Source organism: Astyanax mexicanus, chromosome 8, assembly GCF_023375975.1.
Source record: "Astyanax mexicanus isolate ESR-SI-001 chromosome 8, AstMex3_surface, whole genome shotgun sequence".
Taxonomy (NCBI): Eukaryota; Metazoa; Chordata; class Actinopteri; order Characiformes; family Acestrorhamphidae; genus Astyanax; species Astyanax mexicanus.
Genome location: NC_064415.1, coordinates 57,940,573 through 58,084,751, shown reverse-complemented (window position 1 = coordinate 58,084,751; position 144,179 = coordinate 57,940,573). Strand labels below are relative to the sequence as shown.

Here is a 144,179-nt window from a genome sequence, read left to right as displayed (position 1 = left end):
GCTGTACAATTCTATTCTATTAACTCTATACAATAAACAGAATAAATAACAAATAAGATAACACTGCTGTTCCCTTAAATGAGCTGCTGGAGCTCCTTCACAGCGTGAACGAACAGAAGCGCCGCGCTGTTAAGATACCAACGTGCCAAAGTCAGAGCTCACCTGGTTCTTAAAGGGAATGACAACTGGCACACTGATTAATTTCACGTTTCATTGATTTCACGTCTCAAGCGGAGATATTTGATTTAGCTAACTTTAATGAGAAACGCTCTTCCAAGAGGTGGTGCCTTTCATGGCGGGGGTGCAGATTTTGGCTTTCAAAATAAGAGTTTATTTTAAAACAATTTCTGCTTTTTCTGCAGTATGCGCTTTATTTTTGGGGGGGGGGGACAAATATATATTGTACACCTTGTGCTGTACCACTTTAAAATAAGACTACTTTTATAAAGGGTTTATAAATGGTTTACAATTAGTTTATTAATGGTTACTAATTAGGTTGTAAATGCCTTAAAAATCATTAATAATCAGTTATAACACATACATAGAAAGGGCAACTATGATCTGTTGTTTGCCGAATAGTGAACCCATAGCCATCTATATTGTTGCCCTTTCTATGTATGTGTTATAACTGATTATTTATTATTTTAAAGGCATTTACAACCTAATTAGTAACCATTAATAAACTAATTGTAAACCATTTATAAACCCTTTATAAAGGTAGTCTTATTTTAAAGTGGTACCCCTTGTGCAAGGCGTTACATGATGCTTATTGCTTAATTTTAACTACTTATCTTCTTTTGATTTTAATTTCTTATCAATAAAACCGAGGTTTTATTATAGTATTTCTTTTATTCTAATTCTATTTTTATTTTTTATCTATTTTTATATTTTATTTACTGTTAATAAAATAATTACATGCTCGGCTACATTGAAAATGAGAGTTTTCCTCAATGTACTTCCTAATCAAATTGAAGAATGATTAATTGATTGATTTATTGATTGATTGACTGACTTTTAGTTGTTGTTTTTTTACTTTTTAATTTCTTTGTGTTTGTGCTACATGTTCTAAAGTGTTTAAGAGCCGCTGCTCTACACTAATAATGCTTTTTCCTTCTGAACTCCTCTTTTAAAACTGATTGGCTGCTGTAGAGGAAGTGTATATTACTGTGTATATTTGATTTTTTAGTTTTAAAATAGTTTCACACAGCCGTCCCCTGAGAGTTATTACAGATACCGGGGACTTAGCGTAAGACCTCCACTCGAGATATAAACCTTCCACACTCTTAAACAGCGTCGGCTCATTAACACACACACACACACACACACACACAGGAGCTGAAGCTGTGTGTTGACAGGTAGAAAACCAAACGACACGAGTTACAGAGCGCTAAAAAACCTTCTCACTTATCCTAAACAAAGACCCGCCGACAAACACAGACTCAGCACTGCGGCCCCTCGATAAGAGCCCCCGCAGATTAAACACACAAACAGCCCCGATATCAATTTCACATCTGACCCGTCGCCCAATCACAGCGTCCTGCAGACCAAACACCACCTCAGCTATAGTATCACATTATCCTCCATCAATTACAGCCTGGAGAGGATTAACCCGCTGCGCTGAGGGGCTGAGAGGGGGTTAACAGGGGTCACTCCGGACCCTCATTAACCACGACCCCGACTCTTTATTCCCATACAGCTCAAATTCACCCCCTCACACTCCTCACACACTCCTCACACACTCCTCACACTCCTCATACTCCTCACACTCCTCACACTCCTCATACTCCTCACACTCCTCACACACTCCTCACACACTCCTCACACTCCTCATACTCCTCACACTCCTCACACTCCTCATACTCCTCACACTCCTCACACTCCTCACACTCCTCTCACACTCCTCACACTCCTCATACTCCTCACACTCCTCACACACTCCTCACACACTCCTCACACTCCTCATACTCCTCACACTCCTCACACTCCTCATACTCCTCACACTCCTCACACTCCTCACACTCCTCTCACACTCCTCACACTCCTCACACTCCTCACACACTCCTCACACACTCCTCACACTCCTCATACTCCTCACACTCCTCACACTCCTCATACTCCTCACACTCCTCACACACTCCTCACACACTCCTCACACTCCTCACACACTCCTCACACTCCTCACACACTCCTCACACTCCTCATACTCCTCACACTCCTCTCACACTCCTCTCACACTCCTCACACACTCCTCACACACTCCTCACACTCCTCACACACTCCTCACACTCCTCACACTCCTCTCACACTCCTTACACACTCCTCACACACTCCTCACACTCCTCACACTCCTCACACTCCTCACACACTCCTCACACTCCTCACACTCCTCACACACTCCTCACACTCCTCACACACTCCTCACACTCCTCATACTCCTCACACTCCTCACACACTCCTCACACACTCCTCATACTCCTCATACTCCTCACACTCCTCACACACTCCTCACACTCCTCATACTCCTCATACTCCTCACACTCCTCATACTCCTCACACACTCCTCACATTCCTCACACTTCTCACACACTCCTCACACTCCTCATACTCCTCACACTCCTCACACTCCTCACACACTCCTCACACACTCCTCACACTTCTCACACACTCCTCACACACTCCTCACACACTCCTCACACTTCTCACACACTCCTCACACTCCTCATACTCCTCACACACTCCTCACACTCCTCATACTCCTCACACACTCCTCACACTCCTCACACACTCCTCATACTCCTCACACACTCCTCACACACTCCTCACACTCCTCATACTCCTCTCACACTCCTCACACTCCTCACACTCCTCACACACTCCTCACACTCCTCATACTCCTCACACACTCCTCACACACTCCTCACACACTCCTCACACACTCCTCACACACTCCTCACACTCCTCACACACTCCTCATACTCCTCATACTTATTCACTTATTCACTGCTTACCACAACAAAAACACACAGTTTATTCTGATTATAACCAGGATTATCTGGACAGGACAGGCGTTATGTATAGACAGACAGACAGACAGACAGATAGATAGAGTGAGGGATGGACAGATCCACACAGTGAGGGGTGGGCGGAGGATAGACAAAGAGACAGACAGACAGACGACCAGAGTGAGGGATGTGCAGACAGACAGACAGACGAATAGATGGACGGACGAGCGAACGGACGGATGGACGGACAGACAGATAAATAGATGAACAGAGTAAGGGATGGACGGACGATAGACATAGAGACAGAAGAACAGAGTAAGGGATGTGTGGACAGACAGACAGACAGACAGACAGATAAATAGATAGAGTGAGGGGTGGGTGGACAATAGACATAGAGACAGACAGACAGATGACCAGAGTGAGGGATGTGCGGACAGACAGATGGCTGGACGGCCAGACAGACAGATAGATAGACAGACAGACATATAGATTAATTAATAGGTGCTATCAGTAAAGGCTGATGTATTGAGAAGCTCCTCAGTCTTCAGTTTTGATCTCTCTCAGATTCAGATTCAGAGCAGCAGAAACAGAGAGACACAAATATATATTAGCTGATTAGCTGAGTTGTGTGTAGTGGGGTGGTGTGTAATGGTGTGTACTGGTGTGAGTTTTTCAGGCACTCAGTGTTTCTCATATTTCCTGTGTAATAAGCTTCTGCCTCTACTGTCTTTTCCTGCCTAAACTCATCATATAAAACCTTAATAACTAACTAATAACTATCCATATGTGTCTTTATGTTCTGAATAATTTAGAGTGTGTACGGAGTAACCAGTTTAACTACTGATTGATCTTTGAGTTTAAAGCTTTACAGAAGAGGAATTAATGATGCAGCGAGACGCAGTAGCAGGACGTGAGTGTGAGGATGATAATTACACAGGTCATCAGGACTGTGCTGAAGATCTGCTGTACTGCTGTCACTGCAGAATTTCACCTCACTTCACCTCTCAGTGTGTTCTTCAGGGTTTTCACTCTTTATCTATATCTAATCTCTGTATATATGTCAGCATGTTTCAGATGTGCAACGTGTTGATTAATAAAGCTATTGATTATGAATAGGAGATGTATTTTTAGAGTATTTTTATTGTCTTCCAGAAATGTATGACCCAGAGCAGAGTTACAAACAGCAGCTAAAATAAGAGCAGAGGCAGTTAGCTGTTTGCATTCCGCCAGCTCTGTCAGGAGAGCATCAGTATCACCCACAGCTTTACTGAAGGCATTATAACCCCCTCACAGCTACACAGCAACACAGCAACAGCTACACTCCCATAAATAAAGGTGCCAACAGGACTTCTCTTTAGAGTAATGTCAGAAGAACCACTTTCGGCTCAATTGGTGCATCTTCTAAATAAGTTGCATGTGTGCAAAAACTTTGGTTTTTGGGTTTCTGTTCTACACTAATAAAACTTTTTTTAATTGAAATTTGAGTAATAAGAGTGTCCTAACATAAACTCGTACTTCAAACTCTAAACTGCTATTATTACTGGCAGATTATATGAGAACATTCTGCTCCCTCAGACATTCCTTCTCCTCCTCCTCTTCCTCCTCCTCCTCTTCTTCACTCCTCCAGCAAAGTCCTTTAACTTTCTGGAGAAGCAGTTCTGCTTTAGTAATTCTGCTTTGACTGCCATCTCCGACTGAATCCGGCTCACTCTTACATTCGTCGGCACACTGAGAAATTTTACACTCTCGGCCCGAAATACCCCTCGCAAAGTGTTTAACGATTTAATCAAATACAGAACAACGATCAATGCAAACGAACAAACTGATTAACAGACTCCAAAGAGTTTTCAAGAACGTGCACATTTTGTTCAACACCAATTAATAAAAGTTTTCAGACCTTTCCAGAGTGAAAAAGAGGCACAGAGCTCATCTACTGACTTGCCGTGAACAGTAGGTACAGATCCCTCCCTCAAACAAAGTCTACTGTCTAATCCTGCTGGGTACTTTTCGAGATTCTCAATCAGCACAGCAAAATCTACCACTTTTTAGCTCATCCCTGGGGATAGGGGCGTGGCCACAATTACCTGTTAAAAGAAGCTGCCAGTGGCTACAGACTAAACTTAATTATTACAAGTTGATTCAAATCAAATATCCCACATCATTTTTTTACCCAACAGTTAAGAAATGTTAAGAGATATTTTTTTTCATGAATCAGACTTAATTTATTTTAAGCTCAAACATATTACAGGTTAACAGTGTACAAAAAATGTTTTTCTAGAAAAAAGCAACAAAATATTCTACACCAATTTAATGTACCGTATTCTTCACACTATAAGGCGCACTATAAATAAACCTATAAACCTATAAATAAACCTCTATTTTCTGGTCTGTTTTCATACATAAGGAGCACCATATTATAAGGCGCATTTTATGCGACACTAGTAACTAGTAACTAGGAGTAGGAACAGGGCTGTAAATCTGTAATTTAGCATTATCGTTAGCAGCAAACCGCTAGCGGTTAGCGGCTAATGGTGCCTGACAGTGCTACACTGAGGAACCATGAGTGTTCCGGTAAGCCAGGTGGATATCAGCTAGCGGTTCGTCTCATGTAGCTTGTTTTAACACAGTAATACACAGACTACAGTCTGATATACTAATGCTAATGATGCTCCAGCAGTGCTAGCTGGGGTTAGCAGCAGGCAACAGGCCGATAATACATAAGGAGCACCGGATTATAAGGAGCTCTGATGATTTTTGAGAAAATGAATGGATTTTAAATGCACCTTATAGTTGGAGAAATACGGTACCCACAGATGTAGAAGAGCCTCAGTAATTGGCCGAATAAAGACATGCTGTGGATCCTTATCATTTCTGCCTGAACAGGAATCAGTGCATGAGAATAATAATTTTCATGGGATGAGAAACGAGCCGTTCTGGAGTGACTAGAATGATAAAACTGGTGTTTATCAGCTGTTAAATGTTAAAGCCGAGGCTCCAGAGCGCTCTCATATCTACAGCTCACACTAGTTACAGCTCATTAGCAGATCAGTTGATCTGTTAACGAGTGGAGAGAGAGAGAAAGAGAGAGAAAGAGAGAGACAGGGTAAAAAAAGAAAAGTGCTGAACCCCCTCTTAATACATTTTCTTAAAGGAGAACTCCTGTTTAAATGTGCCATACCATATCTGTATTTGTTAAAGAGCATGATACAAAGTATACCATGGTTAGTTCCAACCCTGCAATGTGATTGGCCGAGAGGCGTTCTATGAGTGCTGTTATCAGCTGGTGATGCACTGTAACCGAAGCTCTCCATGTATTACTCAGACACATACAGGTAACTTAGCATCGATGCAGCACTTACAAGCCAAATACAAACCAAATGAGATTTATTATACACCAGAAACGCAAAGCCATGTCTCTAATAGGCGGCGCAGGGAAAGACGCGGTCCTACAAATAAGTAAATAAGCCCAGCGATTCGAAAAAACTCTATATTACACAAATTATCAGCCACAAATATCAGGGTAAGAGTTGTTATTAATAAAATAAAAGCTTAAGTGTATATATTTTACAGTTAATATAATGTATTTTAAGCTGAATTTAAGGTGAACTCTTGTAATTCTGCAGGTCTGGAACCCTGTAGGTTAGCTGGTTTACTGGTCAACCAGCAGCCCCAGAACCAACCAGCAGAACCGGAAAGCTGTGGTAATGTATTTATAAGCACTGACAGTGTAATAAACCAGATACTTTTCCCTGATTCTCCAAACACTCGTCTCCGTTACGAGTTCTGACAGTTTATCCTACAGTATTACATCAGACAGTGAAGAGAGAGAAAACAGAGCGTTTCACTCAGAGCTTCCAAAAACACTAATCTGCCGAACAGATATCATACATTACTCACTAATACAAGAACTAAAACCCCAAAACCAAGAATCGTATCATCATCACCTCATTAGTACTGAGCAAAGTTGAGGGAGAGCAGCATTTAAGTTGATCATGAAGTGTTTATCTCAGGGGAATGCCCAAATATTTTCACCTTTTTTATTTATTTATGTCTAATTTTATAAAATGTATAAAACACAGGTGAACTCAGACTCCGCCACTCATTACTAGCTGGTTAGCCACTCAGAGGAAAGCACCAAACCCCAGCTCTGATACATCAGCAAATAGACAGCTGTGCTGATCTACATCACCCTAGGAGTGATGAATAGGGGAAAGAGAGAGCGCCATCTACTGTACTGTACCCACCCACAGAGAGAGAGCAAGACCAACTGTTCTCTCTCAGACTCCAGCTGCTGATGACAATCACAATCAATCAGCATTTATATCCAGTATGAAGTTCTAATAACATTAAAATATCCAGAATTAAGTACTTATAATATTAATATCCTGTAAGGAGTTGTAATAACCTAAATCCAGTATGAACTTGTAATAGGAATAATATCCTCTATGAAGTTCTGAAAACATAAAGATCCAGTATGAAGTTATAATAACATTAATATCCATATTTAAGTTCTTATAACATGAACATCCAGACTTAAATTCTAATAAGATTAATATTCAGTATGAAGTTCTAACAGCATTAAAATATCCAGCATAAGGTATATCCAGCAGAGCTATTCTATTCTATTCTATTCTAATAACATTATTATCCATAAAGAAGGTCTAAAAACAAGTATATCCAGTATGAAGTTGTAATAATTTAAGCATCCATAATTAAGATTGAGATAAAGATTCATAATGAAGTTCTAAAAACATTAAAATATCTAGAATGAAGCACTAATAATATTAATATCCAGTATGAAGTTGTAATAACCTGTATATCCGGTATGAAGTGTGGAGTTAGTGTAGTTTGGTGTAGCAGCAGGTCTGGCTGGATGCAGAAGGTCAGATCTGACCCTGAGTCTGATTTGGTGTTTTAAGGGCAGCAGGTTTGTATCAGGAGCTCTGAGGAGAAGCTGGTGAATCTGAGGGGTTATAAGACGAGAGCGAGCAGCTCGACACAAAACAACACCACATCAACAACCTCCAAACCACAGCAACAGCATCCAAACCACAGCAAAACAAACACCTGCTGTCCAAAAGCCAAACGCCGTGTCAGAGGCGGCAGGCGCCGCTGTAATTTGTGGCAGGCCGGCCGGGAGAGAGGCAGGGGCACCATAACCAGTGACTGCATAACCAACAGGTTCACAACCACGTCCCGTCAACACAGGAGCTCACAGGAGCTCACAGGAGCTCACCAGAGAACCAAAAACTGAAAGAGCAGGACTTTTCTAAAACTAGCAAGAGATTTTCTGCACATCCGAAAACAAAATATTCCACATAAATAATACAAAAATCATCTGCCTCTAAATTGTCTCGCTTCAAACCCTGCCCTGGAGGTCTGGTCCGCATTCCTGCAGGACTACGCGGGACTTGTGAGTCCCTTCACAGTATCTTGGGGCATATTTTTTAGAATTAATCATTGTGAGCAGGATAACAAGTACACATAGAAAAATCCTACGAATTAACAGTCAAATAGTTAAATAGCAAAATATTTATACACTATAATGGGAAGGAGAGCTACAGACTAGCAGCTCTCCAGCCCAGAGGGGTGTCGAACGCAATTGCGGAATAGTTGATCTCAAAAAAAAAAAAAAAAAAAACGACAACAGGTGGAAAGAGAGAGACAGGGGGAGGAATGTAAACAAAAGCTCCTAAAGAAAACCCTTTTTCTTTTTTCTATCCGCCTATTGCCGACTCCTGCTCTATGGATTCAGAGTGGCACAACAGACTCAAGCCATGGATTCAGCATCACAAGCATCATAAACAGGCAGAGTGAGGGAAAGTGAGGCAGAGCAAGGCAGAGTGAGGCAAAGTGGGGAGTGCGAGGCAGAGTGTGGCAGTGCGAGATGTGCAGAGTGAGGTAGTGCAGGCTGAGTGAGGAAAAGTGAGATAGAGAAAGTAGTGCACTGTAAATGTACAATGAGGAAGAGTGAGGTAGTTTGAGGCAGGGTGTGGTAGTGTGAGGTAGAGAGAGGTAGAGTGAGGTGAAGTGAGAAAGAGTAAGGAAGTGCAAGATAAAGCAAGATAGAGTAAGGTAGCGTGAGGCAGAGTGAGGTAGAGGTCCACAGTGATCATACACACAAAACTACTTCTTATTCTTATGCAGCCGAGTCAAGTGCGGAAAAACCTTTGATCAATTTAGGATCTTTATTCCACAGTTACCTCACTGTACCTCATCACAGAGACACAGTAAACAGTGTGTAAACAGCACAGCACCAAACACACCACCGCGGGATTTACAGCCTGAATCAGCAGACGCCTCTGGTCTTTAGCCTCATTTAAAAGCCAATTTACTGTAAAGACAAACGGTGAGGAACCAATCAGCATAAGCGCCTCAGATATATGCACCTTACACAAGTCTGCCTGGTAAAAAGTTGCCCAAACCAAACCCAAACGAATAAAATATAAATAAATAAATAAATAAATAAATGAATGAATGAAAGCTTTTCTCCACAGCTACATCACAACCACAGCCGCTCTCGAGAAGCTTTCCTTAACTTTCTTTAACTTCTCAGCCTGGAATAATTCCACCTTTTCTCTCTTTTCTCCAACCTTCAAACCACAACCACCAGATTCTCCACCACCAATCCCAACATCCTCCTTTTCTTCTGCCTTTTCAAACCTCTGATTCACCCAGATCCAGCTTCTTATTCACTTCTTTTTCATCCGTTTTCCTGCGCTGCCTCACAACGGGGCGTTTTTAACGTTTTTAAACCTCTCCCAGCGCAAAACACCCGAACCCGGCTTCTCCCCATCACGCTTCTTATCATCTCTGCTGTTTCACCGAACCTCAGCTGATGAATCAGGTGGATTTGTAGCTCCGGCCTCTCTGCCTCACCTGAGCCTCCACCTCTCCTTCATTCCTGCGGTCAGTGATTGATCCATGATCACCAGAACATCCACAGAATGACCGGGTTAACGTAAAACTGCTCTTAAGACTAAAAGACTGTCTGCAAAAAGTTATTTTTATATATTTACTAAAGACCAGAGCAGAGCAGAAGAGACCATGTAAATAATTCTATCATGCAAAAATGAAAAGAAGATTTTTTATCTTAATACGTCACATTAAATACTAATAATATAATGAATAAAAGTTAATAATAATTTCTGATTTCTGGTTTATGAGTCCCAATACTAAGACTATACCACTAGGATGTTTTAAAACTTTATACACAGTATATAAAGAGAAATTTGGAATATTGGCTTTTTTGAGATCACCCTAAAAATGATGAGTTTCTTTGATTTTACCAAATTAAAAACATCTGGAATATAATCAAGAGGAAGATGGATGATCACAAACCATCAAACCATCAAACTGAACTGCTTGAATTTTTACACCAGGAGTAAAGCAGCATAAAGTTATCCAAAAGCAGTGTGTAAGACTGGTGGAGGAGAACATGATGCCAAGATGCATGAAAACTAAAATTGTGATTAAAAACCAGGATTATTCCACCAAATATTGATTTATATAAGCTCTGCATCGTTTTTTTTTTATTTCAGTCATTTCTCATTTTCTGCAAATAAATGCTCTAAATGACATTTTTTTTATTTAAACACAAACCAATAAATAGCAAAATCAGAGAAACTTGTGGAGTGTGGAGTGAAATTAAAATACAGGATTTTTTATTTTGTTTTTATATAAAGGGTTAAATGTATTGCTTAATGGCTGCACGCTTTTGTTATTTTATTTTTATTATTTTATGTGATTCTCAAACTGTTTTTTTTTCTTTACAATAGTAAAAAATTCTCTACGCTCCTTTATGAATAAAACCGTTGACTGATGTGACACAATGAAGCAATAGAAATGCTCCAAAATGATTTAAAAATATATTTTACTGTTTTACTGTATAAAAGTTCTTATTTAGAACTACAGCACACAGCGTGCTGCATGGTTACGGGTGTCCTGCGCTCAGCTTTAACCGGGTGCGCTCTGGTTTGGTGTAAAGCAGGCTCTGGTTGAGGGTTTTTGGTGCCGTGGCTGAACACTGCGGCGGCTTGTTTTTCTGGGCAGCGCTGCTGAACCCCGCATGCCGCTGCTTCTCTCAGTGCCAGCTCCGCTTCGGCTGCCAGTCGGCTCACACGACCGCGGCGGCCAAACTCTCCGGTGCCACCGCTGCCAGCAGGCCAAAGAATTAAAGAGCGCTTTCAATCTGCACTCCAGTGAAGTGGACTCTTGTGGACTAACTCTCTGCCGGTCTCTCCATTCAGTGTAAACACTATTCACACACTTTACTGTACAGCTCTGATAAAATAAGAGATAATAAAGAGAAATCACTTCAGTTTCTGAATCAGTTTCTCTGATTTTGCTATTTATAGGTTTATGTTTGAGTAAAATGAACATTGTAGTTTTATTCTATAAACTACAGACAACATTTCTCCCAAATTTCTAAAATAAAAAAATCGTCATTTAGAGCATTTATTTATTTGCAGAAAATGAGAAATGGCTGAAATAACAAAAAAATCTCAAATAATGCAAAGTAAACACAAGTACATATTTATAAAGAATATTTAAGCGTTCAGAAATCAGAAATATTTGGACAGTTTTTTTTTTTCATGCATCTTGGCATCATGTTCTCCTCCTCCACCAGTCTTACACACTGCTTTTGGATAACTTTATGCTGCTTTACTCCTGGTGCAAAAATTCAAGCAGTTCAGTTTGGTGGTTTGATGGCTTGTGATCATCCAGAGGTTTTCAGTTTGGTAAAATACATTTTAAATGGCATTTTGATGATGTTGACTTTTTGCCGCATGTATTCCCCCACCAGTTTAATGATATGCAACTTCAAAAACTCTGTAATTTTAAAAACACAAGCATTTGGTGCACAAGCATTTGATTTCGCTGTGCAAAAATCTAAAATTTAGGATTTTTCCAGGTTTTTTTACTTAAATAAAAGTGCTCCAAAGTGCTCTAAAATTACTTTTTTTTATTCTAATCACCACTGAAAGTTCAGAAGGTTTGGAAGTACATGAAAACAGATAGAGACACATAGACACATCCCCAGACTTTAAAAAAAGGCTGTTTTACAGGCCGAGGAAATAACTACGCCACTCGGAATACGACGCATCGGAAATAAAGGCTGTGAAATCGTGGTTGGATGTTTGTGTATGCTAGTAAAGATCTTTAAGTTTCTACAGTGTATTTATATTTACTGTACTTTACATCCTTCTCCCACCTGAAAGCTCTGCAGCCTCATGCTCTACAGAAGCGTGCAGTGTGATCACCCGACGCTCTGTAATGAAGGAACAGAGACAGAGAGTTTAATGGGTTTTGTCATTCCTTTTCTACATGTAGGTCACAGTTTCTTTGAGTGTGTCCCACGCCGGAGCTGTGATGTGTTACTGTAAGCAACTCAGCATAATGCAGCATCATTTCAGCCCTGATTCACCAGCAGCTGCTGCAGGAACACCATCCAGATTTTACCAGCGACTGACGAGGGTCTTCTTTAATTCAGGTTAAAATATTGCATAAAATACTGTCTATTATTCAAAAGTAAGGCTGAAAAGGATAAAGTGTTTCCACAATACATCATCTTCGGGTGATAAATATCAATCAATGGAGGTTGTTCTATTTTAAGATTAAGCATGAGCGATATGTTTTAATATTTATATATTTTGTTTAGGGGTGTAACAGTATGTGTATTCTTTGCGAACCGACACGATACGGGGTTAACGGTTAGGTACGTGCAAACGCACACAGAACACACGGTACACATGCCGGCCACCTGTCGCTTTCCACTGTGAACGCAGGGTTAGGCGCTTGTACTGTTTCTCTCTCTATATCTCTCTCGCTGTATGTCTTGCTCTCTTTCTCTGTCTTTCTCTCTCTCTCTGAGATACTATAATACAGCATTACAATATATAATATGATGTAATTTTAACAATCTAAAGCTCATATTTCTTAAAAAACTATTCTGAAAATCCCTGGAGTGTATTCAGTAATATGCGTAGTAAGTAATAGGTGTGGTTTAATCAGTTAAAGTAATGCTGTTGTTTTTGTAGCTCAGTGTTTTTATTGTTCCAACAAGATCTAAAAGATGGAGAGAACGCTGTTATTTTTTTTAGCATTTAATAAATGAGCTCGAGCCCCGTTACAACATTTCATGAAGATTTGTTGTTATTATGAAGTTAATAAAGGTAAGGTTGTACAGAATGCCCAGCCTCTTTATTTTTTACACCACCAAACATACCAAAAACATACCGAAAACGTACAAAAAAACACCCGTAATTTTGGTTCATTTGGTTGTTAGCATCACCGCTAACCTATTCCAAGCCTGCCGAGGCCTGAGACCTGATCCAACCCTCTCAAAAATGGTGTTAAAAAGGTGTTAAATGTTAAGATAGATAGTTAAGATAGATAGATAGATAGATAGATAGATATAGATATAGATATATATAAATATATATATAAATTCAGTGGGTAAACCCTATATGTTGCACCATTTCAGAAGCTAACAGCTGACTAGCGCTCCTGTAAATGTTCAGCACACTGAGAATTAGCATTAGCATGTTCTGCTCCTTTAACGTTCCTTACACATCGCTGTGTACTGTTCTACTGCTGCTCTACTCGTACTTATCAGAACAAACAACAAACTCAGAATAAAAATCACATTTTTATGTATTTTATTTTTTAGTCTCTCTCTGTGGCGTTCTGATTGGGCAGATTTCTGCGGAGTCGTCCTCGTTAAGCGTCTGAGAGAATGAGGAGTGTCCGGCGCTGAGTGTCCTCACTGAGGATCCACAGCCTGAAAACACCAGCAGATTTCACGGCCAACCAAAAACTCCAGAGAGTGAGGAGCCGGCTAGAACGCTCTGTACCTGAACCACTGGAGCTCTAAACTTCTGCAAGCTAAGCCACAAATCCCACTCCACCAAACACACACACACACACACACACACACACATACACATTTATGTTTCGCCAAACCTTTCTTAGCGGGGCATCCCACCAGCTTCATCCTCACTATAGCAATTCAACAAATACAGCAATTATTAGGTTTATGCAGCAAAACAATCATAAATCTCTTCCACATGCATGATCCATATTTAATATGTACAGGTGCTGGTCAACGAATTAGAATAATTTGAAATAGTGCAATCATGAAATTCTTTGAATGCATTTTTTGTGCAGAAAGCAAATCAGGTGTTCACCGCACCTGTCCTACTCGTTAGACTAATCACAGAACTCGTTACCTGGAAAAAAATGTGCTCAGCTGAGCTTTCCAAAAGGCCCATTTAGGCCATTTAACTGTGACACTGTTGTTTTATTGAATTAGAATAATGGAGAAACCGTTTCATTGAATTAGAATAATTTTTATTATAATTACAATCATCACTTTCTCAGTATTTTGTGGCTGCCCCCTTGGCTTGTATGACTGCCTGAAGTCTCCGCGGCATCGATTTGACCAGCTTGTCGCAAGTTTCCGCACTCACAGCTTCCCAGGCAGTGGCGATGTTCTGCTTCAGTTGGTCCAGCGTAGTAGGCTTTCTGTCGCGAATTTTCCGCTTGACGATGGCCCAAAGGTTTTCAATGACATTGAGGTCAGGCGAGTTGGCCGGCCATGCCAAAACTTCAAGCTGTTTTTTAGTGAACCAATCTTTGGTCGACTTTGCCGCATGAGCCGGTGCAAGATCCTGTTGAAATATGAAGTCTTCTTCGCGGAACTGTTCCTCAACAGTCGGAATCAGGAACGTTTCCAGAACATCTTGATATACGGCAGCATTGACAGTCTTCTTGAGGAAGCAGAGTTTCCCTACACCTCGAGCGGACATGCATCCCCAGACCATAACGCTCTGGGGAAACTTGACGGATCTTTTCACGCACTCGTGGTTGTAGGTTTCGCCACCACGACGCCAGACACGAGGACCTTGGTCACCGAAGGAGATGCAGAAGCGTGATTCGTCACTGAAGACCACTTTCTGCCAGTCTTCAGCAGTCCACTCGCCGTGTTCTTTGGCCCACTTCAGCCGTTTCTCCATTTGTTTCTTGTTCAGCATCGGTTTTACTGCTGGAACGCGAGATTTGAAGCCGAGTTCGCGCAGACGTCGGTAAGTGGTTGATCTGGAGACGTCAGCGCCGGTCTGCTTGTTCCACAAGTCGGTGAGCTCGGAAGTGGACTTGAACCGGTTGCTGACTGCGATCTTTCTCAGCTGCTTGTTGTCGCGAGCAGAAGTTTTTCGGACGCCGGAACAGTTGGTGCGCTTGCTGCAGTTTTTCTTGAGAGCTTTGCAGACGGAAGACTGGCTGATGCCGAGCTGCTCAGCAATTTTAGTTTGGGTCAAGCCTTGTTGGCGAAGGGCTTGAATTTGAGCCACTATTCCGGTTGAGAGGTCGCGCTGCTTACCCATGATTGATTTTACAACTTAGAAATTCTACTCAACCCTGACTTTATACTGCACAGTGAACACTCTTCACAGAAAACAAAAATTCCAGCATTTATTCTAATTCAATGAAACGGTTTCTCCATTATTCTAATTCAATAAAACAACAGTGTCACAGTTAAATGGCCTAAATGGGCCTTTTGGAAAGCTCAGCTGAGCAAATTTTTTTTCCAGGTAACGAGTTCTGTGATTAGTCTAACGAGTAGGACAGGTGCGGTGAACACCTGATTTGCTTTCTGCACAAAAAATGCATTCAAAGAATTTCATGATTGCACTATTTCAAATTATTCTAATTCGTTGACCAGCACCGTATATATATATATATATTAAAAAGTATTGTTCCTATAAAATACATGCAAAATATTACTAAATGGCTGAGTTGGTCCAAAGTAATACCATCAGGGGGATAAACTAGGAGTTTAAGCGGTAAAATTGTGATTAAAATGTGATTTGCAGCTGTATATAAAACAAAAATCACTTAAAAATGGTGAGTTTCTTTGATTTTAAATTGAAAACCTCTGGAATATAATCAAGAGGAAGATGGATGATCACAAACCATCAAACCACCAAACTGAACTGCTTGAATTTTTGCACCAGGAGTAAAGCAGCATAAAGTTATCCAAAAGCAGTGTGTAAGACTGGTGGAGGAGGAGAACATGATGCCAAGATGCATGAAAAACTATGATAAAAAAAAACTAATATTGATTATTTCTGAACTCTTTCTGAAATGATTATCTGAAAGTTCTGCATCTTTTTTGTTATTTCAGTCATTTCTCATTTTCTGTAAATAAATGCTCTAAATGAGAATATTTTTATTTGGAATTTGGGAGAAATGTTGTCTGTAGTTTATAGAATAAAACAACAATGTTCATTTTACTCAAACATAAACCTATAAATAGTAAAATCAGAGAAACTGATTCAGAAACTGAAGTGCTCTCTCTTCATTATTTGCAGAGCTGTATTTACAGTAAGAGAGCAGGAAGCAGGCTAGACATTCAGAAATTGTGTTTTTTTCCACTTTAAAATATAATAAAAAAGTAAAATAACAATGTTTTTAATTCAAATCCGCTTTCCATCGATTTCTCCACAGTGCAGAGGACGCACGGTGTGAGCTGAAGGGGTGTGATGAATAATGACAGAAGGTTTATGGGCAGAACTTCCAGCTCAGCCCCAGATATTCATCTGTCGATAAACCAAGGCTGAGGTGTGGAATATCAGGAAACTCTGCGCTCTGTATTTTCAATTTCGCTGAAACACAGCAGCTCCGATACTCCAGCCCTGTTTTATCCTGAGCCGACCGGAGCTCCTACATAACTAACCTCTTCACAACAGAGGAGTCTCATCTTTTCCCAGTCGACCAATCAGGTCGCAGGAGAGGCGGGGCAGCGAATCGCGAATCACGGCCTGTTTATTCCTGCAGATTATTTATTCCTGTGCTGTTTCTTTTGGATTTAAGCAGGTTATTTGAGAAAATGTAATATTTAATTGATTTTATGGTCTTAATCACCAAAAAAACTCATTTCAATGAGTTCTCCATTCATCATGTAACAGTATTTAAAGCCTTTTTTGTTGATGTTGCATAGAAACAGCATATGTTTTGAAAGGTTATATAAAGTAGAGGTGGGCGATATGGCTGTAAAATAATATCACGATATTGAAAACATAAAAAAGTAAAAAAATTAAGTAATATATATATATATATATATATATGTTCATTTTACTCAAACATAAACCTATAAATAGCAAAATCAGAGAAACTGATTCATCAGATACATCAGGGTTCCATTCTAGGGCCACTATTGTACACTATTTAAGAGCTGTTGTTCATCACAGAAGTCTTTAAAGTTCTTAAACCAGCCAATAAGTTTGATAAACCAATGAACTATGAAACAGTAACTTGGCTCCGCCCACTGAAAAAAAAAACACTGGAAAACAGTAGTACTAGAGCCATTGAGGCAAAGTAACAGCACATTTTTACTATATATATTTTTTATGTATAGTATAGATTTTATAGTAGAATATTAGAGTCTTCTTTCTGTTCAGTGCATTACAGACAGAAAACAATAAATACTTCAGGTCTGAAAGGGTTAAAATGTGCAAAAACAGAACTGACTGCACTGTCATTAGACAGGTTTTTGGAGAACATTAGTTTTTTAAAGTGAGTGGAATTTTTCACCATGGCCAGATACAGGAAGTTATCTGAGTCCTTTAGAAAGAAAGTTATAGGGATGTAAATGAGAGGATTCGACTTTATATAAAAAGTTGAAACTAGCTCTGGATATAGAGCCCAAACTCTATACTCAGAGTCCTGCTCCTGATATGAGCTCAGGTCAGAGTTCTGCAGAGCGGACAGTGGAGCGGTGGATCAGATTTCGATGTGTAGATATTCAGAAAAACGGTGAAAAAGTCCCTTTGAGGGTCCGGTCAGCGTCTCCAGCCAGTTCTGGACAATGGGGACGTGATTTACATGCGTGCAGCTGCTGCGGCTCTGCAGCGATCTGGCTGCTTTTATTACAGTTTTATATTCAACAGAAAGACGTGATGAAGCCTGACGCCGTCAATCAGCCGCGAGATGAGCTGCAGGACACTTCCCAAACAATCACTGATCAGCAATCCTGCCCTGAGATCCTAAAGATCCTAAACATCGTAAAATATCCTAAAGATCCTAAAAGTCCTAAAGATCCTAAAAATCCTAAAGATCCCACAATCCTAAATATCCTAAAATCCTAAAGATCCCACAATCCTAAAGATCATAAAATCCTAAAGATCCTAAAGATTCTAAAGATCCTAAATATCCTAAAATCCAAAAGATCCTAAACTCCTAAAGATCCTAAACTCCTAAAGATCCTAAAATCCTAAAGATCCTACAATCCTTAAGATCCTAAAAATCCTAAAGATCCTAAAATCCTTGAGATCCTAAAAATCCCAAAGATCCCAAAGATCCTAAAAATCCCAAAGATCCTAAAAATCCCAAAGATCCTAAAGATCCTAAAAATCCGAAAGATCTCAACCCTTCTGTTCTATTCTGGGTCAAACTGACCCGTTTTAAAGTTTGTGGATCAAGTCAGAAACTTTTTCTGCTCGTCTTAATTTGTGTAATCAACATACAGCTCTGTAAAAAAATAAATAGCACTTAAAAATGATGAGTTTCTTTCATTTTACCAATTGAAAAAAGATAGATGATCACAAGGCATCAAACCAAACTGAACTGCTTGAGTTTTTGCACCAGGAGTAAAGCAGCATAAAGTTATCCAAAAGCAGTGTGTAAGACTGGTGGAGGAGAACATGATGCCAAGATGCATGAAAAAAACTGTGATTAAAAACCACCAGGGTCATTTCACCAAATATTGATTTCTGAACTCTGTTTTTCTGTAAATAAATGCTCTAAATGAGAATATTTTTATTTGGAATTTGGGAAAAATGTTGTTTGTAGTTTATAGAATAAAACAACAATGTTCATTTTACTCAAACATAAACCTGTAAATAGCAAAATCAGAGAAACTGATTCATCAGATACATCAGGGTTCCATTCTAGGGCCCCTACAATTAATATAGTTGATATTAGCAGGTTTATGTGGGCAATACTGAAAAAAAATACTGAAAAAAACTTTCAAAAATACTGAAAAAATGTCTAAAAAATTGTAACAATAGTTTGTAAAATGTTAAAACACCAATTAATTAATGTATTTATTAATTATACACAACTGGGGCAGTCTGATCAGTGTGTGTGTTTGTATGTGTGTGTGTGTGTGTGTACCTGTTGATGTTGTAAGGGCTTCCCTTAGATGTGCCTGTAATCATATTGGTGATATGAAATAGCTCTCCCGTTATCACACTGTGTAAATATGTAATTAATAGCAATATCAACAAATAATAGTAATAGCGGTAAAATTAATGGTGCAATTAAATTAGAGGTAAAAAGAAACTATAGCAAAAACACGATAAACAGTAAAAAAGTGCGGTACAGTAATATAGTCAACGCTATAAAACAAAAATTTAACAGCACATTTAACAGTAAGCATAACTATTAATGTATAACTGAATAATAACAATATAAATTATTAAATAATAATAAAAAAATCACAAACTGTAATAGTATTGTAATAGGAACAACATAGCAATTACATTTTTTTCTATACAAATTTTATTTTTTATTCAATTTTATAACATGTATGTTACTCTATATTTAGCTTTTATTTTAATTCTACGTATATGTATTTACATTCCAAATATAAAATTAATATTACACTACATCCAAAACCCTGAACATTTCTCGCCAAAATGTATCGCACGAATAAAATATAAATATACGTAGTTTTAAACATAAAATATTTTGTATAAATTTACAAAAGTAGTAAATTAATGCGCGGTCCGCAGATTAGGACTCAATAAAGTCAATAAATAAATAAAAGACAATAATTAAAGCTGCCTTTTAATAAATGTGAAAGGTGCAGGGTTTTGGGGCCGTGCCTTATATTCACTGACTGTCCTTATTCAACACATATTGCTTCATTTTAGAAAATACATTTAAAATAAATACAATTCTAGGTTTCATTATTAAATGCGTATATAAAATGTGTAAATTTTGCAAAATTTACATTTTTAATCACAAAACGCAGTGAACGTGAGTGAGCATATTAAAAAAAAGAAGGTGATAATGATAATAATGAATGACCTGTAGAGGAACTTTTCTATTTAGGCCTAAAAAAATCAGAAATCAGCCGAGCGAACGGGACAACGACTCCATATCTGTAGTAAAAATGAGAAAATACACCACAACTATCAACTCTGCCCTGAGAAAACCAGCAAGTACCTGCTTTTACAGATCTGGTACACTCTTATTTAAACCTCCATTTAACATTATATAACAAATTCACCACAAAAAATAAAGTGAAAAAGTAAAAAAGTGAAAAAGTAAAAAAGTGAAGAGTGAACGTTGACCGGCGTCTCTTGGCGAAATCGAGGCCGTCTCGCTCCGGCAGCTGGTTAAAGCTCTCGAAACATCCGAGATTACACCAGCAATAGTCCTTAAACACAGCGAGAGAACAGAGAAATAGGAGAATAAAGGCGAGAGAGCGAGGGAGCGAGAGAGAGCGCGAGAGGAGGCAGAAAGTGAAGAAAGGCCAAAACCCGTTGGCTGCCTGCCAGTGAACCCTTTAAAATACCACTGGCTTTCATACACACGAGACGAGAAGAGCAGTGTGTATGTGTGTATGTATGCCTATGCGCTAGTGTGTATGCGCGAGTGTGTATGCGCGAGTGTGTGAGACGAGCTTGCTTGTTTTCACCACGTAGCAACGACAAAACATCTGGGTGGCGCTGTTTGACACCATTTTTTATTTTCCTGCCACAATAAACATGTTAGCATCGTCGCTACACAGGCAAAAAGCAGGAAGCAGCTTCTTCACACCTCAGACCAGCAGACGAATCCGGCCGTATGCTAACGGCTACAGGAGCCGGACCGCAGCACCAGAGCACCACAGCACCACGGCACCGGGGCACCAGCATGCCTCCAACAGGCTGCTAGCTGCTGCTTAGCTGGCTAATCTAAACCACTACACATGTGACGACTTGCTCAAAACTCTGCTTGCTTAACTTCTTTTCAAGCGTCAAGCGTTCAAGCGTTAGCATAGGTGGCTAACATCAGAGCATTAGCCTCTGCTGGTGCATTCATGAGCCCAAACTGCAGGCGTGCGAACTCGTACGACCCCAGGACTCCCGGCAGGCGTGTTATCCCTCCCTCTAGTGCAGCACAGCGTGCACGAACGGGCGTGCACGAACGGTGCGAAACAGACAGAACAGAAAGAGAGAGGGAATGCCTCTTTCACACTTACTGAGGACGAAGAAGAAGAAGAAGAAGAAGCAGCAGCGGTGGTTGTTGTGGTTGTTGTTGTTAGCATCGGTTCACCTGTCTGGAACAGTGGCATCCTCAGAGCAGCGTCTACGAACTGCCTGTAGAGATCATACGTACGGGATGGTCACTTTTTTAATAGTGATTTTACAGGTTACTAGTGCACATCACAAATCAGAAGACAATACAATAAAACACAATACAACAAACTGTAATTAAATGTATTAAATAAAGGATTTAGAATAAAACAAAAAAAAAACATGCGAACCTAGTTTAACTGATCTGATCGTAAACCGTGATCGTATATTCTACTTTCTAATAATTTTAGTACTTAATTTATAAATGTAAAACAAATAACACTGAGGTTATACGCACTTTCAATATGCGCTGCTTTTGGAATGAGGCAGCCAATAAAAACAGAGCTTTATATAAATTTACATCTAATGGTCACTGTAGCAAGAATGACTTGTTTTAAATAAGCGTATTTTTGCAACTTGTCAATTTCAATTTCAAATTTCATTTGACAAAATCCAGCACTTGTTATTTACCTTATAATCAGAATTTTATGATTAATCAACTGATAGAAATGCTCTGAAATTACTTTAAAGTAAAAGTAAAACTTTCTTACATTAAAATATATATATATATAATATATAATATATAGAAAATTAAAGATCTTTTTATGGCTTCTCTCTTATGAAGCTTACATTTTAGAGATATATAGATAAATACGAAGCGCTGATAAAGTAGTAAATCAATCAAGTAGTAAATACAATATTTGAATCATACATGCACAGTACAAATAGTACTGTGACACTGAAACACTTGATCGCTCCCAAGCAACATTTAAAATAATCAGAATTTTTAGTTTCTAATGTTAATTTAAGGTTATAAATGTCGACTTTTCAGTACAAAATGCCAAACAACAGATGATAACATTGATGTTATTTTGTCCAACACACACTCAAACACACACACACTCACACACACATTCAGACAGTCTGAGAGAGGTGGGATTAGGTGATTGGTGGACAGGGCGAGGCTGGAGGATGAGCACAGATAAATGCAGGACATTAGCGGGCGGAGACGAGGCCGTATGAAGGACGGAGGGAAATAAAAGGCGGTGTCACGCTCTGATCGAACCGGAGAGAACGGCCCGAATCGCCTCCTTCTGGAACCAAACTCAACATCCAGCCCAGCGGCGAACACGGCCCAAAACATCTCACTATATAACTAAATATATATATATATATATATATACCTATAAATATAAACACACAACATCACCCAACCCATCATCTACCATCATCTATCACTGTCTGACCAATCAAACCACCTTTCAGCTACTTCTGCTGCTGCAAAAATAAAGACACTATATATATATATATATATATATATATATATATATATATATATATATATATATTTAAAACAAAACAAAAAAAATTAAATATATCATCCATCGTCACCAAAACGAAAGCTTTTATCACGTTTCCAATTGTATATAACAATAAATACGAACGTGAAAAATAAGAAAAAAAAGAGTTATGCCACCGTTCAAAAGTCTGAAATTGTCGACTGCAACAGCAACCGCAAATAAAACAAATAAAACGCGTGTAACAAGTAAAAAATATATATAAAATGATTAAAAAATGTAGCATCCAGAACTATAATAGTAATAAAATAAACTAACATTCACGCTGATTCATTTCAAGTTAAAGCATGACTTTGCACACCTAAAGTACTACAGTAAAAATAATTAAAACATTTCAAATGCTGTATTAAATGTAATTCTACATATATATGTGTATATAGATATATATATAGATATATAGATTTGCAATTATTTAACAAATACATACAGTACTGGATATAATGAACAGAGCACTTCAGTTTCTGAATCAGTTTCTCTGATTTTGCTATTTATAGGTTTATATTTGAGTAAAATTAACATTGTTTTTTATTCTTTAAACTACAGACAACATTTCTCCCAAATTACAAATAAAAATACTGTCTTTGAGAAATGGCTAAAATAAGAAAAAAAAGATGCAGAGATTTTAGACCCCAAATAATCCAAAGAAAACAAGTTCATATTCATAAAGTTTTAAGAGTTTAGAAATCATTAATTTCTCCTCCACCAGTCTTACACACTGCTTTTGGATAACTTTATGCTGCTTTACTCCTGGTGCAAAAATTAATTCAAGCAGTTCAGTTTGGTGGTTTGATGGTTTGTGATCATCCATCTTCCTCTTGATTATATTCCAGAGGTTTTCAATTTGGTAAAATCAAAGAAACTTGTTATTTTTGGGTGGTCTCTTATTTTTTTCCAGAGCTGTATATGTGTTAAAACCTATACAACATGTCATTAGTTAATCTAATCGTCATGGTCACGCAAAATCCTTGTATCTTACTTTTTGGCATATCCTAAATCCTGAATCTGTCGGTTGCTCTTTACATTGTGTCCGAATTTAATGAAAAAAGGACCAATAGAAATGTTCTAAAATTACTTGGAAATACATCTGATTATAATCTGGTGACTTCCATTGAACATTGCTATAGAAGAACATACGACAATTTGAGTGAGAGCATTTATATTTTATGTAAGGTCTGGAAAGTGCTACCCAAGCAAAATATCACAGAATATCACAGAATATCAGAGAATATTACATATTTCCACATTGAAACCTAAAAAGGAGGCTATAAAATTGACATTTCTGAGATTCTACTGAATCCCCGGCAGTCTAAACACTTGTAATCTAAAGAAAAGCAGCAGTTTTACTGTATCGACTGCCAGATATTCAGACATATGACTAGACAGTTTCTACAAAACAGGAAGCTTCCAGAAGGACAGCCGACACACACTCACGCACAGCGCCTCCTCACATAGCGGCCGAAACATCAACAACACGCTAAAGCTCTTAGCATGATTAGCTAAACCGCTGTAAAACTGTAGAACTGAGAACATTTCTGATCAATAGGCCCTTTAACAAAATTATACCTCCAGTGGACTCTAGGGCTGGGCGATACGGCCCTAAAATAATATTCTGATATTTTACGGTATTTTCGCGATAACGATACTTTTACAGATATGACAAAACACAAAAAATATGAATACAAAATAAATAAATATTTAAATAATACACTACTGCAACAAAATGAACATTTAATTTTTACTATTGCATATGATATGATTAGGGCTGCAACGATTAGTCGATATAATCGATAATGTCGATTATGAAAAAATTGGTTGACTAAAAATTTTATTGTCGACTAGCCATTAATTTGTAAAACTACCGCAAATTGTGCAAAAAAAAGTGCTGGAGACAGAAACGCAATAGGAGATAAATAGGGGTAAATGTCTCACTTACATATTTTACATTAACTTAGTCTGTGTCTCCAAAAGTGCACAAACACAAAATATTACGTGATTATTCTCTAAATATCAGTAATTTCCACGTTTTAACAACATCCAGACATTTAAATGCATTTTAAATCTCATGTTTAGCTGTTTTTCTATCATTTTTAGAGATAAAAAAATCTCACTGCCTTCCACATGCTTTCTACCAGAGGAAGTGACATCATTGAGAAGAGCAGGGCACATATGTGAGTTGACCAAAACATTGGGACAGACATGAAATATATTTCCTATAGAATATAGATATAGCTAATAAACAACTGACAAAGGAATAATGTGGGCTTGGTGCTGTAGAAGTCATTTTTTTTTAGATTTTGTATATAAATCGTGCCTAAAATATACTTATATATATATATATATATACTTTTATATATATCTACAAGCATTATTTATAGTGAATGAGATGCAAAATGTTCCCTGCAATTCAGAAATGAACCATATTCATCAACAACAGCAACAAAACAGGTTAAAACTTTTTAAATGCTATTATTTAGCATGCTAATGTTCTAACTCGTGCTGTTTGCTTCCAGAATAGTTTTAGCATCGATTTTCTGCATTAAGTTTCTGCACTGTCGTTCCAACAGCTGCTCAAATACAAACACATTAAAAGCAAAGAAAGCGACTGTGAAAAACTATAACTATCTCACTGCTAATAACGCTAATCTCCCCTAAAAAATCTCACTACGATAGCCAATAAAAATATACAATATACAAATAAAAAGAGAACTAGAAAAAGTAGCTGCTGCACCAATGTTACTTCACTCTAATGCCAAATAATGCTAACAGTGTTCAAGTTAATTTACTTACTATTGAACTATAGAACTGGGCCGCTAACAACAACACAACTGTATTATTACACATATACTGACTCTTGGACTCTTTTTAGCTCCAGCAGAAAATTGTTCATAAAAAACCCAATACTTTTATTTTTTTATTTTTACTATTGCATAAAGAAAGTTTATTAAAAATGCTTAAAAATGATTTGTACAGCTGATGTTTTCTGGATTTTTGAATTTCTGTATTTGAACTGCTTATTTTATTATATTATTATATTATGTATCATGTTTGTAAAAGGGCAAATTCTGGAGTTTAATGTTAAAACTCTATGCATACTTCAGTACTGAAGATTTGCCATCACAACTGCAATACAAATATATATATATATTTTATTAATCAAAAAGTGTGTCTGTATCAACCTAGACTTGCGTTTGTAAAACAGGTCAGACTAAACGTACTTTAACTCGATGTTTTACACCCAAAATACTCTCAAAATAATGCTGTGAGGAAACTTTTGAGTTGTTGTGAGGAAAGTTTAGTGGTCTGTTCCCATTCACCACCACTGTGAACTTTTGTGACTGGTAAGTTTATTTATAATGGAGCGACCCGACATTGAATCCACTCTGAATTACTTTCTTTATGTCTTATGGTTTTATTTATTAAGAAAACTCGAAATAATAGTTGGAATCCCCTTTAAACAAGTATAATGCATTAAAAAATCTATATATTCAAAGCTACCGTACCATATTGTAATATTGCATTTATTTTTACAGAAAAGAACATTAAAAGGACTGTTTGTGTGGGGATGGTTTGATTATATTTATTTGTATTAATTAACACAATCCAGCACAGTTTGCTGAGTCAGTAAAATACCACGGAGAGTGCAACTGTCTTATGTTTATTATTTAAAAATATATTTAATACATATATTGGATTATATAATTTTCTCTTTTTGAGATACGACATATCGAGATAAAAGGTTTTCACTCATATCGCCCAGCCCTACTATTAGAGCATGCTCGGTTTTCAGTGTTAGCTTTAGCGTTAACTTTTCATTTGGCCGTTTCCAACAATAAAAATATTATTGATATTTATTTATATATTGCTGCCGCTATGGTAAACACCACTTAGTTACTTTAAATATATATGGTATTATATTTAGTTTTTTTTTTTTATTGTTGCTATGCTGCACTGATTGTATTACTGTAAAGTGATTAACGTTATCTGAGCCTCACCCCAAGCGTTTAACTTCAAACTTGAACTTGAAACTTTAACTATTTCTTTGCCACTAAAATTAGAAACGTAGACTATATAAATATAAATATAAATACATAAAACATGTACTTTAACCAAATTTAAATCTTAAATTATAAAGTAGTGGAGAAAAAATCTGAAAATGAAAGATGAATCTAAACATGAATATCTGCACATTTGTTCAAACAACACATGAAGAGAATAAAAATCGAATAAAGTGAATAAAAACAATCCATCAGCTGAACTGATTAACTAATTAAAGCAAGGTAGTGCATTAGCATTAGTGCATGCTCACCTGAGGACAGGTGAGTCACCTGCCAGTCACGTGGCCAAAGTGGAGGTGGACAGAGAAGGAAAGGGTGAGGAGAAAGAGGAGGAGAAAGAGGAGGAGGAGAAGAAGGAGGGATGGACTGGACTGCTGTTCATCAAGTATATAAAAGTGAAGGGTGCTGGAGGTGTGCAAAAGGTGTGCACGCATGCAGCAAGCCAGTATAGCAGCAGCTACACACACACACACACACACTCAAACACACAGTACTTAGGAAAACAAACACAATATTTGGTATGCTCTTCGTTCAGCAGTTCAGCCTAATAATAACATCACACACACTCACACACACACAGCTGCTCTTACCTGAGCTTTACTGAACTCTGCAGATGGAAAAAATGAACAACAACACCTGAAACTTTCAAAGACCCTTAAAAAAATCAAAATCTCCTATTTGTTTTCAAAGATCACGAAATAACACAAAGTGTGTGAGATCTTGTCTGGATGTAAAGTTCCGTCCTGCGTCCTGCTGATGCTCTGAGAGACACTGGCTGTGAGCGAGGGAGCAGAAAAGAGGAGGAAAAGCTAGGAGGAAAAAATTCACTCCATCACCAATTTTTTAATCAGTTTCAGACAGACTCCAGACACACCGTCTGTCTGTGCGCGGTCACGACAGTCCGGCGCGCGGCTGAGCGACAGCGGCGCCCGCCAATCAGGAGCCGCGGAACCGCGAGCGCAGCCAATCAGCGCGCGCGTAAAGCTCAACACCTGCCCTCTGAATGACTCGCCTGACGCACAAAGAAACCCGGGCTGTGGAGAGCGCTGAGAAATGGGCGAGATACGCGTTAATAACCCGCCCCAGATCAACAAACACTCCGCTAACAGCCCGAGAAAAGCCTTATCTCACTGCTAACTCACCCCCAGCTGCTGATTTACATCTTTAAATCATTAAAACACTGCAGTTTTCGCTCGCTGGACGCGCGCCTATGGCGCTCTGTTGTCTGTATGTCTGTCTGTGTGTCTGTGCAGCATACAGACAGACAGGCTGCACTGAGAGCTAACTACAGTATCGGTGAGCAATTAACGTTATATTTAATACAGATCAGATAAAACTGTATTTAGGGTCTGTAGTCCGTAAAATAGGTTAAAATATATGCGTTTAAAGCATACTCTAACAGTACACACTTCATTACACATTAACGTTAATATCCACAGTGTTAAAATCACAGTGTAAACAACATGTTTTAACTCTGGAAGTTTTTATTTAACAACCCTCATAAATAATCCACAGATTTCGTGTTATTACAGGGATCCAGCGGGTCCTTAAAAAGTCTAAATATGTCATAAATTAAAATTCGGGTAAATAAGGTCTTAGTTGTCTTAAATTTGCTGTAGCTATTAAATTTTCTGATGGTGCGTTTAATGCCGGTGGGAAAGCACAAACTAACAATAGCGACGAGCTAGCTAACATTACTGGCGAGAGAGCTAAGGTTAGCTTAGAGCTAGTTAACATTCAGCGACAAGCTAGCTAACATTAGCAGAGAGCTAGCTAACATTAATGGTGAGCTAGCTAGCCTTACCAGGGAGAGAACTAAGGTTAGCATAGAGCTAGCTAACATTAGCAGAGAGCTAGCTAACATTAATGGTGAGCTAGCTAATTTTACTGGGGAGAGAGCTAAGGTTAGCATAGAGCTAGCTAACATTAGCAATTAGCTAGCTAACATTACCTGGGAGAGAATCAAGGTTAGCGGAGAGCTAGATAAAATTAGCTGAAAGCTAGCTATTATTAGCCGAGAGCTAGCTATGGTTGGGTGCAAGTTAGCTAACTAACATGCTAACATTAACTTTTGAGCTGGCTCACGTTAGCGGCGAACTAGCTAACTGGAAGGTTAAAATATGTCTTAAATAAGACTATAATAAAAAGCAGATCATTTTAGGCTGCAAAAATATTAAGTTTTAATTTCCAAAACAATAAATCTACCAAAGAAATTATGACTACATTTTTTGGGTCTTAAATTAAATTTTTGGAGCTCATAAAAAGTCTCTTAAACAAGGTCTTAAACTAATGCTAATTTGATTAATGGTTAAAATTAAACTCTGTCTAACATGCCAAAACTCATTTCACCTCTGACTACTCTAAAGTATATCCATTTTTGATTAAAGTAAAAAAAACAATGAAAGTCTTGCTCGCTGTAGTTTTTAGTAGTGATTTTATCATTGCTCACGGAGGGCTAAATGATTGCAGAAGGCATGTTGAAGTGAGTTAATGTGACTATATGTTATGTTATAATCTAGATATAAGTATATATAATATAATAGCCAAAATTCTATTTTCTTTTGGTGTGTGTGCAATTTTTTTAGGCAGGGTATTTGTTGGGGGATAAAAGTTTTTCATGTTTTCTCGTGTTGTTTTCTGTTTGATCCTGACCGCCCCCTCCCCCTTCGCCCCGCTCCCCCTCCCAGGATGCACTGCAGCGCGGCCTCCGTGTGTGTGTTGTGTGTGTGCGGTTCCGCAGCGGTGCTTTTCGACAACACTGACTCGCAGAATCCCGAAAATTCAGCTTTTATACCGCATTAATTCGCTTTATAACCCGCTGCTGTGTGTTCCTCAGCCTCCCCTCTACCTCCGATGTCCCCGGCGGCAGCAGGCAGGACTTAACCCGCACCCTCCGAGCCGATGGCGGCCAGCGGCCCAGGTACTGCCCGAGAACAGCCCTCAGCGCCCGGGGACAGGGGACACGGGACACGGGGGGTTACAGCGATTAATAACGGGTCTGATTATTAATATACAGGAATATAGTAGGTTTAGACGGGTTAATAATGTTTTATTAGCCTTTATATTAATTGCAGCAGCAGTTAGATAGCTAAGGTATTAGCTAGCTTAGCCTAACTAGAAAAAGCTAACATAGCTAGCTACGTTATTTATTAACCTAACGTTAATTGTTTAATATTCGGAGATTCATGTAGTTTAACTAACATTTAGCATAATATTTTAACCCTATCTTACCTTTTCTAATCTTTCTTAAATGTTAAAACTATGCCTATCGACGTTTTTAACCCGTGAAAATAAAACTACGCCTGTTACTTGCTAAGCTAACTCCTAGCTGGCTAGCTTCATTTTTGAATTCTCCATTCCACCTTAAAAAGCGCGACAGCTGGAGGTTAAGCTAGCCAACTATCTGTCCAACTACCGGACATTTTTAAGGTGGAACGTGACCTACAGTTGAAAGTCCAAGTTAGCTGACTTAAGCTAATGAAAACAACCCCGAACGAACATAAAAAAAAAACACTGAAATAAACAAGAATTAACAACGTTTTTACCTGTGATAATCTATATTACATTAAAATAAACCAGAATTTACAGTGTGTATCTGTGGCATCTATGTAACACCAAAATAAACCAGAATTTACAAAGTTTTAGTGTGTTTACTTGATTTAAGCTTTGTATATTAAGATTGTTCTTGTATTAATTATTAAATTAACATATAGTTAGTGGTCAGTGAGAGTGTCTATCTGTAAATAACTCTATATGACATTAGAATACTAAACCCAAATAAACAAAGTCAGTGTTCAGTGAGAGTGTCTACCTGTAAAACTATAATATTTGAATAATATCTGCAAAACTCTGCATATAATACTAAATTAAAAAAACAAATAAGAATAGTTAGTGTTCAGTTTTTTAGTGTGTCTACCTGTAGTGTACTCTGTATTTATTGAGTATATATTAACTCTGTGTTTATTGAGTGTGTCTACATGTATAACCTTGTATAATATTAGTATAAACCTAAATAAGCATAGTTAGTGGTCAATGAGTGTGTTTGTCTGTAAAACTCAAATCAACATTAAGTAAAATAAAAAAAAAACTCTGTTTACATGATGTATGCTTTTATGTGTTTTTCTAGATGAGTTTAATGAATACGACAAGCCGGGAGCTGAGAGGTCGAGGAGGCGGAGAGGAGAAGACGATGACCTGGACAGGTAAGGCAGCTCTAGTGCTTGTATTGTCAGAGTTTATAAAAACATAGATACGATAAAATATACCAAACAAAGCTTTATTATTTCTAGAGGACAGTGCTGCAGTATAGAACAAACAGTACAATATAGACTACATAAAATGCTAACATGCAAACAGAAGACTAGAACAATACAATAAAAATGATAAATACAGCGGCTGAGAAGTAGTTTAATGTGTGTATGTTCACTGTGGACCTCTAGCTCACTCCACCTCCATCATAGTTACATCACATAGAGCTCCCTCATAGAGTTTGAGTTTGATGTTAACCATGTTATTACAGCTCTTTCGATGTGTTCATTATGAAAACATATTTGGATAATAATAAAATTACGTATTATTTTGCAGCATGGGTACAGTACAGGCTGTGCATTAATATAAATGTTGGTGACAGTGTTTTCTAGTTCACTCACTGTGTGTTGGGGAGTTTGATAGCATGTGGGTAGAAGCTGTTGCAGAGCCTGGCGGTGTTGGCTTAGAAGCTCTGGTATCTTCTGAAAGACGGCAGAAGATGCATTATACAGATACGAGTAGTAGTAGTTTTAGCAGACATTTATTGATATAACAGGGGGACAGGAAGTGGGCAGACTCTCCATAAACGGCTCTGGTAAGGCAGGAGATGTTATATGTAGCCACTGCTCCTGATTCCCAGTCGCTGACTGGGTCAGATGTCTAGCATGCCAAATATTTGCCAGGCGTCTGTGAACCTGGCATAAGGTGTTAATGATCAGTGATGATGGTGCTTCTCTATAAAATGACGGAAAGCCCTGAATTCCTGTTAATTTGTGCTTTTAGTGCTAAAAAAGCTGAATTCTATTTTTCTGCATTTTCTAATTTTCCAGAAGTGTATAAAATATGGTTTTGAATTTCTGTGTTAACAGTGATTTAGAAGAGGACTTGCTGGAGGAAGACTGGCTTTCATCTAAAAAGGTATTGTTACTGTCACACAGCACCCATTATGTTACCCAATATGTTATTAGGAGTGGGAGAATGCATCTGGAGGAGACAATTCAACTGTATTTACTTATTGATTGATTTTAACCAGCAGTGATTAATAATGCATTTAATGCATTTTTACTATGCATGATTTGTAAAAACAAGTCAAACCAAAGGAAAAATGGATTCAGATCAGAGCAAAGTAGTTTCAGGTGTGAAAGTTCCCTGAGGGCTCATTTGTACTATACATTAATTCCTCTCCCTATTTATCCTTAAGCTTGTAGAGAACATACACAAATACTTTTTTTAATGCAATACTGATATTTTTTAATGTTTTTTTTCCCTTTTTCAGAATCCATCAGAACTGTCAGATGAAGAACTGAATGATGATCTGCTGCAGAGTGATGAGGAAGATCAGAACGGGGGGTAGGTCCACTATCTCTATCTATATTTTGTTGCTTTACATTTTAGCCGGTCCACTTTTGCTTTTATTCTAAATTATTTTGTCTCTTGTTAATTAAATTGTATAATGTTTGTTTTCCTAATGCTGTTACTATTTAATTTTTATTGTTTATGAAGTTCCTTATTTTAGCTTTACCTGATTAAATACTTCGTTTTAATTGTATTTATAAATGTTTTAGCCCCGTTCAGTTGTAAATCCTCGGCTGCATTGAAAATGAGGGTTACACTTAATGTATTATAGAGTGAAGATAAAGGATGATTGGTTGGTTGGTTGATTGATTGATTAAAGTAGTGCTGGGCGATATGGGAAAAATCATATATCACAATATGGAATTTTTTATATCACGATAACCATATATATCATTTTATATACCACATTTAAGTATGTTTTCAGTTATTCTTCGAAAAATATGAAGTGACCACGCCAATACATTTCATCATAGCCTACTTTATTTATTCGCATGGATAATTGATGAAATTACTGTAGAAACGTCCCCACGATATTTATAGTCATATCGAACAGCACTAGATTGCAGTGATATTTATTAATTTTCTTAATGCTTTTCATCACTAAACCCCTCACTAATAATGGCTGGATGAATAATAGCTTTAAATGAATTTTAAAGAACATAGATATATCTTTTTAAATAGACGTTTAGACAATATTTTTACATTTACGCTTCTGTGTGTTTTTCTGTTGTTTTTTTAGTGGACAGGGTGAAGCGGTGAGTCTGAACGCGACTCTTGGCTTCAGCACCTCCTACGACTTGCAAGAGGAGAACCAGGAAGGAGGAGGATATGGAGAAGAAGGGTACAATGAGACGGGGGAAGGAGGTTTCTCTCAGGAAGGAGGAGAATATGGACAGGAAGAAGGGATGGAGTACTCCACAGGGCAGAATGATGAAGCTTATGAGGATGAAGTGCTGGAACTTCAGATTGATGAGCCACTAGATGATGAGTTTCAAGTAAGCATGCTTCTGTTCCTCTTCCTCTTTTTTCTTCAGTTTATGTTTACATTTTTTATTTAATAACCAATTCATTCATACCTGTCCACACTGATCTTTACCCATCTACAACCATCTGGACCCATCCAAACCTGTTTCTGTTCCCAATTCATACCCATCCAAACTGATCTACTGTACACTAATTCATCCATCCATCCATCTGTCCAGTGGTGTGAAAGTGTTTGCCTCTTCCTTATTTCTGATTTTTTGCATGTTTGTCTCTTCAAAATTCTATAGAACATCAAATAAACATAAATATTAGTCAAAGAGAACACAAGTAAACACAATATACAGTTTTAAAATGAAAATTTTCATTACTAACAGAGAAACAAAATCCAAACCTACATGGCCCTATGTGAAAAAGTGTTTAAAACACAGTTAAAACATAATTTAACCGTGGTTTATCACACCTGAATCTTATAATTATAATCTTATAAGAACATCTTATAATCCGGCGCTCTTTATGTATAAATTCTACCAGTCAGGTACTAAGAAAAAGTAAAGCCACTCCACTGAAGTACAGAGTTAAACAGGAGTTTCAGTTTAGTTTAGTTCTCCAGAACCAAGACTCAAGACTGGAGCAATATTAGCATTAGCTGCTAACCACGCTAAGCGCTATCTCTTTCGCCCATCCAGAGGTGCGTGTTATCGGCCTGTAGCCTTGTTACAAACCCTGGCTAGCACTGCTGGAGCAGCATTAGCATAAGCCGCTAACTACTCTCAGCGCTAGCTCAACTTTAACTGTCGCACAGAGTTTATCTACGGCCCTACAGAGCTCTTTAACAGCTAAAGAGCTCCGCGCGGACGGCAACTGCACCCGCAGCAAAAATGATTTTTTGAAAATGAGAATCGATTCTGAATCGTTCAATGTTAGAAACGCGATTCGAGCCCGAATCGTTTTTTTCCTGCGCCACTAGTCTGTTTTATCTCTGTATTTGTACCCCTGCCCCCTGAACTAGAATAGTGGTGAGGGAGGGGTTCACACTGAGCCATATGGAGGCTAAATGATCTGTTATCTCCAGATCTCAGTGTGGTTTCTCTGGAGTTCTGATGCAGGCAGGTATTGAGTGCGCTGTTGTTCGGCGGCCCAGGTTCCGTCTCCTGTGGACCTGCAGGTTTTGTTCGGAGTCGAGGGGCTTTGAGACACTTTGTGCTCGGAGGATGTGCTGCCAATCCGCACTGTCTAGCGGGAAACGACCCTCAGACACGATCTGATAAGAGCGCTGAAGGTGAAGAGATTACAGACACCCTTTTAAAGGCCGCCTTCTCTAGTCCGACAGGGGCTGATGATTGATGAGGTTGTTCTTCTCTGTATGTGTTTATTTAGCGGAGAAGAGTGTATTTTTGGTTTGGTAACAAATAAAAAAAAAAATCATTATTGTTCTCGTGTATTTTAATATTACTATCTGTTAATGTGTTAACATAACAAAATGATTGCCTTTATTTGGAGTTTATTTGATTTTTCTGCATTATAAAAGTACGGTGTTTGACGTTTAAGTTGAGTTAGTCTGGTCCATTTAGGCAGCATCGTGTTTTTTGCACTATAAGGTGTACTGGATTATCAGGCGCATTTTAAGAGACACTATAAGGACCTTCTATTTCAGCAGGTCTCACTGCTGGGTGGTGCTTTCTGTTAAAGTGAAACGAGCGCTGGGTATTAATCTATACAGATTTCTCTACTGGGTGTGAGCAAAGGGCTTCTGTTTATTAACAGTAAGCTTAGATTCAAATTTCTCCAGCACTAAGGCTGGAGCATTAGCATTAGCAGTTAAGCATTAGCATTAGTGCTAGCCGTGGTTAGTAACAGACTACAGGCCGATAATACTCACCTCTGAACGCGGAAACTAAACTGAAACTCTTGAAAAACACTGCAATTTTACTGCTCCTTAATACCTGACTGGTGAAATTCATACACAGATTATTATTATAAATATTAGAGGTGTGCCAAAAAATCGATTCACATAAGAATCTTGATTCTCATTTACTACGATTCAGAATCGATTTAAAATGTCCCAAAATCGATTCTAAGGTCCAATCCCATTTCTTCCCTTGGCCCTACCCCTCACGGTAAGTTCACACTGCAGCGGCACGAAGCGTTTTTCGCTCCGCCTCCCACTGCCCAAAGCGACCGTGGCCGCTGCAGTTTGAACTTACCGTCAGACCCACACAGAGCGTAGGTGTATGAGAATCACCGGTAAGATGGCAGAACAAGCACTATATTACCTTAGATTAACGTGTAGTTTTAATGTTTTATGGCAGAATGCTTCATAACAAGCATAAAAAAGATCGCTAGTAGTTAGTTTCAGTTTCTGTTAGCTAGCTAACTAGCTAACTTTCCAGTTCCACCTTAAATAACGCTACAGGTGGCAGCGGGCTGCAGCATTTAAGGCGGAACGGAAAAATAACAATAAGCTAATCAGAGCTAATTTCAGCTCCCCATCACAGAGGAATTAAGGAATGGACAATATGAATTAATTTCTCCACCTCCTGCCCCCTTTCTGAAGAAATACAACGGCCTAAAATTAACTAGTTAATCAGCAGCTGCTCCTGAACTTTAGCGCTCCACTGCTATCATCACATCAGCCCAGCAGCGTCACCTACACACCACCGCTAGTAGCCTTATAATAAAGCGGTGTTATTTATTATTTATTTATTGTTCATTAACGTCATTGTGATATCCCAGTGATTCCTCTGTCACTGAGGACCCACATTCCTGCACATTTTATTGTTTTTGTAACACATTACCTTCTCCAGGACCAGTGTATATTTTGGAGGCTTTTTTTTCAATAAGTTTTCAATAAATTTTTATAAATCAAATCGTTTTGAATCAAAAATCGATTTTGAATCGAATCGTGGCCCCCAAAATCGGAATCGAATCGAATCGTGAGATAGTAAAAGATTCCCACCCCTAATAAATATCTTGACCTGTTGGATCATTGACATCTGGCGAAATTGGTGAGAAATCCTATATTTTCTAATATTGCAATATACATTGCTGAACAAGACAATATTATAATTATTTTCAATTTTGTGCAGCCCTTGTCTGTGGTCTCTGTGAGCATCAGTGAGCCTTTGGACCCCGTTTTTTTTTTATTTTTTTTTATTTCAGCTGCCAGTGATTTTAATGGTCCTGTTGTGGAAGGTTTATATTAACACACACACACACACACACACACACACACACACACATATATATACACATGCTGGCTGTGTGTGATATCTCTGTTTACAAGGTCACCTAACTGCTGGAGCCTGACGTTTATGTGTTTGCCTTTGTTGGGAGTTAATGTGTGGAACAGTTTAAGGGATTAAGCTGTTTGTCCCGTAGGGGGACAGATCATTGTGTGTGTGTGTGTGTGTGTGTGTTTGGGGTTGTGTGGTGATGATCACGCTGTACATTTACATTCAATTCACAGGTTTTAATATTATAAGCAAAGTCAGGCTGGTTTTTTTAATTGCAGTTACTGAATCACAGTGTTTTGAATGGGGCGTGCAGCACAGATAGACATATAGTCCACAGGTTTGCGGCTGTGAGCAGTGAATGCAGCACAAACCACACTGTGTGTAAACAGCATGGAGCAGCAGAGACAGCGGTTGCTCATAGCTGTGGTAATTAGCGTTATCTTGCTAATATATTAGTTTTTTTTTAACAGGTAAAACCTGTTAAAAGTTTTAAACCATTTTTTTGGCATCTGAAGTTTTTAGTAGTTTAGTAGTAGAAATGTATTTTATTTTTGTGAATATTTTTAAGTTTCAGCCTCCAGTATGAGCATTTGGATCATAAATACTCTTACTATATATTACGATTCTTCTATGATTATATAAAGTGATATTGTTCGAATATTAATTATCAGCTTGTCTTACCTGAACTGTGTCACCATATGCTTTATAATGAGCTCTTTGACCTGGATTGTGTGAGTGTGTGTGTCTGTACAGTTGGAACAGGAGTGTGTGTACAGGTAGAGAGGTGTTTATTGTGTGTGAACTCTTGTAGTGATGTAATGATATTCACACTGATGCCGGGCTGTTTGTGTGTGTGATTGTATGTATAAGGACGACTCAATGATATTTCTGCTATCGCTGAACCGTGCGCGTGTTTATCTCCTGTTTTCTGTGTATCGAGTCGGACATTTACATCTCATTGAATTTCAAATAGCAGCAGGAATAGTAATGGGGCATAGTAATGTGAAGGGATCCCCACTGTTATGCTAATTCAGCAACGTGCCTTCCAACAACCAGCAGCACCACCATTTCCCGACCTCACATCACTACGCCGGGCTCTCCCGGTGTCTCACTCACTCACTCTGTCTCTCTGGTGACGTTAACGTTTTAATTCACGTGTGTGCCGGTGCCTGTACTGAAGGCTTTAATGGTAGTCAGTGTAGGTTTTCTGTATAGAACTGTATTAATTAGAAAGAGACGTGGACCTCCATCCTACCAATTAGGGCTGCGACGATTAGTCGATATAATCGACAAACCCAACAGATTACATATTTAATCTCTAAATATCAGAACTTTCCACGTTTAAACAACGCTCAGATATTTAAATGCCATTTAAATGTCATGTTTTGCTGTTTCTGTTGTTTTTAAAGATAGAGGACATGGCAGAAATAATCGTTGACTAATCGACTAATCTAAAAAATAATCGCCAGATTAGTCGACTACCAGAATAATCATTAGTTGCAGCCCTTCTACCAACACAAGCTATAACCTGATTATAGACCTGACTAAATTAGCGGGAAAGCCTAATTTAGTCTATAATGCCCTGTAATGTTCATAGGAGCACTTCATAATGTATTATAACGTTCATAAGAATCACACACTGATTGTGACAGACTGTAATACACTACTTGAATCTTGAATGTGGTCAATGGACATTTTTATGATCCAGATTAGTTGATGAGTTGGTTTACTTGAATCGTTTTCTTTTGTTTTAATGTCCTTCTCTGCAGGTTGGGGATTATTCTGGTGGGTATAGTGCAGAGCAACCACAAGAGCATACTGACCAACCAGAAGAGCCAGAGGCGGAAGAGGAGGAGCCACAGGCAGAAGGGGAGGATCAAGATGTATCCTCCCAGGTTACAGAGTCAGAGGAGGTGAGTATAGAGCACACTGATTAGTTTCATAATTATCACAATGTGGCAGTTGTGCAGTGTTGCTTTAAGGGGGTTAAGTAGATAACTAAGTTAAGTAAAGCTAAGCTAAGTAAACAAAACTAATAAAAAAGACATTCTTTTAAAGTTAAACAAGCACTACATGTTAATCTACGCAGATTTCTTTTAAATCTGACTTAAAACAGTTAATTTGGGTCAGTAAAAGATCTTCTGTTTATTTACAGTAAGCTTAGATTGCAGAATTTCTCCAGCACTAAGGCTGGAGCATTAGCATTAGCGGCTAACTGATAGCTGCCCAACTGCACTAGACTGAGGAACCCTGAGTGTTAGCCGGTAGCTAGCAGTTCGCCCCACATAGCTTGTTTTAACACAGTAAATGCACAGACTACGGTCCAGTATGCTCACCTCTGAATGACAAAAGAACTAGTGCGGCAAGTGGCTAATGCTGCTCCAGCAGTGCTAGCAGGGTTTAGCAGCAGGCTACAGGTCGATAATACTTAACTCTCAACAGGGAAATAGCAGTTAGCGGCTAATGCTAAGGAACTTAATAACTTAATACCTGACTGGTAGAATTCATACATAAGGAGTACGGATGATTTTTGGGAAAATAAAAGGATTTTAAGTGCTCCTTATAGTGCGAAAAATACAATACCGATTTAAAAAGTGCATTGTAATGCTGTAAATAGCATCTAACCCCCTGTAAATATTGCGTATGACTCATCTCTAGGATTAAACTGAAAATAAATTTTAGTATAATGAATTTTACCCTGTTTTCCACAGTTGGAGCCTGAACCAGAGCCTGAACCTGAACTGGAACAGGAAGCTGAAGAAGTTAAAGAAGAATCAGACGAGGATGATGATGAGGAAGAGTCGGGCCGACTACGCTTCAAAAAGGAGCGCACAGACGTCACTGTGGTCCGACTGTCTGATGCTGCCAGTAAACGAAGAAACATTCCAGAAACGTTAGGTCAGTCTTATGCATTTTGATCAGCTAGAAATTCAGCTAAAAACTACTAAATCTGTTCAAATTTCAGTAAAGAACTGAAGCTTTCTCCCTTATTTAAAGAGTAGAAGCTTGCATAGCCTTCTTTGTTCATTTAGTGTCTATATATTTAGTATATCCTTATTAATTTTAACATTTTAAATATGCAGAACATCACAAAAAAACTTTTTCTATGCCCAATCTTAAGATCTCACACTGCGTCTGTGTTTTTCCAGAACTAACCGAAGAGGCCAAAGCAGATCTGTTGGAGTTTGAGGAGAAGGAACGTCAGAGGAAACAGGGTCGTTTCGGAGGGCGAGGAAGAGGGGGAGGAGGAGGAAGAGGAGGGATGCAGGGAAACAGAGGTAGAGGAGGAGGAGGAGGAAGAGGAGGACTTCCTATGTTTGGGATGGGAGATTTCCGTGGAGACGGAGGTGCTGGACGAGGCAGAATGAATGAACAGAGGCCTCCGCTGATGCAGGTCAACTTAGGCATGCAGGTAAGATGCATACTAGAGATCAGGCTCCCTAGACAGTTTTTCTTTGGTGTTCCAATGAATTGTGTGACAGTTACAGCATTATCTTTGAGTACACAAGCCAAGCAAGTATAAAAGAAAAAAAAAGGTTCGGTTTTCCAAGCTTTGAGCGTCCCAAACAGCACTGTTCAATCAATCATCCAAACATTAACGAAAACGTATTCTACAACTGCAAACCTACCAAGACATGGCCATGGTCCAACCAAAAAAGGAGAGAACTGGTCAGAGAAGCAGCCTATAGAGGCCCATGGTCACTCTGGAGGAGCTGCAGAGATCCACAGCTCGAGTGGATCAGTAAATCTGTCCATAGGACAACTATAAGTCCTGCTTTCCACTAATCTTGCCTTTATGGAAGATTGGAAGGAGAAAACCATTGTTGAAAGAAAGACAAAAGAAGTGCCACCAGAAAGAAGGTTCACCTTCCAACAAGACGATGACCCTGAACATACAGCCAGAGCTACAGTGGAGAATATTCATGTGTTAGAATGATCCAGTCAAAGTCTAAAAAATACCTAAATCCCATTGATCTTCTGTAGAGAGACATAAAAAAAACTGCTGTTCACAGATGCTCTCCATCCAACCTGACTGATCTTTAGCTGTTTTATAGAGAAGAATGGGGCATGTGGGCTTTAAATGTGGCGAAAGGTGGCTCCACTAAGTATTATTAAAGGGGGGCTGAATTTTTTTGCACTTAATCGGATGAAAATGTTGAAATCCATGCATCACTCTTGTTTCACTTCACAATAATGAGCTACTAATGAGAGTTGGTCTATCACTTAAAATCTCAATTAAAGACATTTAAATTGTGGTTATAAGCTGATAAAACTTAAAATAAATAAATAAAATAAAAGCGTCGGTAGTGTCCGTCAGGTTCTGTTAAATGTGAGCACAGTCTTGTTTCCTGTAAGGTCGGCGTGCCCTGGTGGAACGGAGTCAGTTTACTTTGGAGAAAGTCAATTACGGCGGCTCTCGCTCTCCCCGTTATCCGTGTTGATATATGGATTATGCTGAATAACTTGGCGGGAGTCCATTGAGGAAGCATTACACCAAATTAAATTTGTACTTTGTCTAAGGATTTAGGTTCCTTTGCTTATTTTACTATTAAATAGCTGTGAAGGGGTGTAATCCCCTCCTGTGTGCCTGTCTCTCACTCGTTCTGACGGAGGAAAGGTGAAGGTATGAAGTTAATTCCTCTTTGCGGAGGGTGAGAGATGCCCTGAGCATGAGTGTGAGAGTGAGAGTGCTCTGTAGAGGGGAAGAGTGCGGCGGCGACGGCGGCTCTGTTTCGGTTTGATTTAATACTTTTCCGTCATGCCAGATGAAGAGCTCTCAGAAGGAGGAGGGATTATCTCACGTCTCGGCGGGTGGCGGCACTGTATACGTTCAGTGAACTTGTGTGATCTATCATTTATGTTCACTTCCTGTATTAGTAATACCTTTTAATAAAAGGTTCTTATAAAGTCTGTAAGTCATTATCAGTTTTAGTTTTACACTGTAAGCCAGTTTTACCTCAAACTGTGGTACTTTGAAAATCCAAAACATCTTATTCCATCGTTTTTTAATTCATGTTAAAATGTCTCGTTTTCCGGTGATCCAGTATAACACTGCTTTAGTCCGGTGGAGGAGTGGGCAGGGGAGAAACAATAGGATTTCGGCTCTTGCTCATGAATATTTATACATGCAAACATATCGCCTCTGATTGGCTAACAGCACTGCAACACCAGGAGGCAGCGAGACGGACAACAGCTAAAAATGTTTTAAAATAAAGACATTTTTACACTAATAACAGTCTTTGCAATGTCATGTGTTACTTTACAACATGTGTAATGATATAGAGGATAATAGGTTTATTTGTAGGTTTAATAATGTAGAAAACTAGATAGATAGATAGATAGATGGATTAAATCTAGCTATAAGCTAACTAAAATTTCTCTTTCTTTTATTTCAGCCCAGAATGGCTCTTCCTCAGTCTCATCATCATCACCACCACCATCATCATCAACCTCGGCATCCAGGCCCTCGTGGATCTCAAGGTCTTTTCGCAAACCCCATCAACCCAATACCCCAGCAACCCCTGCAGATGCTGCTGCCCCACCGCTCCCCAGGACCGCCGCCCCGCCCACAGCCGGACCTGCACCGCCCGCCCCCGCCGGCTAACCACACCCACTCCAACCAGCAGCAGCAGCAACAACAGCCCAAAAACATCCACATCAATCCACACTTCAGAGGACCGGCATCCTCACCAGGGCAAGGTACACACACTAAAATCTGATCCACGCTCAAAACTGGGCGGGGTGTTCCTAAACTTTTGGCAGGCGGTGTTCATGTGTTTAATTTGAGGATATTTCGCTCTGTATTTACCACATTACCCATAAAGCAGCTTTTAGAAATGTGAGCAGTGGGATGATGTGCAGGGAAATGACCCTCTTTGAGTCCAGGCTTATATCTCATTATGGGTTTCAGTCTCGGGCGCGAGAGAGACGCGTCTGAGCTTCCAGAATAAACCCGCACTCGCGCGCTCTCACCAGCTGTGACTGATGTGGGTTAAGTGTTTATGGTGTCAAACATTCTGGGTTTAATAAATCTCTCACTCTCTCTCTCTCCCCCTCTCGCTCTCTCTCGCTCACACTATCACTCTCTCTCGTTTTCTTGTTTTCTCTTTCTCATTCTTTCTGCCTCTCTCACTTTATATATCTCCCTATCACTTTCTCTCACTCTATATCTCGCTTTCTGTCTCTCACTCTCTTCTCTTGCTCTCTCTTTCGCTCTCTAACTCTCTATTACTCTCTCCCTTTGGCTCTGTTTCTTGTTGTATTTCTCACCCTCTCTTTCTCTCTTGCTTACTCTCTATCACTCTCTGTTCCCTTCCCTTCCTCTCTTTTTCTCTCTCCATTACTTTCTTTCTCCCTGTCTCCCTCTCTTTCTCTCTCTCACTCACTCTTTCACTTTCTCTTAATCACTTTCTCTTGCTCTTTCTCTAAATCTTGCTTTCTTTCTCGTTCTTTCTCTGTGTAATCTCTCCCGCTGTCTTTCTTTTCTCTCTCTCTCTCTCTCTCTCTCTCTCTCTCTCTCTCTCTCTCTCTCTCTCTCTCTCTTTTTGCTATTCTTTAGTTCCATTGATGCCTCCTACCCAGAACCAGCCCAGGCCGAACATCAGCCCTCAGAGATTTCCGGTAAGTGATCAAATCTCAGCAGAAAGTGTATAATATATAATAAATAGTCAGCAGGTCGGTAAAAACCGAGAGAGGGTGCTTTGCATGGTGGGGGTGCTGAATTCGTTACAGCACTGGAAAGCCCGCTGAGCAGTAAGTAATGATGTAGTAATGAGTGCTCGGGCACGGATTGTTTAAACGCAGTGTGAGTGCAGGACATCCGAAACTCACCTGTGCCTAGTGTGTGAGTACACCCTAAGAACATTTTGTTAATAGTTTTTTTTAAACATGTGGTAGTGATCACCCAACAGTGTAAATTCCCTTTTAAAACTGTGATTTCCGAAGAGATTGTTTAGTTCACGTACTGCAGGGTTGTGTTGTTGCGGCCCCGCTGTCCGCTGATCTCTACAGCAGCGGCTCTCAGGACTGATGAAAGTATAAACAGGTCTGAAGGAGGAATTTTAGTGGCCGTGTTGTTTGTAATGGACTGAGCTCCTCAAACCTGGGGGTTTAAAGGTGAAATTAATGCAGTCACTCAACTCAACTCCTGAGAGCCGGGTTTTGCCCGTTGGCTCGAGCTGAAGAAAAAAAAGAGAATGCCTCTGGACCCTGTTCTGTCCAAACGTTTTCATTTTAAAATTCAAATGGAAGCTGTGAAAATGGAAAACGGATGTAAATGGGTGTTTTAGTCCTCAGAAAAAGATGGATTGTAACGGGAACATGGGTGGCCCCGCCACACCGCTGCCTGAACTGTGGTTAAAGGGATTTATTCCACTGGAGGAGGAAGATGGATGTACTGGATGTTACCAGTCTCTCTTACACACTCTCTCTCTCTCTCACACACACACACACACACACACACACACACACACACACACACTCTGCTTTGTACAGAAGAGACATACTAGATAAGTGATGGTTTAGTTCAGATTTTAGCATTAAAGCTCATTTAAATCAATGAGTGCAACCAGACCTTACTTCTTGTTCGACCACCAGAAAGGAGAAAATTAGTAAAAACTATGATCCCTACAATTATTGCACTGTCAATTCTTGCTTCTACAGAGCTTCAGAGTAATTTTGCATAAATATACAAGGTAAACAATCGTACAATGAAGAAAAGAAATATATACCACACATATACTTAAAATCCTTTAATTGCACCAAAAATTAACATAAGTGTGCCTTATAACATAAATGAATTCTACCAGTCAGGAATTAAGGAGCAGTAAAGCCGCTCCACTGAAGTGTACAGCATTATAAGGGTGAGTTTTTAACAAAGTTTCTCCAGCACTAAGGCTGGGTGCAGCAGTATTAGCATTAGCATTAGCCACTATCAGCAGAGCTTGATATTTTCCCAATGAGAGACGAGTATTTTAGACTCTGTGTGCTTACTGTGTTAAAACAAGCTATATGGGACGAACTACTAGCCGATTGTGTCCTATATTTATGTCCCTCTAGTAGTGCTCAAGTTAGCGGCTAATGCTAATGCTGCTGCACCCAGCCTTAGTGCTGGAGAAACTAACACACAAAACTCACCCTTAGACACACAATATTGGAAATCTATGCTTACTGTAAATAAACGGAAGAGCTTTCTTTACTCACCCAAATAAACTTTTTTTAAGGAGAGAAATAAATCTGTGTAGATGAATATCCAGCTCTCGTTTCACTACAAGAATTAAAATTTTGTTTATTTGGACGCTTCTTCCAGCTTCCCCATTAGAAGGGAAACATGGCGACACTTTGGCTTCTTAGGAGGCTTCACTCACAGTTTGGGGGGCAGTTCCCCTCCTAGTCTGGAGACACACACACACACACACACACACAGATAGATAAATTCCCCCAGCTGTCTGTCTTCTCGTACCCAGGCTGGCACAAACAGGATGTCATTTAAAATGCCAATGACTAGACAGCCAGCAACTTCTATTAGCCCTCAGGGTGCCTGATTAGCATACATTATCATACAGGGACATCTAACCTTACTGCAGGCTGGGCCACTACCCATCTCCCTCCATCCCTCCCTCTCTCTCCATCCATCCATCCCCCTCTCTCTCTCTCTCTCTCTCTCTGCTGAATATTTACTACATTTCTGAATGTTAATCATTGCCGTGTACTTGAGGAAACCAGCAGATTGTGCAATTGACAGTAGGACTCGATCATTCTCAGGATCATTTTAAGAGGCCAGTTTGGTGGTTTGTGTGGTAAACACAGTCGTGCAATAGGGTGCGCGTGTTGCATTACTTGTTGTTATTCGCAGTATTCTCTCTTAAAGGCCCTGTTCCACAGTGCTTCATATCAACACTACACCTGAACTTTTAGTGATAAATTGATCAAAACAACAAAAATTTAATCATCAAGTGTCAATCTGCATTTGGGGTATGTTTTGCATTTAAATTAAGTGTTCTGCTAGTCAGTCTCGGCCTTAAAGTCTAAAAATGAGGGCTGTTTAATAAAGTGTTATCAGTAACGGGTTATTATATTTTCATGCAATTGATTACACAAACATGTTTGTCCCCAACTTCCGCTTTAATCTGGTATTTTTCGGCTTGTGGTGAGAACATGATCTGATCCGACTATTAAATCTACTTCTTTTTTAATTGATTTAAACTACTCATAAGGGGCTGTTTAATCTGATATATTAGATAATTAGCCAGATAATATACTGCAACGAACAAACGCTGTCTCTGCTGCTCCATGCTGTTTACATACTAAGAGCGCAGTATGTGCAGTGTTCACTGTGTGACGCTCCAAACTCCATGTATTACTCCGCCACGGACAGGTAACCTAGCAACGATGCAGCGCTTACAAGCCAAACTGTGCAGCTACAAACAAACAGAGCAGCAATGGGACTGTTTTAACTGCCGGAGTTTTTATAACCAAACAGATTGTGTTTTCTACTCTTCTTTAACTCTTTAAAATCCTTCAATAAACAGTGATAATGGAATTGTGGTATAATTAAGCAATAATACGCTCGAGATTTGTGCTATAACGTGTAATATCAGCGCTGCTGTGCTGCGGTCATAGGCATCTCTGTAAACACACACATGTAATTCTGAGGGTTGTCCCAATACTTTTGGCCACACTGTGAGTATAATAAATTGCACAATTGAATTGTGTTTTTCTGTTGTTGACAGTGGAAGATGGTAGGCTAACACTGCTAATAAGCTCTGTAAATACATTTTTGGTGTGTTCACGTACTTTTAACCACAAGATGCATGAAAATATTGATTTCTGATCTATTAAAACTTGAACTATGAATATGAACTTGTTTTTTTTTTTCAGCAGCGCCGTTATTACACGTTATAGCACGATCCTCGATCGTATTATTGCTTAATTGAACAGTGTTCTACAACAGCTAGCGCCACTACAGCTTTTATTTAGGTTTTATTCTTCTGCATTTTTATTTGTCTTTCCTGTCTGTTCCTCTATCTATCTCTCCATCATAACTGGTCTCATATTGACCAGAGGATTAGCCCTTCACTAAGAAACACACACAGATTTTTCCTCTTTTTAATCGAGCGAATGCAAACTTAGGAAGAGACGGTATTGTAGCCCTCCTTAAGCTCCCATTGTGCTGACGGGAGCTGACCTTTTGAATGGAGCAGTGAAGTGGACGCCAACAATGCCATTCCTCCCGTAGGATGCTTAGCTAATCCGGCTGATTGACTTTCCGCTAAGCAACTTGGTGGCCGCTCGCCGCCTCACCTTGCCTGGGCCTGAAAACGCGGATTAAAAAGCTCGATCGCATCTTAAGTCAGGGCTAATGAGTCGGGAGGAGGCACGGGGGCCGGCGCGGACACTCTGAATGAAGGTTAATTTCTTAAGAGCGTCCGGACGACGCTCTGAAAGAATAAAAGAGGGGATGATGAGGGGATTGGTATTCAGCAGGAGGATTAAAGGATCGTTATCTGGCTTTTCCTCCAGAAGGTAGAGGATGGATTCTGACTTTTTAGGAGCCGTGGGTGAGGCAGGGAGGCGCAGAACTGAAACTTGCTGATAATCCGACACAATGGCCGGTGTTCTCACCTGTCAGGTTACGGCAGAACCACCCGACAGATGCTCTTGTCCATCTTTTGGCAAAAAAAACAACAAGATAACCATGATCGATCAATGACTAGATTCAGTCGAAATCAACAACAAGACTTGTTTTGTATATAACAACAGCATATGCTAGGCTAACGCTGCTAACAATCACTAGTATTGGATTATCAACAATCTCATATCTGTAAACACCTAACACTTAATTCTGAGGGATGTCCCAATACTTTTGGCCACACTGTGAGTATAATAAATTGCATAATTTAATTTATTCAGTTGAAAAATATTTAATTGGAAGAGAGCAATTAAAAATGTTAAGTTTCTTTGATTTTACTTAATTGAAAACCTCTGGAATATAATAATCAAGAGGAAGGTGGGTGATCACAAGCCATCAAACCACCAAACTGAACTGAACTGCTTGAATTTGCTTTGCACCAGGAGTAAAGCAGCATAAAGTTATCCAAAAGCAGTGTGTAAGACTGGTGGAGGAGAACATGATGCCAAGATGCACAAAACCTATTTTCTTTGCATTATTTGAGGTCTGAAAGCTCTGCATCTTTTTTGTTATTTCAGCCATTTCTCATTTTCTGTAAATAAATGCTCTAAATGACAATATATTTATTTGGAATTTGGGAGAAATGTTGTCTGTAGTTTATAGAATAAAACAACAATGTTCATTTTACTCAAACATAAACCTATAAATAGCAAATAAAGAGCTGATTATAGTGAACACTGGACTGTAGGTGGTCAGTATTCTCTTTGTCATCGTCCTGTATCATCTCTTCTCAGGGTCCTGCAGATTTCCAGCAGCATCTCCAAGGCAGTTTTGTGCAGCACCAGAGACCCCCTCCTCAGGACCAGTGGAGAGGACCCCCGACCCCCCACCAGGAGAGAGAGTCCTTCTTTAACAGTGGTGAGACCCGTCTTCAGGGAGAAGCTCCAGTCTGTAAATGTCAGGCTGAGCCGTGGGCTCTGATCCGCAGTCTGCTGTCACACTTTCAGACTACAGGACAGTACAGGACCTTCACACACCTGCATCAGTGACCTGAGCTTACCTCACCTTTAAACACTGAGGGAGTAGATCACCGTCCTCTCCGATATCCTCAGAGTGTTTATACTCCAGCACAGAGACTCAGTAACTCAGAGTACCTGCATCAGTAATTCATACAGAATCAATATAAACAGAAAAAAAATTTACGTATCAATAAGAACATGATAAACAGTAATACATCTATATAATCGTATTAAAATAAAATACGTTACTGGCAGTAAATAGTACAGAGAACGTTGCTTAAAAGTGATAAACAATAAACAGATCTTCCTCCTTTCCTTTTCTTTTTTCATCTTCTTTTTTTTGTCCTTCTTTGTTCTTACTTTTTTCTTCATCCTTCTTTCTTCTTATTCTCCTTGTCCTTCTTCTCCTTCTCTTCTTTTTTCGTCTCCTTTTATTCCTTCTTTCTTTTTTCCCTCTTACTTTTTTCTTCTTCCTCTTCCTCTTCTTCTTCTTCTTCTTCCTTACTACTTCTCCTCTTCCTCCTTTACTTTGTGTCTTTTTCTTTCTTCTTCCCCTTCTTTTTCTTTTTCCTTCTTACTTTTTCTTCCTATCTGCTTCTTCTTATTCTTCTTCTTTCTTACTGCTTTTCTTTCTCTTTGTCTCTTTCTTTCTCCTTTCTTCTCTTTTTCCTTTTTTTGTCTCCTTTCCTTTCTTGTTTCTTCTTCTTTTCCTTCACTTTCTTTCTTGACTTGCCTTTTTCTTCTTCTTCCTCTTCCTTTCTTCTGCTTCTTATTTTCCATTTTATAGTATTTCTTCTTGTTCTCTTTTTTCTGCTTCTGTCCTCATTTCTTCTTCTGCTTCTTCTTCTTTTTCTTATATTTCTCTTTTTTTCTTCTTTTCTTTATTTGTCTCTTTATCCCCCTTCTTTTTTCCTTCTTTCTCCTCTTCCTTCTTCTTCTCCTTCTCCTTGTCTCTCCTCTCGTCTTTCTTTTTCTTCCGCCCCATAGATTTTTTGCTAATTTGCGTAAAAATTTAAAAAACTTACTTTTGTGAACTACTTGTAGGAATTTTAACCAATCCTGACATTTGAAAAAAAAAATTATCCCACTCTAAAAACAATTAAAACTAAATGTGTTAGAGGGGAAAAAATCAAAATAAAATAAAACAATATTGAAAAATGTTAAACTATTATAATCTTGTCTGTTTTTTGTATGTTTTTTTCTGCAGAGCCGCGTTTTCCTGGTCAGCATCTCTTTGATCTGCCAGGCCCCGCCCCCCTCATGAATAATAACCTGCTTTCCCTCACCGGTCAGAACCCCCTGTCCTTCCCCCAGCCCGGGGGACTGGGCGGGGCTCCAGGCCCCGGGCCTAACTTCGGGCCCCTGGGCATTGGGCAGGGCCAGGGGCCTCCGGGGGGAGGAGGCATGTTCCAGAGAGAGCCGCCACGCCCCAATCTGCAGCACAGTGGCCCCCCGGTGTCCCCCGGGCCCCGCGGGTTCATGGGCCACCGGCAGCCTTTTCCCCCCCAGCAGCCGGGGCCTCCGTTCAGCCCCCAGCACATGAACTTCGGGATGCAGGTACGCCAGAGAGTAAGTCACCGCCTTTAATACCTGCATGGCGTGACTGTTGGGACCAGTGTGTACAGTATAAATAAGAGTATTTTATTATTTTTAGTTATTATTTTTTATTTTAGTTTATTGCATTTTTATTGTGTTTTTCAATTCAGTTTACATTATTATGCTTCAGTCTACTGTAATAATATATTTAATGGGTTATAGTTACTGCTCTTGAAGTTTATCTATACCTCTTATGCAGAGTTTTAGGGAGTTTTTTCACTAAACGTGAAACGTTTTTTTTTCTTGAGCTGTGGATTAATTGCGTAATTCACCTCATCACTTTTCTGGGTGAATAATTGCTGTTTGCTGTTGTTTTTCTATTTTACTGGGATAATAACACTCGTACAGTGAGGAACAGCAGCAGGAGCTCCTCAGATAAAGTGCTGTTCTCATTTTTCTCCAGGCAGGACAGAGCTAAGCTTCCATTACTCTAGTAGGTTAGCTTGTTATGCTAACTGGCTAGCATTGGAAGTGGTGGCTTATGTTTCATTTGCTTGGAAAGCTCTTGCTCAGTTCTTTTAACATCAGCGTCTCTAAATTAATGATTATATACAAGAAAATCTGTAAATCTGTAAATTTGTAAAAGCTGTAAATGATTGCTAATGGAACTGATGAATTTTAAGAAATTAGTTCAGTAGATATGTAGGTTATGTGAATGTGGACTATTGGTTTTTTAGAGGCTTCATAAGATGCAGCTAAATATAACAGCATTATTTAGGTTCTCTGAAAGGTTCTTCCCTCAGTTGTACGAGCTGAAACAGCGGTGGTCCTGTCAGCCACTCCTCAAATTAAACACAAACCTCAGTCAACACTGCCCTCCAGTGTTCACCTTGTTTTTATGGGTCTCTTAAGTTAAGGAGGTCACTAGAGTAGTTTAAGGACACGCTGGGTGCTTAGCGTTTGGAGATTGGAACAGATCCTTAAGTTTTCTGAAGTTTTGATATAGGGCTGGACAATATATAAAAAAAAAAAATATATATATATATATTGCAATATGAAAAGACATTTTAATGATGCACAATATTTCTCAGTGCATGCATACTATGGTAATTTTTACATTTCTTATTATGCAAAGATTATTGTGGAGTTGCTGTAATAGAACTATATATTAATGATGTGTATCTATAAATATTTAATAGATAAAAATACATCTCTGATAAAATTTGTGCTTCCACAGTAAGCCTGCAGGTGGCAGCAGTAGTCAAATCTATATTTGTTTAAACTGAATTATATTTATTTACTTATTTAAATAATTTTACCAAATTGAAAACCTCTGGAATATAATCAAGAGGAAGATGGATGATCACAAACCATCAAACCACCAAACTGAACTGCTTGAATTTTTACACCAGGAGTAAAGCAGCATAAAGTTATCCAAAAGCAGTGTGTAAGACTGGTGGAGGAGAACACGATGCCAAGATGCACGAAAAAAAAAAACTGTGATTAAAAACCAACCAGGGTTATTCCACCAAATATTGATCGATCTTTTTTATAATATATATGATCATTTGGTGTAATCGCATTCTGTGAAGGAGCTTCTAGCACTTGGTTATTTAAAGACTGGGCTTTTTGTTCTGCAAGTTGATGTTGAGTTGCTGAAGAGTAGCACAGTGAACATGGATCTGTATTAATCTGAAAGGGTTCTATTACTTTTTTTTCTTTATAAAACCAATTTCAAACAATTTATAAAGTTTTTTTTCTAGTATTAGAAGATCTTTTAGCTAAGAGATCTGTTCAGCACTGATACAGAGTGATTGTATTTGTGTTTGTTTGTTTTACAGGGTATAATGCAGCCCCACTCTCAGCCCCCGCACCACGATTCCCCCCCCTCCCATCACTCTCTCCACCACCAGCAGCAGCAGCACAGACAGGACCTCCAGCAACACGGCCACCCCCAGCAGCACCCCACACCCCCCCATAACCAGCACCACCAGCGCCAGCCTGCAGAGCAGCACCCCATCCTGCAGCTCTCCCACCCCCCCTTCCGCCAGCCGCTGCAGGGCGGCCCCCGGCAGCTGCAGCAGCGCAGCCAGAACGGCCAGCAGCGCGGGAACCCCGGCCGCATGAGGATGGTGAGACAGCCAGCTCTCTCAGTACTACAGTAAAATATCACTTTAATAAACGTCCTCTGAAGTCACGTTATTCTGTATTTGAGACTGTGTTTAGTTCCAGATCTTTGAATTCTTTAAATTATAAGTACAAAACAGTATATTAATATTAGGGATGAGTATTGAGTATGAGTAAAAGTGTCAATACAGATACTTTATGAGAAACTTGAGAGGCGAAGAGAGAGAGAGAGAGAGAGACTGACAGATAGAGCAAGTGTGAGAACACAGAGTGAGAGTGTGAGAGAGAGACAGACAGAGAGAGAGAGAGAGAGACAGACAGACAGTGCAAGCAAGAGACAGAAAGACAGACAGAGTGAGCGAGAGAGACTGTCAGTTAAGGGAATGAGTGAGAGACCGAGTGAGCGTGTGAAAGAGAGAGAGAGAGAGACAAATGGACAGACAGTGCCAGCGAGAGACAGAAAGGAAGACAGACAGACAGACAGAGCAAGTAAGCGAGAGAGAGAGAGAGAGAGACAGAGAGAGCGACAAACAGACAGACAGTGCCAGCGAGAGACAGAAAGACAGAGCGAGCGAGTGAGAGAGAGAGACAGAGAGAGAGAGACAAACGGACAGACAGTGCCAGCGAGAGACAGAAAGACAGACATCTTCATCTTTTGTGTGTGTGTGTGTGTGTGTGTGTGTGTGTGTGTGTGTGTGTGTGTGTGTGTGTGTGTGTGTGTGTGTGTGTGCAGATGTCTCCCTCCTCCATGCAGCAGCTTCAGGGCCCTCAGCGCAACAGCAACCTTCGCGAGCTGCCCATCGCCCCCAGCAACACCACCGTCCGCCAGGCTCCGCCCACAAACCAGCCCAAACCAGGTACCAGAGCGACCCAGGAGCCTAGACCTGGACAGGTACCGCCCGGAGGAGCCGCCGGCCGAGGACGCGGTGCCCCTAAAGCAGCCCAACGTCCGGCCCAGCCCCCTGCCCTCACAGAGACGCAGAAAGAACCAGCACCTGCTCGGCCCAGTGCACCTGCACAGGTAACTCAGCTCCACACACCTGCACAGGTAACTCAGCTCCACACACCTGCACAGGGAAATCAGACCCACACATCTACACAGGGAAATCAGACCCACACATCTACACAGGTAAATCAGCTCCACACACCTGCACAGGGAAATCAGACCCACACATCTACACAGGTAAATCAGCTCCACACACCTGCACAGGTAACTCAGCTCCACACACCTGCACAGGGAAATCAGACCCACACATCTACACAGGTAAATCAGCTCCACACACCTGCACAGGTAGACTAGATGCTACAATACACTCGTGAACTAACCAAATACACTTCCACACAGATAAACCAGGAAAAAAAACTCCTTATATAATTCTATAAACCACCAAAATGCACAGGTATTTCAGTCAAATACACCTACACAGGTATTACTAGATTCTAGAATGCAGTCGCATAACTGATTCAACAAATTAACTGTGCAGGTAAATTGTCCAGAAACATCTTCACAAATAAACTTGTTCCAATACACCTTCATACAGATGAACCCTGCAAAAAAACACACCTGCACAGGTATTACTAGATTCTAGAATGCCCTCACATAATTGATCTAACAAAGCATATGTGCAGTTAAATTGTGGAGAAAGATCTCCACAGGTGAACCAAAAAAACTCTTATATAATTAAATAAACCACCAAAAAGCACAGGTATTCCAGTCAAACACACCTGCACAGGCAAACCTGCCAAAATCCTGTACTAACACACAAGTGTACAGGTAAACCAGCCAAAAAAAACACCTGCACAAAGTATTCCAGCCGAGCACACCTGCACAGGTAAACTGAAAACCACTAGAAAACACCTTTTCATAAGTAATCCAACTAAACTCATCTCTAAACAGAAGTGTTTTTTTTATTATTCGTTTCTCTAAATAGTTTGTCTGTTTTTGGTGTTTTTTGTGTTCAGGTTCCAGACGAGGACGAGGAGACCCGTCAGTATCGGCTGAAGATCGAGGAGCAAAAGCGTCTGAGGGAGGAGATCCTGAAGAGGAAGGAGATGCGGCGGCAGATGCAGGCGGGGCTCCGCAAGAAGGAGCTGATGGAGCGAATCGGCTCCCAGAACCCCAACCAGACCCAAACCCAGACTCAACCCCAACCCCATCCCCAAACTCCAACCCAGAACACCCCAACACCACCCAGCTCTCAGCCCCAGCCTGCCCCCCAGCCCCCCCAGCAGATTCCCTCTGCCCTCGCCCCAAACGGAGATCCTCAGACCCCCGCTCAGCCCCGCGGAAACGTTAAAGCTCGCATACAGACCTCCAGACCCGACCCACTCAGTACCAGAACCGAGCCCGTCCCTCAACTCCAGCAGATCCAGCAGCTCCAGCAGCAGAGGAGACCCCCGGCCCAGCAGAACCCCCCCAGACAGGTACCTCAGCTCTCTACAGGCTTTAAAATATTTTCTTAAAATTGCTTAAAATAGTATTTTTTTTGTCAGTGTTAAACTTGCTTGTGGTGAGAACGTGATCTGGTCTTGATCCGAACCAGCTATCAAATATATTTCTATTTAATTGAGCAAAACTGCTAATAAACCGCAGTCTAATCTGATGATATATTAACCAGATAATGTACTGCTATGAACAAACGCTGTCTCTGCTGCTGCTCCATGCTGTTTACACACACACACAGAGCACGGTATGTGCAGCGTTCACTGCTCACATCTACACTGCTTATATCTTATTAAAAAGACTGTTTAAAGCACAGCCTTTTCAGATATTTCTGAAGAATTCACAGATTTTCAGCACTGGTACACAGAATCTTCTCGATATATTTACATTTATGAGGGGATGATGTGCTTGTGTGGTTTATTGGTGCGCATTTTGGTGCGTTTTAGTGCGTTATACCTGTGTGAAACCAAACCAAACCGATGGAGAAATGCTCAACTCATCAACTGATCCCAACCATAAAACAACTACAGGATGTGAAAATGCTCTTTTATACTCAGCTAATTAGGATCTAATTCAGAAATCCTTATAACCAAGCTGAGATGTTTATAGTAAAGTCAAAAAGCTAAAGTTTCCTATATCTAATTTATCATGCATTCTTTATTCCAGCGTTCGGCATTGGCTTTATCTCCACTCAAACATGCATACAGTATATACTAGTATTTTAAGTACATGTGCGATTAATCACAGTTAATCACAGAATATTGTTGTTAATAATCTGATTATATATATTTTTAGCGATTGTACACCACTAGTTATTTTATATTGTATAACCATGTGCTCTTTAGTTTCCGATCCCCACCGGAAACCCTCAGCCGCAGGCTCCGAGGCCCGGAGGAAAGAGGACTGTGATGCAGAGGGCAAACGTCGGCGGGTCCCCACAGATCCCACAGAAAGTACGAGTGGTCAAACGCCTGACTGGGGTAAGTGCACACTTCATTTCGGCTGCCTTTCAGGAGAGAATTTTGAGTAGATTATCATGTAGAAAACATGGAGGCGACACCCCTGTTCCTTACTAGTGTCGCATAACATGCACCTTATAATCTGGTGCACCTTTGTATAAAAATAGACCAGGACATATACATTTGTTGAAAAATACGTTGATGTTTAATCTGCTTTAGTTTTTTTTTTTAATGAAAGAAAGAACAATACACTTTGAACAATAAACATGTCTGGACACAATGAGTAAGTTTTTAAAGATTGTAGAAATGAGATTTTATTGATTTTCACTTTTCCTTTTAACATCAAACCACTTCCTTAAAGTTCAGGTATGTTTGAGAAAAGAGCTGAAAAAGGCAAACCGCTTTAAATTGCACTTAAAAGTCACCAAAGTGCCGATTCTCAAGAAGTGGACGTCTCTTTTTGACTGAATTAATCCATAAAGCACTTAGTTTATCTGACACGTCTTCGTTTCTGACGACGCGACGCTCTTCTTTGGCGTTCAGGTGCAGAAATGGCATCCGCTTCTTTAAGTCATGAAAGTGAGCCGTCTGGCATTTGCGGTTGGCGCTGAGTGACGGCGGCGGCGAGCGTCGTAAAGGGCTTGTGTCTTCCTTAAGTCAGGCTATTCCTTCAGGACCTTCAGCTGCTTTAAGGAGGAGGGTTTATCTCGGCCGGCCTCGACGGGGACCCGCGCCCGGCGCTAATAGATTTCTTACCGGTGAAAAGGAGAGCGGCGCTGATTTAGAAGGTTTTGAGACGTGTTTTGGTGTCTTGAAAGAAGTCAATCCATCCATCTCCTCCTTCTTCAGAAGCGTCGGAGAAGATCTGGTTTGGATGAAGATAACTGTGTCAGGAGCGCTAATAGAAAGCTGATCTGAGTTATGTGATAAAAGTGTCGAGGTTTGGCGGGGAAGATGCTCTCGATGGTTCCTAGAGACGTTTTCATGCTGTCATGCTTCTCTACAGCTTGACAATGTTATCTATTCTCCTTCATTCTCTCTCTTTTTCTCTCTTTATTTCTCTCTATCGTCCCAATTCCCCCTCACTCTCTCTCTCTCTCTTTCTTTCTCTCGCTCTCTCTCTCCTTTTCCTTAGCCTCCTGTCAGTGAGGTGCGTCAGAATAGGCATCAATCTCAGGACAAGCGCAATTAATCTTCTTGGTGTGTGTGGGTATCAGTGTAATAATACCTGCTGGAGCCAGCGCTGAAGAAAGGGGTAGAAATGGCAGTTCGGATGGATTTAGATTTTCCGTATTTATTTATTTCCCTCCCTCCTTCCCCCTCCCCGAGCTTAGCCTCACCGATAAGAGCAAATTAAATTTTCATCAGGATGAATCCAAAAGCTGCACAATAGCAGGAGGGTGGGGGAGGGGAGCCTGTCACCCCCCCACCCCCCCAAAACCCTGGAATAATGCAGCTTAGCATCCAACAGTGGTAATAAGATGCTTTGGATGTTCTATTCAGCTGCATTAATTTATCACCCCCTCTTTCTCTAGACGGATAGAGAGAAAGAGAGAGATAGAGAGAGTGCACCTGCTGCCGCTGTTGTTGGACGGACTGATGGAGATGAGTCAGTCGATTTCTATAAAGCAGAAGCAGAGGGTCAAAAAAGGGTTTTAGGTGACGATTACTGAAAGACTTGTGTGATTAGGTGGATTTTTAAGCTGTATTTGTCTTATTTCTACCAATTTAACATTGACCGGTTGAATCTATATATATATATATATATATATATATATATATTGCTGTGATGGCACGAATTCACAATTCATAACTTAATAACATAAATGATATACAAAACCTTGCTTCTGTCAATCATCAAGGAAAGACCAAAGACCAAGGAACACCTAGAGAAAGACGAGGACGTCTGGAACAATAAGCTTTTAGGACATTTATACATTATATGTATATTAAAAAAGGTTTTCTTTGTGTGTCCTTCTTTTTATTTTTGCACCGTGTATCATCAGCCCCTTCTTAACACATTCAATGTCGATATTTTGATGATTCATATTTTTCACACTGTAAGGCGTATTTTATGTGACACTAGTAAGGAACAGTTTTTCTTCTAATTCAGCAACTTAGCTAAGTTAAGCGAACAAAACTTAAAGTTTAAGTCTTAAAAAAAATATATATATTTATATTTAGCGCTGGGTGGTAATCTACTCAGATTTCTCTACTAAAAAAACGTTGGATTTTTTTATTTGGGTGAGTGCTAAAGCGCTTCCATTTATTTACAGTAAGCTTAGATTTCTTGGTTGCCACTGAAGCTCTACTATTAGCATTAGCAGCTAACCGCTAGTGGGTAATGCTAATGCTGCTCCAGCAGTGCTAGCTGAGGTTAGCAGCAGGCTAAAGGCCGATAATTATCACCTCTGAACAGCCAAAGAGCTAGCACTTACTGCGGTCACTGGCTAATGCTAATGCTGCTGGAGAACTAAACTAAAACACCTGTATAACTGGTGATAGATAGAGAGGTAGATAGATACTTTATTTACCCCGAAGGAAATTTAGGCAATTTTAAGTGTTTAAATTTAAATGCGCCTTATAGTGTGAAAAATACGACATATATCATTGTAGGGATTGTATATCGTTGTGGATTTCTAGTCTCTTTTTTAGGGTAAATATTGTACACTATTATGTAGATTTGGTATATTTCTGACCCAAAACACCCTAAATATCTTAACATTATTAATATTTATTCGTGTTTTACAGGGAGATGTAGGTCCTAACCCTTCTGCTCCACTACCAACACCACTGTCACCATTATCATCATCCCACCCACAGCAGCACCAGCAGCTTCAGCCTCCATCCCAACAACAGCAGCAGCAGCAACATCCTCAACAACCTCAACAGCAGCAGCAGCAAATGGGTCGACCCCTCCCTCAGCAGAGGATCAGCACAGTGAGGAAGGTCACTGTGGCACCAGGAGGAGCACAGCAACCACCACCACCACCACAGGAAGCTGCTGCTGCAGGAGGAGGAGCAGCGAATCAAACTAACCGGGTATTTTTCCAATACACTCTTCACTCTTTCCATTAGAGCTCATTCCAGACTGTAGTTTTCTTCACCATCTCCCTGTTCTCTTCCTGTCCCAGGTTGTAGTTCCAGGTAGGGGTCGAGGTCGAGGAGCTCCAGGGGGACGAGGAGGTGGAGGGCGGATGGTGCAGCAGGCCAGGCCGAGCCCCCGGGCTCCGGACACTCCTCAGCTCAGCACCGTCTCTATTGATGGTTTATCTTCAACCACCACTGAGAAACAGATAAAGAACCTCCTCAACTCCATCGGCCCCTTTCAGGTATAGCATGGAGCTCACACTGTGGAGGAAGAGGAGGAGGAGATGGGTTAATGATGGGTTAATAGATCTGTCTCTGTTTCAGATGTTTAAGATGCTTCCACAGCAGAGAAAAGCCGTTGCCAAGTTTGTGAACCCCCAGCATGCTCTGAGCTTTCAGCACAGCTTCCACAGGTAAGACCTGTTTCTGCTCTCTGCCTGTTTAGTTCAGCATGTGTCCTTATGGTGGGATTATTTGTTTTTCTTTATTGTTTGGATGAGCTGGATCAAATGGTTTTAAGGAGTAAAGTGAATGATTTTTTTTTTCCTGGAGTGAGGTTTCCACCTAGAGGTTTGGTGATGTAGTGCAGGAGCAGGTCAGGGGAACATGGAGAGGTGGAGTCATTTTGCCACAGGATTTCTGTAAAAATATGACTTTTTACCATAAATTACCTTGATATTGATACATAATTCATAGTGTTATGTTCAGATTTAGACCATAATAAAACATCTTCAAACTTCAGACCAAACTCTTCTATTGACAGGCGCTGGTGTGAGATGGAATAAAGCTTTACTTCCTGTATTTTACCAACTATAAGGTGCACCGGATTATAAACCACATTAAATGACACTAGTAAGGATGCCTAACTTAAAGTGAGCAAGGGTGTTGCCATGTTTCCCTTCTAATGGGAAAGCGCCTAAATAAACAAAACTGTAATTCTTAAAAAAAATATATAAATATATATATATATATATATATATATATATAATTGTCTTTTAAAGTAAAATGAGTTCTGGATGTTAATCTACACAGATTTCTCTCCTGAAAAATGTTTATTTGGGTGAATTAAGCGCTTCAGTTTATTTACAGTAAGCTTAGATTTCCAATATTTTGTACGAGTGAGTTTTCTGTGAGTTTTCTCCAGAACTAAGGCTAGGTGCAGCAGCATTAGTGTCAGCCACACACTGAAGATTTTTGGGAAAATGAAAGGATTTTAAGTGCGTATTGTAGTTTGAAAAATATGGTACTGTCCCACGTAGCAGTTCCTCTTATGTAACTTGTTTTAACACAGTAAAACACACAGACTACAGTCCGATATGCTCACCTCTGAACAGCGAAAGAGCTAATGCTAATGCTAATGCTGCTCCAGCCTAAGTGGAGTGGCTTTATTTTTCCTTAATACCTGACTGATAGAATTCATACATAATGCGCACTGTCTGTTTTTGTCAAAATACAAAGATTTTAAGTGCACCTTATAGTCCGTAAAATACGGTAACGTTCTGTCCTCACAGTTCATCCACTTTTAATGGTCAGAAACTAACACCACAGCCTACATTAAACTGTTGTTCTGATCAAATAGGCACATGATAGATTTGTCGCATATCGATGTGACCATTATCGAGGGCTGAAGAAACTCCCGAGAGCTGATTGGAGGGAAAGACTGCAGGAGGAGGGACTGCGGTGGGCGGCGGCTGCGGGATGGAAAGCCTGAGCTTCACTCTTTAAAGCTCTGAATACTGAAAACAAGCCTGGACCACAGGAACCGCAGCTACAGGACGATCCGGATCAAGACCTGAGGGACTGTTTTACATCAGGTCTGGGATGAGAAAAAGGAAAGACTGAACAGAACACAAACTCTGGTTGTTGATCTTCTTGTAAATATATGAAAAGTGATTCTTTAACTCTTTAACTAAAGCCGTGAACTCCTAAACTGAACCACACACACGCAGACAGACAGACAGACGGGCGGGGCGAACTTTGTGTTTGTCGTTTAAATGCTTTATAGTGAGGCATCCTGACTTTTTGATATAAAGCAGTAAAGAAAGAATGGAGGAAGGAGGAGGATTTGGGTTTTTTTGTTTGTTTGTTTTGTTTTATAAAGAAGTGCGAATTAATTAACACGTAGATAATAATAATGATTATGCTGGATAATGGTTGCTCCCATCCGTAAGCGAGAACTGTTCCTGCACGGTTTGTTCTTTATTACTTTATTTCTTTATATCTTTCTTTTATTTTAAACACTCCGGGAGGCATCAATTTTGTAGTGCAGGTTGTCTTTTCTCTTTTCTGCCAGCAGAGGGAAGCATACGCTCTTTAAAAAAATAAAGGAAAAGAAAAATCTTAAATATAAAGGCGATTCAGAGGCTTCCTTTGAGCTTTGCTGTGGAAGAAAGAACTAAAATATTGTTGTGGAGAGAAGGAGAGAAAGTGAGCGAAAGGAAAAACATATATATTGAACGTATTCGACTTTAAAAACCTTAAAAAGTTTCTCTACACATTCACACACTCATACACACACTGAATATATTTTACAGAAATGCTTAAAATCTTTAAAATGCTTCTTTGTGGAGCCAAAATGGTCCTTCTGTAGCATATCTCTCTCTATCTCTCAGACAAGCCTTTATAGCGAGTTGTTAAGAGTTTTATAGTGTTATGAAGCTCTATAATGCGGCAGGACTTCAGGAGTTTATGATTCGTGATGTTTGGTTGGATTTTTGTATTAAGTGTTTGTTTGGTCGAGATTTTGTCGTTTTGTCTGGTTGATTTGTCTTGGTTTATTTTTCAGCAACTTGGTCTTCAGCTGCATCCAGTACGTAGTTAACTTTTATTATAAAGGGTTTTAATTTGGATAAAATAGCATTTGTTTTATAGAAATCATATCGTAGATCGTAGAACACTTTTCGTTCCGAGTTTCCAGAGGTTTCAGGATGTTTCCAGATGTTTCAGGATGTTCAGAGTCGTGTTAACGTGGTACAGAATGTGTAAAATATTACTAATGTATGGGATATATTATTGGTTTTTGCTGGTGTCCAGTGGTGACCACTGCAGGGGCCAGACAGTGGAAGAAGTCTGAGCTTGATTTTTTTCGTCACCATACTGTGAAATCTACTCGTTTTGAAGTCACTTATCACTGTGGTCAGAAGGGTGCGGCTACGTGCTTAGCTTAGCTTAGCTTAGCTTAGCTTAGCTTAGCTTAGCTTAGCTTAGCTTGGCTGGCTGTGTGTTTGGTCTGAAGCTCGTAGTTTCAGGAGTTCAGTGCTCTTCTCGGGTCCGTCACACATTCCGCACGTCCGTGTTTGGTCACTTTTATCGTCTTCGGCCGTAAAACTGCTGCATTCATGAAGCTCCTGTTGTATTTTTTTATGAATTTGCTTGGAGGATGATTTTTTGAGGGAAAAAAGCTGAAAAGCTGGAAAAGTTGGCAGCTTCTTCGTGGTTCTACCTATTTTTTGTTTTAGAAAAACTGACTGAATGATTGATTTGGACTGTACGTGAGTTAGAGCTGTAACGATTAGTCGATATTATCAAAAATGTCGATATAAAGGTTAAAAAAAAGTGAATTGTCTACTAATCACCAGCATGTCAAATCTGATATATCCTGTTATTTCTATTAATATCTTTGCACTGATTCAACACACACAGAATTCATCTTCTTCCCCTCGCCATTTATTTATCTATAATTATTATTTAACTGGTTAAATAGTCTCTTCAGCATCTGCCGCCTCTCATCTGATCATCTGTGATTGGTGGATCTGTGCTTCCACCTGTTTTAAATAAATCTCACTATATAATAGACTTTATACATTTATAAAAGCAAACTTCCTATTAAACTAAAGGTAACGTAAAGAAAATAATCTGGCACTGGAGCACAATAGAAATTTCAACCTTTATATTATTAAAATTAAAAGAACAGACTATAGATTTAGAAAATGCTTTAACTGCGTTTTTGTGTTGTATTGTTGCAAAGATATTAATAGAAATATCAAAATACTATAGATTACAATAGATTACATACTTCCTCATTAAATATCAGCACTTAATACATTTAAAAGGCAATGTTCTGGACGTTTAAAGGACATTAAAACTCAATGTTTAGCTGTTTCTAGCAATTTCTATCAAGAAATAAGGCAGAAATAATCATCGAATATTCGACTAATCGACTAATATGAAAATTAATCGACAGATATTCGAATAATCATTAGTTGCAGCTCTAATATCAGTCTGTTAATGTTGTGCTGCTCTCAAAGCTCTGAAAGCAGGATTTCTCTTTAAGCTCATTGAGAAGTGGTTGAGTTTTGTCCAATTGGAACGTTCCTCTCTGTTCCTGCTCTGTTCCTATTGGACAGCCTTGACTTTTCTTTTGGGAGGCTGAATTAAAAAAGCTCTTTAGATTTATTTATTTTTTTAATGGTCCGGTTAGGGAATATAGGAGTATAGAAATATAGATTTGAGTATAGTTGTTTTCAAACTTCATCAAGTGCATCCTACTTCTTCTTCTTCTTCTTCTTTTTCTTCTTCTTTTTCTTTATTCGTTCTACCTTACATAAAAAAAACAGACCCATCCAGCAGCGCACAACCTTTAAAACAGTATGAATTATTATAATTCTCACCATCTTCTCGCTTTTCCTTCTACTGTTTCTTCAGCATGTCCTTCTCTCTCTCTTTCTCTTTTATCTCTCTCTATCTCTGTTTTTCTCTGTCTTTCTGCTCTCCCAACCACTCTTCCTCCTTCTTCTGTTTTTTTTTTTGTTTGTTTTTTACTTTACAAAAACCTCCAGAATGTCTTACATTACCATCATTTCTCCATCGTTTCTCCATCTTTTCTCAATCGTTTCTCAATCTTTTCTCACTCTTCTTGTCCTCCTCGTCCAGACTTAGCCAATTAGAAGAGTTGGGAGCAACCATTATCCTCACTCATGCAGTCAATAAATAACGAGACGTGCATAGCTCAGTCCTGCCCTGCAGTTTCCTCACCAGTACCAGAGATGTGTTTCTTTCTTTTTCTTTCTTTTTTTTTTATTATTCCTCTTATTTTATCCCGAAGTTTGTTTTGTGTACGTTTCGGACGCGTAACGACCGACTGTTTTACACGTTCTGTTAACCAAGAGCCCAAGCCGAGGAGATGTCTTCGGCTGGCCTATCCTCTGAAGACGTTTTAAAGCTTGATAAATAAAAGATGGTCATGTGTATACCATGCAAGGACGGGGTACATGAAGCCAGTCTTAAATTTTCACACTGTTTTTTAACGTGTCTGATTTTTGTGTATTATGTGGAAAAAGGTGCCTTTCCTTTCCTCCCCTCCCACAACCCACAATCCCAATCCCAACCCAATCCCATTCACATTAACATTAACATTTCCACACTGTGGAAATCTCATTTTCTCACACTGTGTTTGAATGTAAATACGAAACTACAGGTTTTATGAATCACTTTGAATCAAAATTGAATCGTTGAAGTTTTAAGATTTTAAAGGTTTAAAAAAAGTATTTTAATCTACTGAATTTAAAGAAAAATGGTGCTATCTATATTAACTATAGTACATATACAGAGCTGTTTAAGCTATTTTAGCTATTTTAGCTGTTTTGACATCTTTAAAGGGTTAATTAATCATATATCTAGCCTAGAGTCATTTAGTCATATTTAATGGTTTAATTTTTAATGGTTTAATTGGATGGACGGTTATATATATGATTTTATATACATATATTATAACAGATCTACAGGTGTGCTCCATCCTGATTTTTAACATAGAAGTAAAAAAAAAAACAGAGTTATTTATTAAGATTCAGTATTTATTTTGTATTTTTAAGTACTGCATGCCTCTTTCACTGTGTTCACTGTTTCACTGTTCTGTTTTGTGTTCTTTTTTTATTTTTATTTATTATTTATTATTTATCAAGTTTCTACCTGGTTTAAAACAACATGGGTTTATCCCAACTCCTTATTGCACTTTTACATCTCCCAAAAAATGGGGAGGTTTGATTTAAAGCGTAAATCTCATGGATTTGTATGAAAGAGTATCAGCAGTGCTGACCCTTATATATTATAATGTATATTGATAAGACTTGTAATGTCTTTGGATCAGAATCAGGTTTGTATCAAACCTGTGAGTAGCTTTATTTGAAGCGTGAAGTATTTTTGGATGTAGTATTTGCTGTTTTATCATGTGTATGCTGTGTGATTTGTACAGTTTTGAGCAGTTTAGATCTGTTAGCTTATTTTAAATGTTTTATAGGGTTTGTAATCGGCAGCAGAGCCGCTGTTATGTTTCTGTCGCACACTGGAGCCGTTTAAAACAGCATTTACAGCTTTTTATTTCATAAACTGTACAAAGGCGCGACTGCGGCTCGTGCTTTTAAGCTGCAGCGAGACGAACTTTTGTGTTTTTACTGTTTTTATAACTGAACTCTTTTCTCTTTTACAGGGTGAAGCTTCCAGACAAACCTGAAGGAGGGTTTTTCATAAGAGTTTAACAAATTATTGGTAGTATTAATTTTTATTTATTCTATATTTTGACACTTTTTGCTAACAAAAATTCTTACAGTGCTATATTGTGAGTTAAATTTAAAGTTATATTGTGAGTTAAAGACGTTAAAGTGCCCATATCTTGCATGCCACCAACATTTTATATTTTATGTATGTATAGATTTTCCCAAAAATTGACAGTGCGCCCTATGTACGAGTTTTCTGTGAAGTTTCTCCAGCACTAAGGCTTGGTGCAGCAGCAGTATTAGCATTAGGCGCTAACCGCAGCTCTAGCTTTTTCGCCATTCAAAGACGAGTATATTGATTGGACTGTAATCTGCATGTTAGCCATGTTAAAACAAGCTATGTATGATGAACTGCTAGCTGATGGGCGGCATGCAGTTAGCAGTCGCTCTGCTAATGCTAAAGCTGCTGCTCCAGCCTTAGTGCTGGAGAAACTTCACTAAAAACTCACCCTTAGACAAAATACTGAAAATCCCATACTGCTTCATGAATTAAGGCACAATCTGACCAATCAGAGCTTATATTTAGAGTTTATATACATTTATATATTAGTAATATTTTATATTTAAGCTACAGTAACAGAAGAAACAAACAGTATTATATTTGTAGTGTGTAGGAGTAAGAGAGGCTGAGACAGGAAAAGAAAATTGTGTTTTTAAACATGTGCTGATTCAGATTCAAGATATTAAGTTTTCCCTCATGATTTAGACATTGAAAAATAGCTTGAAAATAAATGACAAATTAAATATTTAGTTTGTGTTGCCATGTCTACAGATTTTACGTATATATGTAGTATTATTTTATAAAATAATAGAGTGAAAGAGACGTCTAGCTTATGAATTCTCAGAATTGGTTTTATTGTGATATGGGCTCTTTAAGGAATGTACAGACTCACTGAATTACTGCAGATAATACTGATTTTTTTATCACCTTTATGAAAAACCCTCCTCCAGAACTATTTAAGCACAGTTTAACCCCAGTCTGTTCACAGCGCAGCCGCAGCAGCATCAGCGCAGCCGTCTGCAGCATCCTCTAACATCGTCTGCGTTTCTCTACAGGTTCTCCAGCAGATTAAAGGGTGGAATGGTGAAATTCAGCATCTCTTCCCACATTCTCTCTTCACTCTCTATCTGTCTTTCTCTCTCTACCTGTCTCTCTCTCTGTCTCCCAGCTGTTGGATAATCTGCTGCTGCCGTTTTTATTTGGGTTGAATTGAAAACTGAACCTCTTTTATATTAAGCAGGACGGACCGTCGCTTCCGGATTTCCTTTGTTTGTTTTCCCAAATCTGCGGACGTTTCCATCACTGAGAGCGAACCTGAACCGGGGGTCAAAGTTCAGACAGTCTCTAAAATCACCCTGAGCGATGTGTACACAATTATCTGTTGCGTACACACACACACATATACACAACTCACACACACACACAACTCCTGCTGTTGTTGTTTTGGACTAAACCTGAAATGCTGCAGAGTCGTTGTTGTTCAGATTGAGTGTGTTTCGAGTGTAAACTGCACTTTACTGGTGTTTTAACTCAACTGAGATGTTCCAAACCTGCTGTTTTAAACATTTAAAAAACAAAATTCAATCACTGAATCTGTTTTTAGTTTTGATTTCATGTCAGATCATGAACAATGTCTGTTAAACGTTTGTTAAACAGAACAAAAACTAATAAAATCTGTTTAAATATGTTTAACTTGTGTTTGTGTGTTGTGACTGTTGTTAATCAGTGTAAATACGTGAGAATACGTTTCTCAGGCGGTTTTGGGGTAATTTTCTTTTATCCTCTCTGATTTTATTCCCGTCCAGAACGATCATGTACGTGTTTTTCTCAGACGTCCTCTGAGTTAAAAAATTACAGGGTGAATTATCTTCTGTTTTTATCTGAACTGTAATCGTGGTCCTCTGGTCATTTTAATCCCGCCTGGACGCACATCTCTGAGTCTAGTCTCAGAGTCGCGTTTAATAAAATAGCTTGAATTTGTCCACTGCTGCGCACCGTAATTACATTTTCAGTGCTTGGGCGTTTCCACGGAGATCCATGTAAAAATACACAACAGCGAGTGGAAATGGAGGAGCTACTGAACTCCATGATGTCACGTGACCGAGAAAGCCGGAGTGCAGGAGTTTTATCACTAAAGAGTAGAAGTGTGAAATATTTTTCACAGACATCCCCCTGAGATAATAAATCCCATACTGATAGGGTTTTAGACAACCCAGATTGAGATCTAAAGACGGGGTTAAAATTAGGAACGCACCAAAATGAACCTTTTTGACCGGAATCAAAGACAAACTTTTGTCGATTTTAATTTTTTTTTTGCTGTAAAATGATCAGGATTAGAGTCTCTTCCCGTCTTGGAAGTTCTGATAAATTTAACCATGTTTTAATATGACTACTATAATATATATTTTTTTCCCCCAGAGAACAGGCCGCTGGTGGAGTTGGTGTTTATTTGAGATGACTGATTGAGATTTTTAGACATTACTCAACCTTTCCTCTGTTTGCGGATGTCAGAGAGGGTTTGCTGAAACCCCCCCCCACCCCTCCAGCCAGCCCCCAACCCCCCCCCCCCCCCCCCCCCCCTCCTGCAGGGATTAGGGTGGTTTTATTTACCTGCTGGGGAGGAATGCTTTCGGCTGGCCGCTTTTGTATCGGTGCGAAAGCCCAAGGTCAGGGAGCTTCTTTAAGAAAAAGAGAAAAAGCTCCTAAAAATCCAGACAATAAAGGGCCTCTCGAGAGGAACCCGCGGAATTTCTGTTCGTGTTGCGACACAGTTCAAAAACGCTGCCCTCGTTCTCCACCAAACACACACACACACACACTCACTAATGAACTGAGGATGCTGCTAATGAGTGCAAAAAAGATGCAGAGCTTTCAGACCTCAAATAATGCAAAGAAAACAATTTAATATTCATAAGTCTTCATAAAGTTTATAAATCAATATTTGGTGGAATAACACTGGTCGTTTTTATTCATAGTTTTTTTTATGCATCTTGGCATCATGTTCTCTTCCTCCACCAGTCTTACACACTGCTTTTGGATAACTTTATGCTGCTTTACTCCTGGTGCAAAAAAACAAGCAGTTCAGTTTGGTGGTTTGATGGTTTGTGATCATCCATCTTCCTCTTGATTATATTCCAGAGGTTTTCAATTTGGTAAAATCAAAGAAAATCATCATTTTTTAAAGTGGTCACTTTTTTTCTCAGTTTCTGCAATTAAATGCTCTAAATGAGAATATGTTTATTTGTAATTTGGGAGAAATGTTGTCTGTAGAATAAAACAACAATGTTCATTTTACTCAAACATAAACCTATAAATAGCAAAATCAGAAAAACTGATTCAAAAAAGTGAAGTCTATTAATTTATGTTTTTCCAGAGCTGTACATCTAAAGAACTTTAGAAGAACTCTTTCGAAACCACCTTTTTAAGTTGTGTTGCCTGTAATTTGCGATGCAGTCTTAAGCTGTTATGTGCCCAATGCAACACAAATAGATGATTAAATTTTCTCTTTGGACTCTTTTTGAGCTTGTTAATTTTGTATTTTTGCCGTGTTCCAGTGCTAGTAAAACTAACAAAAGCAAAGACATGAGCAAATAGATGCTGGGTCTCAAAACCCATCCATCATCAGAGTTTTCACCACACCAAAGCTAAAGGCCAGAGACAGCAGTGATTGGTGGGTTTGATGTATTACCTGAAGAGTTATGGCCTAACAGGGTAATAGTGGCCTTATTGGGGCTTTTGAAGGCCTTACTTACCTCTTCACAACCTTGAAGAATCTGAACACCTTCAGAGGTCCAGTGGAGTCCATACCTCAGTGGAGATACTCAATATCAGACAGGTAAGGGATTTTTTAATGTTTTATTTAATTAGTGCATCTCAAAAAAGTAGAGTATTATTGAAATGTTACTTTATTTCAGTAGTTTAGCTGAAGATGTGAAACTCATATACAGTATTATTTAGAAGTATTGCACACAGAATGATCTATTTTAAAAGTTTATTTCTTTTATTGTTGATGATTATGGCTTACAGCCAATAAAAAAAAAAAAAAAATCAGTGTCTCAGAAAATTAGAATATTTTATAGGACCACTTTTGGCAGTGTGGGCAGTGTGCCAATCCTGCTGGAAAATGAAATCCGCATCTCTATAAACGTCAGTAGAGGAAAACTAAGATATGAAGTGCTGTAAGATTTTGTGGGAAAACAAACCTGCACTGACTTTAGACTTAGACTTTAGACTTAAGTTTTCAATGATATTCAATATTAATTTCTTGAGATGCACCTGTATTATATTAAATTGGTATATTTGGCACAGGGATTCTTTGGCCCATCTGTCTGTAGTGGGCTGGAAACGCCGCTAGAGGACACTGCTGGACAACAAACGTTTCAATTCTGGATCCGTTAGAAGTCAGGTGAGCTCAGAACCAGACCATCTAACAGAACCTCTCAGCAGGGTGTAGAAACGTGGTTTCTCAGCTCGTGCGCGGGAGCTGTTCCGGATAAGCTCATTACCGCAGCTTGTGTAAGATTGCAGATTGCGGCATTTTGAAGGAGCTGCAGTTACAGATCTTTAGTTGCGACAAAGATGAATTTAGAAAGTTTTAATCCAGAGAAAAAAAGGCTCTACTTTGATCTGCGGAGGGATCTGAGCTCTGAAACCAGCAGACGCCCATCAGAACCGCAGGAAAAAAGTTCCTCATTAATCTCATTAATTGCTAAAATTTAGAAATCGCAGGTTTAACATCATCAAGCCAATTGTACACTGTAAAATACCTCCTGATATGAAAATTCTGAATGATCATTTGTGTAAAATTGTGTGTACATGATGTACATGATAATATTCATATAAATAAACTCTTACATTTTAAGAACACTTAAGTATTAATTCTAAAGCTCAAGAGAATACATATTAAAAATTAAAATAAAAATCGCAAATATTTAAATTTTTTTACTGTACTGGACTTTTTAATAAACTTTTGGTTTGACTTAATTTTAAAGTAAACCGATACAGGAGTAATTGTGACATTCATAATTATAAATCACTAAATATCTGCTTCCTACTAAAAACCTTTCCTAGAAATATTTGCAGTTTATGTTTGTTTGTTAAATATTATTTGCATCCTATTTAGTTTTATTTTGTGGTGTGTTGTATATTTTATGTTTTACTTTTATTAAACTGTACTCTGAAACTACATTATTTCCTACAGTATTATATTCGTTAGTAATTCTTAAGTTTTAAATTCGTAATTTTTTTAAAAGTTGGTTTAAGTATTATATCTGTTTTAAACGCAAATTAACATTTAATGAACGGCTTTATAGAGGTTTATAAACTAATAACTAATAATTAACTAATAATATAGTCTTATGCAAACTTAGTCTTATATGTTTGCAACTTGTTTAAACTTTATGCATAATTGATTGGTCAAATACTCTACAGAGAAACTTTTTGATTAACAAAAAAATACTTTTCAAGTTTCTTTACTGAATTTGGCAGTTTGTAGGGGAACAAATATAAAAGAGCATTAAGTACGTGATATTATACCGATTTTTCCAAATCTGTTAAATTTACAGTTTACTCGCTTATTCACATTTAGAAAATCAACATTTTTAAATCAAATTTATATAATTTATACACAAGTGCAAAACCCTTTGCGCAAGAGCAAAGTCAAGGTAAATTCTACAAAGTTTTAAACAAGTTTGCGTGTTTTGTACGTGATATTTTAAACCAATAATTTACGTGTACAGAAATGCAAACTTAGAAATAATAACTTTTAATAAACTAAATGAAAGATTTAGTAGCTACTAGTTTCGTTTAATGCCTTAATATTAAATAAATTAACGTATAAATATTGATGCGACATTTTTCTAAAGCGGAATTCTGTTTACTTTTGACAAAATATAGTTAAATTAAAGTTAATTAAATAATATTATTAGGATAATAACTGTGTTTAACTAGTGACCCGACTGATTTTGCGCGCATTTTAGTAGTTTCTGAAGTTGCGGGTCTTTTCATGTCTGAGTTGTCGCGATGTTTCGCTGTTTGATCAGAGTTCCAGTATCGATCAGTCTATTGATCCGATGTTTATTGGGTTGTTTATTAGGTCGTTTACTGCGCGGCGGCTTCTGTGAAGAGCTCGCGGGAAAGCGCAAACAGAAGCGTGTTTAATCTGTCTGAGAACCGCGTGCGCATCAATACACACACACACACACACACACACACACACAAAATCCGACTGAGGAAAAAACGGAGGAAACTGCATTTTACGATTTTTCATGTAGTCGCTAAATTTAGAAATGCGTTTTTTATTATTCTTTTTTTTTTTATCGTTTTTTGTTAGGTTCTTACAAACCACCCACATTAGTTTTGTATGTGTTTACATTTCACATTAATACCTTACTTTCCTCATTCATTTATAAATTCAAACTTTCATATCTATATTAAAATAAAAAATCCGTCTTTAAAAATGCGTCTTTTTCCGGCTTTTAAGCGCTTAAACAAATACTTCATTTTTCTGTCATTTACTCTCATATTTGTGCACCCAACCTTCATTCCTCCATTCCTTCATTCGTCCCAATTTCCAATTGTTGCTTTAAACAATTATTTAAAATTAATTTTGTAATTGATTAAAAAGGGTATTTTCACTTTATGATTAAACAAAAAAGCAATTTCACAACTTAAAAAAAATCTCAGACCACCAGAAAAGAATGCACCGGCAAGTTTCAATAGTTTATCACATTTTATAATAAACATATAAATAATAATAATAATTTCTATGCATTTGCTGAAACATTGAGGCCTCGCTATGATGGGCTACCAGCCTAGAACAACTGTGCATCGCTGCTACATTTCACTTTTATTCCTCTAAAAAACTACTATTACAAAATATGAAAAACGAACCAAAAATACACTTTTTTTTTAGTAAATTTCCATGAGTTACTTATTAATTTATTAAAGAAATGCTGGGTAGCTATGCTGTTAAGACGACTGAACTGACAAAGGAAAATGTGCATTTTTCTATTTCCTCCAAAAATAGAAAAAATAGAAATAAAAAAAAGAACAGAAAAAAGAACAGAAAAGTGGGTAGAAAGCCTCGCTAAGCAGAAGAACAGCATAGGATTGCCAAGACTGTGACTAAATTAAATTAAAATATATTCTTGTAAATTTACACTATTTAAAAACAAACAAAAACAAAACAAAAGAAAAACAAAAGAAGATGTGATTTCGGGATACGATCGGTCAAAATCTACTTAATTTTTACAATTCTGTGTATAAAAATATAATTTATGGCCCCACAAAGTTGAGCTCTTCCCCCAAAATATAACAGTCAGTTGCACATATGCACAGAACATTAGAACCTGTCCGAAGTTTCTATTTGTTTTTTTCTAACTTTTTACAACTTTTATAGCTTTTTCTTTTTTTTACATTTTCTTTCTAGTTTACTTGAAATATACAAAAATAGATTCTGCACATCTGGCTGGTCCCACTGAATCACACTGCATTTGTGTGACACCAGCCATGAGTTCACACGAGAATAAATTATTCAATCTTATCTTTTAAGGCTCCATTTTTTACTCTTTTTTTTTCTTTTTTTTAAATGATAAAAGTAAAAGTCAGTGAAATAAATATCCCACCTCTTCTCAGGGCTTTTCTCTCTTTCTCTCTTTGTTTTATACTCTAGTAAAGTCTTATATCCTACATTAGTTGCGAATGTCCTGCTTTGAGTCCAGAAGAGTCTTTTTCAGCTGGACGTTGGCATGGTTGGCATCCCCAGCGGATGGAGCTCCTGCTTATCCAGGAGGAAAGTTCCCATCCGGTAGAGTAGCCGGGAGTACCAGTGGATGCCGTCCAGCTGTGTGGTGGAGTTTGAAGGCTGGGAGCTTTGTGGGAGTAATAAGGAGGACAGGCTGTGGGCTAACCTGACCGGGGCGAAGGCCCAGTGCGCTAACCAGTGGTCCTGGATGACGGCGTAGCAAGATGCTAACACCTGGTCCACTACAATGGTGCCGTGTGATGTCACCGGTGCGTAGGAGCCTTGGTGTTCCTCCATGTATATCCTCTCCACGACCACAGGGTTCAGCTGACCTCCGTTCCTGTCCACCACCAGCACCTTCTGTCCGGGTACGACGTTGCTCGCGAAGGTGGAGGTCATGACCATGGCCTGGGCACCATTAGCGTAGTTAGCATTAGCCTGAGTGCTCTGTGTGGAGTTGTTGAGGATGAAGATCAGGTGGGCTGCAGTAAGAGTGATCTTTTGAACAGGTGCTTTGGTTTCTATCACGTAGAAAACCCGTCTGGTGGAAGGATCTCGGTCTGTGAACATGATGAAGTCGCTATAGACCAGGTTCCCCGATTCATCCGCCGCCAGAACCGAATCTCCCGGCTTCAGATCCTTCAGGGCCTTCTGCCTGCCGTCCTTCAGCCGCACGTGTGAAGAACCGGGGAAACAGCCACCGGACTTTGCAGCCACTGAGTTTTCTGTTGGAACAAATAAATATGATAAATATGATTATAATGCATCACCATTGACAGAGATGCAATTTTGAACAATGTTGATTGTTCTGGAATTAAAGATATTAAAAATTAGCCTTCATTGGTTTATTAAACGTCTTCTACTGTCACTACAATACTGGGGGGCTTTATACCCATTAAAATGCATGGTGCACTAGAGAGAGTCCCTACAAGAATACAAGCTCTAGGGACAAGACAAGCTTTTCTGTGCATTTGAACATCTGTATTAGCAGTCTGTGCAACTTCAATGCACTGAACGTTGAGGATAAGACAAAACATAAAGTTCATATTCATAAAGTAGTTTTGAGGGTTCAGAAATCAATATTTGCTGGAATAAACATTTTGGTTTTTAATCACAGTTTTTTTTTATGCATCTTCCTCTTGATTAAATTCTAAAGGTTTTTAATTCGGTAAAATCAAAGAAACTCATCATTTTTAAGTGCTCTCTTATAACAGTAGTGTAAGTGTGCAAATCAGAGAGAAGTCATTTAATTAAGACATTTACAACCTAATCAATAATACTTAATAATCTAGTTTATAAGCCATTTATAAACCTTTAATAAACCATTTATAAGGGTAGTCTTATTTTAAAGTGGTACCAAAAAAAACTTAGTTTTATGAAAACGAGTGAAAAAAATACCTGTTAGAGGTGAGGAACACCATTGCACAGAATTTTGAGGTTTGTAATGATTTTTTTTATTGGTTTCAGATCATCTTTTGGATAATTAAACATGCGCGGGGTCAAAGTGAACCAGGAACACCATTACTGTGCCTGACAAATGAACAGAACAGGAGGGTTTAAATACTGAAAAATTTGAAAGTATTTGTTAAAACTGTCTTTTTTTTTTTTTTTTTTTTTTTAAGTCGAGCCAAGCGGAGTAAGAGCCGGTCTGGGCTGCAGACGTTGCCGTGGTGGAGAGTAAACGGTGGCCGCTGTGTGAATTGGGCTGTAAATCTAAGGCCCTCGAAGAAAAGGAGGAGAAGAAGAGAGAAAACGACAGAGTCTTTGTTTGAGATGAGGGAAGGGAAGAGTTTGGACCGCTCTAATTAAAAACCAATAAAGACGGACATTGTCATTGTAATGCAGCTTGTGTACGGAGCACTCTCGGAAAAGGACACTCGCGCCTTTCCCAGCTCCTCTTTCATATTTGCTCAGGTGCAGAAACTTGTGTGTGTGTGAGAGTGTGTGTGTGTGAGTGTGTGTGACAATTCACAACACTCTTACACACACACACACACTTTCACACACTGCATACTCTCTCTGAGTTAAAAAGGAAAGGCCTCAGAGTTGTATTTACTCAGGCCGGACACTTTCGCAGCTCTCTCTCATGATGGAGATTTGAATGTAAATTAGCTGCAGGGTTATTTCTCTCTCTCTCTCTTTCTCTTTCTCTTTCTCCCTCTCCGTCATCAATCGCGGGAGAACCCTTCACATTCCGTCTCTCTCTCGGATCACACGTTCGGTAAACACAGAGGCCCAAAGAACAGGCTCCTCCCGCCTCCGGATTTACTTTTTAAACTCTAATCCTCTCATGAGTTCCCGGGCCGTGCAATAACGCCGGCCACAATTGTGGAAACAGATTTGGGCGAACGAGTTCAGCCCTGCTCGCACCCAAATCCTTTTGATAGAGGCGCGTGACCCCGGCTGACACGGGCTCTCCGATGTACGTCCAGACGTGTGTTTTGAATTGCAATCTGAAGATTTTGGGGGGTATTCAAATGCGCTAATGCAGCACAGAGAGAAGAAGCACGTGATGAATTTCATTAGACCTGTTTTTACTCAAACAATCAATCAAAATAGCTTAAACAGCCTGGTGACATTTTACTTGGATGGTCCATTTTCCATTTTACATCCTCGTTGATGCTTAACTGACGTTCATCACTCAACTGAAAGTTAAACTAACCCTAAATGCAATTGAACCATATGTTGAGGATAAAAGAATCAAAATACAATATAACCCTTCACCTAACTCTGACCCCACAAGTCTTTATTATTTAGTTTCTAGTGTAAAGACGACAAAATATTGTTTGGGGGGGGGGGGGGGGTTCTGGTCATTTTCACAGTTCTTCTGGCCAAGTCACGCGACTTTATGTCCTTACGTCACATGTACAGCATCTAAAAGAGGCACCGACTCAGTTTTCTAAGCTACAACTGTACACTCTCGCTGCTTTTCAACTCTGTGGCTCATTTTCCCCTCTATAATTGCACACTCTCACAACTTACCAACTCTTTGGCTCGTTTATTCTGCCACAACTGCATGCTCTTGGCGCTCATCAACTGTTTGCCTTGTTTTCTGTGCTACAACTGAACACTCTTGCCGCTTATCGACCCTTTGGCTCATTTTCTTTCTCTACAACTGCACAACGGCTGGTAGAGCAATGGAGACTTCAGAAGGGCTCATTCACCCAGAGTAAAACCAGAGTGTGTAGTTGAAGTGAAGTTTCTGACGGAGCACGCTCACTCTCTTTCTGACTGAACATAACCTGGAATTGGATTTATCCACTCTGAAAAGAGACGCATCACATTCGACCAGTTTAAAATGATTCTTCCACATGCTCTGTGCAATTACCTATTCTCACCAGAGGGTTGCTCAGTCCTGTTGCTTTGTGCTAAATGACATCAGACAGATCCATCCCTCACACAACACAACATAATATCCTCCCGGCCTATGTTACAAAAATCACTTCAGATGGTCCAGAACCCAGCAGCTCACCTGCTCTTTAACCAGCAAAAACTAAAACATGTACATCATCAATCACGCCACCCTCATTAAGCTTTGGTAAGCGCCTAGTTTTACCAAACATTCACACAGTAATCCAGACTGTTCTCAAACAGAGTTCCCCAATGGTGGAACTAACTACCTTCTACTACCAGATCAGGAGAATCTCTCGCTATCTATAATAAACTCCTGAAGACTGAGCTCTTCAAAGAGCACTTACTCTCCTAACACCTCTAACTAACTACCTTCTACTACCAGATCAGGAGAATCTCTTGGCATCTTGGCATCATGTTCTCCTCCACCAGTCTTACACACTGCTTTTGGATAACTTTATGCTGCTTTACTCCTGGTGTAAAAATTCAAGCAGTTCAGTTTGGTGGTTTGATGGTTTGTGATCAACCATCTTCCTCTTGATTATATTCCAGAGGTTTTCAATTTGGTAAAATCAAAGAAACTCGTCATTTTTAAGTGCTCTCCTTATCCTTTTCAGAGCTGTATATCATTTTAAAATGTTTATTTATTGATACAGTGAGCCGAGTTTTCTTACCTGCTTTAACGGAGCAGTGGATATGGGCTTTGGACTCGTAATAAACCCAGTCGAATCCGGCTTCCACCGCCAGTCTGGAGAGCGTTCCGTATTTGCTCTTGTCTCGGTCGGAGGTGGTGATGTCCACGGCCCGGCCTTCATAATGCAGAGATTCCTCAAAATGATGCCCGTCTTCATCCCAGCCTTCAGTGACCCTCAGCTTCACCCCGGGCCACTGGTTCATCACGGAGATGGCCAGAGAGTTCAGCTTGTCTTTGCACCTCTGAGAGAGAGAGACAGAGATAACAGTGGGTAAGAAATGAGGAACACTTTAACTTGTGAGTTTTAAACTTTTATCACATTTTAGTGACATTAGCTTTAGCATTTAGCTTCAGTGCTAAAAACCAAAGAAACTATTTTTTTATATATATATATACAATCATACAATCACAACAATACTTTATAATTGTTTCTTTTTCTTACGGCTACATGTAAAGTATCTCAACAATAAAGCTATAAAACTAATTTTTAGATAATTGTTAGACCACATTTACAATATTTGGATTGTATTTTAAAAAACATTTTTTTAAAACAGAGGAAATTGAGCTGCTGCTTCACACTCTTTCATTTTATTTAATGTTGATGTAAAAGTTTTTTTTTGTAGCTGGTAGCAGTTGCGCTCTGCAGGTAACAGGCTCCCCAGTTACAATTAACTTCCAAGATAGCGATGAACGTCTGATTGTTTGCATCGCTCTAGGTTGTATTTAGTCAGTGGCGCACCTGTGCTTTCTGTTGCCAATATAGAAACAGCAATACGCCAGAAATGTACCTGCACACACCTCATTTCCAGACCACCACGCCCATCAGTGTAGATATATATGCAGAAGCTCTGCTGCTGTTTACAATTTAAATGATTCATGCGAAAAGCATGAAAATAGACTATTTGCAAGGTGTAAGATAGCAATGAGCATCAGGACGTGACTCATGCTTTATCATTTTTAATAATACTGCATCATATTTGAAGCATTTTCCCATGCTGTGTGAATGTAGCTGTATAATGAGGACTATCGTACATGATTGTAGGTGCTTTGTGTTATTTTAATATATAAAATTAAAGCTCTTTAATGTAAAGAGGTTAGAGAATTTGAAGCGTAAGCGATCAAACCCTTTATTTTTTTTTGTTCTTCAGTTATTATCTTGTCCTGAACAGGGGCATCTCCCTCTCTCTCTCTTTCTCTCTTTCTCTCTTTCTCTCTTTCTCTCTTTCTGAAGACTCTCTAAAGCCTGCGATGAAAAATTGATAAGTTATTGCATTCGCTTCACTGCTCTAAAACATATAGATCCAACGGCGAAACGGGCAGAACTGCAACCCGGCGCTCAAAAAGGTTTCATAACGTCCTCCTGCCGAAACCACTGAAAAATGAACACATGCCCCAAGACTGTTTCTATTTAGCATGATTAATTCATGTCCGAGCGCAAGGAGATCCAGATTAGCCGCGGCCGCAGATCCAGGCGAGCTGGAATGACGAGCCACTTTAAAAAACCCCTTTCTCTTCTGGGGCGATTCAGGGCTAGTTTACAGAGCCGTGCAGGTTACTGTTCTCCTGTGTTTCTGATGTAGAAGGTGATTTAGATGCTCTACTGCTAGCTTTGCGTCTTTTGGTGTATACAGCTCTGGATAAAAAAATAAGAAAGCACTTAAAAATGATGAGTTTCTTTAATTTTACCACATTGGAAACCTGTGTGTACAACACTGAATAAAAAAAAAACATATATTTGAAGAATACACTACTGCAACAAAACAGAAATTACCTGAGAACAAGAACTCTAACAGAGATTTCTAACAGAGGTCAAAGGTCCAGAATGTCATGATATTAATAATACTAATAATGCACTGCAAATATCTCCATATATCCAGGATAAAAGTCAAATATATGATACCGGCCAGATATAATCTGTCTCTAGTAGATACAGCTCTGGAAAATAAATAGACAAAAAAAAGACACTTAAAAAAGATGAGTTTCTTTGATTTTACCAAATTGAAAACCTCTGGAATATAATCAAGAGGAAGATGGATGATCACAAACCATCAAACCACCAAACTGAACTGCTTTAATACATTTTTGCACCAGGAGTAAAGCAGCATAAAGTTATCCAAAAGCAGTGTGTAAGACTGGTGGAGGAGAACATGATGCCAAGATGCATTAAAAAAAAAACTGTGATTAAAAACCATGGTTATTCCACCAAATATTGATTTCTGAACTCTTAAAACTTTATGAATATGAATATGAACATGTTTGCTTTGCTTTATTTGATCTCTTTTTGTTTTTACAGTTTTCCAGAGCTGTAATATTCATTGCTTCCTTATTATGTTTTCTACTATCAGGGAAAGACTTTTATTATAGATTTTGGAGCATTACTCTGTGGATTTGAGTCAGTATATTCTATGATCACCACCACAACTGAAAATTAGGGACACACTCACATAGCATTATCAAGGTAATGATTTAATAGTGCATTTACTGTGATAGGACTTCTTACAGGGAACACCCGCCATTATTGGGCATGGTGTCAACAGGTTCTACAGGGTCTAGACAAGTGTTGTGTGTCGTTGTGTGTGCATTGCCACAACTGTGTCAGCAATGGTTGCAACTTGATATTCAAAATTCCATCTAGCAGTACTAGTATTAGAAATATATATATATATATATATATATATATATATATATATAGAGAGAGAGAGAGAGAGAGAGAGAGAGAGAGAGAGAGAGAGATAGTATAACATTATTATTTAATCAATGTAGTCTAATCTATAGTAATAAAATATCTCTCAGATATCTCAACAACTCTATAATGCAGATTGATATTATGATGTAATAAACTCCTACTGTACACTCTGTATTCCTGGTCCAGGTTTTTAGAATATACCTGAAACAGGAAGTAGAAGTGATAGAAACCATCTGTTGCTAGCATACACCTGAACTTAGACGGAAGTTTCTCTCATCTCTGTGAAACTTCTAGAAATCTCTAGAAGGTCAGAGTCTAGGGTGCTAACATGCTAACATGCTAACTTCGTGTTTCTCTAATCTTTAATGATTCTGATCAGAATTGATAAATTTGTGCACATAGACTTTGCGTCTTTTGGTGTATACAACTCTGGAAAAAAATAAGAGAGCACTTAAAATTTATGAGATTTTTTTATTTTACCAAATTGAGGAAGCCATCAAACCAAACTGAACTGCTTGATTTTTTGCACCAGGAGTAAAGCAGCATAAAGTTATCCAAAAGCAGTGTGTAAGACTGGTGGAGGAGAACATGATGCCAAGATGCATGAAAAAATGATTAAAAAACAGGGTTAATCCACCAAATATTGATTTCTGAACTCTTAAACTTTATGAATATGAACTTGTTTTCTTTGCATTATTTGAGGTCTGAAAGCTCTGCATCTTTTTTGTTATTTTAGCCATTTCTCATAAATAAATGCAGAATATGTAAATAATAATAATAATAATAATAATAATAATAATAGTCAGAAGCTTTTGTCTATAAGCATTGTGACCATTCAAAGCCTATAAATGAGTGAATTTCAACACTAACCGATCTCTTTAAAGCTGTTTAAATGTATTTTGTTTTTCCATCGTCCACAAAAAATGAACAATTATTCAACGTTCTCTGCTAGCATTGGATATTTAGCTAACATAGCTTATGTTAGCTTTATTCCAGCTTCAATTCTGGGTAAGAACTGTTTAAATGGTAGATGAGAGTAAAGCAGATCACTGAGAGAGGGGAAGCCTGTAAAGTGAGAGGTCCGGCTGCTGGGGGTCATCCCAAAGGACTGGACCAGGCTGGTCTTTAGGCACTTGTGGCACTGAAAATGCTCCTAACTGTGACCCAATAGGAAGGGAGGTATGCGGAGAGGTGGAGGGAGAGAGAGAGAGAGAGAGAGAGAGAGAGAGAGAGAGATACGCCGCAGGCTCTCCCCCGGCACATTCAAGAGCCGTGAAGCCTTAAACTCTTTATTAATTCATTGGGTCGTGTGCCTCAAATCAAGCCGGATTGTGCTCAGTGAGCATGATGCACAGCAGGAGACGACAGGACGGCCTTTCCTCGGCCCATCCCGCTCCTAATCCTCCACCCTGAGCCCCAGCTTTCGGACTTCCAGCTTCAGGACCAGACAGGACAGTTTTCTGACCTCCCCAGTGAACCTCCTGCCCTGCAGAGTACATCCATCAGCTGCTACGATCCATCCATCAGCATAAACACCATGCAGTGTCTTTACTAATCAGGGTTTAAACCCAGTAGGGCTATGTAATGAAGAAAGCACTTCAAATTCTGAATCAGTTTCTCTGATTTTGCTATTTATAGGTTTATGTTTGAGTAAAATGAACATTGATGTTTTATTCTATAAACTACAGACAACATTTCTCCCAAATTACAAATAAAAATATTCTCATTTAGAGCATAAAAAGATGCAGAGCTTTCAGACCTCAAATAATGCAAAGAAAACAAAACGTTCATATTCATAAAGTTTTAAGAGTTCAGAAATCAGAAATATTTGGTGGAATAACACTGGTGGTTTTTAATCACAGGTTTTTTAAGCATCTTGGCATCATGTTCTCCTCCACCAGTCTTACACACTGCTTTTGGATAACTTTATGCTGCTTTACTCCTGGTGCAAAAAATCAAGCAGTTCAGTTTGGTGGTTTGATGGTTTGTGATCATAGATCTTCCTCTTGATTATATTCCAGAGGTTTTACATTTGGTAAAATTAAAAACAGAAGCAAATACAGAATGTTTTCAAAAAAAAAAAATCAAATATGTACAATATTCGCTCACCCAACCAAAATCACTAATCACTGAGGAGCATAGTGCACAGCAGAACCAACTTTCTGCAGAGTTACTACATCACTGCACACCTCCAAACTTCATGTAGCTTCAGAGTTCATCCCTACACACCCCCAAACTTATTATAATCCAAAGAATCACACATCTAATATCAAATGAAAAATGTCCTGACTGTTAGATCAAATCTGGTCTCCATAATCATCAATCGTGATGATCAATCTGTTCCTTGGTGAACGTTGTTGACCAGTGTCTCCACAGGACACTGCAGTTATTGAGCCGCTCACTAATTTATCTCTCTGGTTTTTGGTTGGGAAAGGGTCATCACCCTGTAACGCAGGTCACACTGGGTATCGTCAACTGTGTGGTAATTTACAGTCTCCACTTAAAAAACAAATTGAAGTTTCACCTCTTGAGTAAATCCACGGAAAAGTCCATAAAACTCAATCCGGTAGTAATTTTCCTTCAATCTGACTCTTTCCTCAACACCATACGACCAAAACAGCCGTCTAATAACAGTTCTACACCACTGGAGGAGCTGAATTAGCCCTAAAGAAAGATGTTCTTCAAGGCAATGGTCAACTCAGTGAGCAGATTGCATGTGTAAATGGTTCTTTACCTGTTTGAAGGGTTCACAATAGTTCTAACGCAGCTCTACAGGTGAACATGACCATTTAAAGAACAATTTGGATGCTTAACTGCATCTAAAAGTTCTTTACATTGGTGGGAATCTTTGGAGATGGATCTTTAAAGAAAAAAATGGTTTAATATAACATTGAACATGGGTTCAAAAAGCCAGACTGAAATCAATATTTGGTTGGCTCCTCCACCAGTCTTACACACTGCTTTTGAATAACTTTATGCTGCTTTACTCCTGGTGCAAAAATTCAAGCAGTTCAGTTTGGTGGTTTGATGGTTTGTGATCATCCATCTTCCTCTTGATTATATTCCAGAGGTTTTCAATTTGGTAAAATCATCAGTTTAAAGGTTTAAATGTAACTTGTAGCTGCTTCCTCAGGTTCTACACATCGTATGGATGTTACGATTGTAGAGCTTTTGGAACCCAAAATCAAGGAAACCCATCAAAATAAAATGTGTTACAGCGAGAAACCGCAAACAGAATCAAATTAAATTCCAATATTTAACATGTAAAAAGCTGTAAAGCTGAGCTAAAAGTGAGGGACTGGCCTCAAACCCGCCTCTAAAGAGTGTAAAGTGTTTTCGGGGGCTGCTGGAGGGACTGGGAGGGGTGTAGAAGTGGCCACTTTATTTACATAAAGGAGAGTTTATTGTGAAAGCTGCGAGAGCAAACGAAGCCCCGCAGGCTGCGCTCTCGCACTTCCGTCCTCTCTCACACCACAGCAGAAAACACACTCACTCTCACACACTCAGACTGGATTTATTAAGTCTGAAAGGTACTGATTTAACTGATTAAACTAATTAAATTGATTAAACTGATTGAACTGATTGAACTCGTGTGGAGTGTTAGAACAGAGCCTCGTACAGCCTATATATATATATATACAGCTCTGGAAAAATAAGAAAAACACTTAAAAATGAAGAGTTTCTTTGATTTTACCAAATTAAAAACCTCTGGAATATAATCAAGAGGAAGATGGATGATCACAAACCATCAAACCACCAAACTGAACTGCTTGAATTTTTGCACCAGGAGTAAAGCAGCATAAAGTTATCCAAAAGCAGTGTGTAAGACTGGTGGAGGAGAACATGATGCCAAGATGCATGAAAAAAAAAACACCAAATGTTGATTTCAGAAGCTCTGCATCTTTTTTTGGTTGTTTCAGCAATTTATTTTTCAGAGTTGTATACCTTCATTGTCATTGCACAAGTACAACAAGATCCAGTGTGCTGTCTTTAGAACACAATATGAATAAAACTAATATAACACATTTAAAATACATATACATAGTAAATGCAGGATTAGAAATCAGTCCATTTGGGGGCGAAACAAATGTGCAATATATAGCAATCAATCCAGTGGAGAGAGCAAATAAGCATTAATAAATTAATATAAATAAGAGATTTGAGTGCAGGATGTTTTGTAATAAGTATTCCAATAGCACTGTGGAGTTTCAAATACATTAAAACTGCCCTCAATGTTCTAGATCGTGCATAAAAGCTTGAAAAAGAGTTTTTTACTAAATTCCACATGGTTAAGAAGTGAATATGCAAATATATGTGTAGTTCAGTATATCTGTATATACTGTCACTGTCCAATGAAAACACCATTTTCAATTTTGTCGTTTTTTGTTGATTTTTGTCGATGTTTAGTTTACTACATACTTTTTTAAAATAATAACATAAAGGACTGTCCAACGAAATGGTCCAATTGAAATTCTCTAGTCATTTTCTCTGATTTTGCTATTTATAGGTTTTTGTTTGAGCATAATAAATAATGTTTTATTCTATAAACTACAGACAACATTTCTCCCAAAATAATAAAATAAGAAAAATATTTAAATGTAACTTAGAGCATTTACTATTCACTAAAAAGGATGCAGAACTTTCAGAGCTCAAATAATGCAAAAAGAAAACAAGTTCATATACATGTTCAAAGTTCAAAGTTTTAGTTCAGAAATAATCAATATTTGGTGGAATAAATCTGGTGGTTTTTAAACACATTTTTTTTCATGCATCTTGGCATCATGTTCTCCTCCACCAGTCTTACACACTGCTTTTGGATAACTTTATGCTGCTTTACTCCTGGTGCAAAAATTCAAGCAGTTCAGTTTGGTGGTTTGATGGTTTGTGATCATCCATCTTCCTCTTGATTATATTCCAGAGGTTTTTAATTTGGTAAAATCAAAGAAACCCGTGTTTTTTTTTTTTTTATAAGAGAGCACCTGCTCCACCGCTGAAACTCTCACCAGTCTAGCGACTCTGAAGCTGCTCTGAACTGATGGCCGACCCGAGGCCCTGAGAACTTCCCTCTCAGCCCCAGATCTTCTCCTCCTGCTGCTGCTGCTGGTGTTTGATGTGAGGAGAACGTCTGTCTGGAGAGCTCCTCCAGGGCCTGGAGCTACTGTAACCCCCATAACCATAATAACTGTAAGTGGAGTTTGATGTTCCTACACATGTGAGGAAACCACACCAAACACGGTTTCATCCCCCTCAGCCTTTAAACCTGCAGACATCAAGAACCTTCAGCTCTGCTCTGAGACAGAAAGAGGCTTTATAACACACCTGCACCATCCGGCTCACAGGTAACACCAGCGCTCAGCGCCCTCACTGCGTCTCTGATACCGACCTGAGCATCTCAACACCTCAACACCCTACATCCAAACAACCCACTCAGCCTCTTATAACACTCTCAGCGTTCTCCAGAGATCTATAATCCAACAAAAAACACCATCTGAATGCTTCAAAATATAAAGAAATTGTCTTAAATACAGTCAGTGCTTCAAAATAACGAGGATCTTTGAAGGTTCTTGAGTAACAGCAGCTCTATACAAATCCACATTAACTCAAACGCTCCTATAGAAGTGTTTATTCACTATTTTTCCTACTAAGAAAAGCGTAATCACTATATATATACAGCTCTGGAAATAAAATAATAAGAAAGCACTTAAAAATGATGAGTTTTTACCAAATTTTACCAAATTGAAAACCTCTGGAATATAATCAAGAGGAAGATGGATGATCACAAACCATCAAACCACCAAACTGAACTGCTTGAATTTTTGCACCAGGAGTAAAGCAGCATAAAGTTATCCAAAAGCAGTGTGTAAGACTGGTGGAGGAGGAGAACATGATGCCAAGATGCACGAAAACTGTTTTCTTTGCATTATTTGAGGTCTGAAAGCTCTGCATCTTTTTTTGTTATTTCAGCCATTTCTCATTTTCTGTAAATAAATGCTCTAAATAACAATATTTTTATTTGTAATTTGGGAGAAATGTTGTCTGTAGTTTATAGAATAAAACAAGAATGTTCATTTTACTCAAACATAAACCTATAAATAGCAAAATCAGAGAAACTGATTCAGGTACTGAAGTGCTCTCTTCATTTTTCCCAGAGCTGTATATATGTTAAGAAGATGCCCAAATATTAAAGAACTACTTTATAAGAGAGAGAAAAAGACAGAACGTAGACTTTTTTAGATTATATAGCACTGAGAAAAGTCTAAGTAAGCCATTTAAAACTTATCAATGAACTTATGCATATGCATCATATGCACATTTTGCACAGTGTGTAAAAGTTTAAAAGTTATGCCAAATTGAAGAGGTGAAATAAAGTGAGCTACTAGTGGCACTGAACAAATCCAAAATACTCTGTGCTCCTCTAACCAATATATCAAAGCATTTACTGATAGCACCAACAGGACGAATGTTGTTTATTAGTAGGGCTATAGTATTATAGAATAATAGAATCCAATGAAGTAAAAACACTGCTTTTTGTATCAATGTTATTTGCATAATGTGTTATATTAATATTGTTTTGCTAAACCTTTGCGCGGTGCTTTACATATACCTGGCCCATGCCCCGACAGCACAGTGTGGCGCGAGCCGACAAGCTAAAAACAGGTGCGCTGCTGCAGTTTTCGGCAGTGCTGCACTCAGTACCTGGCCGGTGCGCGCGAGCTAATGAAGCCGCCAATGCAGGGCTTCCTCTCGCAGAGCACCTGAGCGAGCGCGTTCTTAATAATGCTGCTCCCCAGTGCAGCCTTGATGCACGCGGTATTGCACGCGCCGTGACTGCACCATTGCAGCACACTGCGGGCGCGCGACACAACAGTCAAACGGATATATATATATACAAAGAGCTCAAGCCAGAACTACTCTTACAGTCTGACAGCTCGTGCACCTGCAGCAACGATAGGATAGACGTGCAGGGTGCACGCGATAGCATACACACACACACACACACACACACATATATATATATATATATATATATATATATATATATATATATATATATATATATATATATATATATATATAAAGAGAGAGATGCTTTCTGTCTAGAAACCCCAATAAGCACGGGGCTGCACAGCGCGCGTGCACTTGCATTGCGTTGCACACACACACACACACACAAAACGCGTTTGCACGAGCGCGTCCATCAATCTGTCTGTCTGTCAACCCATCCGTCCGCAGCCTCGCCACGTACCGCACGAGCCGTCGCTCGCGCAGAAGAGCAGGGCACTGACGGCACATTCATATTTTAAACGCAGGAGCACCGCGCACGAGCGCCACTCCGGTCGCGAGCGCTAGGTTCCGTGGCTGAAGCATATGTGCACCTTCATAACAAGCACGTGCTCCGCGCTTGGCCAAAGCAGCTATCTTTTTGTGCATGCATGCATGCACTGTTTAAAAAAATGTATGTAGGTTAAAACGTGTATTATATTAACTTGTTCATTCGTACACATAAAATGTGAAATATATGTCTGAATTATTGCATGTAAAATAGCAGCAGCACTTGGCAGTGCATGAAGAAAATGTTATATTTGTGGGAACAGGGGAGCCAGAACATGTCTGTAAAAATGTCTGGTAAACTCTCTGGCAGCAAGAGCACCAGGAATTGTCTATGCAAATGGTTATGTCTTGGCAGCAGGGATGCCAAAAATCCATATATCTGTAATACTGACAGCAGGGGCACCAGAATTTATGTAGGAAATGGTAATTTCCTGGCAGTAGGGATGCAAAAAGTATTTCCTTGCCTATATGTTCTTGTACTTTTAAAAAATAACAGAAAATGCTCTTATTTTTTAAACATAAATACTTTTGTATTACATGTATTACATGTAGTACACTTATGCATATATTTTTACGTCAATAAATAATGCCAATTTAGAGAAAAGCTGTGCAAAAAAAGATTCTTTTTTGTACAGTTTGCATTGTAAGTCCCTCAAGCCTCTCCGCGCGCGCCGCATTAGACGATTCTAGGCGTTTTCCGTGGACGCGCGCGCCATGCAACAACCGGACGGCTGACGGGAGCTCACCTGTGTCATGAGGCGGTCCGCGCCCGTGTTCTCCTCGTCCTTAAAGATGATGTCAGGGTTGTAGTTGGGGATGAGCTCCTTGAAGCGCTCGGAATTCCGCGTGATCTTGCCCTCGTACCGACCGCTCGCGCCCAGCGTCTTCTCGGCCACGTTCGGGATGAACTGCTTGTAGGCGAGCGGCGTGAGCTTCTTGGGGTGCTTCCGGCGCCCGTATCCCCGGCCCGGGCCGCAGGCCATCGCGAGGGAGAGCGCGAGCGCGGCCAGGAGAGCAGATCTGGCCAGCAGCATCATGGTGGAACGCGTCCTGGCCGTGGCGGAGCCGTGCGTAAAAAAAGCCGTGCGTAATAACCGTGCGTAATGACCGCGCGTCCTCCTCCTCTTTCGCTTCTGGCTCGGCGCGCGCTCCTCCTCTTGTCAGACACCGGCGAGCTGCCCTCCCCCTCCCCTTTTACCGTGGCAGGTGGGGAAGGCGGCTGGTGGAGGAGTGCATTAGGAGGAGGGGGTGGAGGAGGTGGAGGTGGTGGAGGAGAGAGAGGGTCTTTGGAGAGTCAGGTGGGTTTGGGGGTTTCGGAGCGCAAGGTGGTGCTGGGGGTGTGTGCTGGAAGAAGGCACGCGGAGTCTCGCGCTCTCTCTCTCTCTATCTCACTCTCTCTCTATCCTTCTCTCTCTCTCTCTCTCTCTCTCTCTCTCTCCCTCTCTCTCTCTCTCTTTAGCGCTCGCGACCCGGCTCCTTCTTTATGTATGGTAGCTGCAGTGGCTAGCAAGGAGGGACTCTGATTGGCTCGTCCGCACTAGTCTTCTTCTGATGTGAGCGCGCGAGTGCAGAGGCTGATATGTTTCCTGAACCTGGAGGGAGGGAGGGAGGGAGGGCTGAAGGAGGGAGGAGAGAGAGAGAGAGAGAGAGAGAGAGAGAGAGAGAGGAGGAGGGAGGAAGAGGTGAGCTAGAGAAAAGTTCCGCCTTCTCCTGCTGATGCTTCTATACTATACATACTGTACACTATACTACACTCTAAACTATACTCTCTACACTATACACTATACTCTTTACATTATACACTACACTATACACTCTACAATATACACTATACTACACTACAATATACACTCTACATTATACTACACTCTATACTATATACTATACTACACTCTACTCACACCTACACTACTCTACTCTCTCTATTCATATTGATAATAGTAGTAATAACAAAAACAATAATTTGTATTATTATTAATGGTCATTAGTAGTACATTATGGTGTATTTGATAATGGTACTAGTAGTGCTAGGCATAATAATAAAACTAATAATAAGAATACATTTTTATCATAAATGTATTTGGTTGTATCATTAGTGAAACTAGTGTCTGTCCCCTCATTCCTATGATCACTATTCTTCTTCTTTTTATAATATTAACATTACATCAGAGTAAATACATGATATACTTTTTATATTACTAATGCCATTAATCTTACAATAGTAGTAATAATAATAGTGTATAGTAATAGTAAAGATATTAGTGCTTTGATTAATACATACAGTATTTGTCTCTGTAGGATAACAGTAGCAGTGGATTGGATTAGATCTGAAGCTGCTGCTCTGCTATTGGCTGAGGGGAGTCTGGCTGTGTGAGCTTTAGTAAGTGATTTACTGTAAACTCTAATTACTCTCTCTGAGTCACTTTTCTTCACTTTCCATTCGTTTACTTTAGTAATTCATGTTAATAAGCAGGACGTCGGGTTCAGACCACAAATCAGCCTAATAAAAGAGTAACAGAGTGAAATCAGGTCTGAACCTGCAGCTACTGAATATCCCTCACACACAGCCCATCTGAATAAACTTCTAATACTTTCAAGAGAAGATTTTTAGTACCAAAATCCATTACTGGAGTTCAGTACCACAGTTCAGGACCAAAGTTCAGCATCACAGTTAGTTATAAAGTTCAGTAATGTAGCATCACAATATCTACAGCATCACAGTTTAGGTCAATACCACAGTTCAGTATCACAGTTCAGTATCACAGTTCAGTATCACAGTTCAGTATCACAGTTCAGCATCACAGTTCAGTATTACAGTTTAGGTCAATACCACAGTTCAGTATCACAGTTCAGCATCACAGTTCAGTATCACAGTTCAGCATCACAGTTCAGTATCACAGTTCAGTATCACAGTTCAGCATCACAGTTCAGTATTACAGTTTAGGTCAATACCACAGTTCAGCATCACAGTTCAGTATCACAGTTCAGTATCACAGTTCAGTATCACAGTTCAGTATCACAGTTCAGCATCACAGTTCAGTATCACAGTTCAGTATCACAGTTCAGTATCACAGTTCAGTATCACAGTTCAGTATCACAGTTCAGCATCACAGTAATTTAGTTACACAGTTAAGTTCAGTACACAGTATCTACAGCATTACAGTTTAGATCAGTACCCAACAGTTCAGTACAGGAGTTCAGCATGTCAGTTACAGATCAGTAGGGCACTGAAACACGTACACTACATTAGCCGAGAGCTAGCTAACATTAGCCGAGAGCTAGCTAACATTAGCCAAGAGCTAGCTAACATTAGGTGAGAGCTAGCTAACATTAGCCGAGAGCTAGCCAACATTAGCCGAGAGCTAGCTAACATTAGCCAAGGGCTAGCTTACATTAGCCAAGAGCTAGCTAACATTAGCCAAGAGCTAGCTAACATTAGTCGAGAGCTAGCTAACATTAGCCGAGAGCTAGCCAACATTAGCCGAGAGCTAGCTGAGGTTAGCCGAGAGCTAGCTAACATTAGCCGAGAGCTAGCTAAGGTTAGAAGATGTTTAGCTAGCTAACATACATATTACTTACATATTAAATTTATCGTCGAGTTGGCTAAATGGAAGGTCTATATAAGTCTTGTCTAAGAATATAATAAATCAAATTTGACCTTTTAGGTGGGTAAAACTTTTAGTACTTGTGTTAATCTTTATTAATAGTTACTTATATCTAACCCAACTCTGAATAGTTTTCCAGCAGGAACATCACCTGCACATCTCCCATCTCTATGATCACATTAAGAACTCGTCAAACTGATAATAAACTCGTCTCCGCTGTCTTCTGCAGGGTGGCATTCCCTCAACGTCTGCTGCCCCACATTCCTTTTAAGGATGTTACCCAAGACAAAGCATCCAGGCCTGTTCAAATGTTGTGGTGAGTTATAACGCAGGTCAGCGACCGGTGGACCCGTTAGCCCCGCCCTCTCAGCGGCGTCTGCAGACCAGCTTTATCATCCCACAGGCTGGAATGCGATATGTCAATATGAAAATGCCATTGATAAAACCAAGCACACTGGGGTTTACGAGCCGTCCGGCGACTCCTCGTTTTCTCCTTCGCTCCTTAAAATCCCTTTAAAAACGGATAAAACATGGTTCAGGTCGTGTTCCCAAGACCTCAGCACCCCCCGTCCCCCTGCCACGGTGCTGGGTCTGACCCGCGGGGCTCGGCACCCTCTCGCTGGCCCTGAGAGAGCTGAGAGTGTGTTTAAGTTGAGGGAGCGGCTCCACAGGAGCAAACAAAACGCCTTCGGGTGCTCTGAGGCTGAGCTGGAAGCTCAGGTGTTGTGAAATTCCCCACAGTCCGATCTTTACAGTCCCCAAACAACACATGGACAAAAGCTCCAAAAATCAGGACGCAGGGTGGACACCGGGAGGGCCGATTGGCGGATTGGCGGGCCAACGTCGCTCGAGATTCGGCACTTTTGGGCAATCCATAGTTGGGAATGCTTACAGTTACATTGGGCTGTTAAGATGCTGTTAAAACACTTAACGCTGTGCCCTAAAAATTCTTCAAATTATAGTAATATTGTTTGAGTAAAATGAACATTGTTGTTTTATTCTATAAACTACAGACAACATTTCTCCCAAATTCCATCTGCAAATTCCAAAATATCATCATTTAGAGCATCTATTTGCAGAAAAGATACAGAGCTTTCAGACCTCTCCTCCACCAGTCTTGCACACTGCTTTTGGACAATTTTATGCTTTACACTCTAAAACCAGGGTTATTCCACCAAATATTGATTGTTTCTGAACTCTTGAAACGTTATGAATATGAACTTGTTTTCTTTGCATTATTTGAGATCTGTTTTGTTATTTCAGCCATTTCTCATTTTCTGTAAATAAATGCTCTAAATTACAATATTTCTATTTGGATTTTGGGAGAAATGTTGTCTGTAGTTTATAGAATAAAACAACAATGTTCATTTTACTCAAACATAAACCTATAAATAGCAAAATCAGAAAAACATTATTTAGAATGCATAATTTTTTATGGACAGCACCATTAGCAAGACCTCACTTCCTACTCCCATGCTTGCTGATACTTACGTTGTTTAGTAGTTGGGTAGAGTAGTGGATTAGTGGATAACACAGCACATTACACTCACTTTCCACATTGCAGATTGGGGCTGAACACCTTACCGAACGAGAACGACGCACAAAATGATGCACTTTGTACTTTGGGTATTATTCTCGATGCTAATTCTCCAACCAGATTAAGCTACATTACAGTATTAATGTAAACACTAATGCACCACCAGGCCAGCATGGGAGTAAATCAGTGCTGATGCTGATTCTGATTCTGGAGCTGCTGTATTGTTTTGTAGTCGTTTGCCAGTGTATTGAATCGTGAGTCATTTATTTGGATATTAGAGCATTGTGAGAGCGGCAGTGCACAGTCACGCACAGTCACGCACAGTCACGCACAGTCAGATCCAGACTGCTGGGTAAACCCTGTAACAAACACTGTGACTCACCTGAAACACAGAGAAAGAAAAAGAGAGACTTCAAAGCAAAGCCACTGTTGTGAAACAGCAATGGCCATTTCGGCATTTCAGCAGCCGATGAAAACATAATTGCAGTGGCATGAGCTTAGCAGAACTTAACATGCAAATCACACGGCTAGCGTAGCCTAGCGAGTCCGCGGCGGTGCTCGGTGCGCTCAGACGAGCCATCTGCTCCGACGCGCTGTTTGTTCCACTGCCATTTTGACCCGAGGACACAGATAGTATCTGCTTAATGAAGTTTTTGGGGCGTTAACGCGTGTGCCATATCACCTAGAGCGACGGTAATTCCTTCCTAACTGAGAAAATTGTCGCACAACAAACAGCGCACCAGCTTAATCATGCCAGGGCTGACCACACTAACCACTAATTAGCGAGACCTTCACCTGAACTGCGCCAACTGCTACTGACGTTCACTTACAACTTAGAGAACAGAAGTTTCCACACGTCTCTCTGCCAACTTTACTGGAGATAAACGGCTTTATACAACAGTTAGTTCCGACCTCACAATCTAATTGGTGTTCTCAAACTAAATCTGTAGGCTATCACTTCAAGGACAGCAGCAGTAGCAACAGCATTAGCTTAGCACAGGCTAGCACCAGCAGTTTGCAGCGCAGGCTTGTTTTTGTGGAAGAAAGAAAGAAAATATATCAGTCACTTTGGCCGCAGTCTGATAGCCAGAACAGTAACCAGCCAGGCTAGGCTAAGCTAAGCTAAACTAAGCTAAGCTAAGATAATGCTAATCCTGCAGCTAGCTAACCAACTAAACAGGCAGAAATGCTTGCAAACGTGCAGCTTTCATGGTATGAAGACGACTTAACAGAGCAGGAGCACCCCCTTAACTTTCACTGTTCTTCATTTATTTCACAATTTTGATAAAAAAATAAATGAAATAAGGCTAACGTTGGTGGTGTTATCTTGTATAAACCATCGTTCCAATAAACGTTGTTTATTGGAAGGCATGTTCATTATGGTATTAAAGCATATTCAGTATACATTTGTTCATTTTCTTTTTTCATGAATATCTTTTTGAAAAAAATATCTTGGAAGTGGGAAATACAGATACGCCACTTACTGATTAAAACCCATTTCTTCCATATCTCAGCCATGCAGGAGCGGCGTGCTACAAACCCAGCTTTTTATGATGTATGTCATATTGGTACTTTCATGCAAAAACCTTTTGTGTACATTTTTGCTGTTTTTGATTTTCTTTTTAATGATCTGAATCTGGCAGCTTTTCTTTATATTTGGAATAAAATCATTTTACATTAATTTATTTTTTTTGAGGGTTCAGTGTTTCGAGTTAAAGGGGAAGATCAGGAGACCAGTTTATAAACACTGTAAATGTTTATTTTGTTTAGCTTACATCACACTGTATTTTTTTCCACCATGAAAATTGTCATTATCATCATTAGCATTAATCATTATTAACTAATCATTTATTACACATTTAAATTGATATTTAGTCCCTAAAATTATTATTATTATTATTATTATTATTATTAGTATTAGTATTAGTATTATATCCAGTGCTTATTAAAAAGGCTATCTGGTATAAATTAGGTTGTGCTAAATTCATATTCACCTTAATTAGCCTTGTATTTGGGAACAAAGTGTTTTCTTATTTTAACCACACACACACACACACACACACACACACACACACAAACTGCCTTTCCCATTCAGGTATGTCTTTCTTCTCTCGAAATCTTCACCTCAAACCACTAACTACTCTCACTATTTCTATCTGTCTCTTTATCTATCACTTTCCCTTTTATTAGATTGCAGAACAACCCAAGATATTTCAGGTCTTAAACCCTATCTGGACGGGATTAGTTTCTCAGGGGGACGTCTGTGAAAAATATAAATATTTCACACTTCTACTTAGTGATAAAACCTGCATCCAGAATGCAATTGTAAAAACAGGAGGACCAGTGAGTTTTTAGGCTTTTTTTCTCGGTCACATGACATCACGGCGTTCAGTAGCTCCTCCATTTCCACTCGCTGTTGTGTTTTTAACATGGATCTCCGTGGAAACAGAAACACGCCCAAAGTGTATATAAATCATAAAGACATTTCTCAATATGTTTTAAGTACAATTATATTATATATATACAACTTTTAGTTTACAGTGATAATGAGTTTGCGTGAAAGACCATTTAAAATTCTAATGAAATCAACATGAGGGTTATTTAATGTTATAAATTAAACAGTACATTATACAGTAGCACCCTTATTTTTAGGAGTGTGTCCTTTTAAATATGATTTATCTTTCAGAAATCTTTTACCTCTTTAAAAGCTTCTCTTGCTCTATTAACAAAAAAAAAGAAACCCATAGATTGGTTCTTTTCCAGGCCGTTTAAGTCTTAAACCCTGAAATAGGTCATTATTTGGTGTAATAATAATGTTCTCTGGTCATTTACAGATTGCGTCACCGCTCTAAAACCCTCACGCTTTCTACTTTAAGGGAGGGTTTTGGGTTTTGGACTTCAGTCTCTCTCTCTCCTCAGACTGGGCTTTAATTACAACAGAAAGAAAACATAAATTTAGCAGATAAAAACAGGGCAATTCTCAAACTATTATTTTTATTATTATTTATTTCTCAAACATGAGGGTTAAGAGGCTTTGGGTTTAGTGAAATTAGTCACTGAAATGACAGCTTGCTTTGTGTTTTAACAGAGAAGAGTAAAGGAGGTTAATCCCACCTGAGATCTGAGCTTTTAAAGCCCCGCAGTGCTGAACCTGCCCTGCAGATCCGCAGCCGGTTGTCCAGCTTCTCTCAGCACAGGAACCCCAGTGTGTTCAACTCTCTTCTTCTCTGTTTGGTGTAAAATCAAACACTGGAGCTTCAGAATAAGAGGAGAGCGCTACAGGAAAGCAGCCTAGGAGCTGAACCAACAGAGAACTAAACCTATTTAACCCAGAGAAAACACTCAGAAGACAGATGATGAGGAATTTAATATAAATGCAGAGAATGTATGATCACCTTCTGCATCGGTAGACTGAAAATTTGAAAATACTCAGGAAAGAACATTAAAATTGTACTGAGAAACAATCTTCATAGGCCTTATTCTTTTGTATGAGATTAATAGGGTTGAAAGTAACCGGGTTAAGAGTAACAGGGTTGAGAGTAGCAGATTGGAGAGTAACAGATATGGTGATGAAGATTAGGAAACACAGTGGTTGTTATTAACAGGATTGATGATACAGGACTGAGAGTAACAGGGATAAGAGTAACAGATTGGAGAGTAACAGGACTGAGAGTAACAGGGTTAAGAGTAACAGAGATGAAATTTACAGATGGGGGACTAACAGATTGCAGGGTAACAGGGATGAAAGTAACAGATTGCAGAGTAACAGGGTTGAGAGTAACAGAGATGAGAATAACAGATTGGAAAGTAACAGGGTTGAAAGTAAAGGGGATAAGAGTAACAGGAATGAGAGTAACAGATTGGAGAGTAACAGGGTTGATAGTTACAGGAATGCAAGTAAAAGGTTTAAGACTAACAGACCGGAGAGTGACAGGGAACAGAGTAACAGTTTGGAGTATTGGAGATGAGAGTAAGATTGGAGAGTAACGGGTATGAGAGTAGGAGGGTTGACAGTAACAGAGATGAGAGTAACAGGGATGAGACTTGAGGTTGGAGAGGAACAGATTAGAGAGTAATAAGCTTGAAAGTTAAAGGGATGAGATTAACAGATTGGAAAGTATCAAGGGTAAGAGTAACAGATTAGAGAGTATCAGGACTGAGAGTAACAGGGATAAGATTAACAGGTTCAGAGAGTAAAAGTGTTGTAATTGATGAAGTGTTTTTTTACAGTGAGAGTATAGTATTATAATTGTTCAGAATGGTAAAATATAACAGTTTACAGTCTAAAGCTGTGAGCGTTGAGGACTGAATATTACAGTTACAGATCTGTGGGAAACTGGGGCTCCGTGAACTAGTGTTTTTGGAGGTCGGGGGCGTCCGGGGGCCGCAGGGATTCAGTAGAAATGTCAGGATGGTGTGTAAAAACTGCAGAAATGTAGAGATAACAGACTGGTGTGTAAAAACTCACCCAGTCGTTACTTTAGTCTCCCACACACCGTCACAAACCTGTTGAATTTCCTCTGGTCTCTGCAGCTCCAGCTATAAATACACCAGCACTGTGAAGAGCAGAGCTGCACTACACACACACACTATACACACACACTATACACACACTACACACACACACTCAACTACACACGGAGGTTCTGACCCTTATCAGGGTCATCTGAATGAATATGAGCAGACATTCTTCTCCTATACACTGAAATAAAGTATAAAATTTAAGAAATTATACTCTATATACAGCTCTGGAAAAACGTGACCACTTAAAATGATGAGTTCCTTTGATTTTACTGAATTAAAAAAACTCTGGAATATAATCAAGAGGAAGATGGACGATCACAAACCATCAAACCACCAAACTGAACTGCTTGAATTTTTGCACCAGGAGTAAAGCAGCATAAAGTTATCCAAAAGCAGTGTGTAAGACTGGTGGAGGAGGAGAACATGATGCCAAGATGCATAAAAAAAACTGTGATTAAAAACCAACCAGGGTTATTCCACCAAATATTTCAGATTTCTGAACTCTTAAATACTCTTTATGAATATGAACTTGTTTGTTTTCTTTGCATTATTTGAGGTCTGAAAGCTCTGCATCTTTTTTTGTTTGTTATTTCAACCATTTTCAGTTAAATAAACGCATAATTTACCCAATCTTTTTCTCCCAGTTCCTTCTGAACTCGTATTGAAAAGGTTCTCTGTTCTAAAAGGTTCAATTGTTTAACAATGATGAGAAAAGTACCAACTGTAGGGTTTTTTTCTTGAAGCCAGCATTTGGTTTTTACCATTTTTCGATCAGTGATTTTATCGCCAAGCACCTTTTTCGTGCAGTGAAGTTGCACCAGATCCATCTGCTTCTAGACTGACCATGACTGACGAGGACACCATCCAATATGACCTGCAAGCCGAGAAGATGGACTGTTCCTCTCTGAACTTTGCAGAACTCCCCGGAAGTCTCAGGTGATTCACTATGTTGGGGAAAAACAGTGAACAGCCAACGTTTCCTTAAGAAGCAGGAGTCTGAGACGAGGAGGTATCAAAGGTCACCGGCTATAGAGAGCATTTTACTACTGAACTGATACCAAACCCAGTATTAGATCAGAGAGCTTTATTTGTTGCATCAGAGAACACATGGCCAGACAGACCTCCAGAACTCCAGAGGTCAAAGGTCAAACAGTGTGTCCAGAGACACAGCGCAGGACAGCAGGAAGCGAGCGGTCAGTTAAAGTCAAGGCGAACCGGACTGAGCGGGATGTGTCCGCAGCGACTGTGATGACAGAAAGAAGAATAAGACCAATAAAAAGAAGAAAAAGAAGAAGAAGAAGAAGAAGAAGAAGAAGGCTGTCCATTTCCTGCCACTGACCCGTCAACACTCGAGCCGTGAGCGTAGCAGGTTAGGACGAAGCGGGCGACCCGGCGTTAGCTCTGCCCGGATTAGGATGAATGAGGAAAGTTTTTGAGCAGCTCTCTGATCCCCAAACTATTTTAAGAGTCTTATTATTATTATTCAACATCCAAAGCCCCTGGCAAGCAAGTCGTGCAACGACATAGTGAGCTTAGTCTGAGAAATGAGGCGAAAGAGGTCCGTTCCCGGAATAAAGAGAACAAAAGGGGCGACTGAACTGAAACCTGCACGTCAAAGTGTTTGCCGTCTTGGTCTGGAGTAGTCAAAGCAAGTTCAAAATCCCCTCAAGAAGAAGGAGGAGGAGGAGAAAGGTGTCCATATATCTGTTCATACATTCACACAGCTCTGAGAAAAACTCTGAGAAAATCATCTGTAGGGATGTTCTTTTGGAAAACCAGTATATTCCAGTATTTACATGTGCACTGTAAGCCAGGATAAAGTGAATTAACTTAAAGAAAATTTGAGGAAACTGGTTGCCTTAAAAAAGTTAAGTAATAGGTTATGAAAACTTGAGTTAGCATAACTTAGAACATCAAGTTAATCATTACAACTAAAGGGGAAGTTGATTTATTTGTAAGGTAGCTCAGGGGGGGGGGGGGGGGGGGATCACTACACACTGATGGTGAGTGTTTGTCAGAAACTGTTGGACACACCCAGTATGCAAATAGATTGTGACAGAAGCCAATGGAAAAGAAGCTGTTAATGGCAAAACAGACTAAACTCAGTTATTATTATTAATTTGGTTCAACTCAAAGATCTCAGTTTGAATAGTACAGTATATGTGCTCACAAATTCAATTCAACTAACTTATTATTGTTTAAAAATATTCAATTTTATGTAAAACAGACTTAAATCATTTGATTTACCCACTCAAACAAAGTATGGGTTTACAGTGTACTCATCCACTTTCCACTGGTTTTATGTTTATTTGTGTTTGTTCCAATACTGTATAGAATTTTACAGGTAGATACTCTTACTGATTACTGGCTTTATGTTTATTTTGGGTTTATTTCAATGTTATATAGAGTTAATTACAATAGACACTCTCACTGACCACTGACTTTACATGTATTCAATTAGTTTTTTTTTTTTTTACTGTTTATTCATATACAGCTCAGAACAAAAAAGAAAAGACTTCAGATTCCGAATCAGTTTCTCTGTTTTTGCTATTTATAGATATACGTTTGAGGAAAATGAACAGAAATATAATATGAAATAATCAATATTTGGTGGAATAACCCTTGTGGTTTTTAATCACAGTTTTTGTCATGCATCTTGGCATCATGTTCTCCTCCACCAGTCTTACACACTGCTTTTGGATAACTTTATGCTGCTTTACTCCTGGTGCAAAAATTCAAGCAGTTCAGTTTGGTGGTTTGATGGTTTGTGATCATCCATCTTCCTCTTGATTTTATTCCAGAGGTTTTTAATTTGATAAAATCAAAGAAACTCATAATTTTTAGTTGCTCTTTTAATTATTTATTAATTATTTATTTTAATATGGGTCATTAACTGACCCTGAATGCATTTCTATTTTTTTTTATGTTCATTTATTTTGCATTTATTTTGGCCAATAGGGGGCGACAGCTTTGTGCTCCCCAGTGGTGGGTTAGAAAGCCCACCTGAACTGGCACTGCCAACCAGTAGCCAATTAGAATCATCTACACACACACACACACACACACACACACACTAGTCTCTTTGGCCTGACCACACTGTGACCCTACAGCATACTAGTGATAAAGTTAAGTTTTAAAGTTACCCATATCATTATTATGCTATTGTTGTACAAAAAATACATTCAGTATCTTAAAAAGTAAAGAGTAAATCCCTCACATTTAAAAAAATATATATTTTATTTTATATTTTCAAAGGCCAGCACTAACAAAATGTGCCCAAATTGTCACTTGATTATGTGGCCACCATTATTAGAGCTTTAATATTCATATTCAGATTAATATCCTTTGTAAAATAACAGCCTGAACATTCTCTCCTATATGAATAGTTCAGATGCTGCACTATATGATTTATATTATAATTTTTGTGTTATTTTTTCATTCTGATTTTTGATATCATAGTTACAATTCGATCGATGGCATCATCATTTCTTTCTAGATATTTGATCTGTGGAAGTTTTCACATAGCAGCACTATTACTTTTACTATTGTTTTGCCACAGAGAAAGGAATTGGGGAAGAATCCCACAAAAAAATAAAAAACCACCACATACCTTATTAACCATTAGCCTGGCAACCACCTGATACGTCTTAGCAACCAGGTGAAATTGCGTAGCTGACACTATCATGACCTATACTCCAATACTACTGCACTCTCATCTCTCTATTCATTTCTCTCTCCTTCTTTTAAAACATAGCAAGCAAAGTGTGTGTGTGTGTGTGTGTGTGTGTATATAGGTGTGTGTGTGTGTGTGTATATAGGTGTGTGTGTGTGTGTGTGTGTGACAGAGATAAATGAGGCTCAGAAAGAGCTGCATGGCTCAGTTACTGCAAAACCCTCCAACACCAATCAGTAGGATAATTACACACTCATGCTGTCTCTCTCTTTTTCTCTCTCTATCTCTCTCTCTGTCTCTCTCTCTCTCTCTCTCTCTCTCTCTCTCTCACACACACACACACACATAATTACAAATGTCATATAAAATATACACATTTCATATAAGATATATAGAGACTTTATAACACATTAATAAGCATTGAATAGTAAAACGTAGTCGTCAAATAAATTCTTATAAAACATTTATAAAGTGTTATACTGCAATAATACTGAATTAACATTGTTCAGGGATGCTTCTTATTTTCCCAAATATATTTATTTACATAAATGTATTTCACATTCTGCAGTCGTCTTACAAAGCTTACGACTTGTGAATGATGCTTTATAACAGTGTTATATAAATGAGCCACACGTGTGACGCATGTACCTGTTATGTCAGCACAGTTAATGTCTTTTTGTCTTCTTGTAACATCTTACTCACTTGTGTCGTCTTGTAATTATAGGCATTCGCTCAATAATAAATATTACAAGTAAGTTATTAAATGCTTTTAAATGTGTTTTTTCTGTATGAAAATAGTGTGAAACTATTAGAACCAACTCAAACAGAACAGAGAGAACTCTCCTCACCGGGAAGAGCTTCTGATTAACATTCGCATCTACACACACACACACACACACACACACACACACACACACAGCGAAGGACATTTGTACGAAGGACGACAGGTAAATAAACCAAACAGTTCTAAATATAGTACTGTCCTTCACCCACAGAGAGAGAGAGAGAGAGAGAGAGAGAGAGAGAGAGTAATGAAAAGATAATAAAAGTGAGACAGAACAAGAGGAAGACATTAGAGTATTAATGTAGAATTAATTTACTAGTACTTAATAAGTTATAACTAACTTTTTTGTGCCTGAAAGGATGATGTTCAGTGCTAAATATAAAAACACTTTAATAACCCATTAATAATCCATTAATAACCCATTAATAACTCATAATTCCATAAATTACTAAAATCTTAATGTATATGAACATTAATTTACAGTAGATGAATATAATTAAAATGATTGGGCTGTGCCCCGCCTTCCACTACATCTGATTGTGTGTGTCTAAACTTTTGACTTATACTGTAACCTTATCACACAGTGTGTATGTGTGTGTGTTTTTGTTGTGTGTGTGTGTGTGTGTGTGTAATATACAGCAGCTCCCTGCAGGTTTACAGAGGTGGAGGTGATGATGTAAGCTGAAGCGACCACTGCACAGAGAAAAAAGCCAGAGTGTGAGGCAGGAGTCGCGGGAGTAGAGTGTTTGGGGGTGTATGGGGGTATTTGGCTGTGTTTGGGGGTGTATAGGGGGTGTTTGAGGGTGTATAGGGGCTGTTTGGAGGTGTATAGGGTGTTTGGGTGTGTATAAGGGGGTGTTTGTGGGTGTTGGGGGTGTTTGGGAGTGTTTAGGGCTGTACAAGGGGGTGTTCGGGTTGTATAAGGGATGTTCAGGGTGTTTGGGGGTGTATAGGGGATGTTTGAGGATGTATATGGGGTGTTTGGGTGTGTATAGGGATGTATATGGGGTGTTTGGGAGTGTTTTGTGTGTAAAGGGGGTGTTTGGGGGTGTATAAGGGAGATCCAGGGTGTATAGGGGGTGTTTGAGTATGTATAGGGGTGTATATGGGGTATTTGAGGATGTATAGGGGGTGTTTGGGGGTGTTTAAAATGGGTAATAAAGTGCCACAAGCAAAATTCTCATTGTTTTTGTTCCAACAAGATCCAAAAACATGGATCCTCTCATGGTGTCTCATAATGTTGGCTGTTAAATAAATACCCTGTATGGGAATAATTATTGCTTTTGGATTTTTTTTTGTTACAATTTAGAAAAAGGTATCGAAAAAAAGTATTGTTTGGGTATTGTATCAAATTCAAAGTATTGTATCGGTATCAACCCTTTTTTTTTAAAGATACCCATTCCTAATTAGGATACCAACACATTATATATACAGGGACTTTTTTACGACATTATATTGTAAGTACATTATTTTTTTTAATATAATTTGTTAATATGAATGTAAATGCAGTAGGATCACTATGAGTGTGTGTCTCTGGGTTAAATTCAAGGCTGTAGACACTTTCATCTCACCTGAATGAGTAAGAAGTTGGGTTTCGGGGACGGAAACGCAGAGAGCTGGAATGACGCAGGTATTGGCGTTCTCCGAAATACCACACTTTTCTGCTCCGCATTCCCCGACACTGACCCCGTCACACGGACCCCGCTCTAATCCCAGTCCAGACACACACCTCCTCACACTCCTCACACTCTCCCGCTCTGCAAACATCCTCCCATTTCAAGTTTACAAATTTCCCCAAAAGTTGCTGTCGACACCCTCGCATTGTACCCTCTTCCCTAACAGATTCCGTCGCTGAGCGTCTGAAAGCCGAGCCCCGGAGTAACACGTCTCCTCGCCGCAGCAACCACCGCGGGGTCACCCGGGGTCAACGCGGAGAAGATGCTCTGGAAGTTTTTGGGCCGTCGTGCTTCAGAGCAGATGGAGAAAGACGTGAGGACGGATGGACCGCTGGGGCGGCTAAGCTCCTGCTAGTCTGACAGAGAGGACAACACCAGCGGAGGAGAAAAGAGCGAGAGAGAAAGACAGAAACAACAGGAAAAAGAGAAGAGATGGGGGACATGCTGTGTTTGTTTGCTTTTCTTCTCACGAGGAACGGAGAACCTAATTCCTTATTCAAGAGTTTGAGCAGTGAAACGTTCACAGCCTGTTTTTCTCTCTACGATTCCTTAACAGCCTTAATTGTCCTTAACACTTGTCTATAATTATAATTTGGCAATTAAGGAATTTTTGGCACTTTTAGTTTACTGAGGCATTTAAAATGGACTCAGATTCATTTGTACCTTTAATGCAGTTTAATTCAGCAGGTGTGAAAGCAGTAATCATACTCAGGTGCAGGTAATCTGGTCTCGATCCTATAAACAATCACTGTCTCTGCTGCTCCACGCTGTTTACACACTGAGCTGTGTGGTATGTGCTGCGTTCACTGCTCGCAAAACACTGTTTTTGAAAAGTTAAGCAGCATATTTTTATCATTCTGTGTTAAATCAGCTTTTCACTGCAAAGATACATGTTATTTTGTTTTTTGAGGAAGAAAGGTTTCTAATAAAGTGGCCAGGAAGGGTATCTATTAACTCCAACGTACCCGAAACTTCTATTTGAACTAGATTTCTGAAATGACTAGTACTCTTCAGTCTCGTCCTCAAGTCCACGGTGGAAGATCTGTCTCAGACTCCTCCGCCGCACTTTAATCTGTTTTTTGATGTTATTTCCAGGCAGAACTAATGCTCAGGTACCAGCCAGAATTACAGGAGGCCTGCTGAGATCAGCCAGCCTGACTTTCTTGTGGCTTTCTAACTGCAGTGGGCTGAGGCACGAGTGAGCTGTGAAGTTCAGCACAGACGATCTCATCTTCACTTTTTACGATGCTTTGAACGCAGGAAGTGCTCGGGCTCAATTATACGAAGAAGTCAGACGATTAATTTAGCGTTAGTTTAGATGATGCCCTGGTGTTTTTTTATCCCTGTGCTCCAAATGGGATGAAGTACTCTGAATGAATTTATCTGCAATAGATCTAGTACTTAAGATCGTTCCATAGAAAAAAAAACATGAAGATATGTGATCCTCTTTAATGTACATACCATCCAGACTGTAATACACTGCATACATTGTAGGGAGCGCTCTATAATACTCTATAATGTTAAGAAGATTCACACCCTCATCCTGACAGACTATAACACATTAAAGGAAGAGTAGGGTGCGCTCTATAATGCGCTATAATGTTCATATGATCAACATGCTTATTCTGACAAATTGTAATACACTAAAGGAAGTGAAGTGGGCACTCTATAATGCTCTATAATACGCTATAATGTTCATATGATCAACATGCTTATGCTGACAAATTGTAATACACTAAAGGAAGAGTAGTGGGCACTCTATGATGCTCTATGCTGTTCATATGATCCACACGCTCCTTCTGACAGACTGTAATTCACTACAGGAAGTGTAGGGGGTGCTCTAAAATGCTCTATAATGTTAATATGATCCACACGCTCATTCTGACAGCATGGAATACACTACAGAAATTGCAGGTTGTGCTCTATAATGCTCTATAATGCTGTATAGTATTCATATGAGCCACACACTCATTCTGACAGACTGTAACACACTACAGGAAGCATAGGTGGTGCTCTACAGTGCTCTATAATGCTGTATAGCGTTCACATGACCCATCCACTCATACTTACAGACTGTAATACATTACATGAAGCGTGGAGGTCGTTCTATAATGCTCTATAATGCTCTATAATGCTGTATAGTGTTCATATGATCCACATGTTCATTCCGACAGACCAAAAACACCATTGACAAAAAACTTCAGTCTCTTATGATGCATCATCAAGGAGCTACAATAGAGGTGTTTCCATTAAACAGGCCTGCTGTGGTCTGGAGCTAAAGGGCTGAAGAGACAGTTTACAGCATGATGTCATCTTTTAGACTTCTGGAACACACTGTAAGCATCCCAAAGTGAGACAAATTAGGCTGTTTTATGCCGTTAAACGTATGGGCAAGAAGAGAAATGCCGAGTCACGGCATCTCGCTTTCATTCCCATTATCTGCCAAATGATTATGGAGAACAATATCTCCAACCGCTCCTCCTGTGTGAGTGAGGATTGCAGTGCGATCTATTACAGAGCGATAGTGTGATATTTATCCGTGGATTCAGCATCCCCCTTTTCCCAACAACCCCCCCTCACCACTGCTGTCTGCACCAATTACATTATAGAAATTGATGGGTGGGAACGAGGGCCAAACGCTTAATTAATTTGGCTGCAGGAAAGTGCATCTCTCTCTCTCTTTCTCTCTTTCCCTCTCTCTCTCTCTTACTCTCTTTCTTTATGTTTCTATTTACTTTACATCCCATTTCCCAGCAGTAAATGAAATAAAAAACACCAAAATCAAGAGTTTTATTCAAATTTGTAAAGTAATAATCAATCAAAATACCCTTATTTGCACGATTTTCCCCACTTACCCACTAAGTCATGCCCAAAGTATGTTTATATAGCTTTAGCACTGAAGCTACAAATCTAATGCACTTGAATCACAAACGATAGCTAGTGTTAGCTTTAGCATGGTGCTAACTCACCTCAAACGGGAAGTATTGAGGTGCTCACCAACAGTAGCTTAGTGCTAAAACTAAACATTCAACCACTTCCCACAGACAAAGCAATGCCAGAAAAGCTTGTTTTTATACAGTTTTAGCTACAAAAAAGCTAATTAATGTAGTTAAACACTAATGGAAGCTTTTTAGCAATAGCATGTTGCTAACTCACCTCAAACTGTGTTGAGGTGTTCAGCAACATTAGTTTTGTGCTCACATACTTTAAATATAATAAACTATTAGAAAACCTGCTCATTCATAGTATTGGGACACTTGCTTATTCTCATTTTGTTTCTTCATAAATCCAGTTTTAAAATTGAATTCATTCTGGTTGTGTTGAAGTAACTGTTTCTACTCTCCAGTGAAGGTTTTTCACTGGATTATTTGGAGCATTGCTGTGTGTGTGATTTTTATTTAAATGCATCCAGTAGACAATTAGTGATCCATTGCGCACCAAAAATATGTACTGCGTCGCTTAAAACGTGAAAAAGGCATGAACTTATTATCTTTTATTTCATTAATCATGGGTGTGTTTTGGGCGTGACATGACTCTGATTAAGATCCTTTAAGATCCGGGTGAGCTCTGACTTTGGCACATTTGCATCTTAACAGCGCAGCTCTTATTTTATCCTTTATTTTATTTATTGTTGATGTAAAAGCTGAATTTACACACAAGGTGCTCCCGCATGGCTAAGATTGGATTGTGTAGCTGACTGTTGACTGTTGTCAGGGTTTTAATCGATCAGTGGCGCACCTGTTTTTTCCACCGACAAGATATAAACACAGCAGAAATGTATGCCTTGCACAGAGTGTACGATAGGGTTCATGGTGTAACACAGATTATTTATCAGTGCTAAATGTTTTAAAGAGTGTTATTTAGACATAGACATACATGCTAAACATTGTTAGCTACATTAATTAGCCTCCTAGCTGCAGCGCTAAGCTAAACAAGTTACAGCTCACCTGCCTTGTCTAATAGACAGTGATCTGGAGGATTTTGGTGACGGATGTGCCGCGGGTTTGATGGGGTTGTTTGAGACGAGCGTTGGAGAGGTTGGTGTGTGTATGGTTGTGAGTCATCGCCACAGGCCCGAGCTGAGTGTGTGTGTGTGTGTGTGTGTGTGTGTGTGTGTGTGTGTGTGTTTGGACGGACGGCGCTGAAACTATTCGCATCCTGCAGAAACACTCACCGTCTTGGCAGCGATCAGACAGAGAACAAATAAAACGCTGAACGCTGAACCGTGATTTACACCTGAGGATCTGGAGCAGTGTGTGTAAGTGTGTGTGTGTGTGTGTGTGTGTGTGTGTGTGTGTGTGTGTGTGTGTGTGTGTGTGTGTGTTGTATCCCTCAGTTCAGAGTTCAGTCTTTAAAGTAGACACCTCACTCTGCTCCCAAAGGCATTTTGGCACGTCATAGACACACACACACACACACACACACACACACACACACACACACACACACACACACACAAACACACACACACACACACATACACACACACACACACACACACATACACACACACGCACACACACACACACACACACTGCAGCAGCCTTAATAAAGTTTCATACTGATTTCAGTACAGAATCAGTACTGTAATTAATGCAGGGCCACCTGAGGGCCCGAAGATCACCAGCATTAGAGATTGACCATTGTTCACATTGATTTCTCTACATAATTATGAATTATGATTTTTTTAATTATGTGCTGTAGATGGTGGGATATTGAATATTGTCTTTGTAATTTTGTAATTTGATGTTGAGGTATTTTACATTTTTTGGATGCAGTAGTTTTTCACAGATAAACAGCTTTAGCACTAAAGCTACAAATCTAATGCACTTGAATCACAAATGAAAGCTAGTTAGCATTAGCATGGTGCTAACTCACCTCAAACTGGAGGTGTTAAGGTGTTCACCAGCTGTAGTTTAGTGCCAACACTAAACCCACCCACAAAGAAATACAAGAAAAGCTTGTTTTTATACAGTTTTAGCACTGAAGCTACAAAAGCTAATTAATGTAGTTAGTCACTAATTAAAGCTTATTAGCAGTAGTTTTTTTTTACAGATGAACAGGTGAATATATTTGCTTTTAACAGATTCTTTCTGTCATCTTTAATAAGATGCTATTTTTATATCTAGCCATGGGAGAAGTTCCAGTTAATTCTTAATTCCAGTTAAGTCTTATTAAGCTTCAAGGGTGTTTTTCATTAAATGTCTCACTTTATTTAACATGGGATATTGAATTTTAAAAATATGTTTATTCCTATTTTTAAAAGCATTAAACTTTTTAACCTTTTTTTTTTGGGTTGGGGTTGACTCAAAAAACGTATAGCCCTTTTTTTTTTTTTTTTTTTTTTTTAAGTTTTGACCAAACTATTATCAGTCCTAGTTGAGCAGTTTGGGAAGCTTTGTGTATCATCACCCACATTTTAAAAAATGGCGTTCATTATAAAAGTCCCTCTGGAAGCAAAAAAAAAAAAAAAAAAAAAAAAAGAACACAGGACCTTGAGGGGGAGAGGGTAAATATTACAAATGAACGGGCGAGAGGAGCGCTAATGCGAAAATGATGACTTAGGTATCTGCTGAAAACCCAAAATAACAAGCCATTGTGTCGGGGTGTGTGGAGTGGGATGAAAGCGGCGGGCTTGTCTGCGGGCCGCCTGCGTGTGTAATTAATATAAGAGAGGATGATGAGACACGGCTGATGGTGATATCAGTAATCACAGGTCATTATGTGGTGAGCACGGTGATTGTGGAGGTGAATCTGTTTCACGGCTGTAATCTTAGGATGAGGGAGGCGGGAGGCCGAGAGTTTACGGGCTTTTATGGGCGGTGGGAGCTTCTGCTGATGGCCATCTTTGGTACATGTGGAGGAGAGGTGTGTGTGTGTGTGTGTGTGTGTGTGTCCATGAGGTAAAACCTAAAAGAGAAACAGAATGAGATGAAAATGAGAAAGAAACAGGTAGACTACAGACAGGTAGACAAAGAGGTCAGTGTTCCTAAAAAATTGGCCAGAAATGTGAAACTTTAAGGTGTTCCTAATAAAGTGGCCAGTAGATAGAAGCCTAAGTAGGCGGGTGTTTCTAATAAAGTGGCCAGTGTGGACTCACATAGTAGATGTTTCTAATAAAGTGGCCAGTGAGTGTAAACAGGTGTAGATGATATAGATGGAGATCTGTAGTCTAAGTCAGTACAGTAGCTGACTGTGGCTCTGCAGCAGCTCTGGAAGGTTCTAGAGCAGCTCTAGGAGTTTCTCCAGCAGCAGCCCTGGAAGGTTCTGCAGCAGCTCTGGAAGGATCTGCAGCTCTGGAAGGTTCTGCAGCAGCTTTGTAAGGTTCTGCAGCAGCTCTTGAAGGTTCTGCAGCAGCTCTGTAGGGCTCTGCAGCAGCTCTTGGTGTTTCTCCAGCAGCTCTGGAAGGTTCTGCAGCAGCCCTTAAAGGTTCTTCAGCTCTGAAAGTTTCTGCAGCAGCTCTGGTAGGTTCTGCAGCTCTGGAAGGGTCTGCAGCAGCTCTTGAAGGCTCTGCAGCAGCTCTGGAAGTTTCTGCAGCTCTGGAAGTTTCTCCAGCAGCTCTGGAAGTTTCTGCAGCAGCTCTGGTAGGTTCTGCAGCTCTGGAAAGTTCTGCAGCAGCTCTGGAAGTTTCTGCAGCAGCTCTTGAAGGCTCTGCAGCAGCTCTGGTAGGTTCTGCAGCTCTGGAAGGGTCTGCAGCAGCTCTTGAAGGCTCTGCAGAAGCTCTGGAAGTTTCTGCAGCTCTGGAAGTTTCTCCAGCAGCTCTGGACGTTTCTGCAGCAGCTCTGGTAGGTTCTGCAGCTCTGGAAGGGTCTGCAGCGGCTCTTGAAGGCTCTGCAGAAGCTCTGGAAGCTTCTGCAGCTCTGGAAAGTTCTGCAGCAGCTCTGGAACGTTCTGCAGCAGCTCAGTCGGCTGATCTAGGAAAGCTGCAGCAGCCGAGCAGAACTCTATCTCTCAATCACTGCCTCCTCTGCAGTGCAATCACAGTAGTATTGTTCGTGTCCTGTTGTGGAAAAGGCTTTTGACAGAGCGCAGCGATGAATCACCCCAGCAGTTCTTTCAGAAACAGAGAGAGAGAGAAAGAGAAAGAGAGAGAAAGAGAGAGAAAGGGTCTCAATGTAAGGCAGGTATTGAGGAAGAACAAGAAAAGAAAGCGGAAATAGTTTTTTAATCTTCTTACAGTCAGAGTCTGACCCACACTGACCTCTCAAAAGCAAATTATATACAGCTCTGTAAAGAGAGCACTTCAGTTTCTGAATCAGTTTCTCTGATTTTGCTATTTATAGGTTTATGTTTGAGTAAAATGAACATTGTTGTTTTATTCTATAAACTACAAACAACATTTCTCCCAAATTCCAAATAAAAATATTCTCATTTAGAGCATTTATTTACAGAAAATGAGAAATGGCTGAAATAACATTTTTCATGCATCTTGACATCATGTTCTCCTCCACCAGTCTTACACACTGCTTTTGGATAATTTTTGCTGCTTTACTCCTGGTGCAAAAATTCAAGCAGTTCAGCTTGCAGCAGTGGCATAAAGTTATCCAAAAGCAGAGAGAACCAAGAAAAGCACCATGAATCAAAAATAAAAGAAAATACAGCAGGGAATCCCTATAGCACTAGGCTTTATATGTGCACAGGAACAGAAAATGATGAAGTTAATATTTTATATAATAATAATAATAATAATAATAATAATAATAATAATAATAATAATTCATTTTATTTTTTGTATGTCCATTGCATTGGAAGTATGTGTTTAACATTCTTCATTTAATAAATTATACAGATCTTTTAACTTCACAAACCATGATTAAAGCATAAAATCTACTTAATAAAGTGTTCTAAAGTAGACAAATTAGATAAAATTTATTTAAAATAAGCCCTTACATTTCCTTCTTAGCTTGTAAATGTCTATTGTGATGGACAGCAGATCTTTATCAGTGTTTTGGGTGACAAAAACTGAATTGAACTTGAGGAGAAGGTGAAGTTATTTATCACTCTGTTCAGCAATGAAGGTAAGTAAGGTAATAGTCATTAAGGTGAATCATGAGCAGAAACGTTGTGTGGGGGTTCACCTGAGCGTGCTCCAGCTCCAGCTCCAGACTAAACACAGCACAGCACAGCTCACAGCACAGCTCACCACTGACTGACTGACAGCCCTCTGAGCTCCCGCGCCCCGCCCCCTCCGAACCCCCAGCCAAACTCTGCTGTTAATTACCAGCTAATTTCTCCACAACATGGACTTTCAAACTCAGAACTGAACTTTCAGCTCAGTCTGATCTTCTGCTGAAACACAGCGAGGCGTGATGATCTCTGAGCTCCGAGCTCCGGGCGTTCACCTCGCCAACAGCCTGCAGTCATCCTCTCTTTCTTTTCTTTTTTCCTCTCTTTTAAAGACATCTAAGCAATTACGCACTTTATTCTCAGGCTATAAAAACGTAAATCCGTTGTACGGGGTTGAGTTGTGCTGCGCGTGATGATTAATGAGGCTTTGGAGCGAACAGAGCAGCTCAGCTCGGCTAGTTAAAGCATGAGCACTGTACATAAACAGGATACCAGTCCAGCTGGAGGGCCGCGTTTGCATAGTGCTTTGTGATCTGATATGTATACATATTTCACGTCTATTCAGACCCTAATCTCTCAGATTCTGTTTGCTGAGCTTATGCAAACTCCGCGGATGCCGAAAGAGGAATGCTCGATAATGGCCTCGGCTTCCGAAACCTTTCTTAGGATTTCTGTTTTTATTTATTCGTTTTTTTTTTTTGCAAAATGCTTGTGGTGTGTTTCCATTTTTCAGGATGCTTTTTTTCCCCAAATCAATCAATATATTAGTATACTTTTCCCCATGTGTGTGTTGCAAGTGTGTGTGTGTGAGCACAGATAGCGGGAGAGCATAAAGGCCGACGAGCGGCGGCAGCTTGAAGAGGTAGAGCCGCCTCGCCTGGGCTGGTCACGGAGACCGACACCTGGGCAAACACTGCAGAGAAACGCTCATCTGTCATCGGCCTCCGCGAGGCAGGCCAAACTCTGCCGCCGCCGCTGCTTTTGTCGAGCCCCACAAAAGCAGAGCGCATGTATTAATTCAACACTTTGCGCTCAAGCACAGTCTTGCGCCCAAGACTTTCTAAAGCGTCGGGATTTGCAGAGTCATTCAGCAGCGGCTGATTCAGGTTTGAGCTCCTGGCAGGTGTTGGAGAAAATAAGATTCTCCAACACCTTTAACTTAATTATTGCAATTTTTGAGAAGGTATAGATCATCATGTGCCAAAAAAAAACTTTTTCCTACCGTTTGACGAATATAGACACATTTTATGGCATTTTATGAGGTAGATACAGTTCTGGAAAAAGATAAGAGTCCACTTCAGTTTCTGAATCAGTTTTTCTGAACATTGTTTCTGAAAACAAGTTCAGAAATCAATATTTGGTGGAATAACCCTGGTGGTTTTTAATCATAGTTTTTTTTGTGCATCTTGGCATCATGTTCTCCTCCACCAGTCTTACACACTGCTTTTGGATAACTTTATGCTGCTTTACTCCTGGTGCAAAAGTTCACAGTTCAGTTTGGTGGTTTGATGGTTTGTGATCATACATCTTCCTCTTGATTATATTCCAGACATTCTTAAATTTGGTAAAATCAAAGAAACCCATCATTTTTAGGTGGTATCTTATTTTTTTCCAGAGCTATATATCTCCATACCTTCTTCTATAGTTGTCAGAAGCTTGAAAAACTTATAAACCACAATACACCCTTTCTTAGGGTTTTGAGAAGGTAGACACACCCCCAAACTCTGTAGTATTGAGTTCAAGTTTTAGACGATAAAGGTCAACATCCTAAAAACATTTCCAAAACCCTTTCCTATGTTTTTTTAGAAGTTAAAGACATCCCCAAATCTATTTATATGGGTTTCGAGACACACCCACAAAGGGTTTTAGGAAATTTAAGAGGTAGACGCATCCCCAAGTCCTTTCCTCCTTTTCAGGAGGCAAACACTTCACCAACAGGTGAACCAATCCAATCCAAGTCTTGTCCTAAGGTTGTCGGAAGGTAGACATAATACCAAACCATCTCCTAGAAGTTAGACATCTTCCTAAAGTTACTTCCTGACTCTAAGAGTTCAACACTTTTTCCCAAACCATTTTGTAGAGTTTTTAAGAATTATAGATGTCCCCAAAGTTTCTAGAAGGTCCCCGAACCTTTCGGCACGTCCCCAGCTTCCGAAATTCCCAGTTTACCTCCTTGAAGATGCTTAAGAACTTGAAATGTTCTCTGCATTACAGAAAGCCACACTTGTTTTCACAACTCCTCCATCATTCTGGTCTAATTTAGCTTCCCTACTGGCGCAATCCCAGCCGGGTTATGTTGGATTTAGTTGGTGTTACCGTCACCTTCCTGACTGATCCCCTCTGCTGCTGTACCGTTGTCATCACAATGGCCTTCCTGAAGCTGTTCGGTGCAATCGACCCAAACCCATCTCCTCCTCATTCCTTCACTTCAAACACGGGATGCTCCTCAATTAGAGATTAGCCTAGCGAGGCGGCGGATTACTTAAATGGCTGAGAACGATGACATGTTTGCATTCTTTACATTCAGCCTTTGTGACGCATACTCAAGGGTTCTGAGGAGGACGGTTGCGCGGCTCGGGGAGAAAAGAGAAGCCGTTTAGGCCCAGATTCCACGGGTGAGCTCAGAGACATGCAGACTTAAGTGCTGCAATAACACAAAAAAAACTCCCAGCATTAACAAATGACACTCCTAGAAAACAGGAGCTCACAAAGCGCTCATTACACACCAACCACATTCCTTCACATTGTGAAATCTGAGGAGGGGACTGTGCTGAACATCGCTGGTCTGAAGTGCTGGATGTTGAGGGCTTCTCAGTGGATGACTCTGAGAATGAGATGCAGATTTGCTGTGGAAAATCAAGTTGGTGTTTTACTTTATGCATCAGGACAAAGACTATGTTTAAATGAGCTGATTTTTCTATCAGAGACCCAAAAACAGGTAGCAAACTTAGTTTTAGTTTTACATAGTTATACATTTAGTTTTGCCAAAGACCTTAAGAATGAACCACTGATAGCACGTTTCCACCAGAAGAATTCTTGTTCTTCAACCGGTTCTATTTGGGCTTATAAGAACCGAGGTGCTTTTCAGCGAAGCAGATGCGTTTCCAACAGTTTTAGTGGAACCATTAAAATGTCACATCATACGTCATCAACAGAGGGCGTTGCACTGTGGCAGTGAACAGGTCACACTAAAGAATCTATTATTCTTTGGCTCCCGCTGCAAACAAATGTTGTATGTTCTGGAACCAACTTTTGTTGGTGGAAACACTGCCAACCGGTTTAAAATGAGAGGAACCAGAACACAGGAAATTATTAAGAGGACCTGCCAACAGAACCTTAGACTCAAAAGTCATAAAGAGCAGGAGAAAGAGAACCAATGAGAAGAACCTCAGAGAAGACTTAAAAAGACTTAAAAGAAGCAACTCCTACAGAGAATGAGAGAGAACCATTGAGAGGGTCCAAGACTCCAAATGAGAGTATATGAAACAACTATTGAGAAGAACCAAGACTCAAATGGACTCAAATCTCAAAATGACTAACAGAACTCCACAAGAGCAGAAAATTAAAGAATAACTTAGAAACTCCTTAAATAATAAAAGAGAACTGCTGAGATGGATCCAGAAGAATAACTTCTGACATAACTGACAACATAAAGTTATTACAAATTAATGGAAAGTCGATTTATTTCTAGGTAGCCCAGGGGGAATGACTACACACTGATGGTGAGTGTCTGTCAGAAACTGTTGGACACACCCAGTATGCAAATAGATTGTGACAGAAGCCAATGGAAAAGAAGCTGTTAATGGCAACAGACTAAACTCAGTTATTATACGTTGGTTCAACTTAAATATCTCAGTTTGAATAGCACAGTATATGTGACCACAAATTCAATTTAACTAACTCAAAATAGTTGAGTATTGTTTAGAAATATTCAATTTTATGTAAAACAGACTTAAATAATTTAATTTACCAATTCAAACAATGTATGGGTTTACAGTGTAGACTCAAATGTAGAAACTCAAACTAAAAGAATGAGAAAGAACTACTGAGACGGATCCAGAAGAACCAACGAACACCATTGGAAAAACTCCTGAGAATTGAAGAATGAAAAAGTTCAAATCCATCAAAAAGCCCTCCTCTTTTTTTAGGCTCCTGTAGATAGTGCCTGTTGCTGACCATCACAATGCTGCCAGCATCTTACAACGTACATCAGCTCCACATGCTGGAGGACGGACCTGCCATTTCCATGGCAACAAAACCGTGATTGGTGATGATTAAGCTCAGAGACGGAGGACCTTGAGGAAGGACTGGGGTCCTGCAGCATGAAGGCCTTCTTCCCCTTTTCAGAGGCTCAATCTCAGAGCGACCGCAGGACCGCTGTGCAGGACAATGGGAGTTCAGCCTAATCCGTGCAGTAATCCAGCCCTGAGCGCAGTGTGACAGGAGCACCGGGGGGGCGGCCGGGCCAAAGCTTACTCATTCACTCCGGCCTGTTACACTAATTTACTGTCAATGCTATCTTATCCCCGTCCCCAGCAGGGCCAGGGCCAGGCCAACGTTATCATTATCAATTAGTGGAGTCTTAAGAGGCTTCAGGAGGCCATTTTTCTTCACAATCAGAGCAAAAAAAAAGATGATTTATGATCCTCTCAGTATTACCAGTTGCTTTGGGTATTAAAAAAGTACCCAAAAATACACAGTATTTCGAAGGGTATTAAAAAACATTTTGTACAACTGAAGTACAAGACAAAATACTAGTACAAGTATATATACTATAATCAGGAGAACAATATTTACTTATACAAATACATATAAATACATATAAAATACAAGTAGAAGCAGAAGTACAGGTGCAGGCAGAAGTACAAGTAGAAGAACCACTGTGAACTCAAATGTGAATATACATAGGAGCAGAAGTACAGGTACAAGCAGTATATAAGTACAAGTAGACATATCAGCACAAGTACAAGTAGATGATCCATACTTTGAGTAAAAATACATAGAAAATACAAGTAGAAGCAGAAGTACAGGTACAAGTAGAAGAACCACTGTGAGCTCAAATGCGAATATACTTAGGAGCAGAAGTAGACATATCAGCACAAGTACAAGCAGAAGATCCATACTTTGAGTACCAATCTGAATATAAGTAGAAACCAATGTGGGTACAAGTAGCTATACAAACAGGAGCAGAAGTACAGGTACAAGCAGAAGTAAAAGTAGACATATCAGTACAAGTGCAAGTAGAAGATCAATACTTTGAGTTCAGGAGCTGAAGTGTGGGTACAAGCAGAAGTACAACCATCAGTAGGTGTACAAGTAGGAGATCCATAAGTACAACTACATATAAAATACAAGTAGGAGCAGAAGTACAGGTGCAGGCAGAAGTACAAGTAGAAGAACCACTGTGAACTCAAATGTGAATATACAGAGGAGCAGAAGTACAGGTGCTAGCAGTAGTAGTAGACATATCAGCACAAGTACAAGCAGAAGATCCATACTTTGAGTACCAATCTGAATACAAGTAGAAACCAGTGTGGGTACAAGTAGCTATACAAACAGGAGCAGAAGTACAGGTACAAGCAGAAGTACGAGTGGACATATCAGCAGAAGTACAAGTACAAGATCCATACTTTCCTTACAAGTATAAATACAAGTAGGAGCATAATCACAGGTATAAGCAGAAATACAAGTTGATATAACAGCACATGTACAAGTAGAAGATCTATACTTTAAGTACAAATATGAATGCAAGTAGGAGCAGAAGTACAAGTACAAGTAGAGCAATCACTGTGAACTCAAATGAGAATACATGTAGGAGCAAAAAAGTGGGTGAAAGTAGAAGTACAAACAAGAGCAGAAGAACCACTGTGAACTCAACTGTGAATATGGGTAGAAGCAGAAGTACAGGTACACGCAATAGAAGTCGACATATCAGCACAAGTACAAGTAGAAGTTCCATACTTTATGTACACATATGAATACAAACAGGAGCAGAAGTAAAAGTGCAAGCAATAGAAGAAGACATATTCCTATTTTAAGCACAAATATGAATGCAAGTAAGTGTAGAACTATAGGTACACTTATAATTACAAGTATAAACATCAGTACAAGTACAAGTACGAGTAGGAGCATGTTGTGAACAGAAGTAGGAGTAAGTGAGGGGTGGTGAGGGATGTTGATTGAGGCCGGCGGGAGTGCGGAGGCCGGAGAGGAAGAGCGAGACGGATTGACATGAAGTATCTCCACTCGGAGGGATTAGACCCTAAATCCAGCTGATAATGAAATCAGCACCACAAAAGACGTGCGAATTGCCTTATCTTTTCAGGAATTTCTTTTCGGAATGTCACAATGTTGAGAAGTTTGGGATTACCAGCGCCGGGATCTTTTCTCAGCACAGCCCCACTTGTTGCCTCCTTCTTCTCCGCCCCCTCAAACCAATAACCTCTTATTGCAGCGGGAGAAAGAGGCTGTTTGGACTGATCTCCTCACTAATCCGCTGGTACTTATTGTCACCGTCTATAATGGTTTCACTCTCTGGGAGGAGGAGGTTGGGTGGGGGGGTGGGGGGTTGAGGGTCCGACGGATTTTCATAGAGATTAATCCAGTTATTACATCCACGATTTCACGACTGCGGTACAAATACACAGATCATACCATCACAACACACTGATATAGCTATAGAACCGTTCTTCTATAGAGAACCCAAAAATATTCATTTTTTAATATAGTTTTATTCCATAAACTACAGACCAATTTCTTCCAAATTCCAAACAAAAATATTGTCATTTAGAGCTCAAATAATGCAAAGAAAACAAAAAGTTCACATTCATAAAGAGTTTTTAAGTTCAGAAGAGTTCAGAAATCAGAAATCGAAATTTGGTGGAATAACCCTGGTGGTTTTTAATCACAGTTCTTTTTACATGCATCTTGGCATCATGTTCTCCTCCACCAGTCTTACACACTGCTTTTGCTTTTGGATAACATTTTGCTCTACACTCCTGGTGCAAAAACTCAAGCAGTTTAGCTTGAATTGATTTTCCAGAGGTTTTAAAATTGGTAAAATCCAAAAAACTCATCATTTTTAAGTGGTCTCTTATTTTTTTTCCAGAGCTGTTTATAGAAACACTGCATTTGCTAAATTACATATGTCTGTAATTAGATTATTTTAGTTTATAAAAATTAAAAATACATATTTTGAAGGCCAATTGCCCAACCTGTTAAAGTAGCGTCGGAGTTTAGAAATAAATCTACACTGATGTGCATGCTGGTCGTCTAGAAGTGAGGTGTGTTCAAATAAATTTCTGCTGTGTTGATATCTTGGCGGTGGAAAATACAAAAAATAGTACAAGTGCCCTACTGACTGATTAAAAGAGTCAACAGTCAGAGTCCAATCCTATAGGTGCACAAACCTAACTAAAATTTTCAAATTGTATCCCGTTTTCTCCCCAATTTGGAAGGCCAATTGCCCAACCCACTCATTAGGACTCATTCACTAGAAGTACATAACCAGAATGCTTGGAGGAAAGAGCAGCATCCCAACTCCATCTACTCTACCCACCCAGAAAGAACAAGGAGAGTTGTGGACAATTCTCTCGGGCTCCGGCTGCTGATGGTAATGCAGGGAGACCCTGGATTCGAACTATTGATTCTCGGATCACATTTGCAGCACCTTAGCCAGATTTTACTAGTAAAAGTAGTGTTAGCTCTTGTATCTGTGGTGTCAGTGTCTCAGAAAATTTGAATATTACATTATAAGACCATTTGGTACTTTTGGCAGTGTGGGCGGTGTTCCAAGTCCTGCTGGAAAATGAAATCCTCCACATCTCCATAAAAACAACTTGTTATTGTATTTCTACTCATATTGTCAGTGTAGTCCAGTGTGGAGAGTAGAGATAAGTAGAGTAGGACTGACTGACGGTAGTAAAAGCAAAGGTTTTATAAACTTAAACTGAGGATTAGCATCCCTCCTATGGTGGTGTGTATATTGCATGACTATAAACCACCCATTCTTATTTTTCATTAAATTCCCATATTAATCCATTGGGTTTTTGGCAGCCACTGTACTTTTTTTTCTTAATGGTATAAGGAACTCTGTCAACATTCACAAATCTCCATTCTTTGACGGTGTGGAACACTGCAGCCTGTTCACACAGATTAAAAGATTATTTCTCGCTCCGTATACAAGGTTGGAGCCTAAACGTTGGAGCGGTGAAACCCTTTAAGGAATTTCAGGGAAGTGGAGTTCACAGGGTTTCTGCTGATCCTAAAACCATATACAAACAGAATGCTCTTTCTCAGGCTTCACCAGATTCCACCAAAAATCAGTAAGAAGATCGAGAAAACAGACAGAAATAATATGCTGAATTATAGAACTGTTACTCGATTATTTGCTTTTTCTGTGTGAATTAGATTAGAAATTTAAACATATCTAATTTTCTCGACAGACTAGTCAAAATTGCTCTTTTCTATCTTTCCTGATGTTCTGAATTGACAGTGACATGAAAGAATCTAAGCAGATAAATGTAGTGAAACTGCTGACTTTTAGTTAAAACCAAGACTAACTATGAGTACAAAATTATCAAGTTAAAAACAGAGTCAGCGTACAAATACTAGGAGTTCCAAAACATATGAATATGAAAACTACCCAGTAGTTTTATCTAGCACAACACAAATCTGGAATTTTCTCAATTCTGAGATAAGTTTTAAAACATTTTGGGCTCTATTTTTTGGCGATCCTTAGGCAAACCTTCAACCTTCTTGGTTTAAGGCATGTCAGTGTGTCTTTGCTATCGTAACAATGGGAAAAGTACACCTTGTGCTGTTCGAAAAATACAATGTAATCAAAAGGCATCAAGACTCATTCTCTTAATTAACCATTAATTAAACCAATTAATTAAACCAATTAAGCCAGGTGTGCTGACCTGCTCACTGGGGTGTGTACATGCAAGATAGCAATGAGCATCTTGTATTCTGTAATCTATCTTGTATCGTAATCTAACTTGTAATGTAATCGTCTTGTAATCTATCTATCTATCTATCTATCTATCTATCTATCTATCTATCTATCTATCTATCTATCAATTCAGTCAGTGGAGCACCTGTGTTTTCCATTGCCAAGATAGCATTACTCCAGATATTTACCAGAAAACACATCTCACCTCCAGAACACCACGCCCATCAGTGTAGATATATTCAGAATCTCTGCTGCTGTTTAAACCAGGAGTGAAAATAGACTGTTGGTGGGGTGTAAGATAGCAATGAGCATCACTTTTTTACATGCCTTGAGTTTAGACCTCAGTACCAATAAGATCTGAGAACAAATTCCACACACCCAAATAAAAAAATAAATAGAAAAAACACCATCTGTTGTCCCCGGTCACACTGTTGACCCCGGACACTGCAGCCTATCACAAAGCAAATTCAGAGGCATTCCTCGTTTCTCTACAGCGGCGTCTGGAGTTTGCTCAGGGATTTGCTGCAGCTGTCAGAACGACATGAAGGGAAAAAACGGTATGAACTACTTCCTGCTTTTGGAGAGATACACAAATACGAGCGGTGTTTAGGCCGCACCTGGTGCTAGATGATTCATTGTAAACAGCCAGGTGTAACTGCAATCGCATTGAGAGCAGAGGTTCCAAAGGTCCTTTGCACTATTGTAAACCATTGTGTTAACACTAGTTCCCACCCTCATAGTTGTGTTGCGTGCAAACATTTTCTCAGACCACTGCCGCCCTGCCTCGCACTGGTCTACAGGTGTTTAAGACTTCAAGATTTGTCCTTTGGAACTATGAGTTCTATCGTGTTGTGCACCTTGTGCAAGGTGCATTGCAATGCTCATTGCTACCTTACACCCCATCTCATTTTCTACACTGATTGGCGTGGTGGTCGTCTGGAAGTGAGGTGTGTTCAAATAAATTTTTGCCGTGTTAATATCTTGGAGGTGGAAAATACAAAAAATTGTATAAGTGCGCTACTGACCTAATAAAACCATGACAAGAGTCAACAGTCAAAGCCCATTCCTATAGGTGTACAAACCTGACTTTTAACTCAACAATAAACTCAATAAGGAATAAAATAACATTGCTGTTCACATAAATGATCTGCTGGCGTACCTTCACAGCATGAATGCACAGGTATTGCACAGTATCCTCTCATAAGAGGCGCTGTTAAGATAGGAATGTGCCAAAGTCAGAGCTCCTCTGGTTCTTAAAGGGAATGATTAGAAAGTGACACACTGATTGGTTTATTTCACTATAAGACTAAAACACACCCATGATTGACCCTAGAATGCTAAAGCTAAATGTTTTTTACCCACACAGTTTTATCATTGTGATTTTTCTTATTGTGTTGCTGCTGTCTGAGTTGTATGTGACTTTGGGTTTATAGCTTCAGGGTGATGTTCATTGATGTCTTTAATGTTACTGTTGATTTCCACCTCCCATCTATGTTTTTTTGGGTGTATTTACCTGATGGTAGTGTGTTTTTTAGTGTGTTTAAATCAGACGTCCCTTACATGTCCCAGAAATGGGTGGACCAAAGACCCAAGTTCCCAGCAGCTTAAGTTTTTTTTTGTTAGGACATTACTGTTTTTTGTTAAGGATTATCTGATTTTCTTAAAACTTTTCTGCTTTTTTTATAGGAGTGTCATCCATGGTACCTTTTTTTCATTTTATGTAATGTTGTATTGATGTTGTAAAAAATAAAGAAGGGTTCCAAAACTCGTATACTCAACGTTAGGGATAACGTTAGGAACACTCTAAATCCAGCTGAATGATCTGCAATTGATGGGTAAGATTGACTATAAAACGCTAAAATAGGACCTTTTGTCTTCTGTAATGTTCTTTAAAAAATGTACTGTAAAACTGAAGCTGAAGTTCACGTGAACATGAAATTTGCCAAGAAAGTAGACACCTTTCCTACTTACTGATGGGGGGTAGGAAGATGCATGCCATGGGAATATCTCTCCAGGCTGACGGAATCGATTTATCTCTGATTGTAGGTCCACCCATGTCTAGAGCTCAAGCAACCGTTCATAAAGGGATTGGACCTTCCCCAAATAACAATTAACTCCCTTTTGTTCACACACAGACACAAACAGTCATACACCGTATACAAAACACACCAAAGCAGACCACAAAGAGCTGATGAACACCCTGCTGCAGCCGTACGGTGGACGCTTCAAAGTCTCGGCGGAGGGAACAAGGCGTAGCTTCATCCCACCCCGGCCTGTAGAGCTATCAAACGTCTTCCAGTGGACAACAAAGGCAGCTCTCCTCAAACAGGACTAAGGTCTAATCTGGTACTACCATTTATTAATCAGCCGCTGCTCTTTTTTCTCTGATAGGGGAGACAGGGATGCTGTGATGCTAAATGCCTTGCTTACTGTAACGAGCAGGTGGGCCCTGAACCTGCCCTTCAGCTCCACACCTGCTGGAGCTCCTGCTGTAGATCTCCAGCTCGTTCCTGTCCTGAAGGATGTATACAGATTTATACAGTGATCAAAAATAGAATAAAGAACTTTAGTAAGCTTTTCCATAATAATGAAACTTGTAGACATTGTTCAAATTGTAGAAATTTCTTCAGATTGTTCACATTGTGCACAGAAATAATGCTGCTGTATTTCTTTATTTTTCAACAAACAAGTCAGATATTGGCCAATCAGCTTATATCGTGTCATTCCGAGTGTTTTGATATGGACACGTGACATTATATCAGATTTTTGTTGTGTGTTGTACAGAGAAACGTGATCAGCGCAGTTAAAATTGTGGAGTGTTTTAAATTGCAAAATGTGTGTAAAGCAGACAATAAAAAAAAAAAAAGTGGATACCACTTTAAAATAAGACTACCTTTATAAAGGGTTTATGAATGGTTTACAATTAGTTTATTAATGGTTAATAATTAGGTTGTAAATGCCTTAAAAATCATTAATAATCAGTTATAACACATATGTAGAAACGGCAACTATATAGATGGCTGTGGGTTCACTATTTGCCAAACAACAGGTCATTGTTGCCCTTTCTGCATATGTGTTATAACTGATTATTAATGATTTTTAAGGCATTTACAACCTAATTAGTAACCATTAATAAACTAATTGTAAACCATTTATAAACCCTTTATAAAGGTAGTCTTATTTTAAAGTGGTATCAAAAAGCGTAGTGTAGCAAAGGTAAGTGTAGTGTTTCTAATAAAGTGGCTTAAGAGTGAAAGCACAAGGTGTTTTTTGGTGTTTCTAATAAAGTAGATGTGTTGAAACGCAGGGATGATGTGACTAATAAAGTGGCTTGTAAATGGAAGCACAAGGTGCGTGTTTCTAATAAAGTGGCCACCGGCGAGTATAGTTGTATCTGATTGCCTATGGGTAAAGACTTTTGTATGAATGTATCCAGCAGGTCTGTTTTGTTAAGCCGTGTTTATCCGGCGAGTGTGGAACAGGCTTGTTTATGGTGATTTTCATGGTGATTTGTTAAATGGGGGGTGTAACCACACCCATTCTTAAACTTGCATCCAGTAGATATCACTTTAAACTGTGGCTTTATTCAGCACATTAAAACATTTAATCTCCTTCCATTGCTTGAATGTGCTAGAATTTATCGAAATACTTACTAACATCTAGACACAGAGAATGCTTTAGATTGTGACAGAAATAAGTGTACAAATAGATGCTTTTTTTCAGATTTAGATTAAATATTTAATATTTTGTAGTCCTGTATAGTACACTACTTGTGAATTATATACTTAGTAAATGTAGTTTGGGATTAAACCTCTGTGTAAATGTGTACAAGTCCATTTCTCTCTTTAGCAAGGGTATTGCTATAACCTTTTGAATCTGAAATCTTAGTTTTTGGTCACTAAAATCACTCAAATTTTACTGTTGTCAGGATTGGTGCAGCAAGGGCAAGAAGAGGACGTGAAGACCAGACGCAACTTCCATATCTGTCCAATACAGCCGGCTCCAACTGAAAATAAACCAAATAAGAATTAATATACAAAGCTGGCAAGGAGCCACTGCATCATATGAATACTAGCATATGTTAGCATACGCTAGCTACCTGCAGGTCAACATTTACCATAAAATTGTGGTAAACTGAGATGCTGGTGCTGTTGTTCTCCCACTGCACACGGTCACTCAGGTTTGTGGACGGTGGAGTGGGTGGATGCCAGTGTTTCAGGGAGCCTCCATGTCTATGTTACCTTCTGGCTCTCTGCCTTTAGTTAGGCTGTTTTATTTAGATCTGCCGGAGTCATTTGCCACACTCTGATAATGTTTTAATATTCTCAGTTTTGCATAAATCCAGTCAAAACTAATACCATCTCTCTGCTTTCCTCCGAGTTACTGACTGCCCACCTGTCTGACCCGATACCGATGTTGGACCCTCAGGCTCTCGCATCTCCTGTCCGGCCAGACTGATGGAAGTTTCTGAAGTCAGCTCTTCTCCACCACCACCACAGATCAGCTGCTCATCGTCCATCTTACTCTCCACTACAGATTACATCCAAGCCATTAGTGGCGCTATTATACTCCTGAATATATAAAACCTGTATGGATGTATAAAAGACTTTTTAAATTTTAATTTAAAAGCCGTTTGACCAGTGGTAGGATGGTCCCCCCTCAAATGTGAGTCTTGGTCCTCCCAAGGTTTCTTCCTGCTCCTGCAGCTCTGAGGGAGTTTTTCACTGGGGGTTCTGTATTCTGTATTTTCTATGTTTAATGTTTTGCCTGATTCTTTGTCCTGTAATCATGTTTCTGTAAAGCTGCTTTGTGCCAACACCAGTTGTAAAAAGCGCTATACAAATAAATTTGATTTGATTTGATTTGAAAACATCTTCATGACTACCAAATGCAAAAACACTTACGCTACAAAAGACAGCAGTGTCGTCTCGTGGTGGAGGAACCTTCTTATAGCCAGATACAGGCGTATCATTACGGAGATGCGTTAAACACCACTGTGGACCCTTTAATACTCATTTAAGAGCTTTCATGTTCCATCTTTTCTGCAGCCAAACGAGCGCTAGTTACAGGGCTGCTCTGGGCTTAAATGACTGCTTTCAGGCTTCAGCAGGTGCGATATGAAATATGAAATTAGGCACAAAGGCGTGGTGATCCTGACGTCTACGGCTGTAAGTCTCTGGAATGAGGAGAGTCTACAGCCGAGGCCATGATGGGCTGAGCTAAGCTGGGCTGATCATATTAAACAGTGCTTCTATACCTGGTTACAGGGACATCAAGAAGGACATTCAGAGAGGTCGGGTTCCTCTCTGGTTCCTCACTAAGTTTCAGCTTTGATGAATCTAAGACACTATATGGATAAAAGCTTTAGGACACATGCTTGTTTATTGTTTCTGATAAAATCAAGGTTATTTAAGAGTGTATTCTGCTACTGTCCAGAGAGGACTTTCTACTAGATTTTGGAGAATTGCTGTGAGGATTTGACTGCATACAGTAACAAGAGTGAGGTCCAGGATTTTGGATTATCACCAAAATGAGCACCATCATTCCAAAGAACACACTCTCCCTGCTGTAGTCTAGAACCTTACAACTCTTCTAACTATGGCATAGAACTGTTCAAACCGTCCTACTGTGTCCTAGAACTTTCCAGGTCTCTATACTGTAGTCTAGAACCTTACAACTCTTTCGACTATAGTCTAGAACCGTCCAACTCTTCCAACTATAGTCTAGAACCATCCAACTCTTCCAACTATGGCATAGAACTGTTCAAACCGTCCTACTGTGTCCTAGAACTTCCCAGATCTCTTTACTGTAGTCTAGAAACTTACAACTCTTCCAACTATAGTCTAGAACCATCCAACTCTTCTAACTATGTCATAGAACATTTCAAACCTTCCTACTGTGTCCTAGAACTTTTCAGGTCTCTTTACTCTTCCAACTGTAGTCTAGAACCTTACCACTCTTCCAACTGTAGTCTAGAACCTTACAAGTCTCCTTACTGTAGTTTAGAACGAACCTCACAACTGTCCCAACTGTAGTCTAAAACCTTACAACTCTTCCTACTGTAGTCTTGAACCTTACAACTCTTATAACTGTAGTCTAGAACCTTACCACTCTTCCAACTGTAGTCTAGAACCTTACAAGTCTCCTTACTGTAGTTTAGAACGAACCTCACAACTGTCCCAACTGTAGTCTAAAACCTTACAACTCTTCCTACTGTAGTCTTGAACCTTCCAACTCTTATAACTGTAGTCTAGAACCTTACAACACTCCCTACTGTAGTCTAGAACCAAATAACTCTCCCTACTGTAGTCTAGAACATTACAACTCTCCTTACTGCAGTCAAAAAACCTTCCAAGTCCCCTTACCTTGGTCTAGAACCTTACAACTCTCCCAAATGTAGCACAGCATTTAGTCACCCAGACCTGGAATTGAACCCCAGTCTCCAACATGATGTGGTAGCTCACTCGCAGGGGGTGGTGTTATCCATTGTGCCACACCAACCACAACACCAACTACTTATTACCATCTAGCCCATGCCTGATCCCTTTTATCTTCATTACGGGCACTTTAACAACCCCATACTACATTAATCATAATCATGCATGCATTACATGTGTTAAATGTGTAGCTCAATAAATATTACCCATATTTAATTTAAAATAAAATAATAAAATCCCTCCAAATAACATTAAAATCCAATACTTTCTTCCAGATGCAAACCTTTTTTGATGTTGGTCGTTTTCGTCAGCATCACTTCGTCCAGCATCACTTTGAAGCTGCATTTTTCAGCCACCTTCCCTTTTACCACTTATACCTTTAGCACAACATGCAGATGCTGGTTGCTGGTTGCTATAGCAATCAAACCTCTTTCGAAAAGGTGGTCGTGACCCCAATCAGAGAAACTGCAGCCTTGTGTAGAGATTTCTCATTTTCACCTGCAGAAAAACGCCTCTGAAATATACTGTAGATACGAGAGCTCTACTGATTCTTATTCCTGATGATGACAGTCCTACACTTCAACTTCGCTTCAACAGTAGTTTAAATAAACGTCTCAGATGTTTTTATGGACTGCACTGATGTGGACCAGTTGTTTATTTCTTTTCCTTTGGAGAAAAACCCATGAAATGACTTAATCTAAAGAAGAAGACCTAGATTTATATCCAGAACTCTGAACCAGAACATTATAATCCTACTAACTGTGATTCAGAACATTACAATAATCCTTACTGTTGATTAGAACTTTTTCTTACTGTGCGTGAGACTTTACAACACCTCCTGCTCCCCTTATTGTATGGCTCATAACTTTACAAATCTTCGTTACTTTCGCCCAAAAATGTACCAACTCCCTTTACATTGACCAATTGGAGCAACCCAAGGACTTTACAATGACCCAATGACCCTTTACTGAACCCCAGAAGTTTACGACTTGTATTACTGTGGCAAAGAACTTTAAAACTCCTCTGTACTGTCTTTCCATGTCTCCGTACTGTAGTCTAGAATTTTCCAACTCTCTTTTCTTGTAGTCTAAAGCTGCATGACTCTACCTACTGTAGTCTAGAACCATACTTATCTCTCTATTGTAGTCTATAACCTTACAACTTATCCAACTATGGCATAGAATTGTTGAAACATCTGTACTGTGGCCTAGAACTTTACAACTCTCTCTATTATGGTATAGAACTTTTCAAGTCACCCTACTGTAGTCTTTAACCTGTACCTGTAGTCTATAACCACCTGAACTTGTAGTCTAGAACTTTCCAACTCTCTTTACTGTGGTCCAAAGCTGCATGACTCTACCTACTGTAGTCTAGAACCGTACTTATCTCTCTGCTGTAGTCTATAACCTTACAACTTATCCAACTATGGCACAGAACTGTTCAAACTTCCCTACTGTGTCCTAGAACTTTACAACTCTCTCTACTATGGTATTTTTGAAGTCTCCCTACTGTAGTCTAGAACCTGTACCTGTAGTCTAGAACCGTACAACTCTTCCAGCTATGTCCTAGAACTTTCTAACTCACTACTGTGGCCTAGAACTTAAGAACAACGCAGTACCTTGGGCTTTAATTGTTCTTCCTACAGAAATCAGTTCCAGATAAGTTGGAGGAACTGAAGTACATCCATTAAAGAGAGGGAATAATGTGTGTAAATACTCAGATTTTCACGCGATCACGATGTTCTGGGAATTGAATCACATGTTAATTAGAGAAAAATAAATGAAATGTTGTTTTTCTGTGATATGGACCCTTTGATGATCTTATTGTTTCTGTGAAGAACCTCATTTCTTCTCCTCTCTGAGCTGAAATTCACACTGTGCCGCTGACCATCATCAATCTTTCAGCAGGCCCCAACCCCGACCCATCATTATTTCATGTGACACTGTGGAAGCAGCTGATTGGAGGATATGGAGTCTGCAGGCGTGATGAGAACTCCCATCTTTCTTTTATTTTGAGATGATTCAATTAAATCTAATTAAATTTCTCTGGGAGTTTTAAATGTGGCTCCTTGTGTTTAGAAAGTAGACAGTGTAGCTGAGCATGTGCAGACAGAGGACAATTGCTCTAGCTTGTTACTGATTGGAGGAATTTGTTAGACGTCACACTGTGGGTTCACTATTGCTGCATTAAATACAATTTTAATATATTTAAATAAACTTAAATTATTACTTCATTCTTTACCAACATATTACTGGGAACATTCTTATTTTAGTTTAAATCATTACAAACACAAATGAGAGGAACAAAGGTCTACATTTATACTAATTATAATCTAATCTGATGGATGTCCCAGTGCTTCTTATCCAATATCACATTAGATTGTAAGGAAGATACACATTCAGTATATTCAACTTAAAATTTCTTAAAACAACTTAAAATTTAAATTAATTATTCCATAGCTGTTGAGTTAAAATTAAAATTAAAAATTAAAAATAATAAAAAATTGCTTTATTAACTTAAACTGTCAGAAATCAGAAATATTTGTTTTTCACATTTCACACAGAAAATGACTGAACTACAATTCTAACTCATTCAAACTTGAATTTTTTGTCTTATTTTTAAAAGAGGTGGATGTTGATGATGTGTGCAATTATTCTAAACACAAGTTTTTAGGCAAGGCAGGTTTATTTTCAAAGCACGTTTTACACACAGAGGCCATTCAAAGTGCTTTACAGAAAGATTTAAGACTCAGAAACAGTTTAAAATAAAGTTATAAGAATTCATAAATTAAAATACGTTAAAGTACATTTCTAACAGAATTAAAATGAATAAACTGGAATATAAGAAATACAGTAATAACAATGTGCAATGAAGAGCAGGTTACACAGTGTGGAAAGCAGTGCAGCTAAACAGATGTGTTTCCAGCTTTTTCTTAAAAGACGTCCCAGTTTGAGTAGCTTCTGGAAGTTTGTTCCGATTGATCGAACTGAAACTTTAGAAACTACAATTTTAACTCTTTCTAACTGTAGTTCTAATCAAATTTGACCTTGTTAATTTTCAAAAGAGGTAATAATCAAATATTTTGATTATGTGTGTCCAGATGCTTCTCATCTCATATAATGTTAGATTCCTTTATTAAAGGAAACAGATTTATTGCTCATAAATTAATAATTCATAAATGAAGATATAAATACAGCACATTCAACTTAGTTCTGATGACAGTATAACTTCTGTTACCTTTTTTAATTTTTAAAATAATTGTAAAAAATTGTTTTAATAAGTTACACTTCTTATTTTAATTTCAATTATTATTTTAATCTAAGTACTGTATACTTATGAACCACTGTTGCCTTATATAATTTAAAAATCACTCACATTGGCGGAAACCTTTCTATTTTCATTTAAATTATTATAAACACACATCTGTAGGTGTGTAACTATATTTATCCTAACTGTAACTCATTCTAACTGTAATTTTAATCTGATTTAATCAGCCATGGTTTCATTGTTTCTAAAGAGGTGGATGTTGATGATGATGATGATGATGATGATGATGATGATGATGATGATGATGTTGATGTGGGTCCGGATGGGATGCTTCTCATCTAAAATATCAGGTTAGTTATTTTCCCGTATGAAAGGAACCGGATTTCACGGCGGGAACATTGTGAGACGCGGTGTAAAAACAGTCCTTCGTTAGACGTCGGGTTGTGAGTTTAGCTATTGTTGCAGAACTCGAGTAATTACAGGAAGATAATGCGAAGAAAGGGGAGTGAGCGAAAGAGGGGAGATAGAGAAGAAACACTATTTGTCCAACAGCGCTATTTAAACAGGGGGGATAAAAAAGAGTAGAAGAAAAGGAGGTGTGGGGGGGACGGGGGGACGAGGGGGACAGGGGGGGACGGGGGGTTTACACAGAAAAAGCACTTTTTCAATAACCTGTTGGTGCCCGAAGGCCTCAGGTTGCCCGGGTGCGTGTGAAATGCTGCCGTGGGACAAGGTAAAGGCATCGGTGCGTCCAAAAGAGCTTTTGTGGGGGACGCTGGTGAAGTGGGCTCTTCACGAGACAGGCAAACAGCGGGCCCGCCCTGGGGGTCCTACCATTGTCCTCCCAACACACATTACACACTCAAGAGGGGAAGAGGAGAAACAAGGCAAAGCTAATCAACAGCCTGGAGTGGCCACTCTAACCGGTGCTTAGCCGTACTCTCTTAACACTGAGCATCTACACACACACACACACACTCTCACACACACACACACACACATTCTTCATTCACAGATCATAATTAGTAGGGAAACACTTGTTGTCGGCTTGGTGGGGGTTTTGTATTCAGCGTCTGATTGAGGAAGATACATGTTTCACTTTAATGTCCGTCACACTCTTACTCTCACTTTGAGTAACCGCCCAGCGTTCAACATATAACAGTGTTTTCTTCTCCTTTTTAATCAATTTTCAATAATTTAAAATCAATTTTAATCAAATATACAATATGAATGAAGTCACACTTATATAGCGCCTTTCTAGGAACTCTTTTCTAGACACTTTACAATTTAAAATTCACACTTTTACACACAACCATTCACACTCAGCACTCATCATCCACACACACCGGTGAGAAGCGGCAGCCAGTAGAGCACAGCGTACTCTCAACCGGAAACCACCGTCCACCTGGAGGAGGACTACATCCAGCCCTACAGTATTTATGTACCCAGGACGAAGAGCAGATTAATACCTGGGCACACAGTCATACATACAATACAGTACACATACCTATAGTATACATACATTTACAAATCAGTTTAGAGTATAAAACAATTCTGGGCTATTTATAATATCCAATTTACCTGAACTCCATGTTTTTTTGGACAGGTGAGCACATTTTGAGTTGGCTTAATTTTATTTTTTTTATGTTCAATCTGAGGAACCTGCAACTTTTTAGTTGCAAATGGTTATTTGAGTGTTGATGGATCTCGATAGAATCACTTTTTTTTAATTAAACCTGTGAAGAATTTACCTTTTTTTAAGAGTGTAGAATGTAGAACATCATGAATGGATGGATCGGACGGACGGACGGACGGACGGACGGACGGACGGACGGACGGACGGACAGACAGACAGACAGACAGACAGACAGACAGACAGACAGATAGATAGATAGATAGTTTTTATTAAAACCGTAAATAATTGTATTTTTTAAGAGTGTAGAGTGTAGAACATAATGAATGGATGGATGGGTGGATGGATAGATGCAACAAATCTGCCCAAATCAAACTTAAATCAGCCCTTCGACACATGTGAAGTCAGACTCCACCTCTTTTTTTAACTGTTTTTGCCAAAAGGCATCACAGCAGCAGTGCTAACGCTCAGAGGAAAGCACAGCGACTCGGTGGTTCTGATACATCAGCTCACAGACGCAGCCTTGTGCTGATCCACATCACCCTAGGAGTAATGAGTAGGGGAAAGAGAGAGCACCATCTACTGTAGTGTACCCACCCAGAGAGAGCAAGCAAGGAGAACTGTATGTGCTCTCTCTCGGGGCTCCAGCAGCTGATGCTGATGCAGCAGCATCCACTGAGAAGAAGCACAAGATATGTGTGTTTCTTGTTTTTAATAAAGTGGACAGTGACTTGGTTCTTGCACTTTTCTGCTTCTTTCTTCTTCTTCTTTTTTTTTTACCCGATTCTGACCCAAAACTGCTTGCAGTAAAGAGTTACTCAGCATTCTCTCTCTCTCGCTCTCTCTTTTTCTCTCTCTCTCTGTATGTCCCACGGCGGCCGTTGTCTCTAAATTTACTCTGTTCTGCGCCGCACAGAGCATAGAGCTCCCTCAGCCAACCCTACCCTCGCCTCCTATTTTTAGAGGACGTATCTTTTCCTCTTTTTCTTATGAAATACAGTAAAATGCACTCAGGTCGTTCCTGTGTTTCGCTCCGGCTCTGAACCTGCCGGTCTCCAGGCTGACCGTCCTTCATTTTACATTACGCGTTAAATATTTATGGAGAAATAAACACAGGGTTTCCTACAAAAGTGGCTCTTTCAGTTTGAGCAAATGAGTTTCTAGATGTTTAAAAGATATTTTTGGACAGACAGCTTTTTATAACCTTACTTTTCTTGTGCACAGAGCAGAAACAAGTGATGCTAGCTGCACAGCATTTAGGAAAGCATGGGCATATATATATATATATATATATATATATAGGATTTAAATTTATATAGGATTTTACATGGGAAAGTTGTAACCAAAGTCTCTAGTAAAAATATATATATATAGATACATGTTTTACTTTAATGTCCGTCACACTCTTACTCTCACCTTGACTAACCGGCCAGCTTTCAACATATAACAGTGTTTTCTTCAATTTTAATGAATGAGTGAAGTTACACTTATATAGCGCCTTTCTAGGAACCCGAGGGCACTTTACGATTTAAAATTCACACTCAGCACTCATCATCCACACATCGGTGAGAAGCGGCAGCCAATAGCGCACAGCGTACTCTCAACCGGAAACAACCGTCCACTTGGAGGAGGACTGCCTCCAGCATCCAGCACCGATATATATATATATATATATATATATATATATATATATATATATATATATATATATATATATATATATATATATATATAGGATTTAACATGGGGAAGTTTCAGCACTTAAATATATATTAACTCTGCGTTAACTGATTATTAGTGAAGGGAGGAAAATGTGTAAATGAATGTATTTAATGTTTGTTTTAAAAGTCTGCTTTTCTAATATCATACCTCTGGTAACTCTTAACCTAAAGCCTCACATGATGATGTTTCAGAGAGGCTAATAGCCGCTGTGTGCCTGGATTCAGTGGTTTCTGCATTGCTGGGATTTTTGTTTGCGTGTAAATCTGCTTAATCTGTTTTGTGGAATCAGAGAGAGAAACAGAGCAGTAAAGCTGATCAGCTGCTCGACACGCAACTATTACAAAACCTCACTGTTCCACTTTATTAGAAACACCTATGGTTTCTCACTGGCCACTTTATTATAAACACTGAGGTTGTGCTTCATTGCTGACCACTTACTACCTTGTGCTTCCTCACTGGCCACTTTACTAGAAACACCTATGGTTTCTCACTGGCCACTTTATTAGAAACACCTATGGTTTCTCACTGGCCACTTTATTAGAAACACCTACCTCGTTATACATTTCAAAATGTGTCATAAAATGTATATAACCCTACAAAAAAAGAAACCTAATGGAATTAGCCTCCCTGTACTTTCTGTTATAATAATACAGTACCACTTTAAAATAAGACTGCCCTTATAAATACTTTATAAATGGTTTATAAAATAGATTATTGGGTATTATTGTTTAGGTTGTAAAGGCCTTAAAAACATTAATAAGCAGTTACAAGTTACAACACATCAATTAAAAAGGCAACAGTGATCAGTGTTTTCTCTTAGTTATTTAATTCAAATGAATCATTTAATTTATAGTAAAGAGTTACACATATTTTACTAAGCATTATTTACTAATATATATATATATATATATATATATATATATATATATATATATATATATATATTAATATGACAGATCAGTATCTAGAAAGATCTGAGGTTTGACAGTAGACTTAGTAGTGTGGAATCACTACTTTGGCATTTTTTTAAACTCACTGTTATAATTTCTATCCCTGTTGTTGAGTTTTAAAGTATTTGCAGCCTAATTATTAACCATTAATAATCTCCTTCATAAACCATTCATAACCCCTTTATAAAGGCAGTCTTGTTTTAAAGTGGTACCAATAATACTTTAAGTGCTTTAACGCATATATTTTGGAATTAACAAAGGAGTGTCAATGTTTGGTAAGAAAGAAATTGAAATTATTTCAATATTAACTGATACAAATCTCTCAAAAGGTCATCTCTGCATCTTTTACTTGATAGATCTACCTTTCTTATGGCATTTTGGGCAAAATAAAAAAAATGAAAAAAAGCATAAAAAAGCATAAAAGTTATCCAAAAGCAGTGTGTAAGACTGCTGGAGGAGGAGGACATTCCAAGGTGCATTAAAAAAAACTTTTAACTCTTAAAACTTTATGAATATGAACTTGTTTTTTTTATTATTTGCATTATATAAGCTCTGAAAGCTCTGCATCTTTTTTGCTCTAATGACAATATTTTTATGTGTATATAAAGTTGGTGGGGTGGGATGGAGGTGGGTGTGGTGGGATGTTTAGTGGGCGGGGCATGATGGTTGTGGGTGGGATTTAAAAGGGATAGTAATGGATTGACTGATTGATCTATAAAACTTTTAATAAAAAGTTGATTACAAAAAAGATAAACACTTATCTTGGGCTTCCTCATTGGCCACTTTATTAGAAACACCTACATTTTTTTGTCCCTTTATTAGAACCCTCTCTCTCCTTGTTTTTCCACCTCGTGAAGCTGCATCAGTAGTAAAGTAGTAAAAATGACGTCAGCCTCAGCAAAAAAAAATGCTTCCTCAGAAATCCCTGTTTCTGCTCTTAATCTGCACAATCGAACACGAGTGTGAAATATAGTATCTGGCAGCGAATCACTGACACGGTTTCCATACATAGCTCTGCTAACCACATGACATTTCAGCTCAGCTATCTGAAGTATGTCTCACCACCTCACTGTGTTCAGTCTTGTCATGATCAGACTGAAGGAGCTTATAAAAATACGCCAAAGAAAAACAACTTAGGCCAGAGGAGACCCGCCCTAAAGAGCAACCACAGCCAATCAGAGCCATTTCCCCATCCTGACTGACAGCTCTGAGAAATCACAGGGCCACCTCAATGGGCTTAGGCACTGGCCACTTTATTAGAAACACCTTCCACCTTGTGTTTACACTCCCTGTGGCCACTTTATTAGAAACACCTACATCCTTGTTTTGCCATTTTATTAGAAACACCTACATCCTTGTGTTTCCACTCACTGTGGCCACTTTATTAGAAACACCTACATCATTGTGTTTACACTCACTGTGGCCACTTTATTAGAAACATCTACATCCTTGTGCTTTCAATCACTGTGGCCACTTTATTAGAAACACCTTCCACCTTGTGTTTACACTCACTGTGGCCACTTTATTAGAAACACCTTCCACCTTGTGTTTACACTCACTGTGGCCACTTTATTAGAAACACCTACATCCTTGTTTTGCCATTTTATTAGAAACACCTACATCCTTGTGTTTCCACTCACTGTGGCCACTTTATTAGAAACACCTACATCCTTGTGTTTCCACTCACTGTGGCCACTTTATTAGAAACACCTACATCCTTGTGCTTTCAATCACTGTGGCCACTTTATTAGAAACATCTACATCCTTGTTTTGCCACTCTATTAGAAACACCTACATCCTTGTGCTTCTGCTCACTTTGGACACTTTATTAGAAACACCTAAACCCTTATTTTCCCACTTTCTGTCCACTATATTAGAAACACATACTCCCTTCTATATCCACTTAGGGGCCACTTTATTAGAAATGCAATAACCCTGGTTGTTTTTTAATCACAGTTTTTTTCATGCATCTTGGCATCATGTTCTCCTCCACCAGTCTTACACACTGCTTTTGGATAACTTTATGCTGCTTTACTCCTGGTGTAAAAATTCAAGCAGTTCAGTTTGGTGGTTTGATGGTTTGTGATCATCCATCTTCCTCTTGATTATATTCCAGAGGTTTTCAATTTAGTAAAATCAAAGAAGCTCATCATTTTTAAGTGAAATCTTATTTTTTTCCTAATCAGGTTAATTCAGAGGGTTAATATGGTGTTGTACGATTCTACGGGAAGTGTTGCTACGGTAATAACAAAGGAATCCAGAATGAATCACGTCGCTTTAGCGGGAAATTTGCCATATCAGCTTCCACAGACATGATAAACAGACTAGAGTCATGCAGACGGGATAATGAAGAACATCTCAGGGTTTTTTCTGCTCCTCACTGATAATATAATATTGAGTGGGTTTTTCTCGAGTAACTCGACACACGGTTTTACAACAACACTAAATTATGATGGAACATCCTGAACTAGAAGAAGAACACAGTCATGCAGGAGATTATAATACAGCACCTGTCATAAAAATAATAAAGTGATCTATCAGATTATGAAGGAACACATAATGAATCATGTAGAAACTTAAAAACAGTGCTAAACAAACCTAAATACTCTGTGAAGAAGTATTTAGATGCTCTTATCTGGGGAGCTGTTTTTAACTTGTGGTTTCTGAGGCTGGAAACTCTGATGAACTCTTGTTTGTTTTTTTTGTTTTTTTCCTGGAGTCAAAAACAACTTCCTGTAAAAAAAAAAAAAGAAAAAAGTTAAAAATAACTAGAAAATGTTTTGTAAAGTTTCAGAATATGTTGCTTATTTTTTAAATGAAGTTTAAATTTTTTATTTATTTTTTTAAGTTTTAAGTTTCTGTAAAATTGTTAAATAAACAATTGAGTATTAAAACAGATCATTCATGAATTCCAAGTATACAGAATTTATATATATATATATATATAAAAACACATGACTTTCAGACCTGAATTATGTTCCACTGATGACAAAAAAATGAATATAAGAAAATATATAAATGCTGTCTGTAATGCCGACTCTAATGTTTTAAAAATGTTTTAAAAAATAATATTTAATTACTTTTTTTATTGGAAACTTTATTATTTCACAAACCATCCCTATACAGTAAAACAAAAATGGTTAAATGTGTTCTAAATCACATATATTTGGCCAAAAAAACGTTCCTCGTTGGCTCTAGTGCTGCCGTGCTATACTCTGTGGTCTATTCTGCAGTGTAAAAAATCTTATTTTATAATAAGAATAGTAATTAATGCATTAATTACAGATTATTACAGCTTTTGTAGAGGTAAGCTTTGGCCCAAATAAATACACAATAAGACTGCACATATTCTTTACAATAAACATATGTACTTATGTAAAGTTTTTGGGTTTTAGTCGCCAGTGAATAAAAAACAAAAATATATATTTATACATGATGTAAACTGGTTGGAGAATGAAACTGAAACACCTGTCATCATTTTAGTGTGGGATTTTAGGTTTCATGTCTAAGTTGGAGCAGCCTGGTGTTCAATCTTCATTAATTGCACATTGCACCAGTAAGAGCAGAGTGTGAAGGTTCAATTATCAGGGTAAGAGCACAGTTCTGCTCTAAATATTACAATGCACACAACATTATTGGAGACATACCAGAGTTCAAAAGAGGACAAATTGTTGGTGCACGTCTTGCTGGAGCATCTGTGACCAAGACAGCAAGTCTTTGTGATGCATCAAGAACCACGGTATCCAGGGTAATGTCAGCATACCACCAAGAAGCACCAACCACATCCAACAGGATTAACTGTGGACGCTGTAAGAGGAAGCTGTCTGAAAGGGATGTTCGGGTGCTAACCCGGATTGTATCCAAAAAACATAAAACCACGGCTGATCAAATCACGCAGAATTCAATGTGCACCTCAACTCTCCTGTTTCCACCAGAACTGTCCGTCACCACAATCAATTACTGTGCTCTAAAACCAGGTGTTTCAGTTTCATTCTCCAACCCCTGTACATTGTAATGGATGGAGGTTCTGAAGGGGTTATGCTGATTTTAATGGAAAATACTATTCAGACACATCTTTGGGCAGCCAATCAGAAAAGAGCTTATTTGCACCCTGTGCCTCTTAAAGAGACATGTCTCAATGTCTCAATACAGGATGTGACTGATTTACACCATCAACCGTCCATCTCAGGGCATCAGGTGAACAAACATTGTTAAACACTTTAGAGTCGTTGCTTAGTGACTTCTTAAGTGGTTTCCATGGCTACAGTGTTAGCGGTGATGTATGGGCGGTTGCCATGGTTGTTGCTTTAGATGTCAGTGCTCCCCGTTATCACTATTATCTGGACAACAGCGTCCCCGTGAACACAAGTACACCCTGTACCAAACAGCTGCTGGAAAATTCATAGTGGATAGAGAATAATTAAGGAGTGAGAAATTCATAGTAAATACTTCATTTTTTCTATTTTTTTCTAATTCAAAGTGGATTTAAAATAATTTGTAATAGATACAGAATAATTCATAGTGGATTCTGAATAATTCGTAATAGATACAGAATAATTCATAGTGTATTCTAAATAATTCACAATAGATACAGAATAATTCATAGTGGATTCTGAATCATTTGTAATAGATACAGAATAATTCATAGTGGATTCTGAATAATTCCTAATAGATACAGAATAATTCATAGTGGATTCTGAATAATTCCTAATAGATACAGAATAATTCATAGTGGAATGAGTACACGTCAAACAGTATAAAAATGTACATAGTGAAGTGAATATTCATCCTTTAACAGCATATATGTGTAATAAGAATGCCAGATAATGGTTTTAAATGGCTATATACATATTAGATCCAATAAGTAAATAAATATTTGCTTTTTATTGTGTCTGATAGTGTTGACAAAATCAAAGTAATAACTGGAAAAATGTCTATTTTATAAATACAAAATACAAAAATGAGGAGTTTGCACTGGTACATTTCTGGCACATTACTATTATTCCCACAGAACAAACTATTAGCAAAATAAACTATAACACATAATAAACAGTGTCAAAATATCTCAATATTTATCAATATTTTCATCAATCGCTCATTAAAACTGTGTATAACTGAAGTATGAGCTGTAAGCTGGGTGGACGTCCTCGTTACGCTGATTAATTTACTGATTTACTAAATGATATGCAGGAGTTTTATTACCACAAAATTGCGAAACCCCCGTCACTCGGCACAGCTCTGCAATTACGCTCTAAACCGGGCGATTAAAGGACTGAAAACTTCAGTACAAAGACCAATTAAAGCAGATTCATGTGGCTTCATGTGTGTTCTCTTCTTTCTGTCGCTCCTCGTTTCCGCTCTCCTCACACAACAAACTTTCCACAGGAAATTATTTCAATTAGTGGTGTGTTTTAGGCGAAGCCCCGGGGCCCACGCTACGTGCTAAACACTAACGCTAACGCTAAATGGCTAAATGCATCAGATTTAATTACAAAAGCTCACTTATGTTGTTTTACTGATTTCAGGTAAGATACAGCGGCCTGGCTTTATATTTACCTGCTTAAAACCCTCATAGTCAGTGCTGAATAATTCATAGTGGATACTGAATATTATTTAGTACATACTACTGTGGTAGATACTCCATAATTAATTGCGTTTAGTGGATCATTTACAATTGATACTAAATAATCAATTGTAGTTTCTGTATAGCTCATAGTGGATCCTGAATAATCAATAACACATACATACTATTATTTAGTAGATGCTACATAATTAATTGTGTTTAGTTGCTCATTAATATTTGATACTGAATAATGCATTGTAGTTTCATATAAATTCATAGTGGATACTGAATAATATATTGTAGTTTCTGAATAATTCATAGTGGATACTGAATAATCAATGGTACATACTGATTATTATTTAGAATATGCTACATAATTAATTCTGTTTAGTGTATCATTTATAATGGGTACTGGATGATCTATTGTAGATTCTGAATAATTCATAGTGGATACTTGACAATTCATTTTAGTTTCTGAATAATTCATAGTGGATACTGAATATTCAATGGTACATACTTATTATTATTTAGAAGATGCTACATAACTAATTGGGTTTAGTAAATCATTTATAATGGTTCCTGAATAATTCATAGTGGATACTGAATAATCAATAGTGCATACAGATTTTTTTTTCATAGCAAATACTGAATAATTCATTTCAGTGGATACTGAAGAATGCATTTCATTTACTAAAAAATGTATATTAGGTTTTGAATTTTTCATAGCAGTTAATAAGTAATTCTGAAAAATGACTGAACAATTCATACTGGATATGCTGGATACAATGTTGGTGATTGGATGGGTTGAAACATCAGTTCAGTAAGTCAGTTCAGAAGTTAATCAGTATTTGTAAAATTATTTCTGAGATTTGTTTGTGTGTTTTTTTTTTAATATTTAAAAGTCCTCTGGTTTTTTTTTTGTGATTTATTCTGTGTAAATTCATGCTGGAGTTTAATGAGAAGCTGCAGCTCAGTCCTGTGCAGCGAGAGGCTGCTGCGTTTTATCTGTGCGAATATAAAAAGAGATTTCTGAATGAAACGATGCCGGGCTGCATCTGAATCAGCGATACTGCATTTAGAGCAAATTGCTCCTCTTCACCTGTGCAGAAATTACAGCCGTCTGCGTGAGTTTAAGTGAGGTTTGGGTGCAGTTTGGAAGGCGATACGACTCCTCAACCACATAAAACACAGCTTTAATACCCAGAGACTTCAAAGAGCCCGACGAGAAACACCAGGAGCAAAAAGCTGCTGAGAGTGAAAACAATAATTTAATCACTTCATTATAAATATTAAGCAAAATTCGTATTTCTCTCATCATCCTTAAAGTTCCTTTTTATGATGTTTACTCGCTGTAATGAGGGGTTAGGATGATTGAGGAGTCATGTGGCCCCGTCACACACACACACACACACTCACGTGCACACACACACACACACACATACACACACACATGAACAGAATTTGCTTGAAAGTATAATATAAAAGTAATTGAAAGTTTATATAATATTAAATTGTAAATAAATTGTTTAACAAATGACTGACATAAAACAATATAATATAAAAAAATAAAAAATAATGTACCATAACTTTTATATTTGATTTTAATAAATTAATAAAATGCATAACATAATATATATATATATATATATATATATATATATATATATATATATATATATATATATATATATATACATATATACATACATATGTATATATGTGTATATATATATACACATATATATACATACATGTATGTATATATATGTATATGTATATATATACATATATATATCAATATATATCAATAATATATAATGTCAATAATGTCAACTTATCTTACTTGAGCTCATAAAAAGTTTTTTTTATAAAATCAATAAACATGTCCTCTATATGTATATATATATATATATATGTATATATGTGTGTATGTATATATATGTATATATATATATGTATATATATACATATATATACACAAGGCTGCGTTTATTCTATGTCGGCTGTTAAATAAATACTTTTTGTATTTGTTTGGTTACAATTTAGAAAAATATTGGAAAAAAGTATTGTTTGAAAATTGTCAATTGTTTCAAATTCAAAGTATCAGTACAGGTATCAGTATCGGTATTGGAAATGTTGTAAAGATACTCAGCCCTTGTCTTCATGCTCCTAGTGTTTGGGTGCATTGCTCTTGATAGGTGAAGCCCTAATGAGTGGGTTGGGTAATTGCCCTTCTAAATTGGGAGCAACATGGGCTAAAAAAAAGTAATGGCTTCTAATATTAAAGTAACTTTTTTTAAAGTTTAAAGTGAGAAACTATTTTTAATGGAGTGTAACACTGATAAACTACTAGCTCCCAGCACCCAGACCTCTCAGAGTTCACGTAACGAGCATCGATACAGGGTGCCGTCACCTGCGATCTGAGACGCTTGATCAGCGCTGGGTTAAATCTGGCGGAGAGCTCTGAGCTGTGTTCCTGAACGCGGCTGTTTGTACAGTTTTTAATAGAGGATATAATCTGCGTTCGCCTCGCAGCGTCTGCCTCTGTGTAAACCAGGGAAATTCCTATTGTTGGCAGGCCTTGTACGTACGTCCCCGAGGCGCTGGGTGTGTACGTCTCAGCTGCACGGGGAAAGGGGGGAGGACAGACCAAACAGACGGAGGAGGAGAAGATTTAAAAAAGAAGGAAAAGACTGTGAGAGAGATTATAAAAAAGGAGGATTTGGAAAAGAAGAAGAAGAGGGAAATCTATTAGGGTTTGAGAGGAACGCTGGAGGAACTGATGCTCTTCTCCAGAGAGAGTGAGAATGAAAGAAAGTGAGAGAGAGGAAGAGAAAGAGAGTAAGAGAGAGAGAGAGAGTGAGGTGTAGACAAGCCAGGCAAGTCCGGTCTCGTGCCTGTGAGCGTTTTAATAAATCTCGGGCTGCGGGAGGGGAAAGGCCTTCCAGAGATTAATGAAGCGATGACAGCTTTATGGCAAAATTACTATTGTTGCACTCGCAGCGCTCATCATTAGCAATAGCAATGATAAGGTGTGATCATTTATACTTCTGCCACACGTCTCCCGATCCCCCGTACGACGAGCTCCGCGCTCCCCCTCCCCCGGCTTTGATTTAGCTCCTACTCTGTCAGCGTCCGGCTGATATATGAAGAACAGGTGCCTGTTACTGACGATAACAGTTAGCACAGCGCTAACCCCACAAAACCCCGTCAAATAACATGATTAATGCAGGAACCACTGCATCCACTGGACAACAACTACTCACTGAGAAAATACTGATGGAGAACGTGTAATGAGTTCTGATTATAAAGAGCGTCATCAATCGTTACATCATCACATCATCACATCACCCCAGCGCATCATAAACTGTATTTACCTTCATTCCACTGGAGAACTACAGATGCAGTATTTTAGTATTTAAGTACAGTAGTGAAGTAAAAAGCATTAAGTACTTATTTTTTACTTCTCTACTGTACTAAAGTACTAAAATGCTGTATCTGTATTTACTGGAGTATTATTTTTACCTCATGACTGTATTTAAGGGCTAAAATGCTACACTTAAGTACTAAAATGCTGTATCTGTATCTACTGGAGTATTATTTTTACTTCTACTGTACTTAAGTACTAAAGTACTGCATCTTTACTCTAATACTGAAGTATTATTTTTACTTTAGTTCTATACTTAAGAACTAAAATGCTGTATCTGTGTCTACTGGAGAATTTACTTCATTACTGTACTTAAGTACTAAAATGCTGCACTTGACTAATAAAATATTGTATTTGTATCCACAGGAGTATTATTTGTACTTAACTACTGTACTTAAGTACTGAAATGCTGTATCTGTATCTACTGAAGTACTGTACTCTAATTAGATTATTATTTAGAAGTATTATTTTACTTAAATTCTATACTTAAGAATTAAAATGATCTATTTTTACTTCAGTTCTAAACGTAAGTACTAAAATGCTGTGTCTGTATCTACTGGAGAATTTACTTCACTACTGTACTTAAGTACTAAAATACTGTATATACCAAAATACAGTCTCTGATAAATCACTGTATATTTTACATTTTAGATAAAATTAACGCAATAAAGAAAATCATTCTTGCAAAATGTTTTTTTTTATTAAACTTGTTTGTATAAAAAAGGTGCAAAATATATATTTGCTATCTGTCTTTAAAATCTCGTCCATATTAAAGTAGAAACCATGTCAGAACTATTAAATACAAAATGTGTTCTTGTTCAAATCGTTTGTAAACTGTCACGTAATATATATTCTTGCCTTGCGGCTTCCCGTAGCTCTTCTCCTATTGGTTGTTGATGTCGTTCGCTACACAGGGTTTGTGTGAGCCGAGTCTCAAGACTGTTTACGATAATATTAAACATGGCTGATTTTATCTGAACGCAGGAAAAAGACGAGAAAAAGACTACAAGACTAAAACTTTCAATTCTTTAACCACCACCTTACACCATAACTCAATTCAACTCGACTAACAAGATTCTCAAGATTTCATCCAGACTCTAGTAATTTGTCTGAGATGGTAAAATCACTTAAAATAGGTGTAAAATCTGCATTAAAGGAAGTTTGAGAAGTGAAAGGAAGATCTCCTCTTGTTATGCGTCTGCAGAGAGCAGCTTAGAGCCGGCCCAGACGCTCCTGAGTAATCGTGCAAACACACACACACACACACACACACACACACACACACAGCTTTAATCCCATTGAGCTGAAGGAGATTCCTCTCCTCGTGAGAATCCTCTGGACCCACCGCTGGACAGAAGGTCAGATCCAGAGACAATGAGCAGATCCAGCCCGTCCACAAAGCTTCCTCTCATTAGCACAGCTCAAACACTTCAACACCTCAACACAGGACCAGCTGTGTTCCACAGAGACCAGCCTGACATCACCACCACCGACCAATAAAACGGCCTCATATTAAAGTTTGAGTTTTTTTGATTTTACCAAATTGAAAACCTCTGGAATATAATCAAGAGGAAGATGGATGATCACAAACCATCAAACCACCAAACTGAACTGCTTGAATTTTTACACCAGGAGTAAAGCAGCATAAAGTTATCCAAAAGCAGTGTGTAAGACT

At 38.9% G+C, this 144,179-nt stretch overlaps 2 protein-coding genes across 3 annotated transcripts; one reads left to right on the top strand and one right to left on the bottom strand.

The window, feature by feature from the left end:
* The first annotated feature begins 29,446 nt into the window (after positions 1 to 29,446).
* Positions 29,447 to 66,566, top strand: rbm33a (RNA binding motif protein 33a). 2 transcript variants are annotated; one of them, XM_049482031.1, is made up of 20 exons: positions 29,447 to 29,682; positions 30,889 to 30,964; positions 31,880 to 31,928; positions 32,287 to 32,360; positions 33,106 to 33,361; positions 38,353 to 38,496; positions 39,295 to 39,481; positions 39,733 to 39,995; positions 41,980 to 42,283; positions 43,143 to 43,204; positions 48,008 to 48,131; positions 49,440 to 49,789; positions 51,610 to 51,900; positions 52,629 to 52,916; positions 53,858 to 54,319; positions 55,184 to 55,318; positions 58,049 to 58,339; positions 58,432 to 58,629; positions 58,712 to 58,800; positions 59,967 to 66,566. In XM_049482031.1, the coding sequence occupies exons 1-20, from the start codon at positions 29,664 to 29,666 to the stop codon at positions 60,013 to 60,015; spliced, it is 3,711 nt and encodes a 1,236-aa protein (XP_049337988.1). In that variant the 5' UTR covers positions 29,447 to 29,663; the 3' UTR covers positions 60,016 to 66,566. The 2 variants fall into 2 exon arrangements, with proteins under 2 accessions (XP_049337988.1, XP_022533480.2); XM_022677759.2 differs by having other exon boundaries at positions 49,440 to 49,801.
* Positions 66,567 to 72,457: 5,891 nt separating this feature from the next.
* On the bottom strand, positions 72,458 to 87,813 carry shha (sonic hedgehog signaling molecule a). Its single transcript, NM_001291255.1, is given in 3 exon segments — positions 72,458 to 73,348; positions 76,649 to 76,910; positions 87,433 to 87,813. Coding segments are annotated over 3 exon segments (1,290 nt in total). The 5' UTR covers positions 87,724 to 87,813; the 3' UTR covers positions 72,458 to 72,611.
* Between the last annotated feature and the right edge of the window lie 56,366 nt (positions 87,814 to 144,179).

Excerpts from the sequence above, each read along its gene's own strand:
- rbm33a (XM_022677759.2), top strand. Across the intron at positions 48,132-49,439 it reads AGAGTCCTTCTTTAACAGTG|AGCCGCGTTTTCCTGGTCAG; the intron begins GTGAGACCCGTC and ends TTTTTTCTGCAG. Across the intron at positions 49,802-51,609 it reads GGATGCAGGTACGCCAGAGA|GGTATAATGCAGCCCCACTC; the intron begins GTAAGTCACCGC and ends TTTGTTTTACAG.